We start from the raw sequence: 129,191 nt of genomic DNA on the forward strand, positions 1-129,191 counted from the left end.
CCCTTTGAGGAGAAGGTTTGGAGCATATTCCACTACACTGCTCTAATGCGGGTTGGTGGAATACACATGTGGCACAATTTCGTTGAAGCTAGACACATGCAGGTTTCCTCGCGATGTTTTCCTTCACCGCCGAGCATGAGATGAATTATAAGCACAAATTAAGCACATAAAATTCATTGGTGTCTGCCTGGGCTTGAACCCGAAATCATCGATTAGAATTGAAAATAAAAGCAAAATAATATATACCTATTCGAATAATTAATAAACTAAAAAAATTCTTAAGCACCTTTTTTAAAACGAATCGCAATGATATATGAATCAAAACTACGCCTTCATACAATATAATATATTATATATATATTACCTTATGTAAAATAAATGCTTTATCATAATCGCGTGAGTATTTTAATTGGCTGTTTAGCATATATTTTTTTATTGTAAACAAATAAACACACTCGTGTTACATGCTCTAAGAAATAACCATTATTAATAATTTGCAATAGTTTTTCATATACTTTGCCTATCTAGTCTGGAGTCAATTCTGGCTGTAGAATAAAGTCAGGATGAAAAGTATCGATATTAAAACTAATCGTGTATAATTTTAATACCGTAAGAAAGAATGGTTCGAAATCAGCTCGCAAGATTCGATCGAAACGAATTTATTTGAGAAACAAACAGTTAGACAGTTCCTTGATAAATAAATCGCATAAAAATTAGACAAACAAATAAAACTACAATAGCAATATTTTACAAGGACAGCAAAAAAAAATGCATATTATATATATTAAAATAAATAGAAAATGATACGAAAACATTGCAAATAAAATGAAAACCAAAACTTTTTAGTTGATACTTAACGCCAAAGTCACGTTTAAAAACTTTACACAAAAACATTAGACATATCTCGAGTTAAAGTAAATGATTAAAAATGTCGCACTGCTGGCCTAAGACCTCCTCTACCTTTTGAGAAGTTACATTAGCAGCCTGTAAATATTCCCACAGCTGGGCTAAGGCCTTTTCTCCCTTTGAGGAGAAGGTTTGGAGCATATTCCACTACGCTGCTCCAATGCTAGTTGGTGGAATACACATTTGGCAGAATTTCGTTGATATTAGACACATGTAGGTTTCCTCACGATGTTTTCCTTCACCGCCGAGCACGAGATAAATTATAAACACAAATTAAGCACATGAAAATTCAGTGGTTCTTTCCTGGGTTTGAACCTTCATGCACGCGTTCTAACCACTCTTCCATCCATTCCATCTTGGCCATAATATCTCGAATGTCAATTATATGTTTTTTATTTACCAGACAGACAAGATTGCTTTTTTTATATTATTAAAAACGCATCATGACTTTATATCCCTACCAAGTTTAAAGGGCAAACAACAAAAAGCATATAAATATTGATAGCAGAAAGTTAAATTATATATTAATTAATTCGTTTTAATTAATTTATTTTCGACTAATATAGCAGGAATAAAGTCTAAATACAAAACTAAAGTAAAGTTAGTCCACGTTACAAGTTACAATTTCCCCCTCTAGAAGATGAAATTTTTAAAAAAAGTTCGTCTACATCGGGAAAGGTGTAATTATGCTAAATTTCAAGTCAATTACATCTAGAGTCATATACACGAAAAATAGAACGATACATGAATAAAACAAAAATATATTACAATGATATATATGTATCCTAGGTCCTTATTTATTATATTATATTTATTTTGTGATTTATCTAAGGCCTTTGATTCTGTGCAACACGAAACTTTGGTTAGGAAGCTACGTCATTATGGAATTAGGGACACTGCTCTCAGTCTTCTGATTTCGTATCTGAGCAATCGGATTCAGAGGGTGGATGTAAATGGAAAGAGATCTTCCGGTTCTCCAGTTACTGTATGGGTCCCTCAAGGATCAATTCTTGGACCATTTTTCTTCCTTGTTTATACAAATGACCTGCCACATCTCCTAGGTGATAAGCTCGTGATAGTATTGTTTGCTGATGATACTTCTTTAATATTTAAAATAAAATGTCTTTCAATATATGACGATGTGAACAATGCTCTCTCGGAAATAGTAAATTGGTTTAGTGTTAATAATTTAATGTCAAATAGTAAAAAGACCAAATGTATTAAATTCACTACTCTCAATGTAAGATGTGTCAAAACGAGTGTACTTTTAAACGGGGAAGCATTAGATGTTTTAGAATCAACAGAGTTCCTTGATCTGCTTGCCTTGTGTATTTCAGTTATTTCCACAGTATAATGTCGTATGGTATCCTACTCTGGGGTAATGCAGCTGACATCAATACCATTTTTGTACTGCAGAAGAGGGCTATTCGTGCAATTTATAACTTGGGCCCAAAAGATTCGTTAAGAGGTAAATTTAAAGAAATTAAAACAATGACTGTCGCTTCTCAATTTGTTTTTGATAATGCTATGTATGTACGCAAAAACATAAATGTTTTTCCTAGAAATTGTGACGTACATTCTATTAACACTAGGAACAAGAATAAACTTGTTACTCCAAGTACCCGATTACCCAGGTTTAGTAACTCTTTCTTGGGGCAATGTATACGTTTTTACAACAGGATCCCAGAAAACGTTAATTTTGAACGTTCAATTATAAAATTCAAAAGAATCGTTAAGGAGCGTTTGTGTGCTAAAAGATATTACAACACTAATAACTTTTTAGTTGACTGCACACCTTGGGAATGAAATGATCGCCTCCAGGCTGTTTCAAATAACTAAAATATAATTATTATTGTACACGCAAAATGGAAAAAAAAATATCCCGCTGAGTTTCTTTCGCCGGTTCTTATCAGGTCCGAGGTGTTAAATTCCGAACCGGTGTTAGATTTTTGACTATCAATAAGCAAGTTTGAACACTTCTATATTGAATAAAGATTTTTGACTTTGACTTTGACTTATATAATTTTATAAATTAAATTAATATAATATACGATTTAAACACGTTATAAAATATTAGACGCAAGAGTTACATAATAAGAACGACAATAATTAAGATCGTATATATCGAGGTTAGATTAATAACAATGAATGACGTAACTAAATTAAAAAAATATATATTTATATACTTCATAATTTAATAATTATTTAATTAATATATCTACAAATTTTAATTTAAAGAATATTAAAATTACTCACTAATCCTACTTGCCCTTCAAATATACTAAGTATTGCTGTTTATCATAATCAAAATAAAATAAAAAAATATGCATAATTGATTATGAGCCGAAATGGTCCGGTGGTTAGAACGCGTGCATCTTAACCGATGATTTCGGGTTCAAACCCAGCACCAATGAATTTTCATGTGCTTAATTTGTATTTATAATAATTCATCTCGTGCTCGGCGGTGAAGGAAAACATCGAGAGGAAACCTAATTTCAACGAAATTCTGCCACGTGTGTATTCCACCAACCCGCATTGGAGTAGCGTTGTGGAATATGCTCCTAACCTTCTCCTCAAAGGTAGATGAAGCCTTAGCCCAGCAGTGGGAAATTTACGGGCTGCTAATGTAAGTATAAAAATACTTTATTCATGTAGGCTTTCATAAGCACTTTTGAATCGTCATTTAACAAATTATATTAATTGAAGCTACCACCGTTTCGGAATGCAGATTCTGCCGAGAAGAACCAGCAAGAAACTCAGTAGTTACTCTTTTTCAACATTTAAAATAAAATGTTATGTTAGTTAAATACAATTATATACCTATGTATATAATACAATCTGCCTGGAAGTCAAAAAGTATTATATATATATCTACGGAGCTGTTGTTAAAACTTGTCTAGAACTATAGAACTAAACTAGCGTTACCAGCGCGAAATCTATAAAACTTTACCTATAGCACATAAACCATCACCCCCATTTTATCCTCGAGGGGTGAAACATATAAATAGCTTATGTCCTTTCCCGGAACTCAAAGTATCTCCACGCGAAATTTCATCAAAATCGGTACAGCGGTTTCAGCGTGAGGAGGTAACAGACAGAGTTACTTCCGCATTTATAATATAAGTATAGATGCTGAATACCACTAGAAGTTCCAGAGATTAGTCGGAACAAACAGACAAGAATTGAAGAAAAAAGTTTTTTTGGTATATATGTACCGTGTATACATACATATACATTTAGTAACAAGCGTTTTGATATTACAAACATACACTCCAATTTTGCACGTAAAAATTTATCACTTGTCCGGATCCGAACCCGTAATCTCGGGTTATTGATTAGACAAATACTCATAAAATAATCTAAAGATACTATGAGAACATATCTAATATAATAATTTTAGTTCTAATTAAACATTCTTACGATATGTATGTGTAGGTTGTTTTGCCACAATTTCATGTTACAAAAAAATGCATTAACATTATATATTGTACGCTAAACCACCAGTAGTTATTATAATTGAGTTCTGCACGCACGTACACTTTATTTTTAACTGTATTGATAACTGGTGAGTTTAACTGGCTTTTTTTAATACTCATATTAATAAGATTGAAGTGTTATGTTGTTATTTTAATCGATTAAAGACGTTTAATTCTTAACGGGTGTAAAATTGTCCAAAGGTTTAAGTACTCAAACAAATATACGATAAAATAAATCAATATCTACTTATAAAACTAATTGGTTCTGAAATGAACCGGCAAGAAACAAACTTTCTATTCTTCCACTGACTATATATAGGGTAGGATATTTAGGATTTTATGTATCCAAAAAAAAAAAAATACCGAAGTCATTTTGTTTGGATGTATATAATCTTGATAATGATTTGTTACTACAAGATTTAAATTTATTAATTGAAAAATCAAAAATAGATAATTATGTTAGTTATCTACTTTATATATATATATATATATATATATATATATATATATATATATATATATATATATATATATATATATATATATATATATATATATATTTGGATGTAGGGCTTTGTGCAACCCCGTCTAGATAGTTATAAACGATTTTCTACCGCTAAACAGCAAATCAAATGACTAAGTTATATTGACTTCCGGTTTGAAGGGTGAGTGAGTCAGTAGAGGCACAAGGGTCGTAACATTGGTTTCCGAATATTGTGTCACGTTGAGTTTAAGGAATGATTAATAATTCTTACAACGTCAGTCTATTGGCGTCGGTGACCACTTACCATCAGGTGGCACATTTGTCCCTCTGCCTGCCATACTATAAAAATACAATGAGTCATGAAGTAATAATATTTAAAACAGTTCTCTGAAAATAAATTTATTAACATAAGAATTGATAACATTAAGTGCTTAAATATATACAAATATGAATTAAAAATAGTTACTGTATAAATCTTGAGCGCGTGGAATGGTGGCAAGAATGCTAGCAGCATTTCCCCGTTGAATCGTAATTCCGATCCTCTGGGCTAAAAACGAACCAGCCCTCCTGTCACCAGTGGAGGCAATAAGGCGAGGTGTTATACTTTTGATGAAGCTTTTTGTACCACTATAAACATAAATATGTAAACAAAATCTGCCGTAATTATAATAATCACGAAATTGTTTAATTTATGTTATTGTTTTCGTTTTCCTTCGATTTCCTTTTTTCATTTGGCAGAATTTCATCCCAACATCCAAGTTTTTTCACGATACCTACCTCCAGGGGCGGATTTCCATCGGGGCCCTCTAAAAGATATATTAATAAAAAAACACAATAATATTTATATGAAACTAGTGTTCGCCCGTGGTTCCGCTCGCGTTTTAGTGTTCGTCAGATGTAATTCATTAAAGTCTGTCCCTCCTATGTCTTACCTTGGAGTTCAAATTTCATTAAAATCGGTTCAGGGGTTGTCCCATCAAAGAGCATCAGAGTTTTTTTGCGTTTATACTATCAGTACATCTATTCACATTAATAGTAAACAATTGGAAATTTATTCGGTAAATAATAAGTGGCTTCCTATTCTTCTCAACCACTCACAAATCACACACACACACACACCTCTAAATCATGCCCTTCACACCTTCAGCACGCAGTACGAGATGAATTTTATGAATACAAATTCATCAATCCTGCCACTTCACCAGATTCACGAGTTCTTTCTCTCCTTTTTAGTCGGATAGCACAATAAGAAACAGTCGTGTCTTAGTTTAAACTACCTGTGCCCGCAACTTCGTGCGCGTTTGAATTTAATAAAAAAGCGTGACTTTATTATTATTTTACATATAATTCTAAAATAAACCTAAGTTACTCCTTATTACATCAGTTATCTGCCAGTGGAAGTCCCGTCAAAATCGATCCAGCCGTTCCAGAGATTATCCGGAACAAACAGACAGACAGACAAAAATTGTAAAAAATGTTATTCGGGTATATGTACCGTGTATACATACATATGCATTTAGTAAAACGCGGTTATTTTAATATTACAAACAGACACTCCAATTTTATTATATGTATAGATTTATCATCCTAATTAGTTCTAAAAAATTGATCCCGTAAGAAATGTTCTAAATAAAAATTACGTTGAAGTTAATTATTATAAGAGACGAAAATTCGCATGGTTAATTAAAACTTCATAATTAATTGCAGCCATATTTTACTTAAACTTGAAGATAAAATTAAACATTTTTTTCATAAGTTCCGTTAGCAAAGCGATTTACAATTAAAATGCAATTATTTCAAGAATTCATACCATACACCTCAGATTCAGATTTCGACCAATGAGTGACGTCGATTCAAGGTCAAAGTTGTTTATTTACAATAACGCCTCCTGTGATTGGCCATTAGCCGGGACAGCCTAATCTATAAACATACTAATTATAGTTCTATGAATTTCACGTTAATTGAAAATCGAATTGCATTAAATATATACAATCGTCTATTTCGATACATCGATCGTAACACCGACGTTATTGAACAAAATCCGCTCAAACGCATATCAACAAGTTAGGTAACGTGTTCAAACCGTAACGTTTTAAATGCGTATGTCGTAATAATCCAGAAATTACTCTATTTAATATTTAATTTGCGAATTAATTTATTACTCGAACGTCTTTAATTCACATATGACCCTATTAGGCACTGTATTCCGGAAAGTGCTGGTCATATCCGGTAAATACCGGTTCAGTTTTCATGTGCTTAATTTATGTTTGTAATGAAATAAGTGAGTTTTTAATTACTTTAGCAGCCTGTAAATTTCCCACTGCTGGACTAAGGCCTCCTCTCCCTTTGAGGAGTAGGCTTAGAGCATATTCCACTACGCTGCTCCAATGCGGGTTGGTGGATGCAGGTTTCCTCACGATGTTTTCCTTCACCGCTGAGCATGAAATGAATTATAAACACAAATTAAGCTCATGAAATTCAGTGGTGCTGCCTGGGTTTGAACCCGAAATCATAGGTTAAGATGCACGCGTTCTAACCACTGGGCCATCTCGGCTCGATCGGCTGAAAAATACTTTACTTTATACCAATTGTTACTAAGGAGTCCTCCTACCCTACTCACACATATAATCGAAACACATTTACACATGTTTTGTAGTTAACGGGTAACAGTTTTCACCAAATCTAAAAAACCTATAAATCTTTCTGGTACGTCAATGCATTCAAAGTACGATAGCATTAAAAGCATGAAACACTCGTCCTGTCTCTCTTTAACTTTATAATAACCCATATGTGAAAGAGAGATGAAGCGAACCTGAAACCGATTTCGTTATCACATTCGTGTTGTCTTTTTCTCATAAACCGAAACATTGTAAAGTTAAACAAGCATTAGCATTATTTTTAAAAAAAAAAAAAGACCTCCGTGTTCGAGTAGTGTGTACACCGGTTTTCATGGGTACGCCACTCCGAGGTCCATTTCGATTCCCGGCCGAGGCGATGTAGAAAAAGTTCCTTAGTTTTCTATTTTGCCTTGGGTCTGGGTCTGTGTCCATAACTCAAATGCTTTAGCTACTTATGTAATCAGAGATCAGAGTAATGTATGTGATGTTGTCCAATATTTATATTTATATCCGTTTTAACATCGATGCCACAAAAATCGGATATCGCCCATGCTGAGTGCATGTACGAATGTACTGTCAAATGTAATAAATATATCTATCACCGTAGAATTTTAAATACCGTTAGATTGTAATCTATCTCGCGAGATCGTAAACTGTCGAAATATTGTGAACGGTGCTTTAATTTTTTTATAATTTAACTTGAATTAGCTTAAAAGTAATGCTTTAAATTGTAAGCAGTATGTTACGGGTTCACAATCTTTTGACAGTCAACAATCTCCCGAGATAGTTTATAATCTAACGGTATTTACAATGTTACTGTGACATATACAAATCAAAGATTAAGATAACAAAATAAATATTAAAAAAACAGTGATATTCGAGTATTGATTTACGATTATTTTATTTCATGTAGTGTCTGTGATATTGAACAATGCAGATTGTTTTTTTTTAATACATAAAGCAACCAAGGCAAAGGACTTATTTCAATATTCCCAAGCGTAAAGTTCGTGCTAAGTTTATTTACTTTGGGATATATCATTCCTAAGAGGTTACATTTCAATTACAGACTTTAAAATCACTGATATACTGTTAAAATATTGCTTCAAATTTTAATTGAATTTTCAGTTGAAAAAATGGCGCCGTCCGTTGTTGAGTTCTATGAAGGGAAGTGTATTTTCATAACAGGATCGACTGGTTTCCTTGGTAAGGTAAGATATTTCGATGGTTTTAAAAAATCTCTCTCAGATTGGGTTGTCTGGAAGAGATGGCTAATTAGCCATAAGGTCGCCCATTGTACACACATATAATTGGTTATGGTTTTGTTTTGGGCACTATTTCTGTATTTGTTTTTGTTTTTTTCTTTTGTTTAATCCTAGGATTTCTGTCTTTTTGTTTGTGGTGTACAACAAAGTATATTAACATTAACATATACCCAATTAGTATTTGAAATGCTGGTAAGCTATTCTCTTCGTAAAATAATTCAACCAATAACGTATCACGACACAAAGTAGGCCATTAAACTATATCGATAAATTTAAAGTTAAAATTATAAGGAGCTAAGATTTATTTATTTATGTTTTATTGCACCAATACTTAAAATTACATTATACATATGGATTGACATTCACAAAAGTTGCATGAATACAACGGGCGGCCTTTGGGCAGAGGACTTGTTGTAAAATGTATTTATTTGTAGACCTAAAGTTTTATTTTATTTTATTTTATTTGGGAAACAAACAGTACAATAAGTCTTAATATTAACAAATACAAATTAAATCACAAGCCAATAAAGTTTCCACTCATAAATAATATACATTATTAGAGCAACAAGAAAAAAAGGAGGATATTACATCATTACAATTTTATTTTAATTTAAAGAATAATTTATATAATTAACAAAATTAAGATAATCTGAGCTTGTCTGTTAGATAAATTATGAAAACAATAAGCAATTATCAAGAATAATTATAAACATTAAATCAGTTATGTAAGATACAAAATTATAAATTAAATTATTAAACAAATAGAGGCAGCAATTTTAAATAATAACAGAAAAAAGAAAATTAATATATATTATTAAATTATAAATTATTATTATTATCGTTAAGCAATTGCAATATCTTTATTTTCGATTTATTAGCATTATCTATTTCAAACAGATCAATGTTATTAAATTTTTCATTATAATTATTACATGCACGATTAATAAAAACGTTTCGAGCATATTTACTTCGTGTTAAAGGCACATTAAACAGTAGATGTTTACGAGCAGCTAACCTGGGACATCGAAAGTTTACACAATTTAGCAAGTGTGGAGAGTCTATGAAACCTCGAACCAATTTATACAGAAAAATTTTGTCCCTTAAAATTCTTCGATCAGCAAGAGAGAGTATACTAGTGGTGCTACTAGTGCTTTTCTCGGTGAGACCAAACATTTTTATATGAAATTCATCGTTGATTCTAAATTTCTTTTGAGTTATATGAACTTAGTAAGGACAATAATATTTTTATTTCTACCAACATACATATTTATATCATCCATGCAAAATATATAATGAACATTTTGAAAATTTGGACAAAATATTTGCTTTTAAAAGTTAAGTCATACAATTTAATTTTTTTTTTGTTTTTTTTTTTTTTATAATATATGTCGGTAGATATCAATGACTATTTTAATCCTTATTATTAGTAACATAAGTGTTAGATATCTTTGAAAACTTCATTGCTCTTTGTCTATTATTTAAATAATAATTTCAAATATTTTTATATTAAAAAAAAGTGAATTTTACGTGAAACACATTCCTCGATCTAGAGTAGGTATTGATTGGTCGTATGCGTATACAATTGGTTACAATCAAATGCTTTAAGCGTCACTGTACATCGAAAACAAAATCATCGACCTTTACTAACTACTTATAAATATTATCGCAATATTTATTAATTTTCTGTTTTCAGGTATTAGTCGAGAAGTTACTGAGAGCCTGTCCAGGTATTCACACCATTTATCTCTTGCTGAGGGAAAAAAAAGGTGTGAGTAGCGAGGACAGATTGAAAGCACTCTGCAATAACAAGGTGAGTGATACTCAGACTTTGAACTCTATTCGAATGTGTGAGAGAGACAAAGCATGCTATAATCAAATAGGCTTTTAAAATGCATGCATGCACCACAGTTTTAGAATTAATTCTACCGAAACAAAACGGCAAGGCTTACAATGGTTATTTATCAAAAAGGCTTGAAAACATAAATTAGATTTTATATTTTGACCATCATCTTTTTTCTTGGTGGTAGGGCTTTGTGTACTTAGTATTGTTGTGTTCCGGTTGAAAGGGTAAGTAAGCAAGTCTAACTACAGGCATAAGGCACATAACATCTTAGTTCACAAGATTGCTGGCGCATTGGCAAAGTAAAGGATGGTTAATATTTCTAACAGCGCCATGGTCTATGGGCAGTGTGACCACTTAACACCAGGTGGCCAATATGCCGGATGCGCCTACCTATTACATAAAAAAAATCATCACAAATCCAAACAGCGTATTTAAGTTCAGAGATACGAAAATGTTGTATATATTTATGAATCAGTAGTTCTGATAAATATAGATTATTCTCATTGTACTAGATATTTTAATTAATTCTGGAATGATCTTGGAAATGTTAGAAAATCGATAATTAAATCTCATCCCATAGATATTCGAGCATCTTCGTGAGAAGCAACCGGACGTATTCAACAAACTGAAGCTGATCGCGGGAGACATCTTGGAAGATGAACTGGGCATCTCCAACGATGACCGTCAGGAGTTACAGCGACATTGCAATATTGTGTTCCATAGCGCCGCATGTGTAAGGTAAGCTTTATTTAAAATTAATGAAGCTGAAAAGTTTCACGCTAAGATCGAGATCTACGTGTTCAATAGAACTTCTTTTTTTTTAATAATGTGTTTTTCTAATCAGATTTGATCAGAAATTAAAAGACGCTGTTAATATGAACACGATGGGTACTCTACGAGTTTTAAAATTGGCTGAAACAATGGAAAATCTCGAGGTAAGATTTTATTTCTTATTTCCCTAATTTGAGATCATCTATCTAAAACTTAGACTAAATGTTAGCTTTAAAGTACTTGAGTACGATAGAAAAGAAATCTAAATTAAAATCACAATATTGGGAAAATCATTCGAAATTCAAATTAAATTAAGTACTTTTAACTTTATTTATAAAATTTTAATAAATAAGTAAATAATGATTTTGCTTCTATGATAACAATAACGTCCTTTTTTGGCTAAATTTCGACGTCGGCAAATGTCGAAGATTAGCGTTGGAGATATTACAGGAGCCCATCATATATATATACGAAATCACGGATGCATCTTTTATTCCATCATTTTGATAGTACTACGGCAATTTGGAGCAATAGACGAATCGAGAACAGTTCCAACATCTTTACCTGATTGCCGATTTCATAGAATGAGAATATTCCGAACAAGAATTTGGTCCCAATAACTTGGGTCTTGCGTTATAAGCAACACCAAATACCAATGAAACAGTTATAGATATAATCAATGAAATTTCTTTAATAGATTAGCAGCTAACCTTGAAAATAGAAAGTTCGACAAGAAGCATCCGATACAACAATGGTTACTAATTACATATAATATTTACAGGCATTCGTCCATCTGTCCACGGCATATTGTCGCTGTGAACTCGACGTTTTGGATGAGAAACTGTACCCAGCAGTTCACAATCCAGAGAAGATCATCGATCTCGTGGAATGGCTAGATGACTCAACACTTAGCTACTTAGAGCCAAAGTAAATCTATAACCAATTTAATTTAGTTGTCTCTGACGTTCAATCTTTTTGACTAATCGTTGATATTTTTTTCACTAAATTGACGATAAATGTCTTGAAGTAGGCATTACTTCTCATTACCCTGGTTGATCTTCAGTTCCTAATATTAGACAGTGGAAGTAATTACTTACACTTTTATAAACCATTTGCTGTTAAATTGAACAACTCCTTTTCAGATTAATATCATCGGAACCGAATACCTATTCTTATACAAAAGCGATAACAGAAGATCTCGTAGCTGAATACAGTTCGAAGTTTCCAATTGCAATTGGACGACCTTCTATTGGTAAGCAATAAAACATTACGAAAGTATGTTGAAATTATATATATTATATTAAATGGGGAGGATGGTTAAATGGCCCATAGTCACCACTACTCATAGACATCGGCGCAATATTAACCACTCCTTAAACAACGTTTGCGTCAGCAACCTTGGAAACAAAGATGTTATGTCACATGAGCTTGTGCACCTACCCTTCAAATCGGAATGTTCTAATACCAAGTATTGCTGTTTGGCGGTAGAGTATATGATGAGTGGTTGGTCCCCACCCAGACTGCTTAAAACTATGAAGTATAAAAAAGTCAACATTATCCGTCCCAGTTAGTTACTGGTGTAATACCAGTATTTGGTAAGAGACCCTCCTCTTATACATCTATCAATTTAAGTGAGTAATTTAAGATACCTCAAAATAATGAGTTTTAAGATTTAAGATTTTCACGTTCATAGTATTTTAGTCAAATTTGAAATAATTTTATTTATTTCTAGTAACTGCAGCTTGGAAGGAACCCATGCCCGGTTGGGTTGACAATCTTAATGGACCGACTGGACTTGTTATTGGTAGTGGAAAAGGTAAACAAAGTGACGATTATTGGGGATGCTTAACATAAATATATGGCTACTAAAATATTGGTTAATTTCTTAAAGCATTGTAATTTCGTTGCTCATTCTAATGTATATCCTATTCCAATAGAATAAGGAATGAATTTAAATAAATTTTAGATTTGCGAATAGCACTACATTGTGCTAACAGTTCTTGATTAATGTCTTTGTTTCTAATACAACTCTTTCAAATAACAACTTACGTCCGATAACAGCTTCGTCGACGTTCAAAACGCTTTTAAAAAAAAAATCCATAATGAATATCATAGATTATCAAGCACTCAACCAATGATCAAAGTCAATTCGATGTCAAATGTTCTTTATTTGTGGTTGGACTAGACATTATTGGACTAGTCTATTCAATAGACTGTAGACGTTTTAGTTTAATAGTTTTCAAATTTACCTATCTTCAACAATCTTAAGGGAATTATAAGTATACACCCGATAGCCACTGCTGATTGGGATCGTCGAATTTTAGTGAGCTATCTGCGACATTGACTTTTATAATTATTATATTGATACGATCAAGTGGGTAGCGGTAGGTAGCGGTTGTCATTATTCAGACAAGTTAGAGAGAGATAAAGTGAGTTCTTACAGAAACGGATGGATTAAAATAACAAATCCTACTAATATATCATGTTTTTGAGAGAAATTGCTTAATCTAGTATCGAATGTCATGAAAATCCAAGTTATGAATCTTGAACCCATAACTAACTTCCAAATATCAAGCATACATATTTAGATCATAATTTATTTATTTTTATGATATTCATATGCGGGCGGGAAATGGGCCATCTGACGGTCGGTGATCACCATCAATAGACAATGGCGCTGTAAGAATTAACATTTGTCACATCGCCTTGGGAACTAAGATGTTATGTCCCTTTACTTTGCCCCGGTTCTATTTTACCCTTCAAACACACACACAGAACACAACAATATTGTACAATACTGTTTGGTGGTAAAATATCTGATGACTGTACCCAAACGGGCACAAGACTATCACCAAGAAAGTAATTATAAAACAGTAATCTATCTATCTCATTAACTGTCATGCGTGTGACAGGGACGAGTATAGGTGATGATATTTTTTTTTTAATTCTAGGTGTTATAAGGAGCATGCACTGTGAGCCATCTTACATGGCCGATGCTATTCCCGTCGATGTCGTTGCGAATGGATGTATCCTAATAGCCTACACTACTGCTTTGGATAAGTAAGTTCCTAAAACATGGCGCTGTTTCTCTTTTTGACAATATTTCTCTTTAATTAATAATAATAATAATGTTTATTTCATCAATAACCAACAGAGTACAATAACATTACAAAGGTTGACTTCTTCTTTTGAGTGCCATGAGCTCCCGTTTCAGAAGAAGTCGCTCTTCCTTAACACGCTCATACTTTAATTCAAAGTTATAAGATGAAACAAGCTAAGAATTACAAAAATACTAATGAAAATAGTTAATGGTAGTAATTTGTTGCATTCCTCTCTAATGTAATCTAGACTTTTATCAATATATTAAATACTAAACCTTCTAATCTATATTTGATTAATTACATTTAAATATATCAATCGCATTTTAAAATTCTCGGCCCGGCTTCGCACGGGTGCAATATGGGTTATCCCTAAGCCATAGACATATACCGCGGACTTTTTTGAAGACCGTTGTTTTAAGGTGTACAATACTGTAGTACATTATTTTGATCTATCTCGTAGGGTTCAACCAACGTTTGCAATTTTAACGCAGAAATCTCTAAAATTATCAGTGTTTCTCTACTATATTGTGCATATATTATACATATAAACCATCCTCTCCAATGACTCTCTATCAATAAAAGAAACCGCATCAAAATCATAAGCATACATAGGGACAGAAAGCGGGAAGCGACTTTGTTTTTGCTATGTAATGATTAATGATTAAATAATGATTCAATCTAATAAGAATTGTTTACATTAAGATCTAAATTATATACAAATAAAAATTTAAAAAATTACTGTGCTATTATGACGCTTTGAATGGTATCATCAATGTTATTATCATTCGCGCGTTGAATTTTGCAACTGCAATCCTCTGGGCGAATAGTTTTATGTTTATTTAATGTATGGTACTCGTTTTTTTACAGACCTAAAGATCTTCGTATCTTTAATATTACTTTATCCGGAGTCCAAAAAATCACGTGGCGAGAAGTGATCGAGTTAGGTGAGATGTTGCACTTTTAATATTTATGACGTCAAATCTCATACAGTCAAAGATTCTATTGGTCAGGATAGAGACAGAAATACCCATAACTTCAATGCTTAAAGGACCATTTGTCAAGCTAAAGCTCTTCGGCCTTTTTTGACAATAACAATAATGTAAATACTACTGTAGCTAAATTAACCAAATGCAATTGACTACTATTTCAATAAAGACAATATTAGGCTTTCATGGTGCCGTGTAGCGTATGATCGTCACAGAAGTAAAACATTAGTCCAAATTAACATTAAGCAAAATAGACATTTCAGTACAAATCTTGACCATTTATGGCATGATTGCAATATTCCTAGTATTCTCCTACATCATCATCGATCTCTGAACAAATAAATGGTCAAAGATTTCCTAAAATATGGGAGTGGTCGAAATTTCTTATTTAATTATTATTTCAAGGTGAGAAGTGGGTCAACACTTATCCTTACACGGTCGCGCTGTGGTACCCGGGTGGTACCATCAAGTCGTATTGGTTTACTCACCAAATCACCGTGATCTTCATACACATTTTGCCTGCATATTTAGTTGATATGCTTCTGTTTTTGTTGGGAAGGAAGACCTTGTAAGTATTTTACACCTTTAATTTTTTTACCAACATTGCATACGACCAAGCACAGGGCCTGGACAAAGTCATACAGTTATTTATCTTATTATCAACTCGTGAGTCTTGCGAGGTCTTTTACAAGATAAGATTAAAATTATAGTTAAAGTCAATTCGGAATGAAGAAGTCAAAAAGAACCTATAATTCAGCGAAATTGGTCTTTAAATGCGTCTTAAAAAAAGAAATCAAGGAATTCTAACTCCACACTTTTATATCTATATTTAGAAAATCTTTTATAGAGTAATCAAGCAATGGTAAATTTATCTCATTGATCTCAAGCCAGGCGTTCCTTTCAGCATGGTTAATCTTCAAAAGCGAATCAGCCATGGCTTGAACATCATCCAATACTATACAACTAAGGAGTGGAACTTCAAGAATACGAACTTCCTGTCTCTACAGAAGAGAGTCAGTGAGGCGGAAAACAATACTTTCTTCACAGATGTCTCGACGTTGGACCGTGATGAATACTTACGGAACTACGTCATAGGCACGAGGCATTATGTGTGTAAGGAAGATCCTGCGACTTTGCCTAGAGCTAGAAAACTACATAGAATGTAAGTATTTATTAGATTTATTTTTGTAGTGGTTCTACCGCTACACAGCAATGGTTAGTATTGTTGTGTTCTTGTCTAAAGGGTGAGTGAACCGGAGGAAGTACAAGGAGAAGCACAAGGGACATAACTGGTTCTTAAGGTTGCGCATTGGTTATGTAAGGAAAGGTTAAAATATATGACGCTGTCAAAGTCTATGGACAGTGATTATCACTTACCACTTACCATTTGCAAGCCTACATATTTCGTAAAACGTAATATGCGTTTTGTAAACCATATAAAGCGAGTGTATACAGAAAAAAACTTTTGCGATTACTTAATTCGATAAAAAAATAGTTGGTGGTGGACCTTCTCAAAGTTTTCTAGGTTTTTTCATATTACATACTCTACCACCACAAGTACTTGTATTGTTAGGTTAGGATTAGAAGAGTAGAGGGCAAGGGAATCGTTCCCAAAGTGAGTGGCGCATGGTTATGGAAGGCTTGAGGGCTTAAGGCATATATCTCATAAAAATACAGAGCATAATGTAACAACATTACAAACAGCCACCATACAATGATACCACTATCGAATATTCCGTACATATGTTGATAAACAGATACTATTCCGTCAAGTTCAATTTTTATCTCATCCTGTCCGGTCAGTCACCTCTGCCATTCAATTATACAGAATCCTCAATATTTTATACATTTATCAACTTTTCCTTGCGAATAGGGGGAGGTGCCCACCAGTGGAACGTTAACGCTCTTTTTAAGTTATTATTGAACTTACTCGCATTCAAATAGGTTAGATAGATAATAATCTATACAATATATTTGAATGTGTTAATCTCAAGACCCGATAGGAAGATCTTTTAGCGTTATATAGCCCTTTCATTGAGCAGTAACGTATAGCACGGACGAAACCGCGCGTACATATTATATTTTTCTTAATTAATGTCATGTCATGTCATATTTATCGCAATAAAATATTATCTTTTATAGAAGAAATATTCTTTAATTTATAATGAATAAAATTGATTCATTTTTCGATGGGAATTCTGGAAATAGGAATTCGAAGATTCGCGTGAATTATACATAAAATATTTTTAAATTCTTATGTGTATATAATTAAGTCCTTTATATTAATAGTTCTTATGTATGTGAAGATTTTATAAAAACTATAATATTGGCTGTAAGTAGTATTGTTAATTGAAAAACAGACTAAGTTGAGTGTACAACATTATCACCAAAGTGTTAAGATCGAATGCTTTTTCTTTCTAATTATCTGAATTTTTACTTGGTAGGGCTTTGTGCAAGCCCGTTTGTGTACGTACCACCCACTCATCAGATATTCTACCACCAAGCAGCAGTACTCAGTATTGTTGTGTTCCGGTTTGAAGGGTGAGTGAGCCAGTGTCATTACACAAAGGACATAACATCTTAGTTCTCAAGATTTTTTGGCACATAAGCGATGTAAGGAATCTTTGATATTTCTTACAGCGCCAATGTATATGGACGGTGGTGACCATACCAGACCAGACCAGACGGTGGTGTACCATCAAAAATATACGTGGCGCTATACCATAAAAAAACCTATTTTATGTATGTTATTGTTGAATTGTATTGATCTTATTCTGTTTTTCTTTTGCAGCCGTTACTGGGTCGACGTGGTCACGAAGATTTTATTATTGTCCCTACTATTTTGGTTTTTATATTCGAAATGCGGTATACTAAACGTAATAGATTCCGTATATAATTACGTTTACAGTATCACCAATAATAATGATAATATTAGTGACATTTAATGTAAAATGTAAAAGCCACATTGGAGCAGCGTGGTGTAAAGTCTTCAAAACTTTTCCAAAAAAAAAAACGAAAAGAAGGCCTTCAGCCAGCAGTAGGATATTAAGGCTGTTACTTTAAATATGTACTTTAAATAATATAATAAAGTATTTCTTAAGTATTGCTATGTCATATAATAAAGATAAATAAATATGCAGCATATGATTTATGTTATATGAAACCTCAATTTGGAAAACCTTTAAAAAGCTAATATTTATAGTTTATTACATCCACAAGAGGACAGACACAAACTAAACAAAATTTGACAGCAAATTAACGCGATATCATTGGTCGAGATCTTGATTAATCTTTGATATCAATCATGGATTTGCGAAAAAATGGCGATTCAAACGTCGACGACGCTGTTGTCGAAACTTTGGAAGTTTCTTAAAGTGGATATAAGTACAGTGGCGTAGCTATCGTAGGGCCAGGTGGTGCAGTGCACCAGGGCCCCGGAGCTCAGGGGCCCTCTAACCTAAGCTTTGAATAGAGATGACATGGATTTAGCCTACTAATGTACGTCTCAATGTATCCTGTATCCTATTTTTATTCTTGTCTATAATTTTGAAGCGCAATATAAGTTAAAGAGGGGTTGAGGACCTGTTTCTTTTTCTATGCACCGGGGCCCTTGTCCACCTAGCTACGTCACTGTATAAGTAGTTAAGTGAAATAGTGTATTATAAATAAAGTCATATTAAACAAGAACTGTCAGTAGTATACAACATAGCTGAGGTATTAGCAAATTGCATGGTGAGCGTGAATCTAAGGTTTCTGTATCTTTATTCCTACATATCTATTAGGAAATAGATTAGATAATCTAACCAATGAAACCGATGGAATTAGCTCAAATATGAAACCTTTGTTGCAAGATGGTGATGAGTTTGATACCATGCTGATTGCAGATGATACTGCAGAACCAAGGGTTAATATGCTATAAATAAATAAATATTGGACAACATCACATACATTACTCTGATCCCAATGTCAGAAGAAAATCAGAAGTAACGACGGTACCAGAAACACCCAGACCCAAGACAACATAGAAAACTAATTACTTTTTCTACATCGCCTCGGCCGGGAATCGAAATGGACCTCGGAGTGGCGTAACCATGAAAACTGGTGTACACACAACTCGACCACGGAGTTAATATGTTCCTCTGATATCATTCGCAGGATACTAAATTTTAAATCCATCAGACCAGTACAGTTGCTCACATACCTTCAATAACTAGAAAATAGCTAACGATATTCAAACAGATGAACAGATATTCTTTATCGTAGCAACGAACCTCGAATAAGTTACGTTCCAAATAAAAAAGCTACATCCAAATTCAGTAATTTTGGAGCTACAATGCCACACTCAGACATAGACTTAAACTTAAACTTTAACTCATGGCATCGTTTGTTAAAATACATACTTAAGCATAAGATACCTAAGTATTATTTAATTATACATTATTTCTATAGACTTAAAATTAATTTAGTTAGAATGTATGTCGATGTAATTAAACGTTATTATAACGTAAACCGAGAGAAAACGTGAGAGCCGAGATGGTCCAGTGGTTAGAACGCGTGCATCTTAACCGATGATTGTCGGTTCAAACCCAGGCAGGCACCACTGAATTTTCATGTGTTTAATTTGTAGTACTTATAATTCATCTCGTGTTCGGGGGTGAAGGAAAACTGCATTTGTCTAATGTGAATTCACCAACCCGCTTTGTAGCAGCGTGGTGGAATAAGCTCCAAACCTTCTCCTCAAAGGGAGAAGGGAGCCAGCAGTGGGAAATTTAAAGGCTATTAATGTAATGTAAAATGTAATCACGTAAACTACATAGATCGTAGAATCTAATTTCGGAACTTTTACATTTAATTCAACACTGTAATTTGACTATTCAAGTAGTTTTATGAGCATACTTTAATAACGTATATTTTGATTATGTTTTTGTTTTTATAAAACTTTAAACTTAAAGGTTTCATACCATTTTTATAGTTAGTATTTTGTTTATTGATCCCTATGCAACAATAGTGTTACTATGTTCCACTTGTAAGGGTAATTGAGCCAGTGTAATTACAAGAACAAGGGACATTCAAGATCCTTTGTTGGCACTACGCTGATGGCGACTTCGAGCTGATAGTCGCGGAACTGTGCTACACCTAAAAGCAGTTTTAGTTTAAATAAATGTTCGTAAAATATAATATGTTTATTTTAATTACATAATGTACTTAGCGTAGCATTATTTAGTTATTTATATCATTAAAAAAAAAAAAAATTACATATACTTACCCAGTATCAGTTTACTTGGTGGTAGGGCTTTGTGCAAGCCCGTCTGGGTAGGTAACACCCACTCATCAGATATTTTACCGTCAAATAACAGTACTCTGTATTGTTGTGTTCCGGTTAGAAGGGTGAGTGAGCCAGTGTGATCACAGGCACAAGGGACATAACATCTTAGTTCCCAAGGTTGGTGGCGCATAGGTGATGTAAGGAATGGTTAATATTGCGCCTTTGTCTATGGGCGGTGGTAACCACTTACCATCAGGTCCATATGCTCGTCTGCCAACCAATGCATAAAAAAAAGTGAAACATAATTGTGCTTTAAAAGGCACGTCCAGTAACCAAACATCGATAAATTGACGACCACTGTGTGACGCATCTTTTTGTTCCCTATCATTGCGTTGGTGCTTAGTTCGTTATGCTAGTGCTTCAATGTAAAATAAAACTACCCACTTTGTTATAAAAATATGTTAGTGTTGCTAACACCTTATAAAGTATATTTGGATTTCTCTGTACGCTAGGACCGGTAGGTTCCTTTAAGTGAATGTTTGTAACATTATTTTGGAATAATAAATCTAATCTGCCTTTTTAGTTATTAATGTTTGCAACAGCTTAGTTTCTAATTAGCATTAGCATTAGCAGCCTGTAAATTTTCCCACTGCTGGGCTAAAGGCCTCCTCTCCATTTGAGGAGTAGGTTTGGAGCATATTCCACCTCGCTGCTCCAATGCGGATTGGCGGAATACACATGTGTCAGAATTTCGTTGAAATTAGACACATGCAGGTTTCCTCACGATGTTTTCCTTCACCGCCGAGCACGAGATGAATTATAAACACAAATTAAGCACATGAAAATTCAGTGGTGCCTGCCTGGGTTTGAACCCGAAATCATCGGTTAAGATGCACGCGTTCTAACCACTGGGCCATCTCGGCTCCGGTAAACACGTTGAACAGGAATCGTGGATTAACAATCCACTTTGATAAGTCAAAATGCATTTACGCCGCGACGGTGGCATTTGGGTCCTTAATCCTATACTAGATTTTTCTCGCGTTTTAGTGGTTGGTCATCAAGTTTAAGGTATATAACGTAGCCTTCATCATTCGTCAAATTCCGTTCAGTTATACAGACAGAGTTTCTTTTGCATCAACAATATTAGAACATTTAATAAAACTCTAACATGTCTGTACATACTCTCAGCTTCAATCGCTTTAAATATAACTGATTGGAATTGAACGCTAAATCTAATTGAGGGTACTTTTAAATTTGGAATTAAAAAAAAAAACAAGAAAAAATATATTTATATTGTTTATTGTATAAAAAAATAAAAAAAATTTTAAAGCTGCCAAAAATATAATCATAAATCCTTATCCTTGTAAAAACTTAATACGAATTCGAAAACTATTTTCATGAAGACAGTCTTACGTTTCCTATAAAATTAATATTTTTTACAACTGTAAACCTTAACGCTGATTGGCTAATAATCTAAAAATCTATTTTCAACATCGATCATTTCAGAATAGTTTAAAATAGCGCTTAAATACCGTATTATTTTCACCAATCTAAAATAATATTTATTCCAAAACCACAACAAATACACGAATATAAAATAGATGAACAATTTTATTTAATAACAATTCAAAGGAATCGTAAACGAACACAAAAAAATATATATTTTTGTAAATACGTTGAAGTAAAGCTGCCACCACACCTAAGAAAAAATCACGACAGATTTTCTGTCGTAAGTCGTTTATAAAAATTGTTACAATATTGTGTAATTCTTGGTGATTTTTTTGAAGAGTTTCCTTTGGAAACGAGTTGATTGGAACTTTTTTAATATTACATTTTTGTTACATATCGAGTATACCCAGGAGAATAGAACATGTTTAAAGACCATATTCTTCTAAAATACAAGCAGCACCAGCAGCAAAATACAACCACAATCCCATCTACAATTAAATTTGTCCATTTGAATACGAGACGCGTTCTTATTGATAAACAATTTTAACTGATTCGTTTATAATGACTATAATAATACTGTATATTCTTATATTATATATTATAATTAAGAAATAATATCATTAAAGTTTATAATATCTAATAAAGCTAACAAATCAACTATATTCAAGTAGCGTTATCACTCAATAATTTTTGTGGTAATATCGCTGGTGCCGACGAGAAATGTGTACACCGTTGACATCCAACCGCTGAACCAGTAGAGAATCAAACCCCAGAATATGAACCTCGTAACCAGGTCAACGAACCACATCCTGTAATGAAGAATTATTTCAATCATAACATGTCATAAGAACCAGAGTGAATTAGACGAGATTTTAATAAATTGTCTATAGTCGCAGTACGTCATAGCTACGTGTGAACGAATCCTTATTCATAAGCAGCCCGTAAATGTCCCACTGCTGGGATAAAGGCCTCCTCTCCCTTTGAGGAGAAGGTTTGGAGCATATTCCACCACGCTGCTCCAATGCGGGTTGGCGGAATACACATGTGGCTGAATTTCGTTGAAATTAGACACATGCAGGTTTCCTCACGATGTTTTCCTTCACCGCCGAGCACGAGATGAATTATAAACACAAATTAAGCACATGAAATTTCAGTGGTGCCTGCCTGGGTTTGAACCCGAAATCATCGGTTAAGATGCACGCCTTCTAACCACTGGGCCATCTCGGCTCATATTCGCCTATTCATTAATTCTGACTATTCTCAAACGCCAAAGTAGGTTGATATTAATTATTTCGTCAAATTACCATTATTAACTACTTGTTTTTACTGCGGCTTCGCTCGCGTGTTAGGAGGGACGGTCGTGGGTTTTAGGTAAAAAAAATAACTCATATCCTTCCTTGAATATCGAGTTTGCTTCACACCATATTTCATCAAAGCGTAACAGACAGACAAACATACAGACATACAGACTTACTTTCACATTTATAATATGAAAGGTTTAAACGCACTACTGATTCCAATCTTGGTAACTATGACGTAATGTCCTTTTTACCTTAAGTCACACTGGCTTACCCACCCATCAAACCAAAACACAACAATAATAAGTATTACTGTTTGTTGATAGAATATCTGATGAGTGGTTGGTACCTAGCCAAGCGGGCTTGAACAGAACCTTACCACCAGGCGTTTCCTCAAATATATATTTTTATATATGCATTAAATATACTAACACATTCATATGACGTCGTGCAGCTGGAAGAGTGTCGTCGTATTCCTTAAGAATAAATATTCTCGCAGCCCTGATGCAATCTTCGAAATACTTGGAAATATCTAAACCTGAAACATAAGATGAATCAAAATTACTAGTTCTATTTTGTGTACAATAACAAAACATACGAAAATATCTAACGTTAAGCACAGGAAAAACGGGGAAGGACTACGCTGTCCTAAGTAAAGTAGCCGTTTTTGGTATTCCAACTTTGTAGGGATATTAACAACTTAATCGATTATGAGCCTGCTGAGAGTCTAATTATAGCATTATAAATCCGTTCTTTAACAATAATAATATATTTTTTATTGATTTACAATATGCTACTTATATCAAGGAGGTCATGTACCCTTAACCCACCTTTTTTATTTATAAAATTGTGTGAACTTTGTTGATTCTTTATACTTTATTTCAAATGTCTTCAAGCGAGAAACCAATCTTTATTTTTTGTACCCCTTTGTATGTGTGTCTATTCAAATAATATGTTCTTGTTTTCAGGTAAAAATAATTAGATTAGTAAGGAATTAGATATATTTAACTCAAAAGTTAGTGAATTTAAATTTAGTTTACGTCATGTTATTAAACTTTAACTGTTTTACTTGCTTTTATGTAAGTTGTCATTTGTTTGTATTAATTTTAAGCGGAAACTTGATCGATTTATGTTTTTCTTATATTTGTTTTTTACTGTTAAATGTAATTATAATTGTTTGTTTCCCATATAAATAAACTAGGAGACCCCGATTGTTACGGACCAGTGACTTCCCAAACAATGCTTACATTTGCTAGACTTATTATTAAGTTTAAATTTTGTTTAAATGTATCAAGAGAAAAAAGGCAAAAAAAATATAAAACACAAGAAACAAATAAATTTGTTGTATAAGATCTAAAACTTTTCTTCGCCCAGCAGTGAAACAATCATAGTATGTTGGTGCCAAATACGAATATTTGGCTCACAGGTCCATTTAGAAAACCCGTAAAAGCGTCTAAACACTTTTAAAACATAACTTTTATTGGTTTTCCTCGTACAATAGTCGTATTATTTAAAGGGCAAATCAGTCGAAATTGTCATTAAAAAAGTACCTGTCTGTTTTTAGGTTGTCTCAAATAAACTTACTCTAAGTCAAAGGAAGGTTTAGTCAACATATCATGGCGGATATTGAACACGTACCGATAGCATCAATTTTGTAATCCCTCCGTTCCCTCGGATTGAGAATTTTCCGGACAGCCTGTGCGATGTCCGATTTGAAGTCCCATTGGTTGTTCGTGTAATATTCGAAAACGTCGAAGCCCTTGCTTATGCGACGATGTACGCGCATCAATCTGAAACATTTTTTTTTTTAATTTATAGTTATAGTATATAGTAATGGAATAGGCGTTTGTCTTCCATCTCACCTGATGGAAAGTGTAGATGAAGACGAAGGTGGTACACGCCCTCCCAAAAGAAACCTGTTGAGTCTACTCTTAGAGGCTCCAGAGTTCGACTTATCAGGAAAAATAGACCCAGAAAAATTGTTACCTAGCTTAATGATTCTTTAAGCTACTTTTTTATAATCTCTCTAACATACCGCTTGGATTAAACATGACTTAGAACGCTTGTTGACTTCCAGACAGCATATATAACATACATATATAATTGTATTTAACTAACATGACTGTATTTTTAGACGTTGCAAAAGAGTAACTACTGAGTTCTAGCCGGTTCTTCTCGGTAGAATCTACATTTCGAACCGTTGGTAGCTTCACTTAGTATAGTTTGTTAAATGACGATTCAAAAGTGCTTGCAAAAGCCTTCTTGAATGAAGTATATTTTGATTTTGATTTGATAATTTTGTACTTTGAGAAAAAAATCTTACCAATGATTATTATTTCAGCTTCAGCTTTAAACAAATTCTATTAATACGATTAGTACTTTTTTCTGTATTTTAAAATTCGTTTAAGCGTTAAAATTTATATACATACATCAGGGAATGTTACGGAATCTATGTCCACATGTAAATTTGTAAGCTGATGAACCGTAACAACAATACGCAAATCTAATTGTAATGTAATTATATTAACACTTACACAGGCTTATAACCGAGACAGAACAGCAGGGTGTCGATAAGGAGAGCTGGAATCCAGTGGAAGAACAGGGCGCATATGTTATGGTAAAGCCTGGAGTGTTTCATTGATCCTCCAGGATACCTGTAATGGATATTAAAGAAAAATATTCAATGAATTGTCACCCTTGTAAACAATAAAATATATATATAGTTATAGTATAGTTAATACTATTCAAGAGCCGAGATGGCCCAGTGGTTAGAATCGCGTGCATCTTAACCGATGATTTCGGGTCCGAACCCAGACAAGCATCACTGAATTTCATGTGCTTAATTTGTGTTTATAATTCATCTCGTGCTCGGCGGTGAAGGAAAACATCGTGAGGAAACCTGCATGTGTCTAATTTCAGCGAAATTCTGCCATATGTGTATTCCACCAACCCGCATTGGGCCGCATTGGAGCAGCGTGGTGGAATATGCTCCAAACCTTCTCCTCAAAGGGAGAGAGGAGGCCTTTAGCCCAGCAGTGGGAAATTTACAGGCTGCTAATGTACTGTTCTGTACTGATTTTGATTTCGATCTGATTCTTAAAACGGTATCGAGTTTTTGAAGCGGCACACTTACCATACCACACCGTTGAGTGGCACTCTGTTCATGATGATGTCACGGCCAGCGTCGATCATTTCAATCCACGTCACTTTTATCTCGGCTGATGATGTGAAGTTGACGACGTTCGATTTCGTATCACTTTAGACAAAAAATTAAAACATCAGAAAAATGACTTGAATTTTAAATTAGAAATGTGCGTCTCGGGACGCCCGAGTGAAATTATAGCTTTAACTAAAAAGTTGAACTATTTAATATTGTAATTGTTTAACTTGAGAAAAGCTTAAATAATTACTTAAATTTTATGTATATGAATATGACAATGTAATGTTTATAATATTGATTCAAAAATATATTTTTTATGGTAGAATGTCAATTTATACGAGCGCTGGTGGTCCATTTGCTAGTCCACATAACAAATAGAAAAAATGTCTAAGACGAAATATTTACCCATTTTTGATATAGTTCCAAACGCAAATCATGATACCGTTTATAAAAACGTCAACCGGTAAATAATCAGCGTAACTATTTCCTTTACAATACATAGATCTGATAACACCCTTTCCGGCACCTGAAACGTGACATAAAACTATTAAAGGTCGAGTTCAATAACCCCCCCAACTTCATAAGACCTCCATCTATGTAAATAGAAATAACTAAAAAAATAACGAAAAATAGAAAATGTTTTTTCTGTGATAGTTCTTATATGTAGATGTTGGTTTTTTAATATATAATTTTTTTATACCTATCAGAAGACCCGTCGGTCCGTTGATGTTGTCAGTCCAACCAGGCACCGGTTCTTGCCATATGGGTATCACTAAAACACATAATGTATTAAAGAAATATTCAAAATCACAAATGTGTAAGGGGATGTACAAAATAATATGAATGACTTTTTAGTTGACTGCACACCTTGGGAATGAAATGATCGCCTCCAGGCTGTTTCAAATAACTAAAATATAATTATCATTGTACATGGAAAATGGTTAAAAAAAATTAAAAAAAATATATCCCGCTGAGTTTCTTTCGCCGGTTCTTCTCAGGTCTGAGGTGCTAAATTCCGAACCGGTGGTAGATTTTTGACAATCAATAAGCAAAATAAAAGTAAACACTTCTATATTGAATAAAGATTTTTGACTTTGACTTTGAATATTCCGTTTAACAATTATCCATTAAGCATTGTAGGCAAATATCAAGGGGCCCCGTATGTGCTGGGGGCTAGGCAAACCAAAAATTTAATACAAATATCTTACATGTATAGATGGCAGGTCTATGTTATGTATTGAAAAAAACATAGAGATTATAAATAAAATTGCATTGTGATAGGTAAAATATAAAGGCCCCGAAATTTATTTTTCCTAGTGGCACCGAAATGCTTAATCCGGTCCTAGGCGGAAGTAACCATAAACCATTAAACCGAATTACATACCGACATGAGCCTATCTTATTCGAAGAACTGCTTGATTCAAACCATTATATAAGCCCATTTACTATTCAATTAAAAATTATAAGAATTCAAGGGTTTCATTGACCTATATACGAAGAAATTTGGTAACTCTTTTCTTTGTCGCACAGCCAAAACATGAAACTCTCTACCAGCAACCGTGTTCTCCTCCTCTTATAACCTCAGTGCCTTTTAACGAGGCGTGAAGAGGCATTGCGTCTTGAATGACTAGAGCTGTTCATTCTCGCTGACTGTACTGTCCGTCTTCGCGTTTGGACTCAAGTACCACTTACCACCAGGCGGAGTGAAGTCACATGCCTACCTGGATTGTAAAAAAAAACAATACTAACTAGTCGGTTAAAAATAAGTTTAAAATCTTACCAATGGAAGGTCTCAGGATTATAACAGGTATGTGTTCCATAGCTTCGACAGCGAGAGCTTCGCCCAAAGCTTTCGTGAATGCATAGGAATTAGGCAGCTTGCTTAACAACCTGTACAGACAAATGCGCTTAAAATAAACTGTTAATAATAAAAACTTAATTCTGATCTGTCTATCCGTTTGTATGTCTGTGTGTCTCTGTGTCTGTCTATCTATTGTTCTTCCACGGCCAAACCACTGAACCGAATTTGGTGAAATTTGGTATGAAGCTTTAACTCTAAGGATGATTATAGGTAACTTTTTTGCCTACCACCTGAAGGCCAACCACTAAAACGTCATAAAGGCATAACTTGGCTACATTTTTGTCATAGTAAATATTCCGTTACTGGTAAAAGTATATCTCTCTTCTAAAGGACTTTTCCTTCAGTTAGTGGATAAATTGGCAATATTTCATGCTGGTTTCTTCATGAATACGATGTTTTCCTTCACAGTTCAGACGTTTTAAAACCACATATTAAGAACATCTGTCTGTACCTGAACTTTATATGGTAGTGTTAGAATACGAGAGGAATTAAATCATTTTGGCCAAATTTCATCAAATACGGTTCAGTGACTCTGAAAGAGCAACAGACAGACAGACAAAGTTACTTTCGCATTTATAATATTAGTACAGATGTTGAAATAATGAATTACATACTTAGGTGTAATGGTAGCAATTGTTTCTTCATCCATCCACTCTACGGCTTCGATGATCTTGTGAGGATCAGCTGGTGGGGGGTACGGTCTCTCTTCTAGAAGTTTCTCGTGCAAGTGGCAGTAGGCCGTTGAAATATGGATGAAGAGCTAGAAGAGTGAAGAAACATTATAATTATATTATCTCCACCTTTGCCATTTAATCAATTTAACTGTAATTAAGTAGTTAAGACTTTTTACGAGTTAAATTTCAATTATATTTAAATAGGTTCTTGTGTTTGTTATTTAACAGGATAACATTGAATGTGAATCTACCACCGGTTCAGAATATAGATTCTACCTAGAAAAACCAGCTAGAACTTCTGTAGGTATTTTTTTATAATTAGTTTATTATCATTCCTCGGTTCTTCTAAGTTTCTATGTCTCCCTTTATTAACCAGTGGTAGATTTTTTGCCTATTAATTAATATGGGTAACGTTAAATAATGATTTTGACAATAATTTCTTGACACAAATCTCTAAATATTAGTTAAAATAAACTTACTTGAAGATGTTTACACTGCTTGGCCAGTTTGAGTACCAGTTTCGTGCCTCGGACGTTGAGTAGCACTGCCTTTTTCAATTCCTCGTCGAATCTAAATTAAGACATTGCCATATCATCAAGTTTTTATTAAATATGGGCAATATCCGTGAAGGTGGAATTTTGTAATTGACTATTAAGTAATTTCCTGTTGACTTAAGTACTAAACTTGAAATTTTAAGTGTAGCTCAGGATAGGATACGTTGAACTTAACACGTAATAGTCATAAGGAAACCTGCATGGGTTGAAAACATGCTAAATTTGCATTTATCTCATTGGAGCAATATTGTGGAAAAAGTACCAAAATTTCTCAGGTTGCAGATAGGAAATCTTAACCCAGAAGCTGATCAGCCTATTATTATTTATGACTGTATCGCTGGTTTATCGGCTATCCCGGAAGACATCAGATAGTAAAATCTCTTGCCAGGCGAGTAAAAAGTTTTTCTGTAAAAATTTCAATAGCAGCCCAAACTTTCCAAATTGGTAAAGTTTACTACGTGCCTTGTGCCTCAAATATCACGTATACCCTTGATACCCAAGATATTTTTCCGATCTAGTCGGATTTGCCATCACATTGGATCTACCTACCTCTTGAATCAAGCTTAAAACTTGTTCTAGGAGTGGGGACGACAATAGCCCAATGGGCCAGGGTGGAACTTTTCCACTACAATGCGCCCTGTGCTGTTGACTAGTGGTATTAATAGAGAATAATTCGAAAACATGTACTTTACCTGATGGTGGCTGCAGCATGAATAATGATGTTCACATTATCTATTATCAATTCCCTGTCATCATGACTGATCGCCAAGTCTGGGGCCGAGGCGTCGCCACTGATGATTTGTAATTTTTCCAACAGTGGTTCAATGCCACCACGCATCGTTCGGAGTTTCTCGAAGAGCTGAAAATTGAATATATATAAATTATTATTTTTTCTAAACAACGCGTAGCTCGACTAACGCGGTCATCTGATGGTAAGTCGTTATCATCCCAATCGGGATAGCAAATAGTTATCTCTGAAATCGTCCATGCACCACCAACCTTAAGAACTAATGATGTCATCTCTCTTGTGCTTGTTTAACAAGTTCATTCGCCCTTTAAGCCAGAGCAAGACATACAATGTACTTCTGTTTGTCAGTAGAATATATCTTGCGCAGTTACCCAGACGGGCTTACGAAATGAACCAGCTCTTGTCACCAGTGAAGGCAATAAGGCGAGGTGACATACTTTAAACAAAGGCTTTGCTATGCAACTATTAATCCAAGTTTCAAAGTTAAACAAACTTTTAAGACACACTGTACAAAGTTCGTTATCAAAATATACTTAAAAGTGAATCTTGCTAGCGTGTGATTCGTCATTCTACAAGGTAAAATTTATTGCAACGCCAAAAAGAAACTCAGTTGGTAATCTTTTGCAGGGCTGGGCAACCGGGTCCTACTGCCAAATATAGCTGTGCCCGCGACTTCGTGTGCGTTTGAATTTAACAAAAAAGTAATTGTTCAGAACGCACTAATTTAACTTATTAATTCTGTATTATGTATGTAGGCAGCTTTGTGATATTAAGTCGTTGGCAGGAGGCACCCGACGTGATGGCGGAGTGGTGACGTGCGCGAGGGCTGCGTGACTTTATTATTATTTTGTATATATGTAATTTAAAATAAAAGTAGCCTAAATTACTTCTTATTATATTAGCTATTTGCCAGTGAATGTTCCGTCAAAATCGGTCCAGCAAAACAAAAATTGTAAAAAAAATTATATTGGTGTATTTTGGTGTATACATACATGTATGTAATAAAAATCGATTATTTTAATATAACACCAGACACTCCAATTTTATTATATTTATAGAAAAAAAACATAACTCCGATGAGTTAACAATTTTAATGAAAGTTGTGTAGATATAGTAAAATTGAAAAAATTAATACATAATTTTATAAAATAAAAATTAGGGGCTACCTCTGGTGCCAGGCCCTAGGCCCTAAATCCGATCTTACTCTTTTTTAGCAATCATACAAATGGTATTATCGAAGTGTATTTTTATGAAAATAAACCAATATTAACCGCTATCCCTTTTATTATCTGTCATATTGTACGGTATATATGTATATATAATATATACGTTTAACTACATATATATATGAAATGTAATTGGTAGAGTTACAAATTTGAATCTATTTACCTTTCCCATTGAATTCATATCGCCTTATCTACTGGGCCATAGTTACGGAACAGTAAAAGTACAAATTAATTAAACGTCAAATATTTTAATAAAAGGCGAACAAAAGTTTGACCTAAATCGTGAAGAGATTGCGCTATTAGATCTAGTTGTAAGAGTGACTACACAAGAGCGTTCGGATCGCAGTTCAAAACTATTAGTTTAAAACACCGTACGTCATTATTTACTTTACAGAAAAGCATGGAACCCCATTCGTTATGACGTCCCCTGTTTCCATGGTAACTAATGAGTTTTTTTATGCCATTTGTTGAGCATATGGGCCATCTGATGGTAAGTGGTCACCACCGCCCATAGACAAAAGCGCTGTAAGTAATATTAACCATTCCTTACATCACCTATGCGCCATCAACCTTGGGAACTATGATGTTATGTCCCTTGTGCCTGTGATTACACTGGCTCAATCACCCTTCTAACCGGAACACAACAATACAGAGTACTGTTATTTGGCGGTAGAATATTTGATGAGAGGGTTGTACCTACCTAGACGGGCTTGCACAAAGCCCTACCACCAAGTTACGTAAGTCTTGACGCGTAAGCAAAGACGACTATTTTTCGGCCGCAGATTCGCTCGCGTTTTATGGATTGGTTAAGTAATATAAATTTGACAATTTACACAATATCTTTATCAATTAAAGCACATGTTATTCTGATGTATAAGCTATATTATTATAAAGTTTCATTAAAATCGATTCAGCCGTATTTGCGTGATAGAGTAACAAACGTACATTTTCAAACTTTCACCTTTATAATCATTACACAGTATAAAACAAAGTCGCTTACCGCTGTCTGTCCTTGTGTATGCTTAGATCTTTAAAATTACACAACGGATTTTGATGCGGTTTTTTTAATAGATAGATTGATTCAAGAGGAAGGTTTATATGCACAATATAGTAGAGAAACACTGATAATTACGCTTACATTGCAATATCCCACTGATGGGCGTAGACTGAGGAGAATATGGGCTTTTTAAGCAGGTCACTCAACTCGAGATGAATTAAACAAAATGTATTCCTACATAAAAAAGGCATTAGGCTCGAATACGTTTAACTATAACTAAAACTACGTTTTATTTATTGTCGTTTAAATTTGATTTAGTCAATATTTAAGCTCTTTTAATATATATTTAATTTTACTCTGTATTTTTAGATGGTGAAAAAGATTAACTGAGTTTCTTGCCGGTTCTTCTCGGTAGAATCAACATTCCGAACCGGTGGTAGCTTTACTTAATATAGTTTGTTAAATGATTCAAAAGTGCTTGTAAAAGCCTACTCGAATAAAGTATATTTTGATTTTGATTTTCCTTTAATTGAAAGAACACATAAATCCAAACATATTGCACGTAATGTATATATGCTGTATCTACTGATAAGTGTTTATGTGTGCGTGAATGTTGAATTTAATAAGCAAACAAAAAAAGCACGAAGAAATGATTGACATAACCTTTAGTATATTTCAGTATGTACTTAATATATCATTGTACTTATATATGTATGTTATAAACTCTTACAAATCGTTAGTGTGCAAGCAGTCTTAATATGTCGACATAGTCTTAGCCGGGAATGGTGAAAATTTCGACATCACAAGTGCGCAAGCGCGTACTTAGTATGACTTGTACAGCGTTCAAAATATTTTTTTTACTAAAGAGAATAAATAATGACGTTACATATAACAAGAAATGTCGGTTTGTTTTTATGTTACGGATAATATCGGCAACTGAATGTACGAATATTTCGCAAGCATTCGTATAACGAATACGAATATCTTTATTAGATAAAAATAATTGTAATCAAAAGTTATTGATAACTAGTTGTGCCTGCGGCGTCGCTCGCATTTTAGCCTGCTTCAAACTTTTCGTCAAATTCGGTGTGGTTTGGCTGTGAAAGAGCAACAGACAGACAGAGAGGATACCTTCGTCAACTGCGCCAAGCAGAATTAGTCTTAACCCTTATTGCTTCGGCGTGTTCTTCTAGGTCATGATGACTATATAGCAGGGCCGGATCTACCATATGAATTTTTGGGCTTCAGCCCAGTGCCCCTTAGATTCAAGGGGGCCCCAGCTAAGTCAAGTCAAAGTCAAAAAGATACGATAATGCGAAAGAATCCATAACTTTATTAAATTAAACAGATCGTATGGTTTGCAGCCTTGCGAGTCCTTATTATTCAAACCCATTCAATTAATTCAAGTCTACCTTCAGATATGTCTTAGGGAGCCTAAGTACTGTTAACCCAGGGCCCCCTTAACTCACAGTCCGGTCCTGCTATATAGTCTATATTCCATTGAAATCGTCTTAAGCTCTAAACTTTTAAAGGAAGATATCATTTTCCAAGAATTCCAAATATTCGTGAGTATCTCTCCAGTTACGCAAAAATAATCAGAAACAAACCCCGCTACTTTCACATCGCAAGCGACTCATAAACCACGGAGCTATCGAGGCTTCAAACTAAACATTACACTATGAATACGTCCGTCTATAGTTAAAACGATTTGTCAAGTTGCTTCAGAGGCTTATTTACTATTAATATTTTCCTCGTAAATGCCTTTTGTGTACGAATATTACTTAATTTTGTGACGAAAACATCATGCACACGCCATTATCGTTACATACGATGACATTTCCAGTAATGGCGACTACTTTAGTCGCATACTTTTAAGACAAACATGTGTTTTGCAAGTCTAGATATTACACTAGTTGACGCCCGCGGCTTAGCACGGACTTAGGAATTAGTCATCAATGATGCGTAGAACCATCATTAGATAGTATAAGACAAAGTCGCTTACCGCTGTCTGTTCCTGTGTATGCTTAGATCTTTAAAATTATACAACGGATTTTGATGCTGTTTCTTTTAATAGATAGATTTATTCAAGAGGAAGGTGTCTATGTATAATACATACGTAATTTCATAGAGGATATTGATAATTTAAAAGGTTTCTGAAATGATGTCGAAAATTAAGACATTTTTGCGCTTACTGAACGCTACTGGTAAACGCTGGCTGAACCCTACGAGATAGATCAAAATAATGTACCACAGTATTGTACACCTTAAAAAGGTTTTCAAAAAAGTCCACGATGGTATATGTCTATCTCTGAGGGATAGCCCACAACAACCATTTTTTATCCTTTACTTTTTACGAGAAATAATGGCTTATTTTCGAAGTGATTTTAAGTAATACAGCATTAATCCTTATCCAATTAAGTACCTCAAAGAGATTGTGCATTTAATATAGATATACATAGTCCTTTACAGCATGAAGTTTATATGAATATTTTCGAAGATATTACAGATTTAAAACACAGGGACATAGCGGTTTGTATTGTCTAGTGACTGAAAAACTGTGAACGTTGTAAGACATTCTGTAGTATATTTACTATCAGCATTGCAGCCGTGCGAAGCCGGGGCAGGTCGCTAGTTAAAAATATGCCTATGTCTCTTAATTTGGAGTCAAGCTTGCTTCGTATAAAATTTCATCAAATTCGGTTCAGAAGTTTGAACGAGATAAAATACAGACACACTTTCTAATCTGTTACATTAATACCGTAAACCGATTTTTGTCCCAGTGATTATGGGATGATGGCTGCTCATAAAAGATTAAGGTCTCATTTTGAAGAGCTCCAGCCGTAGACGTGCAGAAAATTAAAGGGGATTCTTGGTTGATAAACCTTGCTAAGCTTGAGGACTAAATTGTTAATTTAATATATAATTAATTTTACATTACATTACATTAGCAGCCTGTAAATTTCCCACTGCTGGACTAAGGCCTCCTCTCCCTTTGAGGAGAAGGTTTGGAGAATATTCCACCACGCTGCTCCAATGCGGGTTGGTGGAATACACATGTGGCAGAATTTCGTTGAAATTAGACACATGAAGGTTTCCTCACGATGTTTTCCTTCACCGCCGAGCAAGAGATGAATTTTAAACACAAATTAAGCACATGAAAATTCAGTGGTGCCTGTCTGGGTTTGAACCCGAAATCATCGATTAAGATGCACGCGTTCTAACCACTGGGCCATCTCGGCTCTAATTAATTTTAGACAGAGTAAAAAAGGTACTAAAGTACTAAAAAATATTTTAAATGAACGCAAAGTTTCGCGAGACACCCCCTAGTTTATAATACTCTATTAATATTAGATTTTATACCTCCTTCTATAGTATAGATAGTGAAACTTAAACCCAAAGGTTAATGGGTCAAAGAGAATTAATTGCTTTTTTATACGTAGCATCTATAAGAGTTTAGGGTAGGTCTGTTTATGCCGTGACGACGAACGGCTGACGTGACGCTCCCTTATGACGTCATGCTCCCTCTCCGCTCTCTGCTCCTTTGTATGTTTAGCGTATACTTGTATGTACCTTGTTGATATGTATTAATGTAATATTTAAGAAACATTAATTTGAAAAATAACTATAAAAAAGTTTACAGTGTGGAATATTATAACACAATTGCATTGTTCTTTGTTCGGAATTTGGGTTCTACCGAGAAGAACCGGCGAAGAATTTAGTAGTTTTTTTGTAGCCACAATTTTAATTACTCTGTGCCAAGTTCACATTAAAACACACATCTTTGAAATTGACGATAGTGACACGAATGCTGATTTACAATATTATAAGGCAGTCAAAGAATCATCAAGACAAGTTGCACTAGAGCATCAATCAGGAGGCCCTTAATTATTACCCAAATAAATAAACATTTTTTTTTGTTCCTGATCGAGAAAGTCAATGAGTATATAGGTATATTTACAGCGCCATGTTATACGATATATTAAGGTTTAAGGAAAGCACGTTAGAAAGTTACCTTTTTTGTAGAAGGCTTCGTAAAAACCATGTACCACAATGTACCCAATGATCACATCTTCTAACGCTAAACAGCAATAATTAGTATTGTTGCGATTCGGTTTGAAGGGTGAGCCGGTGTAACTACAGGCACACAGGCTGGTGTATTGGGGATGACCGATCTTTTACCATCAGGTGCTCCAGACGTACTATTTGTTATTTTTTAAAACAGTATGTACGTCAATCATTAATTCTTTTCGGTGCCAACTAAGCACTATAAAAGTATCTGACAATTAATTTGTTAGAAATAAATTCATAAAACCCAATTCAATTGATAAGAGAATGGAAATTTTCAATAGTAATGAAATTATCTTTCTTTTATTTATAAAAAAGCGACTCACCGCGTCATTGAGCATTTCTTCCAAGCGCTGTTTCGGTAACTTCCCTTTCTTCGGACGGACTAGCAGCATAATTTTTCCAATATTCGGACATTTTCTGTAAAATAAAAAGCAAAAATGTTTACTCCTTTTAGTCTACCAATACTAGATTGAACCGGTATGAACTGGTTAAAATCAACATTCTAAGCATACAAATATATTCGTAAATCCGAAAGTTTTTGGATGACCGTATGTATTTCTTAGCTCATGTAGTAAAACAAACGTTTCGCTGAACTTGAAACTACTAATAGATCTCTATTTTTAAAATCCGCTTTTTACCAGTCATAACCGGTTTGCGTTTTTACTGGGAACAATTGTCTAAGCCGAATGTTCAGTAGCATTTTTTATCTATGCAACTGAGGTCAGACTGCACTGACTTGTTGGTAGTAAGTGGTTTATAATTTAGCAATATAGAAAATGAACAAATTTATCTCTTGTTTCATTTTCAAAATAGTACCAAATATATAGCAACTAGCCCATTTCCAATTAAATACTAATATCATTATTATTTTAAACCTAGTTAAAATAGGCTTCATGACCAAGTACCTACTTGATTTAGAATTTTAGGATCGTACCTTTGTCTATTTAAACTAAATACGTATCATTCAACTTTCCTCTGGCAACATTTATAAGTTGAAGTATAAAATAATTAATTCTACAAATAATTACTATCATTAACTCCGTAAATAGTTAATGATTTCTATAGATTAACTTGTTCTAACCAGCGGTTATTATCGCTCATATAAATGTTAACATCAAGAAATATGTCTTACCTTAAAAGTTTCTCCACCAGCACCTTCCCCATGAATCCCGTACCACCAGTTACGAGTAGAGTCAGCCCCTTGAAAGTATCTGATATTCGGTCCGGCATCGCGTCCAGTTCCTCTGACGAGAAGCCTTCGGAAGACATGGTGAAGCCTGCAAGACAAATTCATTAATTAATAAAAACTTAGTCTCTTGGAATATTAAATAACCAGCTGAGCTAACCGATTTATTTTTATTTATTTATACTTTTAGGGGGTCGGGGGGAAGGTTTTTGGACAAGTGTTTGGTATTATAGTATATAATCGGTTGAGTACTTTAGAGTCATTTCTAATAGCTAGGAGTGTACAATTGTCATGAACTGCTGAGATAAAAATAACAAAAAAACCTGCACAAGATCTTTTCCTAAGTCATTTCGAGAGCAATCAACTAATGACGTAAATCGGTGGTGCCCGTATTTGGGTCGTCATAGCGACAATTAAATTTGCTTCTTATAACGAGCACCATTGTACGTTCAACGGAATTCCCCGTATAGTAAACATTGTCAAATAAGTCGGTATTCGCTTGCGCAATCGCCGAGATGACATGCAATTTGCGATGTCGTCTGTCATTTCTTTGACGCAAAAATGACGCTTATTCTATTGTGTTGCGTTATTTCATTATGTAATTATTTCTATCGTGTAATATTAAGAAATAAACCGCCAAATACGCTTCTTGTAATTACATCGTGGTGGACCATCCACACCGATATTTTAATGGCCGAAACACTGATCTGAATTCGTTGATTTTTGGATATGAAGCAAGCTTAAACCATAAGGAGGACATGAGATACTTTTTATGCCTAAAACCTGCCTAATACCGGTTACTATTATAGCTTACCAATTTTTTTTTTTCTTTTTTGTTGTGTTTTTTGTAGATTACGTTACTACTTAATCTAGAAATTATTGTTGTTTTTTTTTTTACTTTTTATAATTGTGCCGTGTCCTAAATAAACATTTCTTTCTTTCTTTTTTTCTATCTCTCTCTCTCTTTCCTTCGTTCTTTTTTTAAAACGCGAGCAAATCTGTGACCTACAACTAGTGATACTATAAGTGATACTATAAATACAAGTAGCTTGCCGTTTTTTTCCTCTTCTTCTAAACTACACGATTTTGATGAATTGTTCACAAAAATTTACGCAATTCCTTCCAGAATATTCTAGTATTTTTTCTTTTATGGTACTAACAATGCTAGCGTGGATTAAATCATAAGATATACAAATGATACGCTATAAAATAGATATACATTGAACATTATGATAAACTTATTATTCCTGTTCTTCGACTGTATACATCTTTAGTGGAGTTATGTATACGGTTTTACAAGATAATCCCAAATTGTCATATCAGCCTCCGTAAAATTTAAAACAGCTATGTTTGTGTGCATAAGAAACTAATTACCGAGTTCATGGATAATAGCACACCTGGGAATGAAACGATCGCCTCCAGACTATTTCTTTATTGAAAACAATTACAAATGTAAGTACAAATTAAACGTTAAATACACGTTGAGTTTCTTTCGCCGGTTCTGTTCCAAGCCGAAGGCAGTTTATATTCTGCCAACCAATAAGTGTAGTAATGTTTCTATATATACTAACTGAATTTGAATCAAAAGTCAAAACAATATTTTCACCAAAAAAAATAGTCACAACTTATGTTCATTTTCAGTCACACAACTAATTATATAACTTTTTCCTACATTAGTCATCTCACACACACTAAGACATCTCGTAAGCACGCACGTCAGTCATCTAATTCACGCTGATAATTTAGCGTTTACTGCATGTAATGTTTGTTTGGACTAATAGTGCAAAAACATTCATTAAAAGTATATAACCTCCTTTGCCTCCACTGGTGACAGGAGAGTTTATTTATCGTCCAGATCTGCTAGCATTCTTGTCGCCACTCCACGCGGTCATGATTTGTACATTTATTATATATTAAGGCCATAATATTAATAATTCTTATGTAAATATATTTTTTTCATACTGATGTATTATTAAATATATACTATTATGAACTAAGTATATATCAGTACTGACTTTTGTCAAAAAAAAACCAAGTTCTCATTCGTCATGGTGACTACAAGGTCCCATCTAAACCATCCATCGATACATACTAAAAATTTCATCATAATTTGTCCAGCCCTTTCTGTTCCGTGAACATACGTACAGAATAACAATTAATTATATGTACAAATACGTAAAGCATTATATATAACAATTACTATGAAATCAAAAACATGCTTATGGTTGAATAAGCAGAATAAGAATATTTTCATTTGCATAAACAATTTCGAATGATAAATTAAATTTTAATATAATTACATTATACGTATACATTTATATATTAAAGCAATATAATATTTATTATTTTCTATAATTGTTAATATCAATAGTACTATTGTACATTATTAACAAAATTGATAAGTATATCCGTTTAAACGTCGCGTACCGTTCACAGTTGCATAATCTCCGCGTACTGTTCAAGCAATTGCACAAACTTTAGGGCCAAGGACGAATGTGTACAAACGTTGGGTCCAATGTTGGTTCAACGTACAAACAAATCGTAAGCAATACATACATTACAGGTCACAACCTCGTGTATTGTTTGCAAATAAGCGGAACTAACAGTTTTATCTTTTTTCCGAGAGTTATTTTTAGTCTATTCCAACATGGGGACAAAAGCCAAATAAACAACATTTGACATCGAATTGACGCCATTTCATTGGTTGAGAGTTTCAGTAAATGATATTTATTATGGATTAAATATTACCGGCACTTTGGAAGTAAAATTAAAGTGGACACAAATAGTTAAGTGTAAAAGTGTTGTATTGTAAATAAAGATATATTTAATCAAACTTTTAAAAGGGTACAATCATATTATTTATAAGAAAATCGCACGGAATGCATGGATCTAAGGTTTGTTTATCTTTATTCCTTCTTTGATTGGCATATATTATATAATAATATATTAACGTGTACGCGTTCATCTCCGTTAGTCGGTTTTGAATAATAATTTTTGCATTTGATCTAATTTTTCAAAACGGCAATACCACACGCCACGGCGTCACGAAACTGCGCGGAGTAGCTAGTCTATACATACATATAATCAAATTGGAGTGTCTATTTGTAACATTAAAATAACAACTTTTTACTAAATGCATATGTATACACGGTACATATACCGAAACAACATTTTTTACAATTTTTATCTGTCTGTCTGTTTGTTCCGGTTAATCTCTGGAACGGCTGGACCGATTTTGAAGGGACTGTCACTAATATTATAACAAGGAGTAACTTAGGCTAAGGCAATAACTTTTTTGTTGAATTCAAACTGCGCGAACGCGACTTCGTGCGCGTTTGAATTTAATAAAAAAGCGTGACTTTATTATTATTTTACATATAATTCTAAAATAAAAGTAGCCTAAGTTACTCCTTATTACATCAGCTATCTGCCCGTGAAAGTCCCGTCAAAATCGGTCCAGCCGTTCCAGAGATTAGCCGGAACAAACAGACAGACAGACAGACACACAAAAATTGTTAAAATGTTGTTTAGGTATATGTACTTTGTATACACACATATGCATTTATTAAAACGCGGTTATTTTAATATTGCAAACAGACACTGAGATATATAGATTTTAAATGTTGACTTAACCTGAAATTTAATATTTTTTTTCTCGATTTTTCTCGTTATAATCGACATTTCGAATAAATATTTAGAGCCTACTAAAAGCTATCGGCCCAGGACAAATTAAAGTGCAGGTATGTGTGCAAAGACAGGTAGACTCTCTGTATTTGATGAGTGTTGTGTTCAGGTGGCTTTACTTGCGTACAGACTTCCTAGCTGTGTTTTAGAGAATTGAGATTTGATCCCAGGACCTCAGTATCAGCAACTTTATATTTAGCCATAAGAACAACGAGTAACAATAAGTTAAGCGTGTCAGTTGTGACGTCAACGACGCTGTGACGTCACGCTCTTACAATTAAGTTCAAGGTCATGCAATTTCATTGTTTCAAATCAAGATAAACCCATTTGTAAACATGTTTTGAAACAGTATCATTACAACTGTGATATGATCTTTTGTATTTTGACAACATGAGGCAAAACGAAATGGTTGTTTCAACCAAATATTTATAAAACTCACATCACACTATTGAAAATAAACGCTTTGTTGGCTTATATGACCTAGTCTAGGTTGACCTAAGTTAACACTCCCATGTACATGTCAGTCACCTCCTCGTGAGCTTGCTCGTCAGCCACGGCAGAGACTGGTGGGATGCCGCGGGGCTGCTCCTGATACTTCCCCGATAGGCGTCAGGAAGGACCATGTGAGTGGCTCGTTGGCTAGGAGGGAATGGGAGGGCTCGCTACTCTCCCATGGAAAGCATTTAAAGACGTCCTGCTCCTGAACTTTTTGAGGTCGTCTCGTAGTGGCATCCCATCAGATTGAGGGAATAGCGACTGTATTCGTGTTTGCGCACAGACATGTGCAATTTAATATCACCAGCTCCGTTGACTATGATACTGTCATCATTGACACTGTCGCCGAAATCCTTCAGGATAACATCAACATCACTAATACTAACAAGAAGACAGTTTCGCTATAAGAAACTTACAAATGTAGTTTACAGTTCCTAGAGCGATTCAAGTTGAGCGACAATTGGAATCTATAACTAATTAACTTAAAAAGTTATGACTGTAAGTATGTCACTGTTGTACAAAGATCTATCCTTTCGAGGAGAGGTTTTTGAGTTTATTCCAACACAATGCGGAGCTACATCTGAGATGTGCAGGTTTCCTCACGATGTTTTCCTTCACCGCTAAGCACGACCTAATTTATAAACAGAAGTCAAACCAACTACTGGGTCATTTCATCTTTTTCTAATCTCTGTGCAGATCTGTGTGCTTCAGTGATTATTACATCATATGCAGATTCTTAACTTAAGCAGTATGAAATTATTTTGAAATCCTTGACCAGATTTGTAACTGTGACCTCAGGACCACGGTTCCAGTCACTGGACCATATCGTATGTATGTTTGTCAAACGAGGCAAATGTTGAATGTAATAAATTAGCAATTAGATCCAAATTTCGTTTACTTGATGGTAGGACTGTGCAAACCCGACTAGATACGAGTAGGTATTTTTTTTTATGATATCGGTAGGCGGACGAGCAAATGGGCCACCTGATAGCAAGTGGTCACCACCGCCCATAGACAATGGCGTTGTAAGAAATATTCCTTACATCACCAAGGCGCCATCAACCTTAGGGACCAAGATGTTATGTATCGCCAAACAGCAGTACTCAGTATAATTGAATTCCGGTTTGACGGGTAAGTTAGACAGTGTAACTACAGGCACATCATAGTTACCCAGGTTGGGGATGCATTGATTAAGAGACGGATAATAAATATTTTTTACAGTGCAATAAGTGCGGTTACCACTTACCATCCAGCTGATTAGATAATAACAAGACTGCAGACCATGTAAAAAAAATTTTTTAAGGAGTCTACTGATATATACGTAACCTTTTTTACGGAAATTTTGAACATTAATTTTGTGCAATTATTTTTTTTATCGATATATCTTTATGGTATATCAAAACCATGGATACAGATAAATACAACAGCTTCAGTCACCACCGAGTGGCAATGCAGTGGCATCTTATAAAGCTTATCTTTGCATTATTCTGACATCTATACCAATATTATAAATACTAAAGTAACTCTTTCACGGGCAAATCACTGAACCGAATTTGATGAAACTTTATAAAACACAAGCTCGAACCTCAATATGGGACGTGTACTACATTTTTATACCAAAAATTTGAGGACATATGGTCCTTAGAAATTGTCTAACGCGGGCGGCAACTAGCTTAACACAAATAGCCGTAATCATTTAATCAATATCTCTAAAAGACCTCTATTTTTAAGGCATTCTAATAAAACATGATGTATATCCATTATGTATATCACACAATATACTACAAAATATTCATCCTGTATTGTTTATACTCTTTGGAGAAATACCGTAACGTAAACCAGTTGAGAGGACGCCTCAGAAGTACCTCAACTAGAAATGGCAAAATAATTGAATACATTTTGAAAGCTAAACAATTTCACATACAAGAGTTATTTAGCGTCGCATTAATTAAACGACACCTACACGCTAACACGTTACATAATTCAAGCACATCCGCGTGCAAAAGTAAGTGCAAAATTACAAATAACAGTTTTGTAAGTCTGTGTATAAACAGTGGAGCAACGTTCCAGTTCAATAAGTTTTTAGCACAAAGTAAGATGTTTAAAACGATTCAAAATTGTTAATTCTTGTTTTTTGAAATCCTTACGTCCTTTCAATTATAACGAATCGTTAGCGTAATTTTACTTCGAGAATGATGGGTTTTATTTTCAGAGAGTATGTGATAAATAATATTACTAATACAGTAACTTTAGTTTTTAAAGTAGTCTCTACTGAGATATATCTGTCTCTGTCACACAGGTAAATTAAGAATAACGTCCGATTCTAAATCAATTAACGGTGCGATTCTATACGAATTAACTTTGTATCTCACTTATGAAACATTGGCAACATATGACACGCCATTTTGATATGTATATTATTATAAATTTAATAATAATTATAGTTAATGTCGCATATCAATGGTGGTGGTTATCTCGTTTTCAAATTTAAAAAGCTTAACCGAGCACACATTGCTATATAGACCCGATTTAATTGGGTCTTGTTTTATTTTATTAGTTAGGAAATATATTCGACTAAAACTAACAAGAAAATCTAGGTAAAGCAATTTGTTCTGAATGTGCATTGAATTGGTAGTGACAGCATTTGTAACACGGAAGTGTTTATGTATATTTGAAATAAAATGTGTATAGTTAATTTAATATGCCATTATATTAGTGAAAAAAGGACTTAGTTTCTGTGAGTTTTCAGTTTAATCTTAATTCATAACGATATCAATCAAAGTTAATCCTAAAATACTACTGTTGCAATGAACCTACTTGCATATTTTTTTTATTAATAGCAAAGGTATAAACGTATACAGCCGATACCAGAACAAAATAAAAAAAAATAAAAACAAATCGGTAACTTATTTATAAATCAAATCGCGTTCTGGGATTAATTATGTATGTAGCTATAGTACATTGTATGTCTTTATCGGACGTTGAAGTCTAAAGACGATAAAACTTATTTTATTTGAAGAGAGTAATTTATCTTTTATGTAGATACGTGTTTCAATAGATTTTTGCAATTTTAGCTTATTTAAGTTAGTTAACGAATTTTTATTCTACAATATAATTTAATAAAACAAAAACGTTTAATTACTAATTGTTTTAATAATTACTTATTTTTAACGTTAATCAAAAAATTAAAAACATCATCAAAATATACTTTATTCAAGGTTTGACTTCTACGAGAACATTTGAGTGATCACTTTACAGAACTATGTTAAAACTTAAAAGTCAAGCTACCACCGGTTCGGAATGTAGAGTGAACCGAAAAGAACTGGGCAAGAAACTCAGTAGTTATACTTATACAATTAATTTTATATATAGAAAAAAATAAATATTATGTAGAAATACCCAGATAAGATATTTAACAAGATTAAATAATCTCAAATTACCTTCACAGGAGATGAAATGGACTTAACTAACCGTGTCCGTGACTCATTTAGTATCACGTACTAGTTGTCGCCTGTGGCTTAACTCGCGTTTTAGGGGTTTTAGGAGTTCAAGCTAGCTTCAAATGAAATTTCATGAAATTTAGATAAAGATCTACACGAAATGTTAAACATATCACTTGTTTAATTATTATGTTGTCTGTAATTTAGATCCATCCAGGCCGATTCATTTTTTGGAAATGAATCGGCCTGGATGGGTGAAAGATGTTACGTCCCTTGTGCCTGTAGTTACACTGGCTCACTCACCCTTCAAACTTTCACCCTGCTGTTTGGCAGTAGAATATCTAATGAGTGGGTGGTACCTACCCAGACGGGCTTGCACGAAGCCCTACCACCAAGTAGACAAAAAAGAAGTAAAATTAGTAACCATTGACATCGAACTGACGCCATATCATTAGAGAGCTTGAATAAAATCTATGATAAACATTATGCATTCGCGTTTTGGACGTCGACGAAGTTTTTATAGAACTTTGGAAGTAAATTGAAGCGGATATAAGTAGTTAAGATCAATATTGTTGTGTTAAAAACAAACATAATTATTAATCAAGAACTGTTAGTAGGGTACAATATAGCTGAGCGTAAATTTAAGGTTTGTTTATCTTCATTCCTCGATTGGAATAGACTATATATGTAACCGTGGAGTTTTATTCACCGGTTCTCATCCTCCTCCAGAGGTCCTCCTTTTTGCACACGGTACATTATTTAAGAAAAAATATCTCAAATATCTTAAGACTAAATTTCATAGCAGTTAGTAAATAAAAACTAAAGTTTGCACTTGAAACGAACAACGAATGATACTTTGAATCGTACTAGACAACTAACTATTGTCTTAACAGGAAACCAATTCGTATCACGTACATTTAACGTCACGATTTGTACTATATCTGAATATATATGTATATATGTGTAACGATAGTATCATCTTGACTATGCTACGACTATATATTTTAATTTCATTTTATTTGAGTATTATTATAGAATTAATTATTGTACACTTATTTTATATTATATTGTACACTTGTAATAATAATATAATTTATTTATTAATATCGACATTTATTTATTGGTTTTAGTTATAGATTCACGTCATTTTATTTATTATTCCGTAATCTTATACATTATGAGTTATATACACCATTGATTGTCTGGAAGAGATCGCTATGTAGCAATAAGGTCGCCAAAATTGTATGCTACATCTATTTTGGCTGTATCTATGTTTTGTTTTCTAAAGTAAACTATAAAGTAAGTAAAATTAGTGGCCAAAGTATTAGTAGTAGTAAAGCAGCGGTTTAACCCGTGAATTTATAAAACTTTACCTATAACACACAAAACGTCACCTCGGTTTTACGCCTTCTAGGGGTGAATTATAAAAAATCTACGACCTTTTTCTGAGATTCGAACTATTGTCATAAAAAATTGAAATTAAATGGGTTCAGCGGAAAACCGCTGAAACCTTAAGCTAAAGCTTAAGGTTACAAAGGTTTAAGTCAATTGTAAAAAAATACGTTGGTAAAGAGTGCATAATATTGGATACAAGATTATGTTGATGATAAAAAAGCGTAGAGTTAATGCTTGTTGATTTTCAGGCAGGAGACATAACATACATATATAATTGTGTTTACCTAACACGACTGTATTTTTAGATGTTGAAAAAGAGTAACTACTGAGTTTCTTGCCGGTTCTTCTCGGTAGAATCTTCATTCCGATTGTAGCTTTACTTTAAATAGTTTGTTAAATGTCGATTCGAAAGTGCTTGTCAAAGCCTACTTGAATAAAGTATATTTTGATTTTGAAGCGTTTAGAGGTAACAGACAGAATACTAATATTATTCTTAAAATGTTTTTATAGCATAGATAGGGGCGTGTGCTTAGCTACCTGGTGGTATGTCACTACCCATAGATATTATCGCTTATAAAAGAGTGTTACTATCTACCTAATAATGGTGGTAGTGATTTACTTACTGTTAAAGCTCTGTACATGTCTCGGTTGGTACCACCAACCTATCTATTTAATATTTGATATGGTTACCTTATTCAATATGAGTACCTATTCAAATAAATGATAATTTGAGGTATGACAAGCAACAGATAGACACGAATCATCATCAAAGGTTTTCCGATTCTTCATCGGAACCCTGAAAATCGGGCCAATGGGATGTCGCTGTGTGACAGGAGGACAAGCCATTAAATATAAAATATAACTACAAATTGCTCTGCGTGGTTTCACGTTATCCGTAGGTCATGGCGTTGTATAGTGCAGGAGTCATATAGTCGAAGAGTACATAGGAACATATTTAAAGATTTTATCAGAAATTGTGACGTACGTACTCTTAACAATAGCTCTATAAACAGAAATTAGCTCGTACCTACTAGTACCCACAGGGTTAATAATTCTTTTGGGAGACAATAATTACGCTTTTACAACAGGATCCCAGAAAACGTTTTTGTGTTAAATTTTAAATAACTAATGATTTTTCACGTTTAATTTCAATCGTCTGATAGATAGTCGGTTTTTATGGATATTGAAAAAAATTTTTTTCGCCAGTTCTTCTCAGGTCCGAGGCGTTCATTTCCGAACCGGTTTAAAAATCAAGTGATTTTTAAAAAATCAACAAGCTAGTTTTAGTCTAATTAAAGATTTTGACTTTGACTTTGACAGCCAGCCTACATGCCTGCCTTCAACTGGCTTACAATGCAAAATGGTTAATAGATACATACATCGAGAGAAATGAAACGGTGAACTGCTGAGGCGAACACTAAAATTCTCGCTTAGAGGTGAAAGCGCTCAAAAATTTTCCTGTTCATAAAATATAGACCCGGCCCTTTTGTCTTAGTCGGACTTTGATAATGTATAAACTCTGTAAATAGGTTTAATTGAGATTAGCGTGCAAACGAAATAAGTATTTCGATTTAAATCAAATCCATTTATAAAATATAGAAACTTACTTATTGATTGTCAGATAAAGCACTATAACCGGGTCGGAAAAGAAAATACCCTGAACTCAGAACAGCGTAAGAAACTCAGCGGGTTTTTTTTTAATCTTCATATAATAATATAGTATATATTAGTACGTAAAATAGCAGTTATCGTTGATTTACGTTTTTTTTTTTTTCAAATCCTTTTTTAGTAAAAGTTAAAAAATATACAGCCAACGAGTGGGCTCCATAAATAAATACTGTTTTTTTATTTATTTATTTATATTAGATTAACTAATTTACTTAAAAATGAATGTATAAATCATGATACATCTATAAAATTCGAAATGGTCTCCGCAATGTTGATCACGTATGATCACGTGATTCATACGTAACTATTGCAAGTTTTCAACGCAATTTATTTGGTTTGCTTACGAAAATATCTGTACGATGGATCCGTGAATGCAAAACATGATCTTTATTGTTAACATGGCGGAGGATTTCCAGGTAAACATTGACTTTTAATGTCCTTCATTTGTGTTTCTAATAAAAATCTTGCACGTGTTTTTTGTGTGATGTTTGTAATGGTGCTGTTACCCTACTGGCCTGGTACTGGCTGTACGAGTACTAGACTCAGCCTTCCAGACTTGAGGCCTTTCGGGCTCGAGAGAGACGTTCGTCCTGAGGGTCTCCTATGAGATCGCATCTCGGCTCAGAACGTAGTCGATGGGGGACTTACACGTTTTGACGCAGTTATTCTACCAAACAAAATGCATACTACAAATACAATCTCAAGAGAAAATGAGGCTATAGCCCAGAAGTGGGACATTTCCAGTCTATCAGTTTACTTTACTAAAAAAAAAACTTATATGCTAACTTTGATGGTGAACGGTCCCACAATATCGATGTATATTATAAATAGCAAACAGCTACCTAAAACAACATAAATTTATACACATACAGGGGTTAGTTAAATATCCTATGGACGATTCTGTTTAGTAATAACGTAAGTCGTGCCTATTTGGATCTTGAATTTGCTAAGCATATTATGATAAAACTATGTACTTTACTCTCGATAAACTTGTAGTACAATTATTACAAAGGTCTTATAGAAGCTACTAGAATATATCAGTGAACGAGTTTCCTACCATAATAAACATCTGTATCAAACTAGTTGAAACCGCGGCTTCAACCGCATTTTTAGAAAACTTAGTACTCAAACCTTCATCCCATTTTAACCCCTCGAAGGATGAATTAAAAAAAGCAACCTGTGTCTTATCTTGGGGTATAAGCTTACTCTGTTCTAAATTTAATTTAAATCGGTTTTATCGGTGGGTGGATTCGTAACAAACAGAGAGAGAAGAGAGAGACAGAGTTACTTTCTCATTTTTAATATAGAGTTGTTGTTCAGACGCTGTCTTTGTATTGCAAAAGTGAATTAACTACAAAGCCAATATACGTGAAACTTATACTAGAAGATAAAGAGTAATTCGGAGAAGATTTAAATATCAAGTATATTTAAGTAGCAAGCAGTTTCAATCACAAAATCAGACTATCGAGGTGACAAGCGTGAATTTCATATTATTTACTAAAAACATTGAAATTCTTAAGTTATTTTTTTTCTTTTAAGTGGCTTTAAAAATACCTTGGTAAAATCAAAATATTATTAATTCAAGTAGGCTCTTGAAAGTTGAATTAATGTAAAGTTACTACCGATTCGGAACGTATATTCTACCAAGAAGAACCGGCAAGAAACTCAGTAGTTACTCGTCGAGTATAACTATTAACTTCACTGTTATATGCCAAAGAAAAATTACCCATTTTGCATTATCTCATTTCTTAATTCGTGAAATGTTTTCGTCATTCATTTAGTGGTTTATAAGTATAGTTGTTTAAGATTTCACTAATGTTAATTGCAAAATAAGCAATCGCTTCTGAAATATTTGCCAGTCGAATTTAAGAGGTACACGCAATTGTGTTAGTGTAAAAAATATACTACGTTTGACAAATCAATCAAAATATAAATAAATAATAATAATAAGTATTACAATTGTACAATTATCTTTAAATTTAACATAAAACGTTTCAGAGACAGGTGACATCTTTGATATTAGTATCGTTTGATAAAATTTCATTTGACAGATTTATTAATAATTCGAAATCACCTTGCAAATATGTTGAATGGTTAGAATTATTTATAGTTTTCTATTCTTAGTCCACAATTATATCTACTAAATCAACTATTATAGAATGTACATTTTGTAAAATGAAAACAATTAATAAACACTTATCCTGACTGACATACTTAAACTATACAGTGAATTAAGTTGGTTTTTACTGTTACGTATATTTTTTTCACTTTTTATCTTAATTTTATTTGAATTAATATTTAGTGCATGCTGTGGTCTCCTGTAATTGAAGCACACAACTCGTAACACTTACATTGTTTAATTTTAATAATATTTATTTAGTGTGTATCTTTCGTTGGAGATTCGTGAATTAATTAAATAAATAAATAAATAAACTTGATTATTCGTAATGAGTATTAAATAATTAAAAATGAACTATTTAGAGTTCCAAAAAATATTCAATTTTCAAAATTACTGTTTATATTTAATGGCGTTTCACAAAGATAAAATATCTTTGTAATTTATTTTGCAATTGTTACAAAAGACGATATTCGTTTATTAATTTGTAAACGCTTTTCTAAACACAGTAGGTTTTATTATTAATAAATAATAATGTTAAGTTACTACTTAATATAATATATCTCAAATTGTTAAACGTATATTTAATAAAGAATATGTCCAAATATTCAACACACAACACAACAATGATATACGTATTAAAAAGGCAAAGTTTACAACAATCAATAAATATATAATCGCCTGACAGCGTTCATAATTATTGTCTGATTACATTATTAGATAAGCAGGGAAAAAATTATAATTGAATTATTCATATGTTATAATTAAAAAAAAAAATTACGTCAAAAGACATTTTCATAAAGTATGAATTTAAAAAAAAAAGGATTTTCTTTATTTCAATGTAAGAAGTCATTTAAAGTCACCTAAGTATCCGATTTTATTTAAGGTCGAAAATTATAGAATTTATCATTAGTATTGTTGCCTGTTATATGTCGTACAAATAAAAAAAAATTGTAAACTTACCGGTTTATCAAACGAGGAAAATCTAAAGGAACGTTTCGACTCGACGTCGGAAAAATGTGTACTGACGATGTGTTTACGAAAGACGGAGCCTAGGTCTAACGCAATTGCTTGCAATGCATTAAGAAACAGAACTCGGTTTAACCGATCTAGAAGTGGAATAATTTTGTACGACGGATACTATTTCGAGTCTAAATCCATTGGTATATGAGTTAACTTGGTCTAATTAAAAAAAAATCAGGTTAATTTTTACTGAACAACCTTAAAGAAAACTATAAGAAAGAGTTTACGTAATAAAAGACATACTATTTTTTTTGTCTTTAGCATTTTTTTTTATTACGATATCATACACTGGCAAAGTGGGTCACCTGATGGTTTGAGGAGAAGGTTTGGAGCATATTCCACCACGCTGCTCCAATGCGGGTTGGTGGAATACACATGTGACAGAATTTCGTTGAAATTAGACACATGCAGGTTTCCTCACGATGTTTTCCTTCACCGCCGAGCACGAGATGAATTATAAACACAAATTAAGCACATTAAAATTCAGTGGTGCCTGCCTGGGTTTGAACCCGAAATCATAGGTTAATTTGCACGCGTTCTAACCACTGGGCCATCTCGGCTCGACACTGGCATTATAAGGAATATTAATCATCGCTAACCTTGGGAACTAAGATGTTATCCCTTGAGCCTGTAGTGTAGTTACACTATCTCATTCTTCCTTTAAACCGAAACACAACGATATCAAAACTGGTTACATTACAGTATGTCAAAAAAAAGTTTGCAAATCTATGATGTGATGTCTTTTACATAACCCTTTTCACTCCTTTCGATTCACACCGATTTGGCTTAGTGGTTAAAACATGGGAATCTTGGCTTAAAATTGCGGACAAGCTTCACTGAATTTTCAAGTGCGTTTTCATGTTAATCGATATTGTATCGTATCGTACAACGGTGAAGGACAATATCGTGAGGAAACCTGCATGGGTCGGATGCATTTTTGTCACTAACGTGCATTAGAAAAATGTGTTGAATTTTTATTCTAAACATTTTTACACAATTTTACGTAACTGTAAATATTTACACAATTAAACATTTATTTACACTAGAGAACCTATCTAGTTCTCTAGTGTAATTATATCATTTTTAATTTGTGTGTTTTTTGTGTGTTCATAATTTAAATAAAAACGACCAGATGCAATTATTACAATATTTAGTTAGAATATTTAGTATAGAATAAATGGCAGACTTTTACTTCGGCTTCCTACTGCACTCGAATCACTAGAATGTGCCGAAACTAAAATGACAAGGACGATGATAATACAACAATAATAAATTCTACTGGTTTAACGAAAACATATTTTTTATTTAATAAAAACTTATGAACATAGTTTAATTTTTTTTCTCAAGTACGAAACCAGTCATTTTTTTAATTGTGTTTTAATAAACCTGTAGTTACGTTGATAACGCTGACTGTGCACGCTTTGTTAACTTTTATAACATCAAATCAAATGAAATCAATTTTATTCAAGTAAACTTCACAATGAAGCATTTTTGAATCTTCGATATTTAAATACTACCACCATTTCGGAAAGCAGCTTCCAGCGAGAGGAAACGGCAAGAAACTCGAAATATATCAGTACCTATAGATTTTTATAGTTATGTGTAAACTCAGAAAGTAGGTCGATCTCAATTGCCTCCTTTTGTGTTTAATAGTTCTCTCCTTAAGTAAGGCTTACAACTTTTACTACGACTAAAGACGGGAACAGTTACTATAAACGTCAACTTCACGTTGTAAAGTAAACTGCTATCATTTTAAAAGCAAAAATACAAGCAAATAATTTTGTTAACATTTATCCTGTTATTCAAGTGTCTTTATACAGGGTTAGGGTATATCTTTGTTGAATTTCATTGCAATTGGTACTTTGGTTTAGTTGTGATGAGGTAACAGATATTGACTTTCGCGTTTCTTAATATTGGCCTTGCACGGCAGAGGGACATAGTTATTACTTTTCTTTTTATGAGCATAGTTTAGTTTTCTTTCTTTTTTTATTTAAGCATGTTGCACACTGTTGTATGCTGTAGAGCCTTTCGTGATACAGAGCAACCTCGATATAACAAATCGAAAGGGAACAAGTAAATATTCGTTATATCAAGTAATTCGTTAAATTGGTTTGTTTTGTTGAGGTTAGGTTGTTCTAAAATTCGTTATAAATAGGTGAAAAAACAGTTTTACTCACCTCAACATTGCGTACTTATCTTGTTAAAACTTCTACTAATAAATGATAACACATTTTTTGTCAAGTTACTGTAAATATTTTCTATTTGAAAACAATTAGGTAGGTAACAAAAATCTTTGGTGGTGACTTTAAGGTTTTGGGTTGACAAATTTGAGGTAGGTATTTATACTTTTTCTTAATAGTTGGAATTTTTTTATAAAAAGGTTGCTCGCAAAAAATGTTCGTAATGTAAAGGGATATTTTACATTGACTCTTGTAGACGATTCAAGGTGATTACGAAGAATTTGTTAAATCGAGAAATTCGGTTTATTGAGGTGCGTTATATAAAGGTTGCATAAAACTATACATTATTCGTAAGATATTCCTTATTTCTTCTCTGTAAAATCTACATTTTTAACCTGTGGTAACTTTAAATGAATCTTACATAATTAACATAAACAACGATATTGTTAGTATGAGTGCACTTGATTAAAGTATTTTAATATTTATTTTATAGATACTAGCGGTCGCCGATAGCTTTGCTCGCATTTTAGGGTTTGGACATCAGCAGGCCCCTCTTTCAAAATGGCCAATGGGCACAGGGCCCCGCGATCGCCCCGCTGAGATCAAATAAAAAGTCTCTAGTTCCTGCCAGATTACCAAACGATAACCAATATTTATCACCAAAAATCTTTTATAATTCGAAGAAATCGAATCTTAACAACAATACGTTAGCTTTTATCATAGTGAAGCTATTCTACTCTTGCCCAAAAATTAGGTTTTCGGATTTCAGCATGCTTAGATAAATTTAAAAATACAATTCAACGGTATACTAAGCACGCACTAATTTCGAATTTTGACATTTGAAATCATCAGTACAGTAAGCGACCAAAGCGAAGGATGAAGCTCCAAGTTTGAATTAACCAATTAATTTAATTGAAAAATTACATAGAAAAACGAAATTATATAATGCTAATAATATCTACATATTTGATTTATTTACAATGAGCTTTAATAAAACAATGGAATTGGTGATCTGATAGAATTATTATTTTTTTTTCGAGAACTCCTGTTCACGTGGCCTTTTTTAAATTAATTTATACTAGACTTATATAAGACTAGACTTGAAGACAAAGTCTCAATTGATAATAAAGTAAGACTTTATTTAAAATTACTTCCGTATATTTTACATAAAAACAATATTTTGTCAAATATCGTGTGTCGTTTCGTTTCGTACTTAACAAATAAGTGTGTATTTTGGAGTAAAACCCGAGCCAAGCCAAGATGGCCCAGTGGTTAGAACGCTTGCATCTTAACCGATGATTTCGGGTTCAAGCCCAGGCAGGCACGACTGAATTTTCATGTGCTTTCGACGACTGACTGACTGAGTTTTCGATGTTAAAATATACCTGCTGAATTATAATATAAAATTTCGAAACGGTCACTAGTGGATCTGAAAAAAGGAAAAAAGCTGTATATCAGAAGAAGAGAAACTTCTGTAAGTAGTAAACAAACCAAAAATCTTCCACATGATGAGTCGTGTCATTCACAAAATACGGTACTTTCTGAACCCTCGCGTTCTTCAACAATTTTCAACAAAAGAGCAACAAGCTCGGTGATTTCACAAATAGCGACAACTGTGTCACTAGAACGACAACAGTTTTCCAGCCCGGAAGAAATATCACACGATCTCGCCGATTGTTTTCATGAAAATTATACAGAAAAATATCGCGAAATGTTTATTCTTAAGAGATCTGCATATTTTCAAAATAAATATTCTGACTTTTCCGATACATCCAGAACCTAGTTATGTTAGCTCAAAGCATGAAGACAATAGAAGTGAATGCTTAATCTGCAGAATGTAAGTCATTGTGTCATTCTATGCTTTGGGATCATATGTCTTGGGAAACGATTTTGTAAAAAGGGAACAACATTCGACTAGAGCATAAACCTCTGTTCGGTCGTGTCAATTTTAATTATAATTAAATATTTTAAAACTCAAATATTATATCTTTTTAAAATAGTCTGTCTTGCTCCCGTAAACTTGTCTACCTACAAAGAGGTCATAAATTACTAACTAGGTATTTCAACAAAGCCTTATTTAATCGCAAATTGAACAATGAAAGCATCGAAAGAAAATGGTTGTTGTACTCGCCATCCAAAAAGTCTGTATTTTGTTTTTCATGCTCCTTGTTTCACCCTTCTGATGTAAATCAATGCTCTCCGAGTGGATGTAATGATTGGAAGCACATTAATCACATAATTTTAGCACATGAAATTAGCCCTGCACGTAGGTAATTTATGATGACTTATCTGGCACGAAGTAAAGCGGTCGGTAGCGGAGTAGATGTTGACTTATTATCTCAACATCAAAAAGTTAAACGGATTGTAGCTTCTGTAAAATTTTTGGCATCAAGAGAGCTTTCGTTTCACGATGTCAATGAAATCCTTGGATCTCCTAATAATGGAAATGATTTGGGATGTGTGGAATTATTGATTGAATTTGATCTATTTATAGAAGAACACTTAAAAAAATTTTGGAATCCTGGAAAAGTTAACATTTCTTATTTATCGGCGAACATTTGTAATGAGTTTATTGACGTAATGGGACAACAGGTTCTAAAAAAAATTATAAATGAGGTTAAATTAGCAAAATATTTTTCCATTAGCGTTAACAGTACGAACGATCTGTCTCATGTTGACCAGCTTACTTTTATAATTCGATACGTGAATGACAGTGTTCCTGTTGAAAGGTTTCTGAAATGTATACCTATCATAGAGCATAAATCTGGGTATTTAGCGGAAACCATCTTGATTTTTTTAGATAACCATGATATTCCCATAAAAGATTGCAGAGGACAAAGCTCCGACAATGCTTCAAATATGTCGGGGAATTATTTATTATTATTATTATTTATATTTATTATTAGTCTACAAGCAGAATCAATGAGAAATGTGAATTTGCCACATTTGTACTATGTGCGGGACATTCACTAAACTTAGTAGGTGTACATGCTGCTGGGTGTGTATCGGAGGCAACAAAGTTTTTTGAAATTGTTCAGAAAGTGTACAACTTTTTTTCGGGCTCTACTCATCGATGGAATATATTGACAGAACATTTAGTTTGTATGCAGACTGCAAAAAACTACATTAAAGATCATTTACCCCTGGCTGAATATTATTATTTTATGTTTTTAAATAAATAATAATGTTTATCATATTTTAATTCAATTCTTATTCTTCATTTTTTGTACTTATGTTAGTTTTATAGCAGACAAAACTATCTGGAAAATCAACGACTTTTAATAAACTTTGTGGCCTAGTCGGCACGGGTTGCGATCATGCTAAAAAAGAAATCTCATATTTGAGTATGTTTTAGCATTTATAAAAAAAATAGAGGGTATTCATTTCGAAATTTAAAAAAAATATATATTTTTGGTCGTATAAGGAACACCCTAATGTTCATAGACGTCAGGGTAGATTTGTTTTGTTGCAGCCTAATTGAACTCACAACTACAGCCACTTGGACTATATCATATATAACGTAAAGACTTATTTTAAATATTATTATTAAACGTGCTGTAATATCGAATTAGGACAACCATGTCCTGTAATGATGTGTATACAGTTTTGTATTATAAATAAATAAATGAATGAGTTAACATCTTGGATTCAGATCGTCTTGAATTTGAAATTTCCAGAGTTTATCTGGATTACTGATAGCTCGAGGTTAAAAGATATTCATTCAGTCGACGATTTTATCTTCCGACTTGGCAGGACCGGTTCACGTTAGTAACTCAAATTTCGTGGACACATTGTTCTAGAAAGATTGGGATAGCATGCGTACTATCAAAAATCAATCTTACAGGCGCTCTAGAATACTTAGACCTTAACCATTAACCAAAAGTGTTCAAAAATGTAAAGTGTATTCATTCAAAACAAATGCTATATGCGGCAAGAACTTAAAACTTACTACCTCAAGGACTACTAAAATTTTGCAAATTTTATCCTCAGGGGATTTCAATACTTTTAACAAGTAAACAAAAAGATTTCTCGGGAAAAACTCAGGGTCTTCTCAAAGGAAAATAATCGCAGGAGTTCTTCTATATCCAGAGTGATAGCATTGTATATTCAGGTACAGTCAGCCGTTGCAGAGTTAGGGAATCAACCGATAAAAGAAGTTCTCAACAAATTCTGTCGTACCAAAAAAGAAAACGATATTTTTTTATATAAGATTTTAAATTAACATGGTTTTTTTTATTACTACATTTATTTAAAACAGGATATTTGCCATGGTTTTTTCATTTTTGTTTGGTCGAGCTCGATATTAAAATAAAAAACATGATATATATCCGTTTTAAATACTTGTAGTAATATTTTATTTTCTTTATTTGTTAATGAATTGAAAATATTGAACGCATCGGGATGAGACTGACCAGTTGACGCGGCGGCATATTCCACCACGCTGCTCCAATGCTGGTTGGTAAATTTTGTTGAAATTATATACATGCAGGTTTCCTCACGGTGTTTTCCCTCACCGCCGAGCACGAGATGAATTATAAACACAATTTAAGCACATGAAAATTCAGTGGTGCCGGCCTGGGTTTGAACCCGTAATCATCGGTTAAGATGCACGCGTTCTAACCACTGGGCCATCTCGACATATTTTATCACACAGTCACATTTTAATATTATACAACCCCGTGAAAGCCACATTTTTATATAAATAAAACAATTCATCAGTTTATAAACATTTATTTAATTGTCTTAAATAAAATGTACGTTCATATATAATTTAATATATTAAGATTTCAGTTTTAATAGTATTTAATAAGCAGTACCTCTCGAATGAAACAGTGTTGTCTCCTTCTCTCGAATGACAAACCAATTGTGATAAAAAGAGAGAGATTCCCGATTAACTATGCACCCACTAAACAAAGGCTTTAAGTAAAGCCGTTAATATTTTACTTGGTGCCAGCGCTTAGTGTAATCTCATCCAGGTAGACTACCAGCTCATAACATAATTTAATACTAAACAGCAATACCCAGTATTGTTGGGTGAGTGAGGGGACATAACACAGTTCTCAAGGTCAGTGACAAATTGATGTTATAAGGAATGGTTGATAATTCTTACGGCATCAATTTATACGAGTACTGAACGTTAAAAAAAATAGGCATCAGTGTTATTCTGTTAACGCTCACGTCATCTCACTTCTGAAATTGAAAACCGACTCCCTAATAAGATATTCCGATACACGCGATACTATTTACACCATTTTGGGAAAGCATTTACGAATCTGCATATCTCGAACATTTTTTATTGGTAACACTTTTCAATACAAAGCGCTTCACTTATACAAGGTTCCATCCTGTTCTAATATTACGAGTGTTATACGACGTTTGAACATCAAAACTCATCAATTAATAAAATCATAATACTTAATAATTCAAATCCTAGCAAATATTTACAATAATTCTCAACTATTAAATTATTTATTTCAAACTTTTTGTTCGTTCCATACAAACGGCTCCAATCTCTTATTCTCCGGTAACAACTGGTTCAATTCTTCTATATCTTGTAGGGTCTGCAAAAAAAAGGAATTATTAATTTGCGACCCATATTTTTGAATATTATATTTAATAAGTACCGGTTATCATGAAAATATATGTATGATGTAACATGCAACGCCATCTAGCGGTGAATTACAATAAAAGTATACTGTAGCTGTAGCCTGCGGCTTTGCTCACTTGGAATTTGATTAATTTAAAATTTTACTTTAATTTAAGCCCTCTTTGTGTAAAACATTTTGTGCAACCGTTAGGAGAAGAATATCCATAAACGCTAAAATACATATCTACCCATTTATAATCAGTAGCCCTAAAATAAAGTTTCATCTTTCTAACTTCAAAAATGACGGACTTCCTTACAAACTGTCAACCCATATTTCACCCCCTTTAGGGATAGAAATTCCAAAATTCCTTCCTCAGTGATCGCCTTCTCATTAAAATCACCCTAATCACCAAATTTGCCCTAACTTTTATAGTTCACGCTCGGCGATGATGATTCAATCAGTCAGTCAAGACACGTTATTTTACAAATACAGATAAACAATCTCAAAGAGTCGAATCGGCGAAATAATTTAGGGTAGGTACCACCCACTCATCAGATTTTCTACCGCCAAACAGCAGTACTCAGTATTGTTGTGTTCCGGTTTGAAGGGTGAGTGAGCCAGTGGAACTGCAGGCACAAGGGACATAACATCTTAGTTCCCAAGGTTGGTGGCGCATTGGTTAATATTTCCTACAGCGCCATTGTCTATGGGCGGTGGAGACCACTTACCATCAGGTGGCCCATTTGCTCGTCCGCCTACCGATAACATAAAAAAACATTATAAAAATCCAAGATTTGTCTATCGGTACTCCTTCCATTGAAACAGACTACAGTTGAAAATGAAAGCGGTGTATTACCTGGTTCAGCAACGAATTGCACCTCGATAGCTGATGTGATACCTCCCTCACCCGCGACAGCCTCTCAGCGTGACGCGCGTTGCATCTCTGTTTCTCCACCGTTATCGAATAGAGACGGGTGATTTCCGAATCTGCCTGTCAATTCCATAAAACATCACACATATTAAAATTAGGGGACATAAAAGCTAACTTATTAATTAATCATATATCATATGGACTCAACATATAATTGCTAGCATATATAATGTGATTTTATTGTTTTTATGTATTATAGCCGATATGACCCGAGATGATTGCGGGTTCAAACCTAGACAAGCACCACTAAACTTTCATATTTGTGTATATATACTTAAATTGTGTATATAATTAATTTTATCCTCGGCGATGAATGAAAATTTCAACGAAATTCTGCCACATGAGTATCTATCAAACCGCAGTGGAGCAGCGTGGTGGAATAAGCACCAAAACTACTCCTCAAAGGGAGACGAGGCCTTAGCCCAGCAGTGGGAAACTTACAGGCTGTTTCTTTAGTTGTATTAGAAATATTATCAGTAGAATTGATTTGATTTGAATAACTGTTAATTATCTACATCCAGTTTTGACTAATATACTTTGTATTTTAACATAAATCAAAACGGGATATTGCTACAGTGATAAGGGGCTTGTAAACGTTTAATACTGGGAGTGAGCATAAAAATTGGTATTCTTACTTTTTTTTTTATTATATAGGCTTGCGTGCGGGCTAATGAGCCACCTGATGGTAAGCGGTCATCATCCATAGACAATGGCGCTGTAAGAAATATTAACCATTCCTTACATCACCAATGCACCACCAACCTTTGGAACTAAGATGTTACGTTCCTTGTGCCTATAGCCGTAGTTACACTGGCTCATTCACCCTTCAAACCGGAACACCGCAAAAATAACTAACTAGCTTGGCGGTAGAATTGCTTGCACTAAACCCTACCACCAAGAATATCTTTAAATAACTCGAGCAGTATAGAATTTAGTCAGAATTTAACATGAAAAGTATCACCTCCTTAATCTTGTTTGCTAAATGAATCTCCTCGGCAGCCAGCGGCTGAGCGCAAGCGGATAAGTGCGCCTGGATTCGCGTAGTCATCCTGACCCACGGTCTGGGATCTAGACCTGGAAAATTAAATAAAATAAGAAATTCTGATATATTTAGTCAACGTAGAGAAGAAAACACCCAAAAAAGTGCTGGCGAAAGAAACTCAGCGGGTTTATTCAATTTTATAATAGTTCGCAATTTTCAATATAATAAAGAAATGTCATCCACGAATTTACCATTTGTATAATGATCTCTTGAACCGAGATGCCCCAATTGGCCGGTGGTTAGAACGCGTGCATCTTAACCGATGATTGATTAAGTGTTTTTATGTACTTAATTTGTGTTCATAATACACTTCGAAATCGGCGGTGAAGAAGAACATGTGAAATTTTCAAGAAAATTCTGCCAAATGGGTATCTACCAACTAGTATTGAAGACACATGGTCCAACAACCTGCTCCTCAAAAGGCAGTGAAGGCCTTAGCCCATCAGTCGGACATTTAAATGCTGTTACTACACATATTTATTTCCTTTTCGATTTGAATACCAAATTAACTCAGACAAATGGGCATGTCAGATCGAGATAGATCGAGGATAAGCGCTTAGCGTGCCGCAACTCTAACAATAAACAAAAAATCGTGAAACAAAAATCGATACCATCGCTAAATTTAGTGCAATATAAAATCAAATCCACTTCCATGCTAAACTTAAGCGCTGAAGCGCTTTAAACGCCTTTCGTAACAAGCTGGACGAAAACAGCCAAAGAAAAATACAGCGGTAGCAAGCTAAGCTCATCTGGCTTTAACGTAGATTATGTCATTAACTGACCTTCAAGCACTTCAGGATCCTTTGCACCCGGTAAGCCGAGCGTCCCTCGCATAATCGGCAGAAACGTTGGTATTTCCTGAAGGAAGAAGTTTTGCATTTAAAAGACTCCAAAACTGATTAAAGATGGATTAACTTTTTTTCGATGAATATTAAATGTTTATTGGTAGCAAATTATATTAGATCTTATTCGTGATATATATATTTTTAATTAATATTAGCAGTGCCCCAAATTAATTAGGGAATTACTAATATTCCTATTTACCCCTCCTTTAAATCTTATCACTTGTGTTAAGAGTGGGGCAACGACAATAAGCCAAGGGGTTAGGATCGATCCTGCGACTTTTTACATCTCTGGGCAGTATGTAAACCACTGCGCTAATGACGCTGTGATTTTTTTTTTTTTTATTACCTGTAATCTCCTGATATCTTCGTCCAACTGCGTGTCCGTCGCTGGCTTAACGACGACGATGTCTCGAGCTCTTTTGTTCCTCCTCGCTTGCAAGCTCAACTGCCTCCGTTGGAGAAGAGACTTTTTACTGTCGGATCGTTGCGTTTTCGCCGAATTTTTGGGTGAATCTAATAGTTGAATTACTATAATGTATTATGCAATTAGACCACGGAGTTGGGAAGACGAAGTTTAAAATATATTTTATAACCCGTTCGAAGGAGTACTAAAAGGAGAAACCTTAGTTTAAGATATTCTAATCAGAATTCTATTCATTTCGATAATAGCTCAGCTTTGTATATAACAAACATTTCAAGATTCATAGATCTTTATAATACGACAAAATGTCGCTAAACCACTTATAACCACTTTAATTTTATTTCCAAAGTTCTAAATATCAACGTCATATCGTACAATACACAAGTTTTACAAGAACCCATAATTATTCAAAAGCTCGAGATATAGTTGATCACGTCAGTGTAATGTCTTTGTATTTTGACTATAAATTTTCGAGGTTGCACTGCCCAGTTCCTCTCACTTATTTAATGCACGAATCTGAACTGTTACAAAAAAGGTAAATGCTTCCAGTGAGTGACCACCTTAATTAAAATGGCTAATTAGATAACTCTACTTCATAAAAGAAATGCAATATCACTTCAATGTACTTGAGTAGTAGTACTCAGGTATCAATAGATATATTTATAGCTCACTCGATGAAAAGTGACTTCCACTGCCCACAAACATCTGCAACACAAGGGGCTACCGGCCTTTAAGGAAAGAAATTTTAAATTACGTTCTACTGTACCTCCAATAGGTCTATCCACAGTATAAGATATATACGGCAGTTCCGAATCGGAGCACATACTGGCTCCGGGAGAGTTGTTCCCACTTGGTGATGGTTCAGGTCTCCTTGTATCTATAAACAGAACGATGGCATATTCAGGTAATAATTATGTTTGTGATTTTTTTCAATAAATTCATTATACTTTCACATGTGCATAATGTCTTGTGAATCCATTTTGATCATAAAATAAAAAAAAAATTACAATCTAAATTTTTTTTTTATTCTAAAAATCATTTTTTTAGAACATTCCTACTGATAAGACATTAATATCCCATTGCTGGGCAAAGGTCTACTCTACATTTTGACGAGAAGGTTTGGAGCTAACTCTACCACTGCTCTAATGCTGATTGGTGGATATGCATGGAATTTTCACCTTGACCATCAGCAGGTTTCCTCACTATGATTTCCTTCACTGCCAAGCATGAAAAAAATTCTAAGCATAACTTAAGCAAATAATTTCAGTGGAAATCCATTATTGAACTCAGAATCATTGGTTAAGATTCATGTCTTGTATACACAGGGCAAACACAGCTCTCATAGATAAAACATACAGTAACATAATATAAACACAATAATATAAGAAGTTTAAGTCTAGGTTGATTGCTTGATTTTGCTAGCTTTATGACAATGTTCCTTTGCCTCATCATATAAAAAAATGTATGAGCACTTTAAATTTATTAATATTTTATACTATAAAAAAATGCTAAAAGTTAAATTATATAATTTTTAATATTATTGTTTGTCTTTATATATAATTGTTTATATTAAACATACAATTATCTATTTAATAAAATGAAATAATTTTGAATTTAATAAGATTTTCTTTTGCGTTTTTTTTTTAATTTGTCACATTTGCGGCTTCTGAAATCCAAGGTACAAAAATATAAATAGAACATATTTTGATATTAGTAAAACCGTATAACCTGGAAAATTAGAAGTTGCTATCGTATGTCCTCTGCGTACTGGTGGAGCCCTTTGCGGCTGCTTTTTTGGAGGCATTGATTGTTCGGAACCCATATTTAATCTTACACAAAAATAATGTTTTTAATTTGTTTTATATGTCATAACAAAAGTAGTTATGATCGTGTTTTTTGTATTTTTTTTCTGAACACTCCCTTCTAATGTTAATTCAAACTATTTCGATGAAATTTTGGGATATTTGGTTAAAGTTAACTAAACTAAAGTTAAATTATTTCCCCCAAATCATCTCATTTTTTATTTGATGATTGATCACAATCAATAAAATAAGTTTACTGTCATACTGACTGAACTCGAGCTGAGGCTGACACCCCATATGTATTACTCTATGCTTTGTTGTTGCGGCAATGCTGCCACAAGTGTCCAAAGTAAATTATCTTTTAACTATTCCTTGTAAATCCCCCAAAATAATTAATTAATTACTATTAAAATATCTACCTACTTTTTTTTTGGTAATATTTGACTTTTAAAGTCATTGTGTTATATAAAATCTAATATGTTAAATCTTTATAGTTTAATTACGCTTGTATTTAAAATTTCAATAGATTTTTTTTATATTATTATTAATTACTTGTATATTAAAATATTTTGCTTTGTAAAAAATATTTTCTTGCGATTATTAATATTCGTATCAACTGCCTTGGTCTTACAGTTTGATGTCAGTAGACGATAATATAAAAGTGACACGTGTCACATAGTATATGTTGTCAGTTGCATTATGACATTTAATTTTGACATTTCCTTGTTTTAAAAAGAAACACTTGCTTACGCAGACATTCCATTATTTCAACAATTAAAATTAATATATTCTATGACAAATTCTCAAACTCACAAAAATGGTAGATGAAGGTACTAGAAAAACACTAAGCAGCATACCTTTGTTAAAAACTAAAGCAGGACCCAGAGACAAGGAATTATGGCCTACCCGTTTGAAAGAGGAATACCAGGCATTAATAAAGGTAATAATTACTAAAACTGTTACTGAATTAAAATATTAAAGAATATAACCGTCATTGACATGATCACTAACTTTTAGGTATTTTAAATGTTTTTATATCCACTTTGAAGTATTCTACTTTCGAATGATATTGTTGTTACGAAATAGAAAGTGGAGAACTTAAAATTCCATGCTATTTTACTCCGATATCAGTAGTAGCCTTTATATAATAACTTTATAATTGCCATTTTATTTGATCAATATATTACGAATATGGATTTCATTGAAAAAAATATAATAATTGTGAAGAAAATGTTTTATATGGAAAATAATAGATATATGAATTAATAATTTATAATTCGATAAATTCTGTATCTGCCACAAGAAATAAATTCTTTACAATTTTCCATTTACATATTCAAGAAAACATTTTGTTTTCAGTATGTACAAAATAATAAAGAAGCTGATAATGACTGGTTCAGATTGGAATCCGATAAAACCGGAACAAAGTGGTTCGGTAAATGTTGGTATGTCCACAACCTACTGAAGTATGAATTTGACTTGGAATTTGATGTGAGTATTTCTTACAAGCTTCTTGTACTTAAGTTTTTTTTTTTTTATATTAAATTAGTATTTGGATCAGTACATGCTAAGTAGTCATTGCCGACATAGATATTTGTGTTGTAAAAAATATTAACTCTTGCAGTTATAACGTGTCTTCACATTTGGAAACTAAGATGATGTGTTCCTTTGCCTTAACTGGAACATAAAAATACTAATTATTAGTGATTGCTCCAAGAATTATTAACCATTCCTTGCATCATCCATTGGCAACCATCTAACTTAGATGTTATCTCCCTTGTGCATGTAGTTATATAACAACACTAACTATTCTTGTTTGGCAATATAATATATTGGGAGTTGGCGATATCTACATAAATGGGCTTGCACAGAGCCGTACCACCAAGTATTTCTATATTATTTTAATATCTAATGCTGATTCAGGTAAAATGCCGGAGTTCAGGTGTCTAAAGTATTATTCTCATCTGTTTAAAAGTTCAATAAAATGTATTGGAATATATTTATAGTATATGTGTGTGTGTATATTTCAGATACCCGTTACTTATCCAACGACAGCACCAGAACTTGCTCTACCCGGTCTCGATGGGAAAACTGCTAAAATGTACAGAGGAGGCAAAATATGTTTAACTGACCACTTTAAACCACTATGGGCAAGAAATGTACCCAAATTCGGTATAGCTCATGCAATGGCTTTGGGTGTAAGTATGTCTTTAATTTTAAATCTTCTAGGCCTTCGTGTAGGTATTCAAAAGTTTGTATTCAAAAGTACTTTTAATTCTTTTGGATTTGAGTTAAATTTAATTATTTAAAAAAAAATGGTGTGTAACAATCAGATAAATTTTGGCCCCCCAGTCTTGTTCTCGATCCTTTGGCTTCTTGGAGCTAACAAGGTTCATCTTTCCTGTACATGTCAAGAAACATCATACGAGTTGAATTTACAATTGATAGTTTTCGTCGTCATCCACTGCTGGAGATAAGCCTCTCCCAAGCTACACTAAAGCTCCTGGTTCTCAGCCTTCCGTATTCTGTCGTATCTCCCCCCATTCTGTAGATCAAACACAATCGAGGGATGCATACCCCTTTTTAACACATCTTACCTAAGTTGCGCTCGACAACACGTCTGCTCGTTGCGGCGAATATCGTTCAATTGCCATATTATATTTTATGCCCAAATATATCATTACATTGTTGTTGTCTTTTCTAGCTTGGTCCATGGCTAGCCGTTGAAGTTCCTGAATTAATCGAAAGAGGCGTCGTCAAATACCAGGAGAAGTCTGATGAAGCGAAGTAAAAATATTTTGTACGAAGTTTGTAAATATATTGTTTTATAAAATAAATTGATATATGTGTTTTGTTGTTATTTTTAATGGCAACCCTTTTGTTCTATTTTTTAAATTAATATATTTTTGTTAAATTATAAGCGCATTCCTATTGTGTTTCTGAAAATATAGTTTGCTTGATTGAAACCATCTCTGGATCGAACGTCGAAAAAAATATTAAGTCGACAGTACTTCACAGCTTATACAATTGTTACGGAAGCGATAGAGTAAATAAAATATCTGAAAAGCATAGTCCCAAGAAAGATAGCTTCGACTGGAGAGAAAATTCTAGACCATTTTTTATACCTAAATATTTTATTTATGGTACTGTGGGATTTTTTTTTTTAATGTTTTTTTTTTTTTAAATAGGAAGCCATCACAATATTAATATATAACTATCTTATTAAAAAATTTTTTTTTAAATTGTTGCATTAGCTAATATGTATAGTATATATTAAGTATATCACAATTATAGGCTAACTCATCATGCTCAATGATGAGTTAGCCTATAATTGAACACCAAGTGAACAATTTTTAATCCAAAAACCGATGGCCAATCGAGTTTATTACTAAATGCAACAATATTTTTGCGGGAAAAGTTTAAGATAATAACTAAACGAAACATAATACTCAATTTAAAGTATTGCAATTTTATTATATCGTAAAAGTTAACAATTTTCCATTCGTATTATTTATATTCGTCGCTGAATTTACATAATATGCTAAACAGAATGTTACTTTCAGTAATTGTTGTCATATTTATTCATTATTTGTCATTCGGAGATACATATCCATTTGTAAGTATTATAATCTAAATAATAATAATAATATAATATAAATACACGTTCTATGCTATGTATCCTGTACCTACGTCCGATCGTCTGCCGGCAACACCGACCAGTTCATTGTGGCTGTAGGGTTGCACCAAGGGTCGGCGCTAAGTCCTTACCTCTTCCCCCACCGTCTCGTCGTCTCTACTCTACTCACTTCAAACAGCTCACTTCACATTACTCATTACAATTTGTACTTATAAGAGAATATTTTGTGTGTTGAACATATTTTAACGAAGATACAATTATTTACAGCCAGAGGTAAGCATATGTTATAATAATATACTTAATTTAACAACATCTATAATTATGTTTAAGCACGCATGAGCACTATTTGAGTCCTACAACTATATAATCTTTCTTCTTCGATCTCATTTATCTGAATGCCAACATGCTACTGTACAAGCCGAGTGGTTCCGTGCGGTTACACTGTTATAGTGGACAAAATCATACTTTGCTTTATAAAAATTACTCGATAGGTAACTGTGCATTTAAACTAGTTACTTTTTAACAACATCAATAATTATTTACAATCGATGACTTACTATTTAAAAAGAAAATACTTCGAAATAAGAAAAGGTCCTAGTCCAGCATTGGACTATTTTCGGGTTTAGTTATATATTACCTGTGACGGGAGTATTTCGTGTGGAGGGAGGTAATAAAGTTTCCAAATTAACAGAGCAGGAAAATTAAATTAAACAAACTTATATCCTACTTTTCCCTTTCAATATTGTCTTGTTGCGTAATTCTGCATATTAAATATAGTTAATGCATTTTACAGGACACCCCTGCTGTGAGTATTTATAATCATCAAAATATTGGTTCCTTGACTGCCTGATATGTTGTCATGGATATTTAAAAGGGTGTAGCACCCGAGGTTCTGGGCTAGAGCTCTGGTTAGGGCCATAACAAAGTTATTGGGTTTTTCTGTTGAGAAATTCTCAGAAGAAAATACTCTGTCTGGAAATTGGCACAATTTCATAACCGTATAAAATACCTGAATCCGTTGGGTCTGCATCTTAACTCTTGCCTCTATTCACTGTTGAAATACCTTTGTAGCAGAATTCGTCTAGCAAGACATAAGCAGCATGTTTTTTCTTAGCATGACTTCTGCACAGGATATCAACTGTTATCAAACTCATTTTACCATTTTTCCTTAGCCAACTATTCCTTACTAAGTGTTATTAATATTTTTTTAGGAAACGCCTGCAGTGAGTATTTTCTAGATTATTATCATAATTACATGTAAAATTTAGCTGTGCTGGAGATTTAGACAGGCCTACCTGGATTAATATCTGCCAATTACTTTACAGCCGAATAGACATAATAAAAATGAATTCAATCTATATTACCAGGAGGCCAATTATTCTCAGGCTCAATTTATCATTTGATATTTCGTCATTCATTTTATTTTAGTGTTAGGGTTTTTTATGAGTACAATACACGCATCACTTATTCTACTGCTTAAAAGCATTGCTTTGTATTGTTTTATTCCGGTTTGACGAGTGAAGAAGTCATTGTAATTTCAAGCACAAGAGACAAAAAATCTTAATTTCCAAACTTTTGACGCATTGGATTGGTTATTAATTTATTTTACGTGTCCAATGTATATAAGCTGTATCTATGTCAGTCCTCAAACATATTTTAAATTAAATAAATATAAATTAATAAATTATCTCGGTTAAAAAGATGCATAATGTGAATTTACTTTCAGGACGCCGCTTCAGTAAGTTTTTTCTGAATTATCAAATCACGTCTGATGTTTGCATTTCAATATTCGTGTTGTATTATTTTTCTATTTCTATTTTAAATAGCTTAACGGTGCAGACTCAGACATTTAAAACCCGGCTTAAGCTTACTATAATTTACTGTGTAGAAATTATAAATAGCAGCCCTAAATTAAGGTGCTGGTAGCGTAACGGTCTCGGTAACATGATAAGCACGTAAACCAATTAGCGATGCGCCTGAGTTCTCTCCGATCATGTCATTCTAGCTGTGTTGTTGAAACATCCATTAACTGCTTTCCGGTGATTATTACTATCATCATTGTGGCACCAATAAACTAGATTTCCAGGACTGGGATCCATAATGCCACAATGTCGTGTTATCACGCTTCTGGGAACATCGCACCATTAAAATTATTTGACACCGTGATTGCCTCGTTGGTCTAGTAACTAGATCCTGATATAAGGCCATAGATCCTGAGGTTCTGGTTGCAAAACCCAGGTCGGACCCTTAAAAAGTTATTGGGTTTTTCTGTCAAAAAATCAGTAACAGCCCTTAGTATGGAAATTGGAAGAGCTTTGGACAACATATGAAGTCTTTGATACTGTGCCTGAACTTTTTTTGTTCGTGTTGAATTTGCCGTCCCGTTAGATTTATATGAGAATATATGTAAGTTTACCAGTGTTTGTGCACATACTTATGCACAATGATAATTTCCTCTAAGTCGACTGATCTCCCTTGAAATTGGCTGTCGTCACTGAATCTATCAGCACGACATCATCCACTTACTTTTTTATTAACATACTAAATTTCGGTAATCTATTGACAGGCGGCCCCATCGGTAAGTGTTAACTGTTCAAAGTGTAATTTTTATGTTATAGATAATGTTATTTTCTTCCTTAAACATAAATTAACCGACATCAACAAGTATTAATTTAATAGAGATTAGAAAAGGCACTATAAAAACCTGAAGTAGTAGTAAATTAATATTTAATTGCTCATAATATTTACGCAATAATAAGTCTATAATATCACGCTATTAAGGTGCCTATTCTATCAAAAATGTGGTACCATATTGATATTATATTATTAATATATAGTGCTTGCTCATATACGAGTTGAGAGACAATTTTAACAGATGTTTTGGAAAATCGTGGCAAGCATCCTGATTTTTTATTGTATTTAATAAAAGTTTAGTATAATAAATTTCATGTTCGGCGGTGGAAGAAAATATTGTGAGGAGGACTAAATATTTCGACTGAAAGTTGTTAAGTTAAAAATAAAATGTAAAAAAAAAACGCTTATATGCAAAAGATGATTATACAATTAATGAGTTGGTAACACACTTTGGGAATGAAATGATATCGTCTCCTAGTTATTACTTTGTGATATGGAATATGTAAACAATCACAAATTGACAAAGAAAACCCGCTGAGTTTCTTTCTCCGGTTCTACTCAAGTCAGAGTATTTTAAATTCCGAACCGGTGGTAGTGTTTGATTTGACAACATATAATAAGTAAGTGTAATATTGAATTTCTTTTGATTATATTTAATATACTGTCAACTTTCACCTATAGCGAAGTAAATGGAATTGAGGACTCTTACTAAATTACTTAAATATCATTTATAATTATTCTTTTCTATTTACTTACAAAGTTTTTTTAATTTTTTTTTCAGGAAGCTCCATCAGTAAGTATATCTATTATTATTTTTATAACTAACTATATCTCATTTAAAATTATATTTCTAATAAAGCCTATGTACACGTAATTTATTATGTTTTTAATACTTTTTACTAATTTACTTTTAGGAAGCCCCTTCAGTGAGTATTAAATAGTTATCTATTTTTCTAATCATACCAAACTAGGACAGATTACATTCAAAGTCTACTGTAAACTAATTTATGGTTTACGTACATATATGTATCTACTATTGACACAAAGATCAAGCATACTCTACTAACTGGTTATGGCTGCTTAAATCCAGTTATATCCAGTTTAGGAATCAAAGTCTCATCATAATATAATTGGATATTTACCATTATATTATATAAATACTTTTAATACCAACTGTTACTCTTTTCGGAGACAATATAAATACTTTTACGAATCTATTAAGCTATCTTACTACAGATAGAGTATCACATTTAATTAAAACTTCTCGACATTCACACTCGACATCAGTTTCGGATAACGTCACAACCTATATTTAATAGTAATATTTTTGTTTTTCAGGATGCCACTTCGAGTCCATCAGTAAGCATATTTTACAAGTTATGTTGACAATAATTTTATCTCGCTGGAAAAAAAAACAGGTCTTGTCAGCATGACATGTTCTGTTTTGCTGACTTGCTTGTACCGAGTGGACCGAAATATCCACATAAACCTTTATAGGTCAAGGAGCATGCGCAGGTGATAGCATGCTCCTTGACGTTCCGGACGTAGGTCCTGCTATAGCAGGCCCTTAAATACCTAAAATATGATGTTTATGGATAGGAGAAGGAGCGTATAGCGCTGACATCTTCTCTTCGAGTAAGCACCTTGGAGTATTCGTCTAAAAACTAATTAGTAATACAACTTACGCCCAGAAAATTGGAATTGCAAAATGGTGCTAGCAATTGTGCGACTAATCTAAGCCATGATTTCTCAGTAGCTTATCAATGAGAGAAACGACTTTTTATTGTATCATTAAGAAAATTATGACGGCCATAAGAGCTTACCTGAACTCCTTGGTCAAGAAAGCTGTTTAAGCCGAATTTATTTTATTAATATCATATTGATAATGTATTTGCAGGACGCGTCCTCAAATCCAGTAAGTATATGTTGATGTTCTATTGTTATGAGCCCCGATGTCGGTTTTGTCAAAGCCCAGTCGAAAGTGTGTAACAACTCACGTCTCTCACTCGTAAAAATTTAAAAACCACATACACTAAGTAGTATCCTTTAAACGTTATAATTTTTATATTAAATATAGCATTTCACTTACTCACAATCGGAAATCGTGTTCTGAGATGAGTTTTAAGTTTGGTCTTACAGACTAGCTCTGCAGTTTACATTCGCAAGATACTCGTATCGAGATAGTTGAGCACGGCACGGTGATATCTTATGAAATAAAAGCGAATATAGCTATTGAAAAGCTTCAGTGTTTTGGCTGTAAAAGCCTAACAGATAGAATTACTTTTGCATTTATAATATTCGTATAGATAACCAAACTATGCTCTTATGTTAATACATATGACGGCGCATGGTGCGCCATCTTGTTTATTCATACTGGTTGGAAAAGAGTTTCAATGGGAGTGGAACGGAGCTCTAGTGAAGCGTCGCGTCGATGGTAGCGCGGCAGCCATCTTGGGTCGACAGTTACATTCAAGATTTCCCGCGCACCACGTTTGCGACGAATCGCTAATTTCCAACATTATCTTTATTCTTTGGAATAGATTCAGTGATATATGTGTGCATGTGTATATGATTTATTAACGAATCGATATTGATGACTATTGTGAATATATCTGTGTAATTGATTTGTATAATTAAAAATCAATTTGTGGATCATTCATATATAAAATCGTTTGAATATACGCCCACTAATCTTGAATAATCCTTATATTGCTAATAAAATGTCTATAAATATAAACTTAAAATACAAACAAAAACATGAGCAGCAATATGAAAGAACAAAAACTAACACAAATTATAAAGATATAGGTAAGCCAATGAAATAAAAACAAATTATTAATAATACAATGCCCAATGTCCAACCAACCAACAACTACGACTGGACTGTAAGGAGTACTGTGGAGGGTTTATTAGACATAACATTCGACAAATAAAAACAGCGTTTAATTCCTAACTAACTAACTCTAACCTAACCTAACCTAACATGTATAGCATAGTTAAAGAGTTCAAGTAAAGAAAGTCGTGGTTGGGTTAATGTGAGCTTCATACAAAATGGTCTCGTACTCTTAGGCTCTTAGGGCTATACCGTCTGCGCAGATAGCACGTACTACAGATAACTAATATTAACTAGTATTTTCTGGTTTCAATTGTAAGTAAGCCCGTTCTAATAACAGGAACAAGAGATTTGATTCATTATGTTTGTTTTTTTTTTTTATAGCTACGGGCAAGGACTGTGATCCATATTGACAGACGATATTTTCAATTGTATATTTAGCATTTTTATATTAAATATAATTAAGAAGAGAAAATAGCATTACCTACTGCTATTGAGGAGTTTGTTTTCAGTAGCAGTTATATTTAAAAAATAGCAAATAGATTTTCTGCAGCATTATAACATATATCTAATATGAATATATTTATTTTTTTATTATTCTTAAATTAATTTTTATTTACACACGTAAAACTCCTTTCAGGACGCACCGTCAGAGGCTGGGGTAAGTGTTATTTGTTCGAAAAAAAAAACAAAACAACATAGCTTAACGAAGGACACTAATTACAAAAAACACTCTCATATTTTTTTGTAAGGCTAAATGAACTATAACTTCATCAATATTTAATTTATTATTATTAATAATAATAAGAGTAATGGGACATTATCGACGTACATATATACTATTATAATCGACCATTTGCTAAAACATTTTAAATAATTATTGATACCATTTTTTTAACAAAGATTTAGTTATATGTCAAAAAAATATTATGAAATTCATCAGAAACGCGACTGACAGTTCAAATTTTTTCCCTTTGATGCCCCTTTCTTTCACTACGTCTAAAAGGTGACGTCACTTCCTTGACCACGTCACTCAGTTAACGTTCAACAATACTATAATACATAATTGGAAATAATGTACAATAGAAAAATGTGTACTTATAAAATAAATAAAAATGGTAGATGGATTTATGTGTTAAACAAAAAAAAAAACTTATGTATTAGTGAAGTTTCGTCACATTTAAAAAAAAATTAGCAAAGTATATTAACTTTTTTCAGGCTACTACGACTGTTTCTCCGGTAAGTAATCTCTTACAGTATAGTATTTGTTTGACTAACATGTCAGCGGGAAAAACATAATATCGTTCACTACTAACACTTCTTGACAAATATATCTTTATTCATAATACCACACTATTTCACTAAACTACTTATATCCACTTCAAAACGCCATTTATTCGCAAATCCATGACGAATATCATAAATTCAAGTTCTCGACCAATGAGATCGCGGCAATTCGCTGTCAAATGTTGTTTCTTTGGCTTTTGTCCTCTTGTGATTGGAGTAGACTACAGTTACTAACATTATGACGTGTTGTTACAGGACGAATCGACAACTGCTGCTGTGGTAAATATTTTGAAGTGTGACGTTTATCGTATGCGTAAAAAGGCACAGACAAGTGCAGTAAATTTATCTTCTCTGGTTTATATTCCAAAAATCCAATTAAATAATGATATTGATCGAATAACTGATTTTAAATAATTAATTACTAATGTATTTTTAAATCTGTAAAGATATTCCTTTCAATTTAATTATAATTATTATCCGTTTGTTATTTCAGAGCACAGACAAAGTTATGGTATGTTGTGTCATTGTTTATGGTGTTATAGAATTAAACCAATACAAATTACGAATTCGAACCCTTTTTTTTCGCTGGAAAAACGCGTTTTGCCTTTCCCCCACGTGGAAGTGGGGGCGTATGTGGGACTCGCCGGTGCCCAAGATGTTGGCGGCACACCGGAATACCCACTAAAAAGACAGCGGTACCCTCTCCGTATCATCGGTGAGCGCCACGGGATCGCTTTCGCGTGCTACCGTGATACGATTTCGAATCCAAACGCAAGCCCATCTGAAATTTTGTGTGTTTATTTTGTTTTTATTATTGATAGAAACATTGAAAGAAAACATCGTGAGGAAATCTGGCAATTCTACAAATTCATAACAGTTACGTCAAAGATCCCGATTGTATTTCTCACAAAAAACAAACCTTAGCTGAATCGTAGCGGTTAATTTATAACATTTACCCATCGATCCAATTTCGATCGAACAGCAACTGGATCGTTGTGTCAACAGAATAAGAAAAATATTAAACGGGAAGGATTATGTTTCGATTCGATTGCCATAAGATGACCATTTACTAGTAGAATTAGCTTCCTGTATGTGTTGGATGACAATTCGAATCGGAGCAGCCTGTTGGAATACAACCTACCAAATCCTCCTTCATAAGAAAATAAAGCTAATGATGAATGTGTGCGTGTCTAACCATACAATGCAAACATAATTAATTAACTATTTATAAATGTTCATAGCTTACGGTAAGTATGAGTTAGAAATGACAAAAAAACTTTACAATATTCTTGATTTTTTTCTATCACTATTTCCAATACTATGGGGAGGAGAAGTTTGGGGATGAAATATGTACCATGCTTTTTATGTAACGTAAAGTATTACACACCTTTTTGTGAATAAAAATCAGTTTACCTTATTTGTCTTCAATCTGAATGTTCATTGGTGAATAGCTGATGACGTAATCGGATTTCGACCAATGAGCGTTGAGTATTTCATCGGATAAATGAAGCCGAATTAAAAACCATAATTAAAAACTTCGTCACCAATACACAAAATACAATATCTATGTTATATTATATTTTATTATATAATATACCTTTTTTATTCGTTCTAGCACGGGGTAAGATTTATAGGTCTTTCATTAAAAAAAAAATTTTTTCTAAAATCAATGTACTAACATAATTCATTATATTTATAGCCCGAAGAAGTGAGTAATTTAATCATTAAAAAAAAAACAAATACAAGTATCTAATTGTTATAAAATATTTAAATAAATAATATTTTTTCAGACTCCAGTAAGTATTAGATAATTATATTTCGAAGGAGATTTATAATAAACTTGATACAAAGCCGGTAATGGCTCTTCACGAGTACAATAATGTTAAAAAACGTCTTTTATTCCGGAATAAAAGACGTTTTTTAACATTTACAGGAAAATTAAGATTTACTTTACTTTAATAAATGCATTATTATACATATAAACCTCTTAATCACTCTGTTTATTGATGGAAAACGCATTAAAATCCGTTGCAAAGTTTAAGAGATCTGAGCGTACAGAAATGAGAAGCGATTTAGTTTTATACTACGTACAGATACTATATAAACCCTGGTTAGATTTATGAACAACATACCAAAAAAATGATAAATAGTCTAAGTTGTTAGTTATTTTTTCATCTTTATCGCTTGCAAACTCAACGAAATTGAAAAATCTATTTATTCACGAATCCATAATGAATAACGAAAGATTTCATTCAAGATCTCGATCAATGATATTGTCTCAATTCAATGTTAAAATGTTTTATTTGTTGCTCCACATAGCACAGATTACCTGTGATTAGAATGTGCTATAAGTGTATTTACATTTTTAAATTAAACAGCCTGTAAATTTCCCACTGCTGGGCTAAGAACTCCTCTCCTTTTGAGGAGTAGGTTTTGTAGCATATTCTACTACGCTGCTTCAATGCGGGTTGGTGGAATACACATGTGGCAGAGTTTTCTTGAAATTAGACACATGCAGGTTTCCTTGCGATGTTTTCCTTCACCGCCGAGCACGAGATGAATCATAAACACAAATTAAGCACATGAAAATTCAGTGGTGCCTGCCTGAGCTTGAACCCGATATCATCGGTTCAGATGCATGAGTTTTAACCACTGGGCCATCTCGGCTATAAATGTATAATTATGAAACATTTAATATATATATATATATATAAATGTTTTATAATTATATATATATATATATATATTTAATTTAAAACCCATCAAACTTTCGTTGTTTTATTAATTTGTATAAAACAACTTTTAGCCAGAGGTAAGTGTACTACAGAAAATTATAAATAATGAATAAAAATTGATCTATTATATGAGACTGGATAGTATTCTTGGATAAACAGTAAGTGATGTTTTGGATTCAACCCCGGGTCGAGTTCAAAAGTCATGAGTTCCTCTATCGTACTCTATAAAATGTCACAATTATTTACCAAAGGTCTTTTGCGAAAATGGCCTTATGTTTAAAAACCTTAAACCAAGAATTGGACTGTCAAATACTAAAATATTTTTTCAAATCGAAATAGCAATTCCAGAGAGCATCGCGATCAAAAAAAGCCATCAGAATGGAAATGCAAGCATGTCTGACAATATAATTGAAGCTTGAGTGCCTAATATAATTTGCAAGTTACTAGTTTCAAATAAATATACTTTAGAAAATATCCGAGTTCACAATTTTGCAAGCAACTTCTAGCAGACCTAGACTTCACAGAACAAATCTTGAAATTTGGAATAAAGTGAGAATATAAAAAAAAAAATTCTCATATAAATAATTAATCATTGCTTTATCAACATTCATTCTTATGGTTCTAAAATGGCGCCTATTCTTTATTCAAAATCCAATTGAAAAATCACAGCTTCAAAATAAATTAAACATAAGTTATACAAAAATACCTTAGGCCTTAATTATACAAATAAGAATTAAAAATATTAAAACATTATTTACTTTTTTGATAGAATGTGGTAAGTAGATTTAATAATTATGTAAGCAATTCATTTTCGACTAGAATGTATATACTTAGATTATAAAACAAAAGGCAAATTGCAGATTCCATTGAATTTGTATTAAATGTTCATGACGTTTTTTTTTAATTTAAATATGGCACACAATACAGATTGACAGAGTAAACAGGAAAGATATATATATTTTGAGCAATTTTGAGCATGTGTGCACATAAAATTTACAAAGAAAATTAAAAAAAAAATACTTATAAAAAATAATGAACATAAAACAAGAAGAAATAGTTCGCTGCAGCGTTAAATCTTTATGTCATATAGTTAAACTATTTAAAAATACAGCGCTAGATCGCTTATAGAGAATAGTCCCTTCGCGACCAAGCGACAAAGCGTCGTAAGCGCTGCGAATTTAATGGCGCTTACGCTTTTCGTTAAACGTCGTGTAACAATATATCTGTCAAATCTATGGCGATTTGACAGATTGTAAAATGGCGTCTTTTTAAATATATATTTTTCTAGTGTAATATTATAATATATTAGCAAGGTATTTAACCACTTGAACAACAAGTAATTTTACTTACTTGACTACTGAATTTTTGTTTAAGTACATACTTTGATTTTAAAATTATTAGCGTCGCTTTGCGCGCGCCTACTGTCAGGTGAATTGTCTGCAGTTCAATTAAGTCAAACATAGTGAATATACGAAACGCCATATTTTATACTTAGTATATATTGATGTACATCTGTTTTTTGTTTTATAATCTGAGAGAATATAGATGATATTTTTTACATTTTCTTATAAATGACAAAGGACAACAGATAGAAGTCTTGATTTTTTACGTTAAGTTCATAGCACTACAATGTTTCGTCCATGTTCTTTTTTTTCATTCTGTTTGATGTCCAGTTACTATAGAAATCAATAAACGATTCTGCTTACGGATATTAGTGTATTGACTTACATTTTTAATTGAAATACTAACTCTACGAAACTAGCTCCCAAAGTAAACTAACCTCGTGCGCTCATTGGTTAACCCGCGTGACCTTCATTGGCCAAATCATTTCTTAGGATTGTCTTACATGTCGGATTCGTCTCGCTTATCTCTAGCCGCGCGCATCGACCAATACGGTGCGAGTATTTTGTTCCTAAGGAGTTCAACTTATGGAACAGAGTGCAGGATCTTTATCTTCATACATTTAGCTTACCTGTACTATTTTTCTCTCCTAAAATATCTGAGCATATGGCCCTACTATTCTAATCGAAGGTAAGCTTCTCAATTACGCCTCTTGGACAATTTTACTATTCGTGATAGAAACGCGTAGTTTCTCGAATATAGTAACCAGACGTAAAAAAATAACATTACGTAATTAATTTTCATTGCATTTATTTTTACAGTTTACAGTAAGTAACTAATTAAATACCTTTTAATTTTAATGAGTCTTAGGTAAAACATTAAAATGACTATATCAAACGAAACTGCTCAGTTACCGACGGGTTCTTTTTAAGATGATTCTACACATAATACGCCAATGTCATACGGATGGTAAATTGCTTAACGATCTAAAAGATCACACAGGGATGACATCTGTCACACAACAAAAATTTGAATACTTATTATTCCACGAGATCGGTTGTAATAAATACACCAGTACACAGAATATTCTTTAATATTTGTTTAATTTAATACAAAAATTATGACAAAAATCTCCTATTCACATTACACGAGTGACCGTCATTTGTCTTATTTCTAATTTTGCGCGGGAAAACATCTTGCATTATTCTTTAGCCACGCGAATGACGTTCTGAAATCGATTACCTACACTTTTTTTTAAAGCGTGGTGTTAATGCTTGTTGACTTCCAGGCAGGAGACATAACATACATATAATTGTATTTAACTAACATGACTGTATTTTTAGGCGCTGAAAAAGAGTAACTACTGAGTTTCTTGCCGGTTCTTCTCGGTATAATCTAAATTCAGAACCATGGTAGCTTTACTTTAAATAGTTTGTAAAAAACAATTCAAAAGTGCTTGTAAAAAGCCTACTTGAATAAATTATATTTTGATTTGATTTGATTTATGAAATCGGATACAATCACAATATATAAAGTTTTTTTAATATATAATTATAATATAGTTCGTAAAATAAGTATTTCTAACAGATGTGTAGGTATTACTAATTTTTTAAGTGTCTATACCCTGTTCAAGTTAGCTTGAAAACACTTATGCTTGCTTAATAATCTTGCCTTTCATCGAATTTACTTCAGTGGTTTGACCGCGAAAGCGCAACAGACATTTTAAGGCAGGGTAAATTATGATTGTTAAAAGTTTATTCCATAGACAAAGCTACGGATGATCCAATTATTTTACACACATGGCTTATATGTATATAATGAATGGATCGAAAACATTCATATAATTTATTTTGACGTGTTAAAAGTTATTACAAATATAAACGTTAATTTTAGGACCACTATGTAAGTATGAAGTTTAATTATTTACCATAATACAATGACATTTAATCTCTTGGTAGGGCTTTGTCCCCACCCGTCTGGGTACCACACTCACTAAGCTGCAATGTTCAGTAATGTTGTGCTTCGATTTGAAGGATGAGTAGACCGGTGTAGAAACACACTTCTTTGTTCCCAAAGTTATTATTTCTACCGCCAAACAACAATGCTCCATTGTGTTCCAGTTTGATGGGTGAGTGAGCGAACATAGTGTAGTTCCTAAGGTTTAAAGTCTTGGGTATAACATTTCTTACCATATATAACATATGGTAAAATTATTTCAAACAACACTGCTCAGCTACCGGCAGGTTCTTCTGAAGATTATTCTACACATATTAACGCTAATGACAGACGGATGGTAAACTTAAGTTGCATTGGTGACGTAACCGATTAATATTTCTTCTGTTAACGTCTATGACCACTTACCACCATGTGGCCTATATGTACGTCTACATATTTTATATGAAAAAAATTAACGAACTAATTTATTTTTCATAATCGTTGGCGCTGTTCTGAAAAATGTGATGGTAAGTTATTTATTATGTATACGAAAATACGATTTGGTAAATTAAACACGCCTTATGTCATTAACGTATAACTTTACTCTCTCGTTTGTTTGGTACCTTTTTTCACGCAATGGAAACCTGCGGAAAGGTTCCGGAGCCCCTTTGTGGGATCGGGTTATGTGCGATACCAACACGACGGCCGTTATCGACACGGATCGGAGAGGATGAGGGATCTTGTTTATATAACACGTATCGACCCCTTTCGTTCAAGGACAAGAAAAATTGGATTTTAAATGTCGGAAAATTAGTCTCTTTAGCTCTGGTCCTGCTTGAACTCTTTCTGTATGCGTTGGATATCATTTTCATTTTTCACTATTTAATAATTTACATTCAATACTGTAACTGTAAAAAAATGCTGTTATGAGTCTACTTGAATTAAAAAATGTTACACCCGATATTTACAACAGATCACAATTAATCAAAAGAGCATGCTTACAATAAATTATTTACTGTAATTATGATTTCTAATTATTATTAATGTATCGGTTAAATATTTTTTCCACGATTAATCTAGATTTAAACATACTATTTGGACAATTCGAATAAAATGCAAGTAAGAAAGGTATGAGCCGAAAGGGCCCAGTGGTTAGAACGCGTGCAACTTAATCGATGATTTCGGGTTCAAACCCAGGCAAGCACCACTGAATGTCATGTGCTTAATTTGTGTGTTTAATTCATCTCGTGCTCGGCGGTGAAGGGAAACATCGTGAGGAAACCTGCATGTGTCTAATTTCAACGAAATTCTGCCAAAAGTGTATACCCACTATCTCGCATTGTTGCAACGTGGTGGAATATGCATCAAACTTTCTCCTCAAAGGAAGGGGAGGCCTTAACCCAGCAGTGGGAAATTTACAGGCTGCTAATGTAAGAAAGATATTAATAAAAAAATATTTGTTCCAGGAAATCAGGGAGTGAGTAAAGTCATATTTATAACATTATTAATTTTTTAATTAACATAAGATCTTTTAGAAATTTCGAAATGACAGGTTTTTTTTTATGTTAAATAGTTTTCAGTTTGAATTGGAGTTTGTCGATAACATTACTCTTTCATTTAGTTTACGTTTCTATCTATTTCTTATACAGCCCTAGTACCGCTCTCTAACCGACCAGTGCCTTTTTTCCGCTCTCTAAAATTAATTATTTGTTAAATTGTAACAATTTAGTAAATTGCAATCAAGAATCCCCTTTTTCTACAAATCTACCCCCTTTTTTAGACGATCATATTCATCCAACGTTTCAACGCCGCTTAGTGGATACACACGCGTGGTGTAATTTCTTCCGATGCAATCAAGTTACCTCATGTTTTCCTTCACCATGGAACTCGAATTATGAACAAAAACCGGACGAGTTGGACTCGTTGACTGAGGGTTCCGTACCACCAGATAGACAAACAGACACTGACGTCATAACAAAATCTACAGTTTTCGGATTTACTTTTGCCAAATTTTATTATTCAAGGTCGTCGAGAAGTAGCTCACAAGTTTTGATTCCCTTTGTAAATGTACACTTGGGATATTTTCACAGCTTTAAGGGAACTTACACCTCAGTACTTGGTATCAATTGTTAAATTTATACCTTACGCGTTTCTTAGAAAAACGACAGACAGACAAAATACGAAGTGAACAAGAGTTCCTTTTTTCTTTTAAAGCTACGGAACCTTAAAAATTAAGCACCTTGAACTTAAACTGTACTTTAAGTATAATCTTCCCGCAAACTTCGGTCAATATTCACGTTTTTCCATGCCATCAAAGCCACTGAAATAACAGTAGCGAAGAAGAATACCAAGATATTTGCTTAAACTTCAAGATAAATTTTAATTGTTTTCAATTAAAACAATCGTATTAAATTTTATATAAGTTATTAAATAATTAAATATCAATTCCAGAGTCCAGTAAGTATACAAATCTTGTAATTTAAATTAAACGTCGTATATGTAACCGTATTCATGACAGAAGAGGTTGATCTGAGTGGATGTTCTTACCATCAGACCGTATGTGAGGACGCAATGTAGCTAAATCGGATAACTCAAACGAATTACTTAATACTTTAAACATAATAATAGCAACGAGCTCTAAGACAGCTTGTAGACGTGTTGTCTGTACGGCAGCTGGCACTGAAGTGCAGTGTAACCGACTCGCACCGACCCATCTAGACAACATCGAAGCGATATGTAATACTCACAACGCTTGCTGCTCATTATCAAAACAACTCCCGTATTGTATATTATATATATATATATAGACATTTTATTGGCAATATCAGGATTGTTCAAGATAAGTGGACGTATATTCAAAGGATTTTAAATATGAACGATCCACAAATTCCGTAAGTTTTCATATAAACAAATCAATTACAAAGATATATTCACAATACTCATCAATATCGATTCGTTAATAAATCATATACACAAACACACGTATATCACTGAATCTATTACAAAAGAATAAAGATAATGTTGGAAATTAGCGATTCGTCGCATACGTGGTAAAGTAAAGTAAATTTTGATTTAGTTTTATTAATAAACAACTTTACTTTTCTATTCATAAAATAATTTGTACATTTTAGTTGAAGGTAAGTTAAACTTAATGATATTACAGTACCTTGTTCTTTGATTTATTTCAAGCCGAGGACCGATCGCTTCGGCGTCTCCAACAAGTCTGTCGATAGCGTTTTTTTTTCCTGAATGATGTGATGTGATGTGAGTGCTGATGGCCCTACTGGCCTTTACAGCGTCCGGTGGAGTGCAAGACTCAGCCTTGAAATTGAACCCTTTCGAGCTCGAGAGTGACGTACGTCCTGAGCGTGTCTCCTATGAGATCACACATCGGCTCAGAACGTAGTCGGTGGGGCTCGATACCGCTCGGCCTTTTATAACAAAATTGGGTGGGAGAACCATTCACTCAATATAACAACTATTTATGGACGCTAAAATATTTCAAACTAATTTAATATCTCAAAATTCACTAAATATTATTAATTTAATAATGAAGTTTTCAATTATTAAAATAAATAAAATAACCATTTCTTGGCAAGTGTTTTTCTTAAATATATGGTTTCCCGCCGACATATAATTTAAAAGTATCTAAAAATTAGTTAACGCGGTAACATTTGTAAATGTTGTGTACATTTTTAATTGACATACATATCAGTAAACGTTACGAAGTTAATTGTTTATTATTTAGTGTAAAATATGTATATTGTTAATGTACTTTTATTTAAAGAATAATTTCTTTTTTTATATTTTTAAATGTGGCAATTACACAAAATATTTCATCCTTTTAAAATATATTACAGGCTAATGTAAGTATTTAATTGTTTTTTTTTTAATGTGATATGTGGCAAACGAGCAGGAGGCTCACCTGATGGAAAGTGACTACCACCGCCCATGGACATCTGCAACACCTTGCTTGCAAATGCGTTGCCGGCGTTCAAGGAAGGAGTACGCTCTTTTCTTGAAGGTTCCCAAGGCCGGCGAAAGCTAGTTCCACAGAGTGGTTGTGCGAAAGTTATTTATATTGATTAATTGATGCCTCAAGGCTTACCTAAGTCTTGTGTACATATCAATAATAATAATAATTAATAATATAGTTCATTTTAAATAGAATTAGTTAATTATATTTTGATGGTAGAGCTTTGTGCTAATCCATTTGGGTAGGCAGCACGAGGCACGGTCGTAGTCAAATTCAAGGGTATCATATCTCTTAAATTAGATTCCTCAATGCCGATTCATAAATTAAAATCAATCCAATTGTTTGTGAAAAAACGTTAATTATAATAAATAAGGCATATTCTTCAATAAAAGACTATATAGATGATATCAAAGCGTGGTGCTTATACTTGTCGACTTCCAGGCAGAATATATGAAATATTTAAACTTATCTCATTATCTCCAGATATATCCAGATAACATGCTTTTTATCAACAATGACGCCTTAACGTAGAAAATGTTCGAAGCCGTCATCTATCTTTGTTTACATTATTTATCCCTAACAAACCCTCTCGGACCGCCTGAGTACCACCCACTCATCGTAACTCTTAGTATTGTTGTATTCCAGTTTGAATGTTGAGTGATTATAAATACTGGCACAAGATAACATCTTAGTTCCCAAGGCGGTGGCGCATTGTCGATGTAAGATGCTTAATTTCTTACAGTACCATTCTTACTGTCTATGGGTCGTGAGCAATTACCAGGTGGCCCGTTTGCCATGCCTGCCTATTTCCTACTAGCATATCAAGAATGGTAGAAATAATTACCCGATTAACATAACACTGACTGCCTGCCCTTTTGTAATTTTAATTTTTACATTGTATTATTATTGTGTAATAAACGCTGGCTAATAAACGCTGTATTTTCTTACTTTAATACCTTCTAATTGTGACACGATATGTCATATTTGATATTTTTTTAATTATATCGGTGGGCGGACGAGCAAATGGGCCACTACCAATGGTAGTAAGTGGTCACTCGCCAATGGCGCTGTAAGAAATATTAACAATTCCTTACATCACCAATGCGCCATCAACCTTGGGAACTAAGATGTCATGTCCCTTGTGCCTGTAGTTACTGACTCACTCACCCTTCAAACCGGAACACAACGATACTGAGTACTGCTGTTTGGCGGTAGAATATCTGATGAGTGGGTAGTACCTACCCAGACGGGCTTAAAATTATGTATATGATTTTAAGAATATATTTTTTTATTTTTAGGAACTCGTAAGTAAATTCTTTCATTAAATTGTTATGGTCAAAACTTTGTTTATTTGTAAATAATAACAGTTCTGTTTTTAATTCAGAGAAACGTAAGTATTGTCATAGTATTTATTTGTGTGTGTGTCTATCCGTGCCCTATGTATCTATCCAGGGCCTGATCACATAAGCACACAGGTGCGAGCAGAGCTATGACATTATTTCCTGCCTCCAAAAATATTTTAAGAATATCTTGGGCGCCTCACCCGACCAAGCTTAAGTCGAATATTAGGTGTAATTATAAACCAAAACTTAACATTACATTTAAATATTCAATTATATCGTAGTTAATATTAGATTAATAATGGTTTAACGACGACCTCCGTGGTCGAGTAATGTGTACACCGGTTATCATGGGTACGCCACTCCGAGGTCCCGGGTTCGATTCCGATCCCCGGCCGAGTCGATGTAGAAAAAGTTCATTAGTTTTCTATGTTGTCTCGGGTCTGGATGTTTGTGGTACCGTCGTTGCTTCTGATTTTCCATAACACAAGTGCTTTAGCTACATACATTGGGATCAGAGTAATGTATGTGATGTTGTCCAATATTTGTTTATTTAAATATTTCATATAGATTAATTCTTGTTAATAATCAATTAAAACGTTCTCATTAATATGTTTGCGTTTGTTTTCGTAGATATCGGTAATTATTACTTTTATATTTTATTTTAGTAATTAAATAGTCGGTAACAGTTGTTAGCTTATATATTCAAATTAGTTTTACACAATACTTTGTTTGGAACACCTTATCTATTATTATTTATTGTAATTTAATTTAAGCCGTCTATTTAAAATATTTAATTATAAAACTGTCACGCAGTCTGCACAGATACACGTTTGCTTAAGTTTGTTTGCTCGAGTAAACGCAAATGAACTGATACATACTAATAACTGGAATTTTATTTAGTAATCAATTGATGCAATATTTGACTATGATTAATATATGAGGTGTGGATTTCCACTTTTTTCTTAATTAAAAGGTTAAAAAGTATAGAAACGGCCTGTAAAATTAATCCTACTGCTAGGCTAAGCCTCCCCTTTTTCTCTGCTCATCCAACTGTTGCAATATGCCTGTTGATAAATACACATATCAAAGCATCCCCAACATTTAAGGTCTCTTCACGTGTTTACCTTCCCCACCAAATATTATACGCTTATGAATGCAAATAGGCACGCAAAACGGTGCTATATCTAGTTCTTATGGTCGGTTGCAATCAAATTGATAATTCAATTGATTTTCTATTTCAACTTACATTTACAGATCGCGGTAAGCAGATATTTCAATTAATTTGCAGTATCAATATAAAAAAGCAATAATTTGATTTTTATATATATACATAAACATATATTTGCTTATTTTTAATGATTTTTTTACTTCTCTTCGTCGTTTAGCACGAATATGTAAGTATTTTTTTTTTGTATTAAAAGCATTGATAAGTTCTTATTAAAGTTAGTTTAACTATTATGGAAACGTTTAACAGTCGTCAAAATTATCGTTTAATTGGTGCGATTGCTTGTCATGTTGAAGTGCTCATTGATGACTTAGTTTTAAGTCACTGAGTAACGTTAAGGCTAAGTAAGCCTCGATTAAAGATATATTTAAACAAAAATTAAATATAATAATGATTTTATCTGATATCGGTAATGGTGGCCGTTCGCAATGGCATATTATCAAATGCACATTATATAATTTAGTACTCAAAAATTACTAGTAAAGGCACTAGTATTTTAATTCTTCTCTTACGATGGTACTGAAGACTGTGGAGACGTTTTATGTGTCAAGCTTCCTTGACAGAAAAACCCAATGATACTATTGATCCAATCCAGGATCCACACTGTACCAACGAGTCATTGCTATATACGTAATATAAACATCACGTCACATCTTCAGTATGGAACCAGTTCAAAGGAACATTCCTTTGAACTGGTTCTCCACAAAAATAAATTGTAATTAATTTAAACAACATGTTACAGCTTTTGGTTAGTATGCAATTGCTTTAACAACTATTCTATTAATCCTTAAACGTCGCTTCGATAGAATTTTTATAATTAATGTATTAACGTTATTTGTAAAATAAAGAAATATATATATATATATTTAGAGAATTACACTTCCGTGCCTATATACTATACAATGGACATATCACTAGTTACAAATGCTAAAGTGACTCTCTGTGTCTGTCTTTCTGAAGCCTTCTCACGGCCAAGCCACTGTACAAAATTTGATGAAATTCGGTACCTATGAAGCAAGCTTAAACACCAAGGAATTAACATGTCATAACCAATCCCAAAAATACGAAGAAAACTGCGGGCAACAAATAATATGTTATAAACGCTTAATAAACAGAGCGTTACAGTAATAAACGGGATGAAAACATCTCATTTGACGCAACAATGCTTGATATAAAACTGATTCTAAGTGGTTTCCATGCGATTCAATTAAGAACATAATGGCTAATGGATCTATGTATGAATACCGTTAAAAAAAGAATAATAATAATAATCAATTCTCAAAAATAAATTGTAATTATGTCTGGTATTAACAATAAAAAAAGTTAAATTACACCAAAGGCACGGACAACATGAGATACAAATATTCCATAGGAACTGTGTATACGTTTAATCTTGCATTATTTAAAATAAGTTTAAAAGCTAAAACCCCTTTACTGAAAAAAAACATAAAAGGCCAAAAATAAAGTATTATTTGGGAAATTCTTTATAAACTACTCAACTAATTATTTCTTATGTAGACAACTTGGTTGTTAACTGAACAAAATATTTTAGGGTATCATTTAAGTCTCCTTAGGGCAAGGTGATACGACTACGGTTGTCGTATCACCTTGCCCAAATATATGTATGTACATCGTACATATGAGAAAAATGTACTTAGTGTATTTGAATGCTTTGTATTGAATTATTCATAATATTCTAATTTCAGCAACTAATGGTAATTATTACATTTTTATTTTAATATTGTTAGAGTATAAAGTTAGTTGTTTTATAAATAACCTTTTTAAATCATGTCAATATTAGCTTAATAAATAAATAAAAATAAAAATAGCCTTTATTTCTACTACATAAAACTGTCACTGGAGTACTTATTTTAATTTATAATAATATATAATACATATAATAAAATTGGAGTGTCTGTTTGTAATATTAAAATAACCCATTTTTACTAAATGCATATGTATGTATACACGGTATATATACCAAAATAACTTTTTTTACAATGTTTGTCTGTATGTCTGTTTGTGCCGGCTGAACCGATTTCGACGGGACTTTCACTGGCGGATAGCGGATGTAATAAGGAGTAACTAAGCTACTTTTATTTTAGAATTATATATAGAATAAAAATAAAATTACGCAACAATATCCAAATAACTTAAATTCGCACGAAGTCGCGGGCACAGCTAGTTTGGTATAAATTTGTAGTGATTAAGAAAATAAATATAAGTTTAAATAAAATGGTCAATAATTGAGCTTAAATATGGAAGATTTATGTATGTTTTTCACAACTTTTATCCACAATAGGGTTTTTGTTTGATTGTTTATATCCGCATAATATTAGAAACTATACGTTTTTGTTTGCAAAACCTAACCAGAGATTGGCTCTTTTAAAAGACTGACAATGACATTCTAAATGCAAACAATAAGGGGAAAACTAGTTTGCACGCACTCACACACGCGCTTAACTGCGCAAAATACATACAAGTTTGCTCAAATAAGATAAACATTTATATAATAATTATTGAAAGTAAATTTATTTTACAGACAGAGGTAATATTTGAAATATTATTTTACAATAATTTAATCGTTTATTATATTCAATTTATTATTAATAATTAATTATTGCTCAATTTTCGTAGAAATGGGTATGTATATTATAATTAATTTAATACATTCAATTTAGTGTATAATTATTTTGTTAATAACTTTTTTTTTATACTTTTAAGGTCACTGTGAGTATAAATTAATAATATTATTGTAAGGTGAAATGTAATAATACTTACGTACATAACCTTATTAATTATTCAATTATTTAATGTTTTCAGTATCAAGTAAGTTTACATTTTTTATGACGTAGATAGGTGGACGAGAAAATGGGTAACCTGATGGTATGTGGTCACCACTGCCCATGTATAATGGGTCTGTATATTGTATGTATGAATTATATTAACTTTATGGTTACCGCCACCGACTACCAACCCACCAACCGCCAGTACATTATCTGATAAGTGGATGGTACCACCAAATAAAATAAGTTGAATTTAAATCTTTAACTGTATTTACTATTCGCCTCTCAGGCGGGCTTTGTGGGTACCACACATCCCGTCTGGGTGGGTACCACCCACTCATCAGATATTCTACCGCCACAGCAACACTTAATATTGTTGTGTTATTGTTTGAAGGCACCCTACGTTAGGGTAACAGGCATAATATGCGTTCCCAATGTTGGTGGTGCATTGGTGATGCAAGAAATTGTTCATAAATCTTACGGCGTCAGTGTCTTGAGTGAAGTTGGTCCAATCATCTGTCCGCCGACTAATATTATAATTATTTAATCTTATTTTTTTTATATTTACGTTCCATTATTATTATTATTAAGACATATTTAAATCTTAATAATTATATTTCCAGACGATCGTAAGTATATAACACATATATAATTTATATAATAATGATTGTAATAATATATAACAATAATGTATTTCCAGGGTCGAACAGTAAGTTAATTTATTGATTTACATTTAATTAACCTTATTCGTAACGAATAATAACGATATTAGTAGGAAAGGGTTACTAAAATATTGAATAATTCCAACTAGTAATGTTAAAACTATAATCCAACATATTATATTATCTTATTTCATTGTATCTTGATTTTATTATTTAATTATAAAGAAAAATCGTTTCATTATATATTAAATTCTTTTTTTTTTCAGATTGTAAGTATATTATTAATAACTACAATTAATCAACATAATTTAAATGTTTTAAAATTAAATATGATTGATATTATGTCATAACAGCCTGGGGTAAGTAAATATTATAAATGATTTTAATAGCAAGAAGCAACTTTGACCTTGAACTGCGTGCCATGATCTGATTGGTTCTAAGTTTTGCTTATATTTGCTCTTCCTGCCATTGGAATGTACACGTACTATAAGTAACGTAATAAATCTTGCTGTCTACTCTCATACTTATTATAATATCCATATATTGTATTCAAGAAACGATACATTACGCTTACGAATCGTAGACTTGTTTATCAGGCGTAATTCAAAAAGTAAGTAAGTATCGAAATAATTTCTAAGTTATTTAAACTGAACGTAAGAACGTGTTAAATCACTCGTTACTCGTAACTCAAAAACGATTAGTTAGGGAGTTGTTGACCTAATAAATATCGATGACCAACAATCCTTCACTTGATCGCATTCGAATCGAAACGTAAAAGTAACCATTATAATAAAATTGGAGTGTCTGTTTGTAATATTAAAATAACCGCTTTTTACTTAATACATATGTATACACTGTACATATACCAAAATAAGATTTTTTAGAATTTTTGTCTGTCTGTCTGTCTGTGTGTTCCGGCTAATCACTGGCAAATAGCTGATATAACAAGGAATAACTAGGGTTACCTTTGATTTAAGTCACGCAACGTCCAGTACCGCGCGCAGTACTTGCGCATGCCACCCTCCGCCTTTACGTCGGGAACCTACCAGCGACTTAATATCACAAATGCTGTCTAATACAAAATTAATAAGTTATAGTAAAATCTGCGAAGTTTTCGAACTTCGAAATTCGAACGCGCACGAAGTCGCGGCCACGGCTAGTTATGAATAGACCGTATCATTGTAAATTAGTAGAATTACAACATTAACAGCCTGTAAATTTCCCACTGCTGGGCTAAGGCCTCCTCTCCTTTTGAGGAGAAGGTTTGGAGCATATTCCAACACGTCGCTTATATGCGGGTTGGTGGATAGATATATGGCAGAATTTCGTTGAAATTAAACACGCGCAGGTTTCCTCACGATGTTTTCCATCACCGGCGAGCACGAGATGAATTATAAACACAAATTAAGCACATGAAAATTCAGTGGTGCTTGAACCCGCAATCATCGGTTAAGGTGCACGCGTTCTAACCACCGGCCCATCTCGACTCTAGTATAATTAGTTGAGCATAAATTAACTGCCTTTTAGTGTAGTGGTCAGTTTACTTATAAATGTTAAAATAAAATATTTCAGTGTGAATGCGTGACCCGGGGGCCAATATCATTATTCAAATTGAGGGGGAACATTAAATTTCCAAAAATAAAGGTACACGGTTTATTTCTTTAAACTACTCAACATACTGTTAGGAATATGATCAACTAGTTAACACGTAGTTATCGTTTCTTTATCAAACGGTATTTGGTTCGAAGTACGCCAGAAGGTATGAGTTCCAATGTTTGGCTGTAAAATATCTGACGAGTGGCATACCTACACAGACGGGCGTGCACAACGCCCTACCAGCAAGTAAATTATCAGTTAACATAATAATTATATGTCTGTATGGTATTTCCCACTTACCAGGCGGCTAAATCCTGTTTTCAACTCAAAGACTGGCCGAGCAAAAACGTCAATAGATTTTCAGTCGAGATATTCTTAGTAACGGTTCTGCGTATGTAAATTGAAAAACGAAAATCAAAATGAACTTTATTCGAGTAGGTTCTTAAAAGCAATTTTGAATCATCATCTTACAGACTATGTTAAGTGAAGCAACCAACGGTTCTGAATGTAGATTCTAATGAGAGGATAATCAGTAGTTAATCTTTTTCAAAATTTAAAACACAAAGTTTTTCATCATCTATATATAATATTATAAGGAGAATTAGTGTGACTTTCCGAACGTCATGCGTCAAGCTGTCAGATGTCTTTTAAAGGCATTCACTTTTTGGCGGGAAGCAGCGCGTTATACGGTCAGGCGTATCATTGTAAACTGTTTTTGTAATAATATTAGCAAACCAGAAATTTGATTAAAGTATTTTGTTATTAACTAATTATTATTTAATATTCATGTAATAAATTTATTAAAAGTAAATTTGTTTTGTTAATAATATTGTATTGAATAATGTCCTTTTTAATTAACGTATTTTTTACAAATGATCTGAATTTATGAATCGACAAAGTTAAAAATATCTGCGGAATATTATTACAGAATACCTTGCCCCAAGAAGGATTTATTGACTTTGCAGAGTCGTAAAGACTTAAAGTCAAACAGTAATTACATTCCCGTGCATCAGAAAGCAAACATCTAAAGCCTTCGGTCCTGTCACAGAACTTTTTCGTGACGTAGTCGTGTAAAACAGTACCCGTGCGTATTCCGCGTCTAGTCTACCTCAGGAATTACCGAAACTGCAAAAAAGTTTAAAAAAGGAAATTTATGAAGCGAGATTATCACACTTATTTTTTACAGGTGACTCCCGAAAGATACGTGACGTTACCTACGGAACCGAGCTCGACATTATGTCCTCCCTGCATCTGTAAACTCTGCCCGAGTGATAATGAAATAGAGTAAATGGAATATGAAAATAATGATGAAAATATAATTAAACTAATATACCGTGTAATTATATAAAATTTATTTAGTCATAAACATTTTTTTTTTTAAAATCGCCCTGTGTTTTAGTTCTCTTATAATTAAAAAGAAAAACGTTAAACTTTAGTTATTTTATGCGTACATAAACTCGTACATTATGTTTATTGAATATTAGCAGGACCTCGGGTTTACCTGCGCGAAACTTTTAAGCTCGATTTTACGCCCTCTATTCACCGAATTAAAAAAAGTAGCCATCATCCTTCCCCGGAACTCAAACTATGTGAAAACCAAATTTCATCTAAATCGGTTCAGCGGTTAAATCATGAAGGTAACAGACAGAGTTACTTTCGCAATTATAATATCAGTAGGGATTATGTCTATGTAGGCATATATAATTATGTAAGTATATATATCAGTATTAACATGCGTTCATATAATACATAATATATACATATGTAAAACTTGAGCATATATACCGTCACTAAATAATATCTAAATATGATAGTGGAGTACCTGCCTTTGTGAAAATTTAGTAAAAACTTTTAAAATGTAGATATCTATTAATTTATTTCACCTAAAACGATACAAAATGAAAAACCTTATAAATTAGAAGGATGTCCTTGAATCGTTTCTTTTTAATGTTCTAACGTAATCAGAATCATTGCTGGATGTATACACAGATGCCTTCGACATGTGAATTAATTTTACGTCCATTTCTTCATTCCGACCGGGATCCGAAGAAGAGGCGAGCTTGGATTTTTTACGCAGTAAAGATAATACACTTTTAACTATATTCCTTTTTGCTTTACTTGAAACCGTAGATGCTGCTGATTCCTTTACATCATTAAAGTCACTGGAAAAGGTGTATTTTGATATATTTTCACCCACAAGATAAGTAACACCTCGTTCTGATAGGAAATCGTCAATAGAGTCATTGGAGAAATAAATTTGTGCGCCCTTTTCCGGGGAAATAGACGGAGCACCGGCTTTAGAAAAATCATCTTTGTATCGACTGTTATTTTTCATCTGCCTTAATTCAGATACATCGAAGCAATTATAACTGTGGCATTTAATTTCTTTCTCCGAAGATATATTATTGGGTTCGACATCAGAGTCTTCCAATTCCAATCTCTCTGTGTTATCAACTCTACTCTCAATTGAAGCCTTGTCCTTCTCTAAAGCCTTTTCATCTTCAAATGCAACTTTTGTTTCGCAATTTCGTTTCACTCTGTCTGTCTTCGCTAAATCAGCATTATTTGCATTTGGGCTATCTAATCCCTTGATAACTTCAGCATCTTTATTTATTTCAGTAATTGCTTCGGATTTAAATTTCTTCCAATCCCGTCTATTTAAACATTTAGATAATATATCATCAGACATACTTGTTTTCAAATTTTGATTCTCCTTCTGACAAGCTTTATAGCATTTGATTCTTTGCTCGGCGTTATTGGAAGTTTCACTTAGATATTGAAAATCAGTTTCAATGTCAATGTTACTTGTACCAATCAATGGTGTCGTAACTGAAACGTCTTGACGGTAGTTAAAAAACTTCCTAACGACTTTTTTCTCTTCGTTACACTTACAAGTTTTAGTCAAGCAATATAAAATTGTACAAATGAGAAAGCATTGTATTGTTACGACAGAACTAAGAACAATTAGAGTCCACTTATTGTCCATGAAATATTTCTTCCAAAAAGATTTTAAGCAAAAATTTTTCACGTGTTTATTTTTAGATTCAAATTTAAGCTTCGTTGGTGTTGAACTGGTTATACTTATAATGTTATCTATTAAATCAAGTGTGTTATCAATTTCTGTATTATTAGGTTCGAATTTTCTTATGATTAAGACGTCTTTAGCGTGTCTGTTCCCTCTATTCCTACTCAATTCCTTGACTTCCTCTAAATCTCCTTCATTTATTGATTCACCTTCACATTGATTGCTAATTGGATTATATATAACAGTTGGATATTCAGATTCATCATCAGAAACACAAGAGGGTACTAATATACATCTTTTACGCTTCCTGCTAAAATAGGGCTTAATTCCATTGTAATATGTATCACAATTGACTGGTCTGCAATCGTTCAATGGATCCTCATCTCTATTTTTACAATGCTTTAAATTCCTAACAAACTTAAATACATTATTTTCAAATGTTGTATCGAAATTTATCTTCACAGCGTCTCTTTTATTGGGACCACTATTAGATTTCGAGTCTATGAACACAGTACAGAAACCAATTCTTCCATAAACATCTAATAGAGGCGCAGCAATCCTTAAAGTTTTACTTCCACCTAAAATATATATAGAGCATAAAAATTATTAACTAGTTTTTTAAATAATATTAGAAATAAGTATTTTCAGGTGTAACATGTACAATTATTTAAGTGAAAATTTAATTTCCTCTTCAATATTAAATACATATATACAATGACTGTTAATTACTTTTACACGACTATCCCCTTTTCGTTTAACATTTTTTGTCGTGTGCAATATAGTTTTTACTTACCGTTTAAAACAACATCAGAGCATCCTCCTATAATATTTAAATAATCACAATCAAAGCGTCCAAAATCTTCAAGACAACATATATCTGGAGTTATTTGTACATCGTAATCATTATTATGAGATGTATTATTAATTTTTATAAAAAATATCAATCCTATCGACGATGGATTCGGAATTTCTAGACCGGCTTCCGAAAATAATTCAGGATTACCGTCTGTTCCAATTTCACGTAAAAATATACCGATTATAACAAATATGTATGTATAAAACTTCATCTGTCAATGTAATGTGTAAATGACTGAGTCATGACACCGCCCAAAATAATTTTACTTTTCATTAATATATTTAGATAGTATAAAAACTTTTTGGTTAAAAACATCTTAAATTACAGAGCTGCTTAAACAAATATTGAAAGAACAGATAACTGTACCGAAATGAAAAATATGTTTGTGAGTAAAGGATGAAAAACTTAACCCTCCAAAAAGGAGGAAAACTTTAAATTAAAATAAGCAAACTATAACAATAGTATTTGGTGTGTGTTCGAAGTTTAACTTATACAATTTTGGCCGCTTTCGTCTAGAAGTCAAACCAAGAGAGAACTTAAAAAATTCTGATATCTAAAAGTTCGTAGACACAACTTAGTTCGTACAACTTACTTCAGCGCTTGAACTCAATATCATTTTGTCAGATTTGTCAATCTATCAAATAATGAGTGTGACGGAATAGAGTGCACTTATTTGCGCACTATACTGTTTCCTGTGTATATGGCTATTGCCTCGAGACTGTCCGCGGCCAAAAAATCAAAAATGATTTAAAAAATATTTTAGTCGATCAGAACATCATGATTGACTATTATGTAAAAAAAAGAGAATACTTATTTGTCTTTTGTTCAGTATAATCAATTGTAAATTTGCAATATGACAACATGTAAGATTTTCTATAACAATAAAATTTACAAAGGTTAATTCACAAATACTTAATAAAATAATATTTTAACTACACAACGAAATGTCTGAATTAATGGACAGTTCACGCAATTTTTTGGTTAAATGTTATAAATAGCTGATCTCCGAATAAGAGCGTTTACTTAAACGGTCGTGTTTACGTTACGTAACTTGACTATTTTGATGCAAACTAAGTCTATTGCGTTATTTCAATTTCTTAATTCGCGTTTAACACATATAACTGCTTTACGGCGAATTATCTTCAATTCTGCTGTATCGTCTAGGAGTATCATCGAATGGCGGTAAACCAAATAACTCTGGCTGGAAGTCCATGAGGGATTGGATGACGATTGTAGCGTGACGCGTGTGCTCCCGATCAAGACGAGCGTCAGGAATCATGACTACCTGAGGAAGATATTGAAATAGTATTGCCATCTCCAAATTCTTTAGTTTAATTAGATATACCCAAATGTATTTGGGTATTTAAAAATAGAATAAGAATCGGGCCCTCACTGTCTCCCTCTACCTTATCTTTAACTTATATTGCCCTTAAAAATTCCTGTCATAGGAAAAAGAAAATCTTATGAGCAGGGTCGAGGTTTTCGAGCTTCAGGAGCCGGCTAGTTGGCTAACACGCTCTTTCCAAAGCTTAGGCTAGAGGAAGAACTCCGCGGCCATGGTGCATTGCACCACCTGGCCCAACGATAGCTACGCCACTGCTTGTGCCTATAGTTTCACTGGCTTACTCACACTTTAAGCTGGAACACTACAGTACACTACACTAAGTATTACTGTTTGTCTGTATATAAGGAGTGAGTGGTATATATCCAAACGGGCACAAAGCTCTATCACGAAGTAAGACGTCATTGCTTAAATTGTGCAACTTTATATTAGAAATAGATACAGATTACCTGCATTCCTGCTTCTATCGCAGACGTCACACCGACTGCTGAATCTTCAAAGACAAGACACTGCAATATTGACAATCCTTAAAAAAAGTCTATAAATAATGATAAGAAAATAATAAAACAGCTTATGTCACTTGTAAAAGTTATCTGATTAAGGTCGTTTTGACATTAAACTGTGTGTGTGTATAATTAAACTATCACAGATATAATTAAACCAGTGCAATGCTTTTATGCGAAACAAGTGTGGACGGTAAACGGGTCATATTTGATTTTATTGATTTGTGAGCAAGTAAAGGATGACAACATTTGCTCTGTGTGTTATTTGCCATAATTCTAAAAAATAAGAAACAATATAAAAAATGCCATTAGCAAATTTTCATTTTATAAATCTTATTTGAAAAAACAACTCATATTTAAATGATCCCAAATGGAAAGAAAGTATTCAAGAAAAACATATTTTTCCAAAACGCTTCATAAAAGAAAGCGCTTTTTTTTTAAGTCAGTTAAATCAATAACTATATCCTTTTTTTTATATATATATATTTTATGTATTTATTTATGTAAATATTTATTATAGTATATATTTATATTATGTATTTATTGTTATCTGTGTATTGTGTAATATTATATTATGTATGTATGTATTATGACTTAAATTACTGTACCCTTCCCATATATGTAAATATTCTGATCCTCTGCCCAAAGGTTGCCTGGAAGAGATCGCTGCTGAGCGATAAGGCCGCCTGTTGCACCTCATGCAACTTTGTGTAGCAACAATGTAATTTTTAGTTTTAACTTTGGGTGCAATAAAGGATAAATAAAAAATAAATAAAAACCAACGTTTACCCCTCCTTTTAAGCTTATCACTTGTGTTAGGTGTGGGGACGACAATTGACCAAGGGGTCAGAAACGACTGTCGATCCTGCAACTTTTTTTATATCGCTAGGCGTAATAAACCCATAAACCATTGCGCTATTGACGCTTATAATTTATAATAGTAATTCCAACCTGTTTCGGTTTTGGTTTATCAGGAAATCTGGATGCAGCTACAAGATATATGTCAGGCCTTGGCTTCCCATGGAAAACTTCTGGGTCTGTTACACTAACCTTAATTAAAAACATATACATTTAGATTTGTATCGTTATTTACTTACTGTGAAAAACTTAAAATAAATAATAATCATAATTTAACGTAAAACTTTAAACATGATGTGGATGATCTAGGACGTTATATCGAATACAAATACTGCGTACTGCACGGGACAACTAACTTAGCAAATAATAACTTTTTAATGTTTATACCACCGTAGTGGTAGGATAACTTACGACTTATCTGAAAGATCTGTCGATAACTCCTCTACTTACTTTGTGATGAAATAGACCAAACAGCTTAGGTCTCGCCGTGGCATGAAGCCTAACCGCTTGCTCGGTTGAGTTTGTCGCTAAGGCCGTTGGGATCTTATAGTCGTGGAGATGAGTTAGGAGACGCTCTGCTCCTGAATTATGACATAATGTCGTAAGTCATTAAAGGGAATTGGAGGCTTAAGACTTTTTTGTTTTTTTATGCTGAGAAAATTGTCTTACATATATATTGATTCATCAGTGAAGAATCGAGATTTTCACCAAACAAACTTCGTTGGCAAAATACTTTGCAGAATTCTGTTAGGTTTAAAAATCAAAATTAAAATTGTTTACAGAAATTCTAAATTGTTATTATCAAAATTATTTATTTCTTACAACCGTGATAGCCTGGTCTTAATTGAAGGTTATGGTTTCCAATTTGGTTCGGTGGAGAAGGAACACATCGTATGTATTCTGCATGTATGATGGCATGCACCAAATCCCAGTGGAAAAAAATCCTTTAGAGGATAAGACCCTTTTGTCCAGCTAAAGCATTTACAGGCTAATATTTTACAGATTATGCAAAACTATTTCGTAGTGCGACAAAAAATGGAACTAGTCTTCCACAAATAAAACTAAATAACCTTTTTGTAACGGCGCACTCGGTAACAGCTTCTCAGCTAAATCTCCCAACTGCCTTTCAAATTCGTACGTCGATATCGGCATTTTCAGTTCATTGACTACAGTCTCACAAATTTGTTTATCGGTAACGCCGTACAACTGTAAAGTTTTGAATTAATACAGCCACTATCACTGAATGCACTCTTATATACTTTGAGATAAATTTATTTAAAGGCCGTTGAAGTAAGCGAGTCCTAGAGTAGACACCGCGGTTCGGCAACGGATTCCAGTTAGGACGATCATTGACCTGAGTCCTGAAAATAGTGGCGGTACCCAACTGGATGTAGAGGGCTGAGAATAGGGATCAACATAGCCTGACGACGACAAATCGAAAAGAACCGATACAATTCTTGATATCGTGCATTTTCATTTATAATAATAATAAATCTTTGTTTACTCCTTACATTTTTTTTAAATTTTGTTTGTATATTATGTCTGCTTATACACGGTCATAACCATTCTTAACGAAAACTGGCTAAATGCACACGATAATAGTGCCCAATTGTGTGTGAAAACACACAAGCACTCTGAAAGCGTCACTCGATTCAGTGCTACGTATGTATACTTAAATACGTAAAGCTCTAACCTTGATTTGTAAAGCTTTCGTGTATACTATGTTATATTTTTCGCATATTTTCTTTATCATTTGGTGGTATATAACTTCAGAATCTGGAAATCATAAATGTCTTCTTGTATAGGTCTTTGATTCGCACCACGGGTCGGGCCGATATTTTATTAAATTATTTATAAAAAAAATATTAGAACAGGCTCGGATTTTAAATGTTAGCAGTGTGTACGTTTTGTGTGGATGCAAGTGAACCCGTTGTTTCTGCTCGTGAACTCTTTCTGGTTATATTGGATTTGCCATCGGGTTATTAAGTTCTGCAATATATGCTTACTTGGTGGTAGGGCTTTGTGCAAGCCCGTCTGGGGAGGTACCACCCACTCATCAGATTTTCTACCGCCAAATAACAGTACTCTGTATTGTTGTGGTCCGGTTAGAAGGGTGAGTGAGCCAGTGTAATCACAGGCACAAGGGACATAACATCTTAGTTCCCAAGGTTGTTGGCGCAAAGGTGATGTAAGCAATGGTTAATATTTCTTACAGCGCCTTTGTCTATGGGCGGTGGTGACCACTTAAATCAGGTGGCCCATTTGCTCATCCGCCAACATTCGCTTATATGAAGTCAAGAAATTATGAAAATACCTTAAGAATCAATCAGAAGGACATCATCATCTCTTTTTACAGCTATTAACAATGATAAATTTAGCCCTCGCTTATCTTAGACCTTGAATATTTTTTGGTGGTAAGGTCTTAGTTTAGGCAGTTTTATAACAGCCACAAGGGACGTAACATCTTTGTTACCAAGATTGGAAGTGCATTGAAAACGGAAGGGATAGTGATTAATTATTATATTGCCATTGTCTATGGACGGTACTGATCTACCATCAGATGGCCCACATGATAGTCTGCCTATGAAAAGAAATAAAATTTGAAAAATATGTATATCTTACTCAAAACGGTCCCATCCATATCAAATAAACAGTGCGTTACTTTAAAATAGCATTTCTTGTAAGAACTCCCGTTGTCACTACTTGAAAAACCTTTTTATTGCCCAATAAATAATTTCTAAATATTATTTTTCGAAACATTATGGATCAAATAGAATGGAAAATTTTAATTAAAATAATGTTATTATTATTTTGACATTGTATATCAAATTGACACAAAGATTATACACTTGTCAGAATCTTCCTAATTTATCCTTCGTGACTTCGTCGTTAATAATCTGTGGTCTCGTGTACGTTTCTTGTGTAACGCAGTACAATTAAAACACGTGTTTTAACATGGTAACATTTACCATTAAATATTTAAACCTGTATAGATTTATTCGAATTTCAGATGGCAATATATTAGAGGCCTTTTTTAATGGTCGATTTTATTTTCACTAAGTTATTTATGGATAAGACGTTTTTGAATAGATTAAGTCATTATTAGATTTTTTTTATCTGTGTATATGGTGTTACATCGTCTGCATGTGTGTTGTCTTAATTAAAAATTAATGTATTTCATATACTCTTCCTAACATTTATTATACTGTTGAACATAAATTTTAGTCAAAAACTGAAATAAGTCAATAAAATCTCGTATTTTATGACATCCACTTCTCGGTATATTTGTCACGTATTCTACCGCAAAAACAGCAATAACTTAGTGTTGTTCTGTTACGGTTTGGAGGGTGTCTGAGCCAGTTAGTTCCACAAGCACAAGAGACGCAACACTTTAGTTCCCAAGGTCGGCGAAAAGGAATGGGTAATAATTTTACAGCGCGTGTTTCTGTGGGTGATGGTAACAGATATTCCACTTGCTAGTCTGCCCATCTATAAAACTCATAAATGCCTTTCAAGTCTATAGAGAACACATTTAATCATATATAATGCTAGCTGTTGCCCGCGGCTTTGCTTGCGTGGAAGTTGAATATATTTACAGATTTTAAAATATTACTTTAATTTAAGACGTCTTTGTATACCACATTGGTATTTCACCCCTTAGGGTAGAATATCCAGAAACGCTTAAATACGTATCTATTCATTTCTATCAGTATCTCACACATAAAGTTTCATTTATAACCTAAAAAAATGACGGATTTCCATACAAATTTTCGCCCCTTATTTCACCCCTTCAGGGATAGAATATCTAAAATTCCTTCCTTAGTGGGTGTCTACTCTTTAATTTACGCTCGGCGATGATGGATCAGTCTTGACTGGATATGTTATTTTATAGATAAAGATAGCAGGTAATCACTGAAACTGTCAAAACATTACAATAAAACAAAAAAATCTTAACAAGTTTTTTTTAATTAATAATTTATTTGCCACCTTATGTTACATGTGAAAAACATATCTAATATATTAAAGAAACAATATATAAATACGGTATATAACGTACGCGCACAATGCATATACAATTGTCTTTAACGCCACGTGGAGGTAGTACAATCTGAAACAAATATGACTACATAGTATAAAACGAAGTCGCTTCCCGCTTTTTGTCTGTCCCTGTGTATGCTTATAATTAATATTTTATTAAAACTATGAAACGGATTTTGATTCGGTTTTTTTTAATAGATAGATCGATTCAAAAGGAAGGTTTATATGTATAATACATGCACAATATAGTTGGGAAACACCGATAATTTTAGAGGTTTCTAAAGTGATGTCGTAAATAAACAGATTTTTTTGCGTTAACATTGCAAACGCTGGCTGAAACTTACGAGATAGATACAAAACAAATAAAATTTGCAAATATTTAAATAATGTCGTTTTCCGTCTCGCATTTTTAAATTTGGACCGATAATTTTTTTTTTTTTTAATATTGATAAATAACCAGTATGTAATCGTTTTGTTTAATTCGTTTTTGAATCAGAAGAAAAAAAAATAGTTTTAATTTTTTTTTTTTTTTAATAAATATTTGAAGTTGCATTTTTGACTTATTTTAAAAAAAGCTAAAAAACGTGATAACTCAAAAATGGTTCACATTTGCATCATGCATATGGGGGTCAAAACTATTCCAAAGAGTCACCCCTATTCCCTCCTAGCGGGAATACCAGTAACCAATAACCCTGTATAAAGACATTCTGTAGTATATTTAGTATCAGCATTGCACCCGCGAGAAGCCGGGGGCGGGTCGCTAGTATATGTATATATTTAGTTTTTTTTTTTAAAACCAAATATTCCGTTATATGTCGGTGTGACTGTTTGAAAATCGAACGTCAATGAACTTTGGCTACAGTTGTTATGTCCCATATATTAGAAATTATACCACCAAACAGCAATACTGAGTATTGTTGTGTTCCGGTTTGAAGGGTGAGTGAGCCAGTAGGTAGCCAGGGTGAGTAACTACAGGCACAAGGGACGTAACATCTTAGTTCCCAAGGTTGGTGGCGCATCGGTAATGTAAGGAATGGTTAATATTTCTTACAGCGCCATTGTCTATGGGCAGCGGTGACCACTTACCATCAGGTGGCCCATTTGCTTGTCCACCTATCGAAATCATAAAATAAATATGCCCGTGGTTATACTTAAATCTGACAAAAATATTAAATTATGCTTTTTGGCGTTAGTATATGTGAGCGGTATCTGCTTGGTCGAACCTAAATTAATCTTTTAAAAACCACTTGTAAGATTTTACTCGATTTGATTTGATCATACTAACCGTTGGTGCAATTTTTTGGCTTTCGGCAGAGTTGATTCATCTTCCTTACAATAAAATTCACGAATTCCCTTCATGTAATTCCTCATATAATCGTCAACATTTATCGTCTGAAATAAAAAAAATGACCGCATTGAATACAACAGTTCCCGCTTTCTCCTTTCTTTGGGGTATATAAATAAGGATATATCAAAGTAGAATTAAAGATAAACAAACCTTAGATTTACGTATTTCATGCGATTTGCTAATAACTCAGCTATATCGTGCACTACTAAGAGTTTATGATTGATATATCTTTATTTATAATACAACACTATTACGCTTAACTACTTATTTCCACTTTAATTTTGCTTCCAAAATTCCGATAACGGTTTAGTCGACGTTCAAAACGCAATTTCTTTGCAAATTCATGGTGTTTATCATAGATTAATCAAGCTCTCGAACAATGATATCGCGTCAATTTGCTGTCAAATGTTGTTTATTTAACTTTTCTCCTCTTATGGTTGGAAAAGAGTATATATATATATATATATATATATATATATCTCCGTGACGTAATGAGTCACGTGATCGTAATCGTTTGAAGGGACAACTGTCACATTTGGAATTCTTAGGAGAGCGAGGAGTCGGAAGCTAATTATTATTATAGATAGCGATACAGTTCGGGCCTTCCGAACGGGACCGTTGGTTCACGCAACTCGGATAGTTATAATATACCTACTTTATAATTTGTGATTGCTGATTATCTACATAAAGTACAAGAATTGTCATATTGTATCGTCGTGGTTAATGCCTGAGACCTACGCCATGAACCCTGTGCAGAAGCTTATACCGATGACGGGCGTGCCGCTGATCTATCGCATTCGCCATCATATATATATACATCTGTATGTGATGCCGCGTTCGGAGACAAAGTTAGCAAAATATTAAAGCAATACATACCGTGATATTGGTATAAAATATTTCTCGCTCTTCTTTCGATATACGATTTTCCATAGACATGAAATAATCATTCTTAAACGTCCAATTTCTTGCAGTGTAATAATCCAACAGATCGAGACCAGCGTGAAGACGCTTGATCACATTTACCATGCTGAAATTATTAAAAAAAGAGTTACAGCATAAAGTGGAATAAAGCCCACGATGTTGTTGATGTTCGTATATACTTGGAGCTTTCATCCCACACTTGCAGGTTTCCTCACAAAAAATAAGCTGGACAAATTAAAATATAAGTAAAAGTGCGTGGATGCTTATGTGACCTTAAAGATCATGGCTAATTGAGCACAGTGATTGTCAAATCAGTTGAGGTATCTCGTAATAGGCTTTCAAAACCGTCGATACTATCCGTCGAGTCTATGTAGATATTAATAATCATTGGTTGATTCGCTTCGCTTCGAAGGAACAACCAGGAATCCAAAAAATAAACAGCCACAAACCGTATACGGATGATTAGTTATGTTCGTAATTTCACACAAAGAAAAGATTATTTCATTTTATATGTATGGAAAAAAATATTTAGATTTCTAAGTTTTTTTTAATGGCATTGGTTGACGGACGAGCATATGGGCCACTACCGCCCATAGACAAAGGCGCTGTAAGAAATATTAACCATTCCTTACATCACCTATGCGCCACCAACCTTGGACTAACTAAGATGTTATGTCCCTTGTGCCTGTGATTACACTGGCTCACTCATCCTAACTTCTAACCGGAACATAACTATACAGAGTACTGTTATTTGGCGGTAGAATATCTGATGAGTGGGTGGTACCTACCCAGACGGGCTTGCACAAAGCCCTACCACCAACTAAATTTCTTATAACTTAAACTTACAATGTCTTTTTGCCGAGAATGAACAAAATTAAATCTATGAAGTAAGCTGGTAGGGTGTGAGTGAAGAATGCGTCAATTTGATGTTCAATTTTGTATTTTTTTCCCGTCGCTACCGGATACCATAGGCTGTAGGACAATGGGTATTCTTTCAAATATTTCCTCCCTGAAAAAAAAGCATATATTGATAGAAAAGTATCCCGAAGCTGAGAAACGACGATTCGTATCAGAAAAAATATAAATGGCCAACAATTACCAATTTTATTTAGATTCCAATCTTTTATTTTGTCCTTTATCACTTGTGTCATATAAGATCGTTGTGTGCTTTTCGCGTAGTGACTAAAGGGAGTTTAGGTTATACTTATACGAACTGCTCTCCTTACTCTTAAGGTGCTGTAGCATTTGAATTAAAATAACAAGCAGATTATGTTGAGTGTAGCCACAAATTCCATTAGGAACGGTCCAGTGGTTAGAACGCGTGCATCCTAGCCGATGCACGAAGCACCGCTTAATTTTCACGAGGCAAACATCGTGAGGAAACCGGCATGTGTATAATCTTCAATCGAATCTCCATTAAATAATATCAAATCAAATCAAACTATACTGTATTCAAGTAGGCTTTTACAAGCACTTTTCAATCGTCAATTAACAAACTATTTAAAGTAAAGCTATCACCGGTTCGGAATGTAGATTCTACCGAGAAGAACCGGCAAGAAACTCAGTAGTTACTCTTTTTGTTTTTTTTTTTTTTAATAATGATTATATGATGTTATCGTAGCTTTTGAAAATAATAAAAGTGTAAAATATGGTGTAAAGTGGTAAAACATTTATAATTATAATATATGTCATTAATTTAATTTAAAAAGAAATCGATACACGTTCGATTGCGTTAAACTATCTTTATGTATATAAATAAACAAAACTGTTGAATACCCTTTTCTCCTCTATTATCAACCGTGTTTTTTTTCGCTTTGCGGTTAGTGAGGAGTTACTGTTCCATTATTTAAAAAGGAGGAATAAAGAATAGAAAAAAATGATTGAATCAAGCAAATTCATAAATGTTTTTGTCAAATTATGAATAATCACTGTGGTTAGTACCGTCTTTACCATAAGGGCTCATCGGGGACTGGGCCCAGGGTCTAGGTCTGGGTCCAGGGTATTGCTGGTAGGCGGTTGAATATGTGATAAGTAAGTGACTACTCCGAAGTGCTAACACGAAGCCCTATAAACCAAGTATGAGTAGACGGCCCTGATAATAATACTAAAATATTATTTAAAAAAAATACTTACAATAGTCAGAAGTTTCCTGCCACGTGATTGCATTTATTCCAGATTGAGTTAAATTACAGACTCGGATGTCTTTCGGCCTGAAAATATCAATATTTATAAGTGAACGCTGAGGTGGCCCTGTGGTTAGAACGCGTACATCTTAACCGATGATTCATGGCGAGTTCGAACTCAGGCAACCACCAATGAATGTTCATATGCTTAATTTGTGTTTATAATTCATCTCGTGCTCGGCGGTGAAGGAAAACATCGTGAGGAAACCTGCATGTGTATCCACGAACGCGCATTGGAGCAGCATAGTCGATCGAAACAATTCAGAAATCATTTTTAAAACAGATTCTAGTCGCAGTATGTCGTTTGTTTGAAGGCGGAGCGAGCCAGTGTGACCACAGGCACAGGGGACGTAACAGTTTTAGTTCCCAAGGTTAGTGAAGCATTGGCGATCTAAGGAATGGTTAATATTTCTAACTAATCTCTATGAGCGGTGGTTATCACTTAACATCAGGTGCCATATCTGCCGGTCCGCCTATCTAAAAAGGAGCTAAAGTCTAACATAAGAAGTTAGTTATATTTTTTCAAATCTCTTTCTTAGTAGTTCAAAAGATAAGAAGATCTCGTGGAACATTTTTATAATTTAGGAATTATAATCTAAATGTTTATATTACGCGTAATAACCTAATCAGATTTAATTGATGAAAATACTTAGACATATTAAAATAATCATTCGTAAACCAAGCACTGTAGTTATTTCCGTGAAACCTTGACTTAGGCACGTGTTTGCTAATAAATTTACTTATATATTTATAAAATACTGCTAACACTTCGTCCACAGATTAAACTCTAAGTTCTGGGAAATCTCTCTTGTTATAAACTCTGGTGGAGTTTCAACAAACGCTTATCAATTAAACTTAATGTTTCGAATCCCGGTTGCTTGCATTGTACGAGTTTGGGTCTGAGATAGGTCGTAGTCGAAAATATAATACATAAATGATATCCTAAGCTTACCCCAGAGTCCTGGATAACTTTACACAACAATTAAATTTTAAATTCTAAATCAAAGAGAGCTCTCTTTCGTTAATCATCGAATTTTTACGTACACTTCTTCAACGACCGCCGCCATCACAGATTCTAGAAGTTTGTTAAAATGGCGCCAAAAAATTCTCCTCGTTCATTGGTCAAGTGACATTCCAATAAGTAATAAGAGAGAGAGACAGATATATGATTTGTTTTGATTTATAAATAAGTGCTTCAAGTATTATAAGTTAAACTAGATGAAACCCGGCTTCGCTCGAGTAAAATAGATGAAACTAAATAAATACGGTTCCATTACATTTAATGTGAGGTGAAACTTTTCCATAAACTTTATAATTTACTGTGGATAAGTTTCCATCGAGTCTACCGTACGCTTGCACGAAATTATTATTTTGAACACAGATTCCGAACGCACCCGTAAACGTCAAACATGGCCGTTTATGGAACTGTCATGTCATTGAATTTTATGGATTTAATACAGTATAAGTAATACAAAATAATGTACCTCAGTATTGTACACTTCAAAAAGGACTTCATAAAATCCGCGATGGTATACGTCTATCTCTTAGGGATAACCCACAATAACCATTTTTATCCTTTACTTTTTACGAGAAATAAAGGCTTATTTTCGAAGCAATTCAGCAGTAATCCTTCTTCAATTAAGTACATGTACATTTAATAAAGATCAATATGGCCCTTTACAGAATGTAAATAAAATGAATATTTTCGAAGATATTACAGATTTATAACGCAGGGAAACGCGGTTTGTATCGTCTAGTGACTGAAAAACTGTAAAAGTTGTAAGACATTATGTAGTATATTGAGTATCAGCATTGCACCCGTGCGACGCCGGGTCGTGTCGCTAGTATAAATATCCTTACCTTTCTATGGCAGTAAAGTATGCCAACAAAATCAGCCCACTAATAGTCACATCAACCGGCATTGTGTCGACTTTAGTTGAATCCGAGCAGTGCATTGTATGCAAGACTCCTGAAAAATAAAAAAATACATTCCGTAAGCCTATTAAAACTGCATTAAAGATAAATAATTGGTGGTCAACACTGCCTATGGACATATTATCCATTCCTAACATCGCCAATGCACCACCAACCTTGGGAACTAAGATATAATGCCCCTTCTGCCTGTTACACTACCTTTGGCACCGATTAAACAACTTTAATGTTCCATCAATTGCAGTACTAGCCAATTCATTGCTTTGTAATGTATGTAGGTATAATTCTATTTTATCAATAAATAAAAACATTGTTGTTTAATTATTTATATATTTATGATTATTTTTATCCTGGCAATAACATAAAATTAGCTCTTATCATTTCGCTGTATCTTCTGGTATAAGTTTTCGGCAGTTTTAATGATTAACCTTCTCAAAGGCAGAGAAGACCTTGGCCCAACAGTGGGACATGTACAGACCCTCACTTTAGTCGTTAGATGTTTATGTTTTGTGTGACGTTAAACAACTTAATGTTATTTCATTTAATGTATACTAATATTATAAATGCGAAAGTAACTCTAGCTGTTAACTGTCTGTTGCTCTTTCACAGCCAAACATTGACCCCAAAATTGACCTGACGATCAGTCATTAAAACGCGAGCGAAGCTGCAATAACCACTAGTTTCGTAAATTAGCTTACCTCTAGACGCTGCGTACACAACACCGGTAGGTCCATTTATATTGTCCACCCAACCTGGCATGGGTTCTTTGAACGCTGGTATCACTGTCAAGATTATAAATTTAAATTATTGGGCTCCAATTACATTCCACCACACCATGGATTAACCTTCAATTTACATGCTCGGTGTCCTTGACCGCACTCGCTTGGTACGAGTGATTGATGACTTCCTCTAGAGTTTTTCTCTAAGTGCTATTTTTATTTCAAATATTGATAGGACCTTTGTAGAAGTAAAAATGCCAATTCATAATTTTACAACATTCAGTTTGATATATTTTTGCACGTGGAGCACAACGGGCGGATTTATGGTTAATTCGCCATAATTAGCATACATACATGAACTTACATACAAAGATCTACAGATATATATTAAAGCACGGAACTCACCAATCGAAGGTCTGGCAACTGCGATGGGGAATTTTCCGACGAACGACGTCAGAATCTGCTCAGCTAAAGACTTCGTGTAACCATACGTATTCGGGTATGGTTTTATTAATCTGCAAATTTTGTGAATTAAAGTAAGCCTGTACATTTCCCATCGCTGGGCTAAGGCAGTTCAACAGTGGAGAAGCTTATTCCAGTACTTTTCTCGTATATCCCCTACATATAGTATATGTAAATATATCAATTTTTTCATTACAAATTTAGCGAATGAAAACTTAGTAGTTCTTCACTCAAGGTTAAAATTAATCATGTTATACTTTCATGTACTATCTCGGCTTGTTAAATTCCGATATAACTCACTTAAGGGGACTACATGAGCTAAATGCAAGTTTTATAATGCAAAAAAGTATATGATCCAATGCAGTAAACCAAATGAAAAAAATATATGATAATCTTCAGGATACATGCTAAGTATTTGTTATTTTGAAAACATGATGTAATTAATTTGGTACGATAGAAAAAAATCACAAAGTTACCTCTAAAAAGATCTTTTAATCAATAATAACTATACTTATATACGTTCCATAATTCTGGTTTTTTGTCAGATTATTCTACAAGCAATATACTATTTAACCTGGGTGTCACTTTTTTAGTAAAATCAATAGATTTTTTTTAAATCCGATATTTTTATTTTCGAACAAAATGCGTACGCATGTGTGCGTAAACGCCGTGTACAGACAATGCCGGCCGAGGCCTGATGCTATACAGACGTGTCGATCTTTTCTCCGCATCATTCATTACGTTACGAGATATTTTTTTGTAATTTTAATTGTAAATTCATTGTTTCATGTTTTCTTATAATAAATTTTATTCTTTCTTGTAAATAAATATATTAAGTTAAAATAGTGTAGTAGTAATTAGGCATTTGTTTTTTTATTATATTATTTGTTATAAATTTTAATTGTGTAAATATGGGAAATAAAGTGAAACGCGTGAGGAAAACTAAAAAACGTTTATATAAATCAAGCGCCGAACATACATATGAACGATATTAAAAGGTAAGGGTATTTAATTAGTAAACATATTTTTTTTTTATAAATTATGAATATTGAAAACATCTATTAGAAAAATGTGCAATCAGTTCGCATATAATCAGATTTTTCGAGTCATTCTTAATAATTACGATAGAGTATTTGGTCAAAGGAAGGAAAACATCAATTGACTTTCATGGGGATCAAGTGACTACATTCGATCCCCATGAACTCGAAGCATTTTTTTTTCATTATAACTACTATGACATATTAAGATACATATTTTTTAAATACATAATTTTATAATTAATAAAAATGTAATTACTAACATATATTTATTTTTTACAGAATAAAGAAAGTCGAAAACAATAACACGGAAGCTATTTATATTGCGTAAGAGTTTAATTTTATCGATTGTTTATAATAAGAATTAAAGTTATGTATGAACTAATTTTAATAATAATAAGAAAAAGTAAAGTCGTAACAAAAAAAATGTAATTGTTGTGAACCAGAGAACTAGAATATTTAGAAGTGTCATTTGTACGTAATTCATAAATTTAAATTTTTTTGTAACGTCCAAATATTACACCAACTTTCAGCTGAAAGTGGGTGTAATATTTATTCCAAGATTCCAGGACATATGTAATAACATTAATACATACAAGTGAAATTAAATAAAAAAAATTAAAAAAAAATTAACACTAAATGTTTTTTTTGTAGTACTAAATAAAAATATTTTAAGTTTAATTAAATCAGTTTTATTTTTTAATCATTTTCGAATAACAGTCAAAAGCAATACAAATAATTCTAATATCCTATCTATTTTTATGAGATTTATGATTAAACTTATTATGATTAACCTTTCATTCATCAATGATTCAACCAAATCGAATTGACAACATTTTTTTCTAGTAAATATTTAGATTTTTTTTTTTTAAATTGAATATATATTTTTTCTTTATGAACCAATATTAATAAAACGAACAAATACTACGCTATATGTTACCCCACGGTCACTACACTACAGATTTCGAACACTTACGATTTTATTATATAAATAGATCATTAAACTTTTATAAAATGTTAAAAATTGGTATGTTTCAATATTTAGTATAAGAACTAATTGTGGTATAATAATATAAATAATAGAAAAAAAAGGTTAAAACTAACTGTCTATTTTATTGTATACAAAATATAAATAAAAATATTGTAAGTTTAATTGAATCAGTTTTATTTTATAATCATTTGTTAACTAACATCGAAAGAAATAAAAATAATTCTGTTGTCCTATCTATTTTTTATGAGATTTATGATTGATCTTACGTCGCTCGGTTTGGCGCCATCTATTAGAATATTTGGGCGTAATCTCGTTACCTCGCTTAACCCTTAGTACACGGGCTTGCCGTTTTTGTCGATTTTGTAAGTGTGTGCGTGCGATTCTCAAGGGCACTTAGCTCTTGTAGTCCTCTTAAGACAACATTTTATAACAATTATAAGCCCAAATTCGAAATTATGTTAGTGGATCTATTTCCTCTTGAGAATCCAAATTAAACTAGCAACTTTTTTACGAGCATGAATCCGATCAGACTTTTATCTTAGATTCGATCTGTGGACTTATAAGCTAGCTACGCCAATAACGAAGAAGTAAGGGTAGCAGAATATTTATACGTGATTGGTAAATTCTAGAAGCTATTTAGGTATACGTTCAGAGTCGGTTATATTTAACTCCTGAGGGCACATATTATTTTCCAAACTAATAGAAAGAAAGAAAGATATTCCCTATTTAGCCCTCTTTTATTTGAAGCGCTGGAGCTGTAAATCCGTCCCTTTATACGTTTACCTACATATGTTTTTACTTACGTTGGTTCACAGGTAGCCAGTAGCTCATCATCCATCCATTTCAAGGATTCAATTACATGATAGGGGTCGTGCTTCGAAGGGTACATTTTTTCCTCCAGGACTTCAATACCGTCATGGCAGAAAGCCGTTGAAACATGGAGAAAGACCTAAAAAACAAAATATTTTTTCAAAATTAAGCATTTTTACTATGTCTAATTTATTTAGTGATAAAGTAACAGCCTCTAATATTCAACTGGTGGGCTAAGATCTTTCGGAGAAAGCTTGGAATATATAGAAGATCTTGTGTAATCAAAATTCGGCCCCAAAGACAAATCTCAAAATCGTAACCGACTATGCCTTTTATTGACTCATTCACACACGTGCACACGCTATCACATAATATTCCGAGTTAACAAAAACGTCTTTAAGAAGTCCTATACGAATATGATCACCAATGTTTCTAAAATATTAATTGTGATGTGTACAATTACAATTGTAAATTTATATAGTATAAATTTCTGTTCATATATTGTTAATAACATAAACATAAACTCTTTAATTAAAATAGTGGAAAAAGTTACTGCCTGTTCTACTTTCCAATCTGGTGGTAGCATAAAATTTTATTTAATATTGCTTCACGATTCAAAATTGCTTCGCTTACGTTTGCAATGCAAAATGAAACGACACAAAGAAATACTGACAAATGGTCCGTGAAGACTACTCCAAGAAAAAAGCGGTTGATTTTGGTCCATGATGTTCTAAGCAATCTTCTGAACATCTACGCAATGTACTCTCTACAGTAGTGTAGTCTGATACGGATAAAATGTTACAGGAAGATGATAGGAATCGTAATAAAAGCTTGATATATAATTATATATTTAAATAGTTGTTGCCCGCGACTTCGCATGCGTTTTAGGCGTTAGTCTTCAGGTTATAGGTATAAGAATGTAGCCTATGTCCTTCTTAGGGGTTGCAACCTTATACCCATCAAATTCGATTCAGCGGTAAACCGTGATAGAGTAACAGGCAGACAGACAGAGTTACTTTCGCATGTATAATAATATAAAATACATAATATAATTACAACAAGTATTAAACATGAATTTTTCTATATTTAAATTGATGCAATAATAAATTTAAATATAATTATATTATTATGTTATATTTATAACGACTTATCCGGCTGTAATATATTAATATATTATGTATTAATTAATATTGTTTTGTACGAATTTAATTGAATAACTACTGTATACTATTCATTAATTGGATAATTTGAATTACAAATCCACTGTGGAAATTTTTACATTTAAAACAGTAGGGGAATACCGTTATGTAAAACGCACACAATTTTGAACAAAAATTTTGACAACAGATTATAAATTTATCATCATGATCACGAAACTAGTGATATGTCATCTCACAGAAAATCTGGTGGGGGTGTAGGGCTTTGTGCAAGCCCGTCTGGATAGGTACTACTCACTCAGATATTACACCGCCAAACAATGGTACTCAGTATCGTTGTGTTCCAGTTCGAAAGGTAAATTGGCCAGTGTGACTACAGGCACAAGGGACATAACTTTTAGTTCCCAAGGTCGGTAACGCATTGGCGTTGTAAGGAATGGTTAATATCTCTTACAGCACCATTGTCTGGAGGTCCATACTAAACAAATATAATTAAAGAAGTAAATAATGTACAAAATTTTATTTTAAAATAACCATGGTTATTTTTATTACTTTTATTATATTTAGACTGAGACCTGACACTCGTGAACAAGACATGTCGAAATATCGAGCTCCACCAAATAAAAATAAAAAACATGGTAAATTTCCCGTTTTAAATATTTATAGTATGTAAATAGTATTCATGATCTCTGCGTAGTTTTGGTCTCAAAAATGCACAAAAAATTCACTGATCAAATCAATTTTATGACACTTTGGGACATTGATTAGATAAGGAAAGTTATTTCATATAGCCCCAACAACTTTGGAGCTCATTCCACCACGCTGCTCCAATGCGGGTTGGTAGATACACATGTGGCAGAATTTCATTGAAATCAGACACATATCGGTTTCCTGACGATGTTTTCCTTCACGGCCTAGCAGAAGACGATTTATAAATACAAATTCAACACATGAAAATTCAGCGGTGCTTGCCTGTGTTTGAACTGGCAATCATCGATTAAGATGCACCCGTTCTCACCACTGGGCCATCTCACCATGATTCCTCAAGTTCCTCTCATACCGTCTTCCATTTAGTAATCCCAATAATAGAGATACCTCAATAGGAGATACCTCTGAAAGAGTGTCAAATGTTATCACAAGCTTACCGGAGACAGAATCTTCCCCTAATCATTTTTAATATTCCTGTTAGAATGCAAAGAAAATACAATAAATACAAAGAATGGCACATATGACACGTCATCTTATATCCCAAGGTTTGTGGTGGATCGATGATACGGATGGTTAGTGTATTTGTTATGCCAAGGCCAACCATCAGGTGTTCCATTTGGAAAAATCTTTGTACCTGTAAGTATAAGAGATTAACTAGTTTTTAGATTATCACCTCCAATTTTTTCATCCTCTCTGCTATTTCCAAGGTCCTCAGAACTCCAACTGTGTTGTGGTTAACTGCTTCTCTGATCGGCATTTTGAAGCTGAAAATATTATGAGACGATATCATCTAGTTTTAATTTTAATTTTTATGTTATCTAGCCAAACTTGGTGGTAGGGCTTTGTGCAAGCCCGTCTGGGGAGGTACCACCCACTCATCAGATATTCTACCGCCAAATAACAGTGCTCTGTATTGTTGTGTTCCGGATAAAAGGGTGAGTGAGCCAGTGTTATCACAGGCACAAGGGACATAACATTTTAGTTCCCAAGGTTGGTGGCGCATAGGTGATGTAAGGAATGATTAATATTTCTTACAGCGCCTTTGTCTATGGGCGGTGGTGACCACTTACCATCAGGTGGCCCATATGCTCGTCCACCAACCAATGCCATAAAAAAAAGCCAATAGAACTTTCGGTAGTGAAAAACAAATTATTAAATTTGATAATAAATTAAAATATACGTAGAAATATACTTAAATATTCTAATTTGACGTCATAAAAGCACATAATTGTTTTATTATATTGAAATTAAATGTAGTAATGTGAAGTGACCTAAAACACGAACCGCCGTTGTGTGACGTCATATAGGCAGAAACTGACATTTCAATATCATCTGGCACTTTTATAAACACTAGAATTTGTATACTGCTCATCAACAATAGCGATTTTAATTTATTCTTTTTCCAAAAACCACCAAATATTTGTAGCTGTTAACGTTGAATGAGTGCCGTTCGTACATACACAACTGCTGTTTTTACCAATATTACGTCACCGAAATGACTGACAGCGTTTTTGCGGGAATAACAAAAGGTTTAAAATTTAATTTAATTTTATAGCAAGAAAACTTATTTATAGAAATCTATGTTTTGTGGTTTTTTTTATTAGGAAATCAAAATTTTGAAGCACATTTTCAAACAGAGTAGGATACCCGCCGTAGCCTAAGCCTAAGCCGTTGTCTATAATTAAAAGTAAAATTTGCGTATAAGTAATTACATACGATGGTAGGTACATAGGTTTTAAAAAAGACAAAATAACTTAAATTAATTCTATAAAACAAAATAATTCTAAAACGTATATGACTTTTGGTCGACGTGAGATACAAAATTTAAAATACAGTTTTTACTTAATTTAAAAATTAATCGTCATCAATTTTATTGTTAATATCACTGAACACATTACTTAAATAACGTCAATAAACACTGTCAGCTGATCCCACGTCGCGTGGGAATGTAACAAGTAGGTAAAGAAAAAAAATAACCACGAAACTCGAACGATAATTACATATCATATCGAGCTGATATAAGCTGATTTATAAAAATGTAATCCCTAATTTTTCAAAAGATTTTTATGATACTATTCTTTGAAACTATAGACAAGGTGTCTACTTCTTGCTCTTGCTCGTAAACTTTAATATTGATCCCTTTTTAGAAGTACAACTATATTGATCTCTATTATATTATAATATAATATTTACTAATATATCTTTATTATATATATATGAATTGTAAATAATAACAAAATTACTCCAAAATTATATCTTAGTATCAATAATTATTTAACTTCATTATATTATAGGGCCATCTCTGTAACTGAACCTCAAGGGTCAATTCTTGGTCCATTTCTCTTCCTTATTTATATAAATAACCTGCCACGTCTTTTAAATTACGAAATGGTATTGCTTACTGATGATACGCTTAATTTTTTTTTTAATAAAAAAAGTTACTTATAGGGTGTAGACATCCGCTAAGAATTGAGGAAATCCTACCCCTAAGGGGGTAAAACGGGGGTTTGTGTTTTATAAATTTCTTGCGGATAACGCCGCAGAATCAGCCAGTACATTATATAGTGAAAAAAATGCGTTTCAACCTGATGCACCAAACACTACTCGTTTTAAGCTCACAGACTTTTGTAATGGAAGATAAATAAACGAAGACAAGTTACCTGACACAAGCAGCATTGTTGAAAACAATTTGACATTCCTGTTCCAATTCCACCATATCTGCGGCAGATATCCCCAAACCTTCCTCCAACACATCACCGGGGATTACCCTCAATTTGTTCAACACCTTTGGATTTTGTTTAAGTAGATTCTCGAAGATCTGAAAATATATATTCGACATGTAATCCTTAAAACGCTATTAGGAAGAATTAGCTTCGTATCGTAATCGTGAAATGTCGACAACCGAATTTTGGTGGTATACCATCATGCCATACCTGAGCGACGTTATGGTACAGGACGTGATGAAAACTACATGATATAGTTGGTCGCTAAACCACAAAATGAGTGTCAAGTTGCTCGAAATAGACAACTTCACGGATTAACTTTCTTGTATCACAAATTTAAATTGTTGTAATAAAAAATTGGGAAAAGGGTGTGGGAGCCAGACATGCATAACTTCTTCTTAGTTCCCAAGATTGGTGGCGCAAGCTACAAGGTAGGTTAAATGAGTGAAGTATTAGGGGGGTGATGCTGCTGAACACACGTATGCACTATTAAATTTCCTGCATTTCCTTTGAAAGAATATCCGTTGCCAAGATTTGGAGAGAAGGTACGGTACCATATGAAAGGTTCTCCTACCCGACACGAGAAGAATGTCTCCAGTCTGCTCTCAGGGCTTTGTCCTTTCTTCTTCCTGACCAAAATGTAAATTTTCTTCAAATCTTTACACGATCTAAGGAGCTTCTCCACCAGAATCTTGCCCATGAAACCAGTGGCTCCAGTTATAAAGATCGATTTTCCAGCATAGTACTCCGTGACGCTGATAGATGGCATAGTGGATCTGCAAGATATTATATGTATGTTATACTTAAATGACTTCAGTATAGAAATACTTCTGACATGTTTAATACTAATTGAACCTGCCGCTTTACCCGCGCAAGAAAACCGTCACTCCTCAGTTTTAACCCTCGAGGGATTTAAAATAATTAGACTCGAACTATCTTCATAGCAAATTTAATCTAAATCGGTTCAGTGGTGTAAAAGTGACGAAGTAACAGACATAGTTACTTTCGCATTTATAATATTAGAATAGACATTATTCACGGCAAAATTTTTTTTTATCAGAATTTACCATTATTTTTATTTTTTTTATTTATAAACATATAATGATTAGTCAAAATGCCCGAAAACATCGCTGATCCTATGATCTTCCGGGTCATACCCTGTTTAATGAATCGCATTACATCACGTAGAGTTAAATTATACTCAAACACATATACAGGTCTATTACGCAATAAATTTATCCAACTTTAGCTACAAGTCCAGTGTCCGTATGTATGTTACTGAATCATGCGAGAACCGCTGGACTGATTTGGATGAAAATTTATATAGTGATAGCTTATATCCCGCTTTACCACATGGCCGTACATACTAACACACTCCCCCTTCCCCTCCTCCTTAATACACAGACGAAGCCACGGCAGAAACTGCTATTTATAACATAATTTTTGCAATACGAAAACTATAAGCTACTTTGATTTTTTTTTGTTCTTTATAATGAATTGATATAATTCACATATATACATTGTCACTGACCATGCTGTAGTATGTTAATTACCATGTTAATTAGAAAATAATGTTTAATTATTCATACTCGATTAACAAATTAGTTCGTTTACTAATAATTATTCCTGATTAAATTGTCCATGTACTTACTATTGAATAAAAAAAAATTTAATGACAATAATAAAACGGCCTCTAAATAATTTCACAAGAAACTCCCTCTTCCCTTATAAATAACTAGTTGTCTGGCTTCGCTCATGTTTTAGGGGTTGATAAAATATAAATTGTCCTTCTTTGTATGTCTGCGGAACTTTATTATAGAAGCGGATACCGTGCCCCAAGAATGATTTATAGACTTTGTGGAGTCGTAAACTTGGCGTTCTAAGCTTATCCTTACTTCTTGTGCACATACAATGATTATCACTGATTTTATCAAAGTGATCAATGCTACTGTGAATATACATAACATTGTTGTAAATATATTGTGACGCAACATTGAGTATTCCTACTTTGTTAAAAACGTCCCGAAGAGATTCTCTAGCTCCAAGATTATAAACAGCCGGATTGCTCTCTTTTGTAAAATAAAATCAGATTCAATATCTGCATCATTACCCCAAAGTAATATGCCATATGACATAATACTGTGAAAATAACCAAAATATTCTGGACGAACGGTATCAATATCAGTACCGAGCACGAATTAAAAACATAAATTAGACGAATTTCATCTGATTTACATGATTTGATTGATTAACGAGAATGTGTTCTTTCATATTTTAATTTTTTGAATAAATAAAAGACGGAAAAAACCTGGACGAGTAATATCGATAGTGTGCGTAATAGACATTGTTATAAAACAAAATTATTCCGTGACGTAATACTATATAAACATAGTATTAACTTCATAAAATTGTTTACTTAATTCTAATCATTATGCGATACGATTATTGCACCACCTATCGTATTTTTTTTAAATATAATTAGGCAGACGAACGAATGGGACCGCCCGGAGACATTTACGATGTAAGAAATGTTAACGATTCCTTAGATCGCCAATGCACTACCAAACTTGGGAACTATGATAATAATAATATATAAATAAATAAATATTGGACAACATCACATACATTAGCTTTAGCTACTTACATTGGGATCAAAGTGGATCCCAATGTAAGTAGCTAAAGCACTTGTGTTATGGAAAATCAGAAGCAACGACGGTACCACAAACACCCAAGACAACATAGAAAACTAATGGACTTTTAGGATATAAGTCTGTTCAATTTAAAGTGAAATAAAGAATATTACGCCTACAATTTCAATGAAATGGAAACTCATCTGGTTAATATGACCCGAACGGTGTTAGTTAAACTGTAAATTTTTCTGTATATATTACGTATGTTTGTACGATTTTCTGCGCTTTTCTCGCCCTTGACGAATACCGTTTAAGATTTTATCGCGTTTTACACTTACAAAAGTAATCACTGGAAAACCATCTCGTATACTTTGTTAATACTTTATTATTGTATATGTTTGTTATAGATTTTTTAATATAGATTTATTTATTATTTTTTGGAGATTTTTTGTAGGCCCCGACAAGGCACTACAAGGTAGTTCGACGACCTGATTAAGGTTGCGGAAAGCCGCTGGTTGCGGGCTGCACAAGACCGGTCGTTGTGGCGATCTTTGGGGGAGGCCTATGTCCAGCAGTGGACGTACTTCGGCTGAGAGAGAGAGAGAGAGAGAGGGGGAAGAGAGATATATTTTTTGATTTCACAGTTTTATAAATTAAAGCAAACGTTTAATCTTCGATTTCATTTATATAAGCTTGATAATTTTATTATAATATTGATTATTATCGATAAAATGCCATATCACCAGAATTCGGTTGTCTGAAAGAGATGGTTAATTAACCATAAGTCCACCCGTTGAACAACTCATCAAATATATTTTTTTATTTTTATTATTTTATTTATTTTAGATTTGTTTTTTTTTTTGTGTTCAGTCCTAAGAATACTGCATTTTAATATCACATTACACACATTACCAGCCTGTAAATTTTCCACTGCTGGGCTAAGGCCTCCTCTCTCCCTTTGAGGAGAACGCTTGGAACATATTCGACCACGCTGCTCCAATGCGGATTGGTAGAATACACATGGGGCAGAATTTCGTTGACACATGCAGGTTTCCTCACGATGTTTTCCTTCACCGCCAAGCACGAGATGAATTATAAACACAAATTAAGCACATGAACTTTCAACGGTGCCTGTCTGGGTTTGAACCGGAAATCATCGGTTAAGATGCACGCGTTCTAACCACTGGGCCATCTCGGATCTTTTTATTATTTTTCTTGTGTACAATAAAGTATATTAACATTAACATAATATTTTTTAAAGCGTTAATATAACGTCATTAGGAAATGTAATGCGATTACTAATTTAAACGCAAACCAAACTTTAGTCTCCATTGAAATTAGCACCAAAATCGTCCAAGTATATTCTATAAATAACTTTTTATTATTTAATTATTATATAAATATTAATTATTTATCACCAAAAAAAATTAATTAAATAGAACTTACAAGTTCCACGTATTATAAGTCAGAAAATCCATAAAATTGTGCTCCTCTTTATGTACGTATAAAAGTAGCATTGGAATGCTTAATGCAAAACTTTATGTTACGTATTGAGTTAAAATAATGTCAATTTGTAACTTAATCGGTATTTATATTTATTTAAGTGTCCGTAACTTTAGCTTACCTATGAAATCGAATTTATTTTTTATATATTTAAACATTTTTATATAACATAAAAAAGAAAAAATCTTTATAACTGTAGATTTTACATGGAATAAAAAGGCTTTTCTATTTATTTATATAACTTTAGCCATGGGGCGGAGAGAGCGCAGCATACGCGCAGAGACAATTACATGATCAAGAAGAAGGCTGTGAGAAAAAGCCTCTGACGTCAGTTGGTAGTCATTATATGTTATATGTATGTTGTTAAACTTATTCATAAATGCCAATTTATAAAAGTTCACACTCTCTAGAAATAATAACGACTTCGATATTCATCGTTACAGTTTTTCCAAATTCGGAGTGTGTCTCACTAAACTTTTAACCTAATAAAAATGGAAAGTTTAATTAATAAGCTTATTCTTAATTTTAAGTTTTATATTCTGCCACTAAACATTACTACTCAGTATTGTTGTGTTCCGGTTTGAAGGGTGAGTGAGCCAGTGTATCTGCAGGCATACGGTACATAACAACTTAGTTCCCAAGGATGGTGGGACATTTAGGATGTAAGGAATGGTTAATATTTCTTACAGCGTCATTGTCTATGGGTGGTCATTTATTCGTCCGCCTTCCTACATTACCAAAAAAATACATAGCATGTATAACCATCAAATCAAATCAAATCAAAACACTCTTTATTGTACACCAGTAAACATACAATTGAATCACATTTAAGAAAGATGCACAAGAGGCGGCCTTATCGCTAAACAGCGATCTCTTCCAGGCAACCTTAGGGTAGAGGAAAGAAACAATTATAGAAAGAGGTAGGGGTGTACAAGGGAGATATAAACATAATATACGAATACATTAAAGTGAAATAATAATATATTTAAAATAAAATAATGTACAGTACCTGGTAGCTAACAAGCACACGTATGTATGTATCTCGTTAGATATAAATAATATATAAACCATCTATACTTTACGGGCATTTGTTAAAACGTCCACATCAATACTTTATCCATAACACATAAGGTTATACGAGAATAATTTAAATTTTTGGTATCGCGACTGTCTGATGTTTTGATACTACGTATAAAGCTAAGCGATACGTAGATTTATCAATGTCATTATTGGAATGACTATATCTAAGTCATGTATATATATGGAAGAACTGAGCATAACCAAGGCTAGAAGAAAACCCGGCTAGGTAGAGCCCCGTGGTTCCAATATTTATCTACGTTTCAGAGACGTGGACCCTGTGAGGTCAGAAGAAGAAAGATGCTCTCGATATGTGGGGTTGGAGTAGATTGTTAAGAATGTCTTGGAAGGTATTTCGTACCGAGTCCGTTCCTGAAGAACTCTAGAATTGATTTTAACGTCTAGTGGTTCAGGGAAGTAGAGGCAGTAGAGTAGCTTGTTATATTTCAAAATAAGTCATCGTTTGGTAGCTGAGTTGCGTGCGCTAGATGCTATATATTAAAATATAGTATAGCATTGACAATGAAAGCTATACCTAAAGCAATAAAGCATTTATGTATATACAACACTGTTCAATATTCATTGCCGCTCTTATATATAATTATATGTTATTAGTAAATTTAAATGTGATTGACCCGAGTGCTATAACAATTAAATATCAACTTAAATAAGAATTAATTAGCAATACTCAATTTTTTTTTTGCACGTCATAATATTCATATGCGTATATGGCCGCCATTTTGAATGGAGACTATATACTTGCGACGTATTATAGCGTACGGTTGGATGCACAAACATATGGTTTCTTTTTAAATATGTAACTGTCATAATTCGATGCAACGTCTATCCGACACGCCAAAAATTCTCCAAAAACAATTCATCGAAAACACAATTCGCCGAATCACGATTTGTCAACTCATTAACTGAGCAAATTTTGCGGAGCCTTCAATCCGCAAGGATAACCGAACTCTCTGTTATACGAAAAGCATCCGACACGACCGCAAACAGATCAGGTCGTAGAAACGGGTTCAGGAAGGATATTCCTACGTGAAAACATACGGGGATTTTTTGCAAAATTTCTGAATCTAGGCAGTCATATACCTGAACGCTTTTCATTCGGCTTCGCCGTCCTATTGGATTATAACAATAATGGACTAGGAAGTAGTCCTATGTTGGGGCACACACTTTTGCACTTTATGTCCTGTATAATGTACTGGTTTCCCTTGATACTTGTTGCCATAATCAAAATCTGTCAGGACGATAACACAACATGAACAAGGGACTTATCATGAGCATCTTTATTTCCACGGTTGGTGGCGCATTGATAAAAATAAACTCTGGTCGGCTATTAACAATTTCTTGAAAGAAAAGCTCAAGATATCTAAGATCATGTGATGATTGTTGACTATGTAAAGTAGTTCTTCTTTCATTGCCAATATCTGTGGACGAGAGTGACTTCTTGTATGACTTCGAGTATCAGGTATACTCAAGATTTCAGAAAGATGATCTTCCATTTGTAGAGGATGGGTGTTCCACAGGGTGTTTCGTTAGTTCTTGTTTTTAAACTCATATATATTAATGATCTCTCATAGTTTGTAATCGTTTTGTGGGATGTTATATTGATCAAGTGATATAAAATTAATTTAAAAAAAAATTTAAGAACTAAAATAATTTCATACAAATTAAATAAATAACGCATCTAAATATTATATTCTAGAGAATATTAACACACTTGGTCCCGTCTGGGTTAAGATGTATGTGTTCTAACCATCACCGACCATCTCAGCGTTCACTTATAATTTTGTCAGGCCGAAAGACATCCGAGTCTGTAATTTAACTCAATCTGGAATAAATGCAATCACGTGGCAGGAAACTTCTGACTATTGTAAGCATTTTTTTAAATAATATTTTAGTATTATTATCAGGGTCGTCTTGAACCTTAGTTTATAGGGCTTCGGCAATACTTGGTATTGTTGTGTTCCGGTTTGAAGGGTGAGTGAGCCAGTGGAACTACAGGTACAAGGGACATAACATCTTAGTTTCCAAGTTTGGTGGGGTATTGGAGAAGCAAGGCATGGTTAATATTTCTAACTGTGCCACGGTCTATGGGCTGTGGTATCCCCTTAACATAGTAGAAGTACATAAAAATATGCTCTCATTAAAAATATACCAGAAGAAAAAACATTGTAAGTTTTATGTTTCTTAGGTGATCAAAGAAACATTAGTGTCGTTAATCTTGCACTTTAAGTTTGTCATATTTATTTATCTACTAATCATACGGAGATGTGTTGTCCGTGAGTTTGGTATATCTATTCTATGTTTTGGATTCAAATTATATTTTATGAGTTGCATACAGAACCGGATAACAGGCTAGAGGTGCTGGTGTCAAAGAGGGTGTAATTATTATCTTACAAATTAGTTTGAACGTTTTTTGTGTCTGTCGCTAAGCAATAATATATTTATCTTTGTATCGGTAATTTTTTAACTATAAATTTGTATCATTATTGTAATTTGACTGTATATAGATATATACCATTAAAATTATTAACTCGTAGGAATGATGACTCTTATTTGTGTTGCCCCCTCTCTAGTTGAGGCCCCAGAGTTTTTTTCTCTCCCCTATGTACGACCCTGATTATTCTATTTGCACAATTTAAAGCTGACAGATGGGCTGATGGTAAGTGGTCACCATCAATAGATAGATATGGTACCATAATATTGTTTGCACATGTACGTTGTTAACACATGCGATATTGTTTTTCATCTTTAATATTATTAATTTATATGTTATTTATTATTATTTCGTATTTTTTTTTTGTTTACCTGTATAATATGACCAACAGGTCATTCCTTTTGAATAAGTAATTATTTTTTTTATGTGTGTGTTCCGATTTACACAACATACTGAATATGTTAAAAAGTACAAAAAATTACTAAAGCAATTGTAAAAACCTAAACGAATAAAAAAATTCCATCGCAGCATAATTTGATATAAAAGAAAATAACATGGAAAAACATATAATTATAATTACAAAAAAAAAAAAAATTTTTTTTTTATTTTCGAATTCAAATAAAATGAACGAATGAGTAATTTTATTATGCCTAATATGAAAATAATTTTAATCATAATCGTAAATTATAATTTAGAAATTGTATGACATTTAATAAATACTTACCCAGATATAAATAATATAATTCCTTGTTAAAAAGCACTAATGACCCTCCACTGTCTGTGCTAAATGATTACTGACGTAAAAAAAAGTGATGCACTGTATAAATCCAGTATTTTTTTATGATAGGAAAAGATGTGTGCGTCGATAACACATATGTTATAAACTTTAATGAAAACATAAATAAAAATTAAAAAAAAAAAAAAAACAGTACGAAAATAAAATAAAGGTTGATTTAAATCGAAAAAAAATATAATAACTAAATTGCAATTGATGTCAGTCCATAGCTTTTAAATTTATTTGTCTTATGATGATCTAGATCTTTATTTAACATGACGCTTTACACAGAGCATGGCATATACTTATAAATAGTAAAAAAGGGATCCAAAAGGAAATGCCAAAACATCTACAGTAATTTTTTTTTTAAATAGAAATTTATTTTTTTATTTTTAAATAGTTTTATAAAATTGTCAACTGATGTTTAATTTTTTTTTATTGAAAATTAATTTTATGTCTTCATATATTTAGCGTAGTCTTCGTTATTCGTAGCCTTCGGGTAGTTAATAGCAATGTAGCAAACTATTGAATAACGCCTCGTAGACACTAGTCCTACCCGTAAACAAAACGACATGTTTCTTAAATATATTTATCAGACGCCACGTGTAACTTGTTTCTTGACTTTGGTAACGTGTAGTTTAAGAATCTACTTAGGGGTAGCGCTTTGTGCAAACCCATCTAGGTAAGTACCATCCACCCATCAGATAATCGGAAGGTTGAGCCAGCCCATTGTGGCATTGGCGAAGTAAAGAATGGTTACAATTTCTTACAGCGCCTAGTGGTGACCACTTATCATCGGGTGGTCTATTCGTCCGTCGTCATACCGATGAAGAAAAAACGCTTTCGTTGAATAAGACCAAATATGTATTGAGCTACTTAAATATAAAATTGAAAAATTTTTCTCCTATAACAATACGTTCTAACATTTACAGCCCTACACGACTTCATAAATCGTTAAAACTAACAGTTAATCAATACACAGTATAAAACAAAGTCGCTTCTCGCTGTCTGTCTGTCCCTGTGTATGCTTAGATCTTTGAAATTACTAAGGTTAAGGTTACTAATTATTAAGGTTTTTGATGTAGTTTTATTTAATAGATAGAGTGATTCAAGAGAAAGTTTTTCATTTATAATACATGCATAATTTAGTAGAGACCACTGATGATTTTAGAGTTTTCAAATGTGACGTCGTAAATAAACACATTTTTTTTGCGCTTACATTGCAAACGCTGGTTGAACCCTACGAGATAGATCAAAATAATGTACCACAGTATTGTACACCGTTAAAAGTTCTACAAAAAGTCCGTGATGGCATACGTCTACCTCTTAGGGATAACCCACAATAACCATTTTTTATCCTTTACCGTTTACGAGAAATAATGACTTATTTTCGAAGCGATTTTAAACAACAGCATTAATCCTTATCCAATTAATTACCTTAAATACATTGTGCATTTAATATATAACAATATGGCCCTTTACAGCATGTGATTTAAATGAATATTTTCGAAGATATTACAGATTTACAACGCAGGACACGGCGGTTTGTATTGTCCAGTGACAAAAAGCTGTCAACGTAGTATTTAGTATCAGCATTGCCCGTGCGAAGACGGGCCGCGTCGCTAGTTATGTAAATATTTTACGAGTTATTTCTAAGATTATTAATACATTTTAAATGAGTTGCAGTTATTGCTACAGTAACGAGATTGACGTCATTTTCGATTAATTGATGCAACAAGCTGCAATTTTCATCGCATCGGGGTCAGGGTTCAGCAGAACGAGCATTTTGTATCGGAAATTTGAACGAACAGGTGATATTTTTTAAAACAGGTATTTTTATGTTACAGCATTTTTAATGAATGAATGAATATTGGACAACATCACATACTTAACTCCGATTCCAATGTAAGTAGCTAAAGCATTTGTGTTATGAAAAATCAGAGCAAAAGGCTTCACCACAAACACCCAGACCCAAGACAACATAGAAAACTAATGAACTTTTTCTACATCGACTCGGCCGGGAATCGAGTCCGGGACCTCGAAGTGGCGTACCCATGAAAACCGGTGTACACAATACTCGACCACGGATGTCGTCAAATTTTATTTTCCATATGTTTCCTCTTTTTTTTAAATGGTATAGAATGTACTACACAATGCTGCTTAAAAGCGAAAAAGTGGCTACACGTGGCAGATTTTAATTTTTCACCTGATGGTAAGTGGTCACCACCGCCCAAAGACAAAGGTGCTGTAAGAAATATTAAGAAAAACATACATGTTTTAACAAAAGGCCGACGTTATTCAGTATTATTTCATTTTTTTTTTATGTTTAAGCTACCTCTACCCCAAGCCCGTCTAGCCGTTTTTGCGTGATTTAGTACAAAACAAAACAAACCTACTATTAATAAATGCAGTTATCAAAAAATTTGACCCAAACCCACAAACTACCTTAGCAACGGCTTTAAAACTTCACAGTATAATAAGAATTTCTGAAACAAATATTGCAATAAAACCAAAGTATTTAATTATTTTTTATTCAATACCATCACATCGACGAAACGTGGCTCAAATGATTACTCGCACATATTTT

The 129,191-nt window shown here is 33.2% G+C and overlaps 7 protein-coding genes and 1 long non-coding RNA gene across 9 annotated transcripts; 3 read left to right on the plus strand and 5 right to left on the minus strand.

The window, feature by feature from the left end:
• Positions 1-4,422: 4,422 nt before the first annotated feature.
• On the plus strand, positions 4,423-19,366 carry LOC125074954 (putative fatty acyl-CoA reductase CG8306; the record flags this gene model as incomplete). The annotated part of the gene is made up of 14 exons (XM_047686439.1): positions 4,423-4,471; positions 8,610-8,692; positions 10,440-10,556; positions 11,170-11,327; positions 11,434-11,524; positions 12,142-12,287; positions 12,503-12,612; positions 13,093-13,176; positions 14,312-14,420; positions 15,329-15,405; positions 15,853-16,015; positions 16,352-16,609; positions 18,239-18,381; positions 19,230-19,366. Coding segments are annotated over 14 exons (1,725 nt in total), but the record flags the coding sequence as incomplete, so codon positions are not given.
• A 2,691-nt stretch (positions 19,367-22,057) lies between these two features.
• On the minus strand, positions 22,058-51,785 carry LOC125074965 (fatty acyl-CoA reductase 1). The gene is made up of 14 exons (XM_047686452.1): positions 51,696-51,785; positions 37,881-38,025; positions 37,072-37,165; positions 30,402-30,568; positions 29,635-29,725; positions 29,096-29,241; positions 28,401-28,510; positions 27,321-27,392; positions 27,026-27,146; positions 26,594-26,716; positions 25,995-26,114; positions 25,099-25,250; positions 23,893-23,998; positions 22,058-22,971 (listed from the first exon to the last, which is right to left on the minus strand). Exons 2-14 carry the CDS (start codon positions 38,015-38,017, stop codon positions 22,839-22,841), a joined length of 1,572 nt encoding a protein of 523 aa, XP_047542408.1. The 5' UTR covers positions 38,018-38,025; positions 51,696-51,785; the 3' UTR covers positions 22,058-22,838.
• A 7,198-nt stretch (positions 51,786-58,983) lies between these two features.
• On the minus strand, positions 58,984-64,832 carry LOC125074970 (BLOC-1-related complex subunit 5). Its single transcript, XM_047686460.1, has 8 exons — positions 64,682-64,832; positions 64,491-64,591; positions 63,529-63,639; positions 62,688-62,854; positions 62,279-62,354; positions 61,416-61,528; positions 60,380-60,514; positions 58,984-59,496 (listed from the first exon to the last, which is right to left on the minus strand). Exons 2-8 carry the CDS (start codon positions 64,582-64,584, stop codon positions 59,410-59,412), a joined length of 783 nt encoding a protein of 260 aa, XP_047542416.1. The 5' UTR covers positions 64,585-64,591; positions 64,682-64,832; the 3' UTR covers positions 58,984-59,409.
• A 438-nt stretch (positions 64,833-65,270) lies between these two features.
• Positions 65,271-67,416, plus strand: LOC125074972 (ubiquitin-fold modifier-conjugating enzyme 1). The gene is made up of 4 exons (XM_047686462.1): positions 65,271-65,504; positions 65,924-66,055; positions 66,595-66,762; positions 67,269-67,416. Exons 1-4 carry the CDS (start codon positions 65,382-65,384, stop codon positions 67,353-67,355), a joined length of 510 nt encoding a protein of 169 aa, XP_047542418.1. The 5' UTR covers positions 65,271-65,381; the 3' UTR covers positions 67,356-67,416.
• A 4,752-nt stretch (positions 67,417-72,168) lies between these two features.
• LOC125074973 lies at positions 72,169-75,227 on the plus strand. Its single transcript, XR_007120175.1, has 5 exons — positions 72,169-72,194; positions 72,733-72,750; positions 74,309-74,329; positions 74,887-74,907; positions 75,211-75,227. It is a non-coding gene; the product is annotated as an uncharacterized LOC125074973 (long non-coding RNA).
• Positions 75,228-94,469: 19,242 nt separating this feature from the next.
• LOC125074955 lies at positions 94,470-95,603 on the minus strand. Its single transcript, XM_047686440.1, has one exon. The coding sequence runs from the start codon at positions 95,538-95,540 to the stop codon at positions 94,470-94,472; it is 1,071 nt and encodes a 356-aa protein (XP_047542396.1). The 5' UTR covers positions 95,541-95,603.
• Positions 95,604-97,370: 1,767 nt separating this feature from the next.
• Positions 97,371-101,869, minus strand: LOC125074971 (probable pseudouridine-5'-phosphatase). Its single transcript, XM_047686461.1, has 7 exons — positions 101,761-101,869; positions 100,832-100,914; positions 100,209-100,344; positions 99,589-99,719; positions 99,232-99,330; positions 98,227-98,286; positions 97,371-97,720 (listed from the first exon to the last, which is right to left on the minus strand). Exons 1-7 carry the CDS (start codon positions 101,777-101,779, stop codon positions 97,562-97,564), a joined length of 687 nt encoding a protein of 228 aa, XP_047542417.1. The 5' UTR covers positions 101,780-101,869; the 3' UTR covers positions 97,371-97,561.
• A 1,235-nt stretch (positions 101,870-103,104) lies between these two features.
• Positions 103,105-126,618, minus strand: LOC125074967 (putative fatty acyl-CoA reductase CG5065). 2 transcript variants are annotated; one of them, XM_047686456.1, is made up of 13 exons: positions 126,554-126,618; positions 118,742-118,943; positions 118,105-118,262; positions 116,118-116,208; positions 113,573-113,718; positions 110,685-110,794; positions 110,259-110,342; positions 109,489-109,597; positions 107,579-107,655; positions 106,292-106,454; positions 105,401-105,551; positions 104,462-104,568; positions 103,105-103,246 (listed from the first exon to the last, which is right to left on the minus strand). In XM_047686456.1, exons 2-13 carry the CDS (start codon positions 118,934-118,936, stop codon positions 103,159-103,161), a joined length of 1,479 nt encoding a protein of 492 aa, XP_047542412.1. In that variant the 5' UTR covers positions 118,937-118,943; positions 126,554-126,618; the 3' UTR covers positions 103,105-103,158. The 2 variants fall into 2 exon arrangements, with proteins under 2 accessions (XP_047542412.1, XP_047542411.1); XM_047686455.1 differs by lacking the exon at positions 126,554-126,618 and adding an exon at positions 122,244-122,276.
• Positions 126,619-129,191: the final 2,573 nt, after the last annotated feature.

Source organism: Vanessa atalanta, chromosome 29 (assembly GCF_905147765.1).
Source record: "Vanessa atalanta chromosome 29, ilVanAtal1.2, whole genome shotgun sequence".
In the NCBI taxonomy this organism is placed as follows: Eukaryota; Metazoa; Arthropoda; class Insecta; order Lepidoptera; family Nymphalidae; genus Vanessa; species Vanessa atalanta.

Coding starts and splice junctions, on each gene's coding strand:
- LOC125074965 (XM_047686452.1), bottom strand. CDS start 38,017: ATGTCTTCCGAAGGCTTCTCGTCAGAGGAACTGGACGCGATGCCGGAC. Junction 27,147..27,320: donor ACCGACGGGTCTTCTGATAG/GTATAAAAAAAT, acceptor GTCACGTTTCAG/GTGCCGGAAAGGGTGTTATC. Junction 23,999..25,098: donor TTACAAAATTGATGCTATCG/GTACGTGTTCAA, acceptor CTTATGTTTCAG/GTTTAGATATTTCCAAGTAT.
- LOC125074970 (XM_047686460.1), bottom strand. CDS start 64,584: ATGGGTTCCGAACAATCAATGCCTCCAAAAAAGCAGCCGCAAAGGGCT. Junction 62,855..63,528: donor TGTGGATAGACCTATTGGAG/GTACAGTAGAAC, acceptor TTCAACTATTAG/ATTCACCCAAAAATTCGGCG. Junction 62,355..62,687: donor AAGATATCAGGAGATTACAG/GTAATAAAAAAA, acceptor TTCTTCCTTCAG/GAAATACCAACGTTTCTGCC.
- LOC125074972 (XM_047686462.1), top strand. CDS start 65,382: ATGGTAGATGAAGGTACTAGAAAAACACTAAGCAGCATACCTTTGTTA. Junction 65,505..65,923: donor AATACCAGGCATTAATAAAG/GTAATAATTACT, acceptor TTTTGTTTTCAG/TATGTACAAAATAATAAAGA. Junction 66,056..66,594: donor AATTTGACTTGGAATTTGAT/GTGAGTATTTCT, acceptor TGTATATTTCAG/ATACCCGTTACTTATCCAAC.
- LOC125074955 (XM_047686440.1), bottom strand. CDS start 95,540: ATGGACAATAAGTGGACTCTAATTGTTCTTAGTTCTGTCGTAACAATA.
- LOC125074971 (XM_047686461.1), bottom strand. Junction 99,331..99,588: donor TTGGTCTATTTCATCACAAA/GTAAGTAGAGGA, acceptor TTTTTAATTAAG/GTTAGTGTAACAGACCCAGA. Junction 98,287..99,231: donor ATAAACCAAAACCGAAACAG/GTTGGAATTACT, acceptor TCAATATTGCAG/TGTCTTGTCTTTGAAGATTC.
- LOC125074967 (XM_047686455.1), bottom strand. CDS start 122,275: ATGGATTTTCTGACTTATAATACGTGGAACTT. Junction 118,263..118,741: donor AGACATTCTTCTCGTGTCGG/GTAGGAGAACCT, acceptor ATATATTTTCAG/ATCTTCGAGAATCTACTTAA. Junction 116,209..118,104: donor AACAATGCTGCTTGTGTCAG/GTAACTTGTCTT, acceptor TAATATTTTCAG/CTTCAAAATGCCGATCAGAG.